Source organism: Anabrus simplex, chromosome 2, assembly GCF_040414725.1.
Source record: "Anabrus simplex isolate iqAnaSimp1 chromosome 2, ASM4041472v1, whole genome shotgun sequence".
NCBI classification, from domain to species: domain Eukaryota; kingdom Metazoa; phylum Arthropoda; class Insecta; order Orthoptera; family Tettigoniidae; genus Anabrus; species Anabrus simplex.
The window spans coordinates 320,431,362-320,575,540 of record NC_090266.1 but is presented as its reverse complement, the minus strand read 5'-3'; the positions used below and the strand labels follow the sequence as shown (position 1 = coordinate 320,575,540).

General features: G+C 38.9%; 1 protein-coding gene across 1 annotated transcript; it reads right to left on the bottom strand.

Moving 5' to 3' along the window:
• Nucleotides 1-36,100: 36,100 nt before the first annotated feature.
• Nucleotides 36,101-119,681, bottom strand: LOC136864099 (mesencephalic astrocyte-derived neurotrophic factor homolog). Its single transcript, XM_067140671.2, has 5 exons — nt 119,530-119,681; nt 119,305-119,412; nt 77,140-77,264; nt 57,458-57,599; nt 36,101-39,396 (listed from the first exon to the last, which is right to left on the bottom strand). Exons 2-5 carry the CDS (start codon nt 119,393-119,395, stop codon nt 39,230-39,232), a joined length of 525 nt encoding a protein of 174 aa, XP_066996772.2. The 5' UTR covers nt 119,396-119,412; nt 119,530-119,681; the 3' UTR covers nt 36,101-39,229.
• Between the last annotated feature and the right edge of the window lie 24,498 nt (nt 119,682-144,179).

The following is a 144,179-nucleotide window of genomic DNA, read 5'->3' as shown; positions in this document are numbered from 1 at the left end:
CAGAATATAGTAGTATACATTTAAATTTTGTGACGCTAATATTCGAATGTATAATTTTTATTAACGTGCCAGAAACCAACGACACGGTTTGCCATTTCAACACCGTTTCAAGGGCCACCGACCCAAGTCGGGATTTGAACCTGCGAACTCGGACTCAGAAGGACAGAGACACAACCAAATGAGCCACATGAAAAGAAGGCGTTTGTTATAAATAGATGCAGTTAGTATTTTACAAAGGTGTTATGGCGAGGATTTATTACGGCGTAGGTTTTCCAACTATCATAAATGCACGAGGGCGGGCAGAAGAACTAGCTGGAAGCTAAAAAGCCTTGCGGGGGTGTCGTTTCCTTCTCTGTTCACTTTCCCAAACCAAACTCCATGGCGTAACAGCCTCGAAGGGCCATCGCTTACCAAATGACCACTGTTCAGCCCGGAGGCCTGCAGATTACGTGGTGCTGTGTGGTCAGCACGACGAATACTCTCCGCCGTTATTCTTGGCTTCCTAGACCGGGGACACCATCTCACCGTCAGATAGCTCCTCAATTATAAATACGTGGGATGAGTGTACCTCGAACCAGCCCTCAGATCCAGGTAAAAATTCCTGATCTGGCCGGGAATCGAACCCGCGGCCTTCGGGAAGAGACAAGCACGCTACCCCTACACCGCGGGGCCGGCTGGTTACTTTTAGATCTCCTTATTTTAGAATTTGACTTAAGGCATCCTGCATTCGATTCCTGGTACCGACGGAGTTAAAAAAGGCATGAGATGGGGAGGATACAACCTTGTTTGTGGGTGCTCTAGAGTTGGCCTTGAGTCTCCCGTAATCGAAATATCTACGACCTGGAAGGTAGTCACCTTGATGGGGTGTAGTACCAAAGTGGTTCCCCTTTTTTAAGAAGACTAATTAAATGTAGATTCTACTCCCTTACAAACGAAGAACGATATAATCAATTTAACGAACAGTTTCAATAATGCAGCTGGTTTATGTTAAGAGTACAGAAGTTATGATTGCACATGGTAACAATCTAAACCATCAATTACTACTGAAGATTCGTCACCGCACTCGGTAGGATCGACTTTCATCTCATATCCACCGGGCGAGTTGGTCGTGCGGTTAGGGGCGCACAGCTGTGAGCTTGCATCCGGGAGATAGTGGGTTCAAACCCCACTGTCGGCAGCCCTAAATATGGTTTTCCGTGGTTTCCCATTTTCACACCAGGCAAATGCTGGGGCTGTACCTTAATTAAGTCCACGGCCGCTTCCTTCGCGCTCTTATCCCTTTCCTTTCCCATCGACGCCGTAAGACCTACGGTGCGACGTAAAGCAAATTCTAAATAAAGTAAAAAATATTTTCACAACCCCTTCCAAGGAAACGTTGTATCAACCCTACTGGCCTGGACTTACACTCCACCCACTGAAATTATTTTGTGGGTACGCCACTACATCCACTCACCATTTAAGGTACAAGGTAAGCACGAAGAATGGTTGGATGCTCAAAATACACCACCATAAATGATGCGGATATGGCTTAAAAGTACTAAAGAACGGTAAGGGAAGGGATCTAGTGTTTTAAGAAGAATCCATATCAATAGAACGTGACCTCCCATTTTAAAAATGTTTCATGCATCGACTGCGATTCAAGCCTCGGCCGTCCTGATGAGAAGATAGAACCATTGGAACTGAGTTATCACACCCGCCAATTACAAAATATTTACCCGCACTTTTGATGGTGCCATTTGAGGTTCCAATCAGTCCCCGGGCATTTGACACAATATATAGGCCTACCTATCGAACTTAGGCACGCATCCGCGATTATCTTGCTACTGTTAGAATAAATAAAAACTTTTCCATGACTTACCGAGGATGCACATTATTTTGGCTTCTCAGTGTCAAAATGGTCCCTCTTCAAAAAAGTTGCTTATATGGCACCAAATGGAAACTAGCGTACAACTCAAAATCCTATCACAGTCTTCCCAACGCTGCAACTTAAACACAGCACATCTCTCAACCATGGTCCAACCCCAGGATCGCTAGAACATTGTTGTTTCCTGGAACCGATGTGCCGATACGATGTTGTAAGCTTGCAACTCTTTCTGGCCGTAGCCCCCGTTATCTCGGTGGTCAAGTTCCAGTCCCCTACAGAGTAATTCCCTTGCTAATTGCCCTTTACCTCGGTCTTGATATTTGTCAACACAAGGTTACATTCCCAGTACTGAGGCCTCTACAGGGAAATATCCCCGCTTATCAAAATCCTAAGGGTTTTCCTTTCATTCAAGCAGTACAAATATGGAGAAATATGTATGGCCCTATTGAGCCTTGCTAGTAGATTCTTTGTCGCTACGTCAGTTTAACATTTCGGCGCAAGCTTTTAAGTTGTTCGTACCGTACGAAAAACAACGGCTGATCCTCGCTCTAGTTTCAGAAAATATTTTGGGGGTGGCCGGCCCCGCTGGGATCCCCTTGGCTACGCCAGTGTCTAGAATAGTCGTAGCCAATAAAAGGAGATACTAGTGAACCAATAATCGTCATTCAAAAGGACACACCCCCGGGTCAGAAAGTATCAATCATCGTGCTCACATTAAATCACTCTCTTCTTACTTACTTCTTGCTGATTCACTTTCTCGTCGGATGGACAGCTGAATGCATTCTGCACTATGTCGTACTTGTCTTATTTTTACGGACAGCAGCCTACTCTGCCACTTGAGACTTTAGTCATTGAGAATAGAACATCATCGTGTGGAAATTCGAGTTTAAAGATACAAGTTAAGTGTAATACTCAACGAGTTAATGGAATTTCAACTGGTTCGTGCACATTTTAATGCCTGTTGTGTTAGTTACAGCTAAACTCAATTTGCACATGGCGAAGAACCAGCTCGACGGATATCATGGACAACTGCAAGATGGACCCTGTGTTATCAAGAAATACATCATTCCGGCCGAGGTACGTCAACTGCTGTGTCTCCATGAAATGCTAAATATTTAAGGCGATTCTGGCATGGAGAAGGCGAACGAGATGGAAGTGTCGGAATGGTGAAGACATCAACCAGGAATCGAACAGAATCTAACATTTCAGTACCCACTTATTGTACAATATCTTTCTCATCTGTGCAATAACTAGATGATCTTTCTTATCTAGTTATAGTTCTGTTAGTATTTGCTGTAGTTAGATTTATTTCAAACTTCCATTCTTAAAGGTGGCGAGGTAGACGAGTTACCTGTATGATCGAGGTTTGTGATCCCTATTAGAGTAGTTTGCAGTAGTTGTTCTTTTGAATGGATTCTCAATTGCAGGTTTACATATAAAAATAATTGACCTCGCGTTAAAGTTTAACTTAAATTACATGTGATATTTGAGATACTGTGAGATGGAACTGTTTGTGATTTCAATGAGTAGAGCTGAACTGAATGTCATTCATGCATTATCCTACAGTTCCCTAGAATCGTGTCATCCATTTTCAAGATAGTTTCGATATGGCTGATAGATTTAATAATCATTAATAATAATAATAATAAATTAAGTATAAGACCGGGTTAAACAGCGGCTTAACGGCCGTGAGCAATAAATAGTGTTAGATTATTCTCGAATAAGATATTTAATGTGCTCCCTTCGTGAATGCGCGTGGAATATTGGTGATCCTGAGGGATATAATTATAATAATTTTATAGTTGGTGTCTTTGGAACACTGTGAGTGAGTATAATTTGGAGCACGTGTTGAATGCATATCTTATGTGTAGGATATAATAATAATAATTGATTGAGGCTCACGGACTCGTTAGCAGCCTGATGATCCACCTGATGGTGATGATTATTTATTTCTATCAAATCTTCGAATAATATTCTGAAATTAGGGTCGTCGTTCTTAAATAATTTACTCAATAAAAGTGATAACTCTAATTCGATCACTGATCGTACGCTAAGCCGAGTGTGTTAACAGATTCATCTACTTGACTTTACTGACCCGACCATGTGTAAAAATAATAAATTGATAAAATTAAGTCGGGATTCGAGTGTAAAAATAATAGATATAAAAATTCGTGTTACCCTCGTGTGAATGAGATGAATGAAAGGAGTCGTTAGCAATATTTTCAGATATTCATTTTTCACATTGTGTTTTAATCTAGTCATGCATTCACCGCGATGACTTAGATTATTCCTGCGTTGTTTTTGTGAAAGTGTTGGTTCAATGGAAGTGCTTGAGGATAATTTATTGAGATTATCACAACGTGAAGACTAGATATAAATGTCTTTTCTTTCGGGAGTTGATTCAGACGAAAGATCATGTAGTTAAAGAATTAATTTTGACATTGGAAGTAGAATCACTATTAATAGGAGGATTTTCATAAATTGAATAAGCTAGCGTTACCTACCTTGGAACAGTGTAAATAATTATTAATTAAAATTTCCATCAGAGATTTTCCACGGGGACAAGTGGGATTTTTGAGTTAAATTTTGTTATTGTAATAATTACAGAAGGTTAAATGCCAGTTGATTTGCAAATGTTTCTGTGAATTGCGAGAGGCTCAGTCACATTTTTCCTTTATTTAAATTTTTGAAGCCGATAGAGGCCTAATTTGAGTTTGTTATTATTCAGAGCCTAACTTTTGTCTGCAACGACGAAGATTAATTTAATTTGTACACTCACTACTGAAGGAAACTCGACAACATGAAATAACAATTAAAATTTTTGTCACAGCAAGAATATTTTTATGTTTTTCTGCAAATGATTATATTGAATAAATGTCAGAAAGGTTTTTTTGAGAATTTATTCTTTTTGCTTAGTCGTCCATCCTACTCCCTTAAATGCCTCTGAAAATTCCGTCAGCCTTGAACGAACGTTCCCCCTTGGGATCTCTCGCTCAGTGGCTGGGTTTGCCAGGTAAAAAGGGGGCATTATAGTAGATTGGCCTACATTATATCATACTTTATGAATATATATATATAGTGTACTTATTTTTAACTTATTACATTCAGATTGTTTAATGAAATGATGTAAAAATTATTCATATAATTATTATATATATTAATGCAACATAAGCAAGGTAATTCTGTAGACATTGTAGCTATACCTATATTGAATCTTCTCTTGAGATGTGAATAATAATAATAATAATAATATTAATAATAATAATAATAATAATAATAATAATAATAATAATATGTCCGAAAATTTCATCAAAATGGATCTCTCAGAGTTTAATAAAACGTTATGATTTTGCTTTCTCTCAGGACGTGTACAACAGGCCGTGTTGTGATCACCTTAATCGGGCTTATCTAATCGTCTGAAAACAACTAAAAGGGTAGGGAACTACACCTGGGTTGTATACATTTTAACTGACTTGAAATCAACCCGCTGTTTTATAATATATGCACATGTGAGCGTTTCATCTGTACATACTAGAATCTTATAAACAAGCATACGGTAATAATGAACCTTCCACAAATAAACCAAATACTAGAAGGTTTACCACTAACAATTGAACATATTGTATATAATAAAGATAAAATTACTAGGAAAAACATAGTTCCTCTTCATAATACATTCCTTCTAGTCCCTAATTAGACCACAATTTCCAAATATTGTACATTTATATGCAAAAAATATCCACTACGGAAAACCTCCTAACTTTTACATCTAACATATCAAAACAATTCATTCTGAATTACACGTAATAATATGTTTCAGTGTTGTGATTATCTGTCTCAGTACAATAACATAGTTCGTAAGTATCACTTTACAATGCATACAAACTCTGAGAATAATAAAGCTTCAAATAAATAAGTGAAAATTATTAGAGTAGGGTAGTATAAAGGTTATCAATATGATGCTCAGATAAAAAGGCTTTGAAGACTGTGCGAACATATGAACGATGAAATTAATTGATTGAACAATTCGAGACTGAATAAATGGCATAAAATACCGTACTGAGGAAGAAATGAAAATGAGATATACAGCTGTAATAAGCAGCCCGCAAGTTACATTCTGTTACCAAGTGTGTAGCTTCCTCGTCACATTGGTTTATAATATACTTCTCTTGCGTCACTGTGAATTTCTTTCCCTTCTTGCGTAAGGCGGACATTACGCAGTCTTCACAAAATAGTTACACAGAAATAACAAGAGAACAGAAGAGCAAGAACAATAACAACGGATAAATGGCAACAACTGAGAAGGGAACACGAACGAACGCAGAACAACACAATAGCAATAGCTGGATTACAACAGACAAGAGCGAAGAGCTGCCAGTAAAGGTAGGTTTTCCTAAAAGTGACTCCAGCGATAATCACTCCGCGATAGTTACTCAGCGATCATCTCGGAGGACTTACGAGTTTGCAAGTTATAATTTTCCTACACGCGTTGATCGCTGAGCGATTATCACTGGCGTCGCTTCTAGGAAAACGTACCTTAAAGTTAAATATAAAGTCGCCTGGGTAGTATCGGGGTTGCTATGGTGACGGTTAAGTCACTGGCTCTGCTGGCGAAAACTCCTTCGCCCCGTGCCTCGCCGGGCATGTGCAATCTTCTGATCTCCGAACAATAATTAAGTTTTCGCTGTCCGTGCTGGAGTAGACAACTTGGCATCCCCGCACCTCATACTTCTGTCTCTGCACGGTCGAAGATACGAAACCGCCTTCCCTACTGCGTTGTACTCTAGTACCAAGTGACCAAATGCCATAAAACGCGTTAACAAACCTTGGGGAACCTTGTGTGGCTATCGATGTAATTTTTAAATACACCAAAAATTTGAGTAGCATAGTAAGTTATGCTGTTTTCCACGAGAGTTTAAACTTGATATAAACATGGTATCTGTACGCCCCCGCCAAGCAAAAAATTGTGATTTGCTGAGCGTGTAGCATCATGCACCACTCCGTGAATGTCTTGCGTTCGGACGTACAGCGCTGGACATCGTATACGATAACAGTGTGAAGATTTGAATTGCTGACTAAACGTATTGTGTACAGTACCTAAGATGGACGAGGAACAGTTTTAGAACTGTTCGAAACTAATCTGAGTAGTTTAAAGGGAGATATTATGTTGAAGTATGAGAAATGAATGATTATGTTATTTAATTTGGAATATTAATACAACAAACTTAGGCTACAGCATAAATTACACAATCATGTAAGATGGTTTAAGTTAGGACGACTGGCTGAAATGTCCCCTCCCCTCCGCTAGACAAACCTACTATAATGCCAATAAGCCAAATGCCTAACATTCAAGTTAAAATTTACATCACATTATCTTGGAGATTTCCTATCCTAACATGTCATGACTGAACATGTCAGCCAGAAAAACAGATAACCACGCAACATCTATCGAAAATCAAAGAAAAAACAAACTCAATAAAAAGGAGTCCTTGGATACATGCCTACCTTCCTCAGTCAAGAGACTCAATTTCTTACGTATCACACGATGTATCCCTTCTACTCTCATTATTCCCTGTGCGATCAATCGCCGCTCCTCTGGCCACTATCACTGATGATAAACATTTCCATAACGTCATCTTCTAAGCCATCCAGTTGCCACATCTGGTTTTCCGTCGTGGTGTGTCATCAAATGCAGTCCTTTCAGTTACCTGCGGTTGTTAATTTGCCTATCTTTCTAAATTGTGTCTGCACATAATAGATGGAACTGGCTGATACACCACACAATTCTGAACGTAAGTTTCTCCACCTCTTAGTGTTAAACCTGGATTCTATTCATTTAATTTGAGCACAGTCACAATGCATTGTACAATCACTTCCAAGCGGCGTCTCCCTTGTGTGATTCACGACACGTGATTCCTACCTCCTGCTCCATTCCCTTCACACTCACTGATTGCCGATGCAGGATCCAGCATCTTACCTTCATACTGTACAGCTCGGGGCTTCCCCGCACTACGAGGACATTTTCCGTTTTAAACCACGCCTTGTGCGTTCATTCCTCTGTATAAACAAGTGCAAACGTAGGCCTGCATATATATAAATGATAAACATATTTAAATTTGATTACATACTCTTCCAAATAATCTCAGGGTAATAAAATAAAAAATTATGTGACGTCCTATTTTGCATAGACTTCGCATACACTCAAGTGAGTGCGATGGTTGCTCATCCAATGAACTAAGTCTATTTCCACATGCAAAGACAAGATGCTCCACCTATTTGTTTAAGCGAGGATTAAACTCACCTGAAATAGACCATACCAAATATTCCTCGTAAAGCCTTAATTTGTTAGCTAAATTACTCACAAGAGAACATAACCATCGAATCCCCCTCAGACTGCAACAGAACAAGGCCTAATTGAAGAATCATCAAATGTGAAGTAAGAAATAACAGTCAAAACATGCTGAAAACAAAGGGCCTAAATAAATTTAAATTGTTCCTTGTACTTGTGAATTTATGCGTTTATTGTAAAGTTTAGTTGGTGCAGTATTGAACTCATATCGACATGCCCGGTTTCAATCCCATGAAAATGTAACGTTTTTGAAAGTTTGAAAATGTTTTTGGAGATCATTGACATTAGATCATCAGAAAAGATTATGATGATGGTGATGCTGATGCTTGTTGTTTAAAGGGGCCTAACATCTAGGTCATCAGTCCCAAATGGTACGAAATGTAATGACAATTTAAACGTCCAAAATCATCCACTAACCAGAATCCAAAACGTGATGACAAAGAATGAACGAATGGATATGAATTTCATACAATCGTGGATCCGACCGGCAATGTCCCACATTCCCATAAACTTGCGTTAAACAATTATAGTACTGACCAAGGCACTGCTTCTAAAACACAATACTGAATCGATTCTTGCAGTCTAAAGGGTCCAAAATCCAGGTCATCGGCCCCTCATAATGGTACTTACTGCTAGGAAAGTAGAACCATGGGATTTGTCGTTGAGGTACTAATCAAAAATAGCAGACTCGCCGTATTCCACACATTATGGTACTACTCACAGGTAATGTAATGCTCACATGTAACACAGACCTATGGTGTTTCTCACATTGCGACGCCATTTACAGGCAACGCAAACCTATGGTGTTCCTCACATTAGTGTACTAATCATACGACACGTACTATCTCGTGATGTTCCTCACATAGTGGGTACTAATCATAGGCAAGGCAGACCCATGGTGTCGCTCATATAGTGGTACTAATCACAGGTACTGTAAAACCCACCCTGATTCACACACTGTCGCTACTAATCACAAATCTACTGTGTACCTAACATAGTGGTACTACGCGCAAATAAAGGCGACCATTGTTCCCCGCGTGGTGGTACTAGTTACAAGTAGTCTTATGGTTGTAATTCGAACATCCCTTGGTCGCCCCTTTCAGTCGCCTCTTACGACAGGCAGGGGATACCGTGGGTGTATTCTTCGCCCGCGTCTCCCACCCACAGGAGGATGTGTGTTTCGTCCACGAGAGCTATTTTATTTCGCTCAAGTCGTCAGCCGGCAAGCCGGTTAGGAACCCCTATCCGCCACCTGGGACGCGCAACGGAGGAGTATCGCCTCTCCCTCTGCTACGCCAGCGTAGTACGTTCGTGGTATCAGAAAATAACTTGATCGATATCAGCTAACAGCGAGTTACGCTGAAGAAAAGCATTGTACTCATGAATGAGCCGTGATTGAGACACAGGGATTGGTGTTCGTGAAATGAACCCGACAAACATCACTCGCAACTTCTCTCTAATTGTTTGACAATTTCAGTAATTTTAGCGAAATCGTGAGTTCTTTAAGGGACAAGACAATTGTTACATATATATATATGTATATGTATATATATATATATATATATTCAATTAAGTAGTTAACATTAACAACTCTAATTATTACGAAGCTTCGACGGTCGTAGCTAGTCTCTTGTGTAGGACCTAGAGGGATGTTTTCATTCCCCTTCCCGAAGGGAAGGGGTGGCCCACCTACAAGGTAACGCCTTCTCTCTGGCCAGGAGATTTGGCGGGGAGAGAGAGGATTCAGACAAGCCCAAGGAGCGAACAGCAAAAGAGGATGTGCACATTTCATCAGAAATAATACCATTGCACTATAAGTAAAAAAATTTGATATATCAAGTGTAATCTAAACCATATAGAGGACACAAATATAGATTATAGTTTGCAGTGACTAAAATATTCAGAAATTTTCAGGAGGGAAGAAACTAGTCAAATATTGTAAACAGGCTGTTGACAGAAATGGCACCTGTAGACAGAATTTCAAGGAACTAGAGCACATGTGTATCAGCAGTTTACTTAAGTCCGGAGCGAATTAAGCCTGTTTGTTACATGACTCAGACTTACAAATTCGTTTGTTAAACTACGCCGAAACAAGTGGTCTTGATTTTAAAGCATCGTATTTTTTACCATTACGTTTCAAAATATAATACTACACGCAGAAGAGTGACAAAATATGAGAGTAGAAACTATGCAAAGAAATTGGAGGAAATGGCTGAAGTTTCTAAGCGCTTTTTTAAAGAAGAAACATGAAGTTCGTGCATATGAATACCAATGAATTTGATTTTAATTATGAAATGGAATCAACAAGGTCATGTCTGTAATGGGAGAAAACTATTTGTAGTGAAAACCATACTCATTTATTTCACACAGTTATAGTACTCAATACGTTCTTCATAAAGCATTGACAAATTTTACCTTTGTTTATAAGAAAAATGTTGTAAATTTGGACCTCAGGTTGAGCTAGAGCTAAATAATATCCTTGAGAAAACTCACAATGTTGTTATTGATTGCATTTCTTCAGGGAAAATATCTTATATAGAAATTTAATGAAATTGTTCTGGCTCCGTACACTTGCAGTAATACCTACAATTTGCCTTATGTCACACCGACACAGACAATGGGATAGGTAAGGACCAGAAGAGGAAAGGAAGTGGCCGTGGCCTTAATTAAGGTACAGCCTCAGCATTTGCCTGGTGTGAAAATGGGAAACCACGCCTTATTACAGGCAACAAACTTCATTCCGGTTCCGTATTGACTTCAAATATCTATGATGAAATTCGAAAAGAATTCAATTATATTAGGTCCACCTATTCAATACACTTCTGCCATTTATTCAATGGTCTGTTTAAAGGTTACATAGTTTTTTAAAGTACCTTGGACGTGTTTCGACCTAGGTTAGAGGTCATAATCATCAAAATAACAAAGAAGAAAGACATACAACAAAAACAGTGATAAATAAAAAATCCGAGATAACATATAGTCAACAAACGCAATGGGGTTTATGCTAAAATGTACATAGCTTCAGTATTAAAAAGATATTCAACAAGTACAACGGAAACTGTAAAAAAATGTACATGGATTCAAACTTGGACAAAATAAGTTGAGTGTTGGTCCAACCGTATTTAGTACAATATTGGTTGGCTGGAGGAAATGATAAAAAATAGAGAAGACAGAAGAAAGATCTAAATATCCTACATAAAACCAAAAACGGAACTTTATTAAACATTTGAGAAAACATTTACGCAAACTTCGATCAAAAATCAAATCCCATCTATAATGTTAACGAAATCCAAGAAAAAACGAACATCCTGGTTGACACAAAAATCGAGAAAGATTTTAAGCAAAACTCAAATCTGTCACAACACACATTACTGGTCCGTCCTCCCATAATTCCACTCTCCCTTCCCTCACCCGCCGTTTCTCCCACCTAACGCACCATCGGAGCGGTTACCAGTCAGTGTGGAGGTCAACACCGAGATAACCTGATCTACACAAGAATAGGGCTGGAGGAAGGAAGACGTGATATTTTGCGACTCCTCACACTATCTTTAACCTCTTCCTCATTTTTCGTTCTCATATTCTGCTTTTTATTTCCACTTCCAGATCCTGGCTATACTGGCTCTGTGATGAAATACAACGGAAAATGTTGAAATCTTCACTCCGTTTTCCAGAAATGTGACAGATTAGAACAACATCTATCTGTCTTCTCTATTCTTCAAGTATTTCCTCCATCCAACCAATATTGTACTTAATACGGTTGGACCCATACTCACAAATTATTTTGTCTAAGTTTGGATCTATGTACATTTTTAACAGTTTCCATTGTATTTGTTGAATATATTTTTAATATTGAAGTTATGCACATTTTAACAAACTCCCATTGCATTTGTTGACTAGCGGTTATCTCAGATTTTTTTATGTATTACTGTTTATGTTTTATGTCTTTCTTCTTTGTTATTTTGCTGATGACATCTAAGCTAGGTCGAAACATGTCCAAGGTATTTTAAAGTACTATTTAACCTTTAAGCAGACCATTTAATAAATGGCAGAAGTGTATTGAATAGGTGGACCTAATATAATTGAATTCTTTTAGAATGTCATCATACAAACCACACCTTACACTTGCAAAATGCCTCCTTTTCTTCTTTACATTTATACACCGCAATAGAATCCAAGTTTATATAATTTTGTTGTACAGGCAGATATCCCTACAATTCCTGCAGGTTGTACACGTTTAGTACAACCATTAGGTGAATTTTCTTACAAGACTGCATGTTTACAAAATTACATGAATATACAGAGAATTGTTTTCATAATTGTGTGTCCATTATAAACACTCAAGCTCTAACTCATAATTAGCTGTATTCAGTGAAGTTCCAACCAATATTTAAATACACATGGAGTTACACTGGGTAGTGATGGGCAACGCTCTCGCTCGAAACTCTCGATACTGACGTCACAGATCTCAAGACCCTCGCGAGAATCTCGAGACCGATTCTCCTGTATTGCGAGCTGTGCGACCTCCCAGTGACTACAAGTGTAACCTGAGAATATATCATCAGCAGTTATTGCGTAAAATAACGTTCTCATATGAAAACGTGTGAGCCAATAAATTTTGTCAAAAGCCTGGAAAAGTACTGCATGTTCAACTATGAACCCCTTAATACCATTAACGAAAGTGAAAACAGAATGTCAGTATCTTAAACTGTTCAAGACTTATTTGGGGTGCACATCTTAGCTAAATAACCATGCATAATTTGTGAATCACTGTAGATAGGATGTACGCCTACTTGGATACTGGAGGCGTGCATTATTCGAACTTGAGAATGGAAAAGATGTGCTTTGCTACATATGCAACCCCCATTACACATGAGTGGCACGTGTAATCTAAAATGCCCGACTTTGCTCCAATTCTTTCAGCAGGGGTGATGGGCAACGCTCTCGAGACTGATATTCGTGTGCTTCGAACTGTGCGACGTCTCAATAACTAGTTATCATCAGCAATTCTCATATGGAAACGTGTGTGATGATATTTTTTTCAGAAGCCTAGGAATGCACTGCATGTTGAACTATGAGCTTACTACCTTTAACGAATTTGAATACAGAATGCCAGTATCTTAAACTCTTAACGAGTTATGTCACGTGAACTTCTTAGCTGAATAACCCGTGTAATTTGATAATAACCGTTATTAGGATATAAACCTACCTGGATGCCTCACAATCGTTGTCGGAAGGATAGCTTCTTGTGATTCAGACCGGGCCAGAGGTGGTCTACGACGATTCCTCTTCATTGATATTATGCGTTTGTAAGTGCCGGATCATCCCAGAAGTATTTCTGTCGATGTATTTTACTTCTTTTGAGTAAGCAACACCGTGGGCTGTGCTATGTGACATCTCTAAAAATTACCGGCACCCACGACTTACGTTGCGTTCTGGACGTAGTCTTCAAGTTGTCGCGTACAACTAGACACAATTTCACATTGCACCGTCATATACCGAAGTACCTAATTATGACGCGAAAACTCTATAACATTGTACGGAATTATTTCCTTCGTCACCAAAATATCGGTGTAAACACAAACAGTGGTCATATGTTATTGAATGCGGTGTCTGATAACGATGTACACCTACCTGTCGAAGGAACTGGAGCAAACTGAAGCATTGTAGGTTACACATTCCACTCATGCGTAATGGTGGTTGCATATGCAGCAAGGTGCATCTTGCCTCGTCTCAAGTTCGAATAATGCACGCCTCTAGTATCCAGCTACGTGTACCTACAGTAGCCGTAAGGTCCTGTACTTAAACCACTCATTCGTGTACCTACCGGTAGTAATGGGCAGTCTGAGACGAGGTCTCGAGATTTCTCGAGAATAGTGCAGGCACTACTTCTCGCGAGAAATTTCGAGGGATCTCGAGAGCGTTGTCCCCGCATTGTGCGGCGAGCAGCGTGTCGTAGGCCTACACGTAGTCTGAGCTGAATGTTGTTTGTGCCGAGTATGCGAATAGCCAACCACGGGCCTTCTCAGTTTCGTAAATACGTGTCAACAAGCGACTGGGGCGTTCATTTCTACCGAGGTCTATTTTGACGCAGTATAACATACTTATAAAGGATACGCATTCTGGCATTGTATGCACTGGTGGGTACACGAATGAGTGGTTTATGTACAGAACCTGACGGCTACTGTAGATACACGTACGTGAATACTAGAGGCGTACATTATTCGAACTCGAGACGAGGCAAAATGCACCTTGCTGCATATGCAACCACCATTACGCATGAGTGGAATGTGTAAACTAAACTGCTTCAGTTTGCTCCAATATTCTGTCGACAGGTAGGTGTACATCGTTATCAGACCCCGCATTCAATAACATGACCACTGCTTGCGTTTACCGATATTTTGATGACGAAGAAAATAATTCCTTACAATGTTTCATAGTACTCGCGTCATAATTAGGTACTTCGATATATGACGGTGCAATATGAAATTGTGTCTAGTTGTACGCGACAACTTGAAGGCGATGTCCGAAACACAACGTAAGTCGTGGATATCTGTTATTTTTAAGAGATGTCACATAGCACAGTCCACTGTGTTGCTTGTTCAAAAGAAGTAAAATACATCGGCAGAAATACTTCCGGGATGATCCGGCACTTACAAACGCATAATATAACAATCGTCACAGAACACCTCCTGCCCGGTCTGGATCACAAGAAGCTACCCTGGCGACAACTATTGTGAGGCATCCAGGTAGGTTTACATCGTAATAACAGTTTTTAACAAATTATACGGGTTATTCAGTTAAGAATTCAACCTGAAATAACTCGTGGAACAGTTTAAGATACTGACATTCTGTCTTCACTTTCGTTAATGCTATTAAGGAGCGCATCGTTCAACATGCAGTGCTTTCCTATAATTTTGACAAAATATATCGTCATACACGTTTCTATATGAGAACTATAGATGATAACTATCAAGCTTGCACTCGTAGTTATTGGGACGTCGCGTCGCACAGCTCACGAGAATCAGTCTCGAGAGCGTTGCCCATCACTGATGCTGAAAGAATTGGAGCAAAGTCGGACATTTTAGATTACACGTTCCACTCGTGTGTAATGGGGGTTGCATATGTAGCACAGCACATCTTTTCTCGTCACAAGTTCGAATAATGCACGCCTCTAGTATCCAGAGTAGGTGTACATCCTATCTACAGTTATTCACAAATTATGAAGGGTCATTCAGCTAAGATGTCCACCTCAAATGAGCCGTGAACAGTATAAGATACCGATATTCGGTTTTCACTTTCGTTAACGGTATTAAGGGTTCATAGTTAAACATACAGTACCGTACTTTTCCAGGCTTTTGATCAAATGTATTGGCTCACGCGTTTTCATATGAGAACGTTATTTCACGCAATAACTACCAATGATGTACTATCAAGTTTACAGTCTTAGTTACTGGTACGTCGCACAGCTTGCACTACACGAGGATCGGTCTCGAGATCTGCGACGTTAGTCTCGAGAGTCTCGAGTGAGAGCGTTGCCCATCACTACCTACCGGTGCATACAATGCCAGAAAGCGTATCTTGTATAATTATGTTATACTGCGTTTAAAATAGACCTCGGTAGAAATGTACGCCCTAGTCGCTTGTTGACACGTATTTACGAAATGGAGAAGGCCCGTGGTTAGCTATTCGCATACTCTGCACAAACAACATTCAGCTCCGATTACCTGTAGGGCGACGACACGCTGCTCGCCGCACAAAGAGGGGACAACGCGCTCTCGAGATCTCTCGAAATTTCTCGCGAGAAATAGTGCCTAATCTACTCTCGAGAAATCGTCTCAGACTGTCCATCACTAATGTTAAGCTAGTAGAGAGCTCAAACTATAGTATTGTAAGCGGCTGTGTTAAACACTGGAAATACTGAATTTGTGTACGATAATGCTGAATTTAGAATGTTAAACTAGTAGTACTTCTTGTAATATTTCCTTTCCATGGAATTGCTTGTTGCACTCTTGTTGTTGTTGGGTAATTATGTTAACTTTACATATGACGCGAATACTCTATAACATTATAAGGAACTATTTCCTTCGTCGTCAAAATATCGGTAAACATAAGCAGTGGTCATGATATATTGAATGTGGACCTGATAACGATGTACACCTACAGTACCTGTCGAAGGAATTAGAGCAAACTCAAGCATTTTAGATTACACATTCCACTCATGCGTAATGGTGATTGCATATGCAGCAGGGCGCATCTTGCCTCGTCTCGAGTTCGAATAATGCACTCCTCTAATATCCGGATAGGTGTACTTACAGTAGCCGTCAGTTTCTGTACTTAGCCTATTCATTCGTGTACTTACCACTGCATACAATGACAGGATGCGCATCGTCCTTTATTATTATGTTATACTGCGTCAAAATAGACCTCGCTAGAAATGAACGCCCTAGTCGCTTGTTGACACACATTTACGGAATGGAGAAGATGCGTGGTTTGCTATTCGCATACTCGGCGCAAACAACTTTCAGCTCCGACTACCTGTAGGCCTACGACACGCTGCTTTCCACACAATGCTGGGACAACGCTCTCGAGATCTCTCGAAATTTCTGCTGAGAAATGTTGACTGCACTAGTTTCGGGAAATCTCGAGACCTCGTCTCAGGCTGCCCATCACTAGTGATGGGCAACGCTCTCGCTCGAGACTCTAGAGAATGACGTCGCAGATCTCGAGACTCTCGCGAGAATCTCGAGACCAATCCTCCTGTAGTGCAAGTTGTGTGACGTACCAGTAACTACGACTGTAAACTTGATAGTATATCATTCGCAGTTATTGCGTGAAATAACGTTCTCATATGAAAATGTGTGAACCAACAAATTTTGTCAAAAGCCTGAAAAAGTACTGCATGTTCAACTATGAACCTCTTAATACCATTAACGTAAGTGAAAAACGAATTTCAGTATCTTAAACAGTTCACGACATATTTGGGGTGGACATCTTAGCTGAATAACCATGCATAATTTGTGAATAACTGTAGATAGGATGTACACCTACTTGGATAATGGTGGCGTGCATTTTTCGAACTTGAGACGGGGAAGATGTGCTTTGCTACATATGCAACCCCCATTACACATGAGTGAAACGTGTAATCTAAAATACCGGATTTTGCTCCAATTCTTTCAGCATTGGTGATGGGCAACGCTCTCGAGACTAGTGATGGACAATGCTCTCGCTCGAGACTCTCGAAACTGACGTCAGAGATCTCGAGAATCTCGAGACCGGTTCTCCTGTGCTGCGATTTGTGCGACGTCCCAGTAAGTACGAGTGTAAGCACGATAGAATATCATAAGCAGTCACTGCGTGAAATAATGTTCTCATATGGAAACGTGTGTGCCGATAAGTTTCGTCAAAAGCCTGGAAAAGTCGTGTATTTTCAACTATGAACCCATTAACGAAAGTGAAAACAGAATGTCAGTATCTTAAACTTTTCACGATTCATTTGATGTGACATCTTAGCTGAATAATCATGCATAATTTGTGAATAACTGTACAGTAGATGGGATGTACTAGAGGCGTGCATTACTCGAACTTTAGGTGGGGCAAGATGTCTGGCTGGACATGCAACCATCATTACGAATGAATCGAACGTGTAATCTAACGGTACGTTTATGCTGCAGCCTGGCTGCTGGCACATCGCCAAGCCTCGCTGCTCAATGTTGGGCGATGATGAAACAAACCAATGGATCTCAATCGGTGCTTTTACCCTGGAGCCCGGATCATAGCTGCGCTGATGGCTGCTATCCTCGCCACATCCATGGTCTCACACACGTTTGATTTTCGAGCCTGGCACATCGCTAGCTATCCTGTAACTTGGACTGTGATTGGTTATTTCAAGGTCACCCGCTCTCCCACTCTTCCTCTCTTCGCACTCTATACACATGTCCAGTGATCACTTGCTCACTTGCTATCTGAACCTGTCTTCGAACGCAATGCGATTTGGAACCAGTGGCATGCGGATCATCATAAGAGGTTCATGTGGGATAAGAGTGACGAGATGACGAGCTGCTAGTAGACCCTTTTCTACGTTTTATGAGGGAGAGTGGCTTGTTTTATCGTGTTTAAAAGTGAAGTTTCTATTTGTTTTTTTATTGTTTATTGTTAACTACTATTTTACTCTACCGGGTGAGTTGGCCGTGCGATTAGGGGCGTGCAGCTGTAAGCTTGCATCCTGGAGACAGTGGGTTCGAACCCCACTGTCGGCAGCCCTGAAGATGGTTTTGCGTGGTTTCCTATTTTCACACCAGGCAAATGCTGGGGCTGTACCTTAATTAAGGCCACGGCCGCTTCCTTCCCATTCCTAGGCCTTTCCAATCCCATTGTCGCCATAAGACCTATTTCTGTCGGTGCGACGTAAAGCAAATAGCAAGAAGAAGAAGAAGTGTTGTTTCTCCTCGACGGGGTAGCTCTTGCAAGTACGTTTTCGTAGTGTAAGTGTTCATCCCCTCTATATCTAAAATCAAATTATGCAAAATACAAACTGCCTTAACTAACAGTTCTTCTGTTTTGAATTTTCGACTACAGCTGAGAGCTGCCAGCAGCGTGCGCACGGGGCTACTGCAGGGTGAAAGCTCCATGGCGAGTAGCCTGGCTATAGTCAGCAGCGAGATGCTAGGGCAAACGTACATGTGCCAGCAGCGAAACTGCAGCATAAACATACCCTAACATGCCTGAGTTGGCTACAATTCTCTCGACAGGGTTGCTCTCGAGACCGATTCTCCCGTGCTGAAATCTTTGCGACTTCCCAGTAAGTACGAGTGTAAACTTGATATGTCATAAGCAGTTATTGAGTGAAATAATGTTCTTATATGGAAACGTGTGCACCGACAATTTTTGTTACAATACTGCTGCCTAAGTTCTGAATCGTTATTCATCATAGGGCTACAGTATAACCACGAGAAATGTTTAGAACTTATGACTTAAGAACCGAGGCCAAATTAAATGCCTTACCATACCACGCTCGGTATAAAACACAAAACAGTATCATTACCACTCTAGTCATGACGTAATTTGGCATTAGGACGACCTCTATAATCCAAGAGTTCTCGTACATAAATCATTGCTTTAATAGGTCAGCTTGAATAAGAGTATTACGGCCAACTTAGTTTTATATTGAGAAATATTGGGTCCGAAAGCATTGTTTATTTATTATTTAGTTTACTTGGCTGGGTTCTTGGACTATATCACAAACAGAAGATTTGACTGCATACCAGACATAAACACATGTCATAAACTGCAATGTGAAAACCAGACGATGAAGGAATAACATTTAATAATGTGATAAAATAATTTACGAAATAATGTTTAACACACGAGACCACATACAATATTCTTTGTGTTAGAATACAGCAACAACACATTTACTGTACAATATACCTCCTCATGTGAATAACCTCATTAATTTAATTTATAATTACTTGTGAAATTATACTGTATATGCTCCAAACATCTGCAATACATTGTCCGACCAAACTGCTCTTTGCAATGAATAATTAATTAGTAACAATAACGTGGGCTGCTTCTTCACAATGCAACTTGATTACACCGCCTCAGCCACATAATTCTTATTCAAAAATATAAGTTTATCCATGAGATTCCCATGCAACCTATTTCTGTGTTTATTAATCAGAAAACCAGTCTTGGAAAGAATCCCTTCACTCGGAACTGATGCATCCGGTGTGGAGAGTAGTTTCCTGGGTAAAACACTCGATGTTGGATATCGGCTCTCTTTACAGCGCCAGTATTGCAGAGGATTGTTTGTCTGTGCGCTGAACATAGGCTTCGCCAAATTAACGCTGGATCTCTACAGCAGCATGGGCTGCAGCTTTATGGCTTCTGTTTGTTGTTGCTGCTGCTACTATGGCATCATATGATGCCCATACTGAAAATACGTCGGATGATGGTGTGCATTGCTCACTCGAGGTATCTGAAACATAACTCGATGTATTGGTCAGTAAAGCCGTACACTGTGTCGTCAAATACTCCACTGCGCTTGTCGCATGTTGTTCGTCCGTGAATGGCAACGTTTTGAAACGAGGATCGAGAATGGTCGCTGTGGCGAATAGGAGATAGGTTTCAGGGTCATCTAGCTTTATACTTACGGATTCCCGCAAGTTATTCTTGAATTGCCGCGCTGCCTCTGTTTACTCGCCTCCCCTTGACAGCGTCAAACGAAGTTGCCTGTTGATAGGTATAACTTTAGATATCGAAGTATGCTGTTCTGTTGACATCTCTGTGGTAATGTGTTCAAATGGCTGTAATAATTGGAGGGCTTCATTTAGAACATGCCATTCTTCCTGCGACAGACATTCAATGCCTACACGGAGAGCTGTCAGACAGGCTGCAATGCACTCCTTTTGCTCCTGCAGCCTCCTAAACATGTGAAACGTACTATTCCAACGCGTTTCCACCTCCTGAATGAGCTTGTGTTCAGGGTTTTTAAGTTGTTTTGTGTCTCCGTTAGTTTCTCCTTAGCAGTGCAGCTGGACTTGAAGTATGAGACTATTTTTCTCGCTTTTTCCCGTACGGCTGATAACACTTCATTGCTCACAAAAACTTTCTTTATAGCTACGTCAAACGTGTACGCCATGCATGATCCGTGTTGCACACCCTCACCTCCGCTAAGGACCAATTGCACAGCAGCTGTCATGTTGGCAGCATTATCCGTAACAACTGATATTACTTTCTCACCCATCCCCCAGTCTGTAATTACAGGATCCAGTACTTCACTAATATTCAACGCCGTTTGTCCCTGGGGAAATCTAAATGTTTCAAGCGGTATACTCTGCATGGCCCATTCGTTGTCGAGACTTGTTACGGTCATGTACGATTCACAGTTCATCGATGTCCACATGCCGGCTGTCAAGGAAACATGCGCTGCAGCAGCTACTTCATTACGAGCGTGTTTCTCTACCTGTTCGCTGGGATGTTGTGTGTGTTTAAGTGCCGGATCATGCCAGAATTATTTCTGCTGACGTATTTCAGTTCTTTGGAACAAACAACACAGCGAACTTTGCTATGTGGCGTCTCTTCAAAATAATCCCAAGTCCACGACTTCCGTTGCGTTTCGGAGACCAATTACATATTGCACAGTCGTATGCCGAAGTATATGATTATGACGCGAATACTCTATAATATTGTAAGGGATTATTTCCTTCGTCACCGTCATGTCGGTACATGAAAGCACTGGTCAAATGGGTATTGAATGTGGGGTCTGATAAATTTAGTGATAGCGATGTAGGACGTAGAGTAGCCGCCAATTTCTGTATTTAACCCACTCATTCGTGTACTTTCCGCTGCATACAATGCCAGAATGTGTATCATTTATAACAGAACTCGGTAGAAATGAACGGCCTAGTCACTTTCTGACACGCATTTACGGAATGGAGAGCGCTCGTGTTTGGCTACTCACCTACTCCGCACAAACAACATTCAGCTCCATCTACTTGTGAACCTACGACACGCTGCTCGCTGTACAATGCGGGGACAACAATCTCGAGATCTCTCGACATTTCTCGTGAGGAACAGTGCCTGCGCTAATCTCGAGAAATCACGAGACCTCATCTCAGACTGCCCATCACTACCTTCAGCGATGTTATGTGCTTTTCAGTGCCGGATCATCCCAGAAGTACTTTTGGCTGACGTATTTTACTTCTTTTGAATAAACAACACAGCGGACTGTGCTATGTGGCATCTCTTCAAAATAACCTACATCCGCGACTTGCGTTGTGTTTCGGACATCGCTTAAAATGGTCGCGTACAATTAGACACAATTGTACAGTCATATACCAAAGTACCTAATTACGACGAGAACACTCTGTAACATATTAAGGAATTACTTCCTCTGTCACCAAAATATTGGTAAACACAAGCAGTGGTGATGTGATATTGAATTAGGGTCTGATAACGATGTACACCTACCTGTCGAAATAATTTGGGCAAACTCAGGCATTGTAAATTACACGTTCCATTCATACGCAATGGTGTTTGCATATGCAGTAAGGCGCATCTCACCTCGTCTCGAGTAATGCACGCCTTTAGTATCCAAGGGGGGGGGGGGGGGGGGGGTTGTAGGTGTACCTACAGAAGCCATCAGTTTCTGTACTTAGCCTATTCATTCGTGTACTTACCGCTGCACACAATGCCAGAATGTGTATCCTTTACAATTATGCTATACTGCGTCAAAATAGACACCGGTAGAAACGAACGGCCTAGGCGCTTGTTGACATGTATTTACGGAATGGAGAAGGCGCATGGTTTGCTATTCACATACTCGGCATAAACAACATTCAGCTCCGTGTATCTGTAGGCCTACAACACGCTTCTGGACACACAATACGGGGAAAACGCTCTCGAGATCTCTCGAAATTTCTCGCGAGAAATAGTGCCTGCGCTAGTCTCGCGAAATCTCGAGACCTCGTCTCAGACTGCCCATCACTACAGCCAACCACGGGCCTTCTCAATTTCGACAATACGTGTCAAGAAGCGACTAGGGCGTTCATTTCTGCCGAGGTCTATTTTGACGCAGTATAACATAATTATAAAGGATACGCATTCTGGCATTGTATGCACTCGTAGGTACACCAAGGAGTGGTTTAAGTACAGAACCTGACGGCTACTGTAGGAACACGTACCTGAATACTAGAGGCGTGCGTTATTCGAACCGGGAACGAGGCAAAATGCGCCTTGCTGCATATGCAACCACCATTAAGCATGAGTGGAATGTGCAATCTAAAACGCTTGAGTTTGCTCCACTTCTTTTGACAGGTAGGCATACATCGTTATCAGATCCCACATTCAATAACATATGACCACTGACTGCTTGTGTTTACCGATATTTTGGTGACGAAGGAAATAATTCCTTACAATGAATGTTATAGAGTATTCGCGTCATAATTAGGTACTTCGATATATAACGGTGCAATGTGAAATTATGTCTAGTTGTACGCGACAACTTGAAGACGATGTCCGAAACGCAACGTAAGTCGTGGATGTCGGTCATTTTGAAGAGATGTCACACAGCACAGCCCACCTTGTTGCTTATTCAAAAGAAGTAAAATACGTCGGCAGAAATACTTCTTGGATGATCCGACACTTAAAACAAATAATATAAATGAAGAGGAATAGTCACACACCTCCAGCCCGGTCTGAATCACAAGGAGCTACCCCACCGACTACGATTGTGAGGCATCCAGGTAGGTTTACATCCTAGTAACGGTAACAAGGTGAAAGCACGGAGGAGGTTGTCGGTAACGTTATTGCTGCCACTGGGGTAAATATCGATTCATCAATGATCGACATATGTCACAGACTTCCCTCAAGATCATCTGCCGGACCGGGTACTCCAACACCACCTCGTAGCATCATAGTGAAGTTCGTGCGGAGAGCGGATAAGGAGCAACTGATGGATGCCAGAGCTAAACGAGGGAAGACAATAACGACCCTCGACCTTGGGTGGACAACAAGCCAGCCGGTATTCATCAATGAATGCCTTTACCCTTCCAGGAAGCTCTTTGCACAAGTAAGAGCAAAGACGAAAGCGGCCAATTACCAGACGAGCGTCTAGTGGTAGTCCAGTCCTTGCACCAAACAGAGAGAGCGCATGTCCTAACTCCCGCCTTCTCTTCCCGCGTGAAGAAATCTTATCTTTCCACAAGACAGAGATGTTCCATTCGCCCCTTCTTACGAGAGATAATCAGCTGATTTAGTGGCTGACAGATATTTAAACGTAAATACACAAGGAAATGGATAATGAAAACCCAAAATTAGGTGATAATTAATTAATCACAATAAGTACGGTAAAGAATTTTAGCCAAACGAAATTATCTTCCATATTTTAAACATGTTACGTCTATTTTGCAATCAGATTTTTTTTAAAAAATACTACAGGTAATAAGCGATACCGAACGGAGTGGCCGAGTAATGGTATGTCCTGAGTATGGTTTTCTATGGTTTGCCATTTTTACTTTCAGGCAAATGCCGGGACAGTTCCTATTCATAGGCTACGGCCGATTCCTTCCACCTCCTTACCCAACTTTATTCACCCTCCTTCATTTCATCTTCATGTCCGACTCGTTGGCTGAAGGGTCTCGGGTTCGATTCCCGGCCGGGTATGGGATTTTAACCTTCATTGGTTAATTCCAATGGCTCGGGGGCTGGATATTTGTGCTGTCCCCAACATCCCTGCAACTCATACACCATACATAACACTATCCTTCACCACAATAACACGCAGTACCTACACATGGCAGATGTCGCCCACCCTCATCGGAGGGTCTGCTTTGCAAGGACTGCACTCGGCTAGAAATAGCCACACGAAATTAACATTTCACTTCATTAGCTCCTCAACTGAGGTAGGCGTCAGGAAGGGCGTGCGGCCGTATTTTTTTTTTTTTGCTAGGGGCTTTACGTCGCACCGACACAGATAGGTCTTATGGCGACGATGGGATAGGAAAGGCCTAGGAGTTAAAAGGAAGCGGCCGTGGCCTTAATTAAGGTACAGCCCCAGCATTTGCCTGGTGTGAAAATGGGAAACTGCGGCCGTAAAACATGCAAACATTTCATATCACCTCATCCCCGACCTCGTATCAGGAAACGGAACTGAGGGATAGACATACATACAAATAAGAAGCAATTTAAATTGAATTAATTAATTTGAATAATTTCACTCACCATTTTAAAACGGACATCCTTACAGCTTCCTTGGGTTTTGATATGTCATTTGCCAGTAGATTTTAGTACGTAGCCTAAGTACCGGAAAGATGGCAGTTGTAACTATAATTTTGTTCGATCTGCACGTTTTTTCACAGCTGTGCGTCTTATGAAGCAATGATCCTCACCCCCATAACTTTCTGCTAAAATTAGTAACACACTAACATTAACACTATCACTAAGCACTATCAATTATACAATTGGGTTAATTTTGATTGTCACTCACGATCACAAAACCAAAAAAGTTCCCCAGAAATAGTTCATCGCAAATAAATTAAATTGGAGTTAATGCCGGAGACAGTATACGATAATATCACTAAGAGAATGTAATAGTTTCTGTCCTTAAACATTTAACATTAATTCTGGACATCATTTTCAGCAGTAGCATGGAGAACCAAATTTGCCGCAATGTTTTGTGCTTCTTGGGTGGTACGTCTCGATATGTTCTTTCCTGATTTTTTCTTAGATTTTTTAATTTGAAACAGTCTTTGGCGGGGTATGTTTTTGTTAGATGGCTCAGCACTGGTGCTTATTCTGTGCTGTTCTCTATTTTTCTTCTGTCGAATAGCAGCCAGTATGGTATTTATTGGTGCCATTTGCTTTTCTATAGCCTTAACTTCCTCGTATGTCTCTGTATCGTTTATGATTTTTGTTAGTGTCTGCAACAGTTGCTGTTTCTTAATTTGCAGAGATACAGACACAGCAGAACTTTCAGGCTGCCTCAATGTCTCCGTAAGTACGCGAGCCTCATTTTCATGTGCGTCATTTGTGTCCATCACTAGATTATCCGTCACATCATCTTCCTCGACTTGCTCTCGTTGTTTGTTCTGCACGCGGCAAATCAAATGAATATGTTTACACATATTCCATTTGACGGCGGAATCCGGACAGCTGCATATGTATTTGTGTATGCATGCATTGCATTTGTTGCACACAATCTTGCAGTCACATGTTTCCACTATCTTCTCCACCTGTACATTTCCTTTTTTTTTTTTTTTTTGCTTTACGTCGCACCGACACAGATAGGTCTTATTGCGACGATGGGAAAGGAAATGGCTAGGAGTGGAAAGTAAGCGGCCGTGGCCTTAATTAAGGTACAGCTCCAGCATTTGCCTGGTGTGAAAATGGGAAACCACGGAAAACCATTTTCAGGGCTGCCGATAGTGGGATTCGAACCTACTATCTCCCGAATACTGGATACTGGCCTCACTTAAGCGACTGCAGCTATCGAGCTCGGTGTACATTTCCTTTGTAGACGAGGAAGAAGAGATCACATCCTATGAGCCAATATCGTTTTCCATGACAAGTTCTTCAGACATTGTGGTACTTGCTTTGTGTCTTTGCCGAAGGTCTGTGATCTTAGAAGTTATTTTGCCTTTATGTATGATGACCAGTCGATCAATAACTTTGTCCCTGACAAAAGTCATTAAGGCGTGTATCGATTTATCAAGGCGTTTTACGCTCTTGCCGTGCAGATTTATATACTTAATTGTATTGTGCATTGCTTCTATATGCATATTGGTATTTAAACCACAGTGCACTCTGCAGCAGTAGGCCCACATCTCTTTGCTTGGAACACAGAAATCTCGAAAATAGTTGCCAAATTCTGACGTGTCAGGATCTTCACACAACATTTTCAAATCAGCATCTAACATAACATCAAATTAAGCCGATTCTCTTTCTTCCATTATTGTTCTTAACAACTTGTAGATTTTATACTTCAACTTGTTTTTCCTTCTTTGTCACTTTTGAAAGGTTCTTCCTCCAGGCTCTGTCAATGTGCCAGGTACAAAATAATCTCTTCTTAGGTATGTCCATAACAGCACACCAAGCATTATAAAAAGCATCACCGAGCTCGATAGCTGCAGTCGCTTAAGTGCGGCCAGTATCCAGTATTCGGGAGATAGTAGGTTCGAACCCCACTATCGGCAGCCCTGAAAATGGTTTTCCGTGGTTTCCCATTTTCACACCAGGCAAATGCTGGGGCTGTACCTTAATTAAGGCCACGGCCGCTTCCTTCCCACTCCTAGCCCTTTCCTGTCCCATCGTCGCCGTAAGACCTATCTATGTCGGTGCGACGTAAAGCAACTAGCAAAAAAAAAAAAAAAAAAAAAAAAAAAAAAAAAAAAAAAAAGCATCTGCCATGTCGGACATAAACACATTGGGAGATATTTTGTTCATTTCATTACGGATATGTTGTAAGAAAATAGATAACACACCTTGGTCTTGGTCAGACCTGTTCGAAATTAAAAAGGCGCAGGGAAATCCTTGCCTTAAGTCGTCCAGTACTAAGAGAGTAAAAAGTTCATAACCATAACTAATAAGTCCATGTGGGCCATCCATGCACACACAGTCGCTTCCATATTTTTCAAGCATACTACGTTGTGCATCGTTCATTATGACCAATACGAAGTCTTCTTTCTTGAGCCCGGAGTACTCCTCTCCTGGTTGTTTATACAATAATACACACATGTTGCCGCTTTCTTCCATTTCCTTTACCCATGCACTAACACTAATACCATCATCTTGATGTCGCATCACATCACTGTTCAAATTGAAACTTTGTTCGATATTATGCAGGTATTCCTTAGTGATAAGATGTCTCCTGTCTAACTCATCTACAATAGAATTTCGAACTTCGTCCAAAATTGTATCCATAGGAATATGAGCTGCAATTTTAGAAGCTATCACTTCGCGTTCTTGCTGTTTAAGTCGTAGATGCCCCAGATCACCCTTATGGCCTACATGTGTAGTTATAAAAGAAACCTGACATGCTCCGTCTTGCGAAAGTGTCATTTTCATGCTTGCTGGGCAAAATCCATTTACCTTGCAACTTCCTTGGGTTTTAACATGTCTTTTGCCCGTAGATTTTGACACGTATGTACCGGAACGATGGCAGTAGTACGTGTACACTTTTGTTCCATCTGCACGTGTTTTCACAGCAGTGCGCCTTATGAAGGAAGAATTCGTTTGATTTTCAACGGATTCTTTCCAGGACCTGAAATCTGTGAAGGAAGTAAAGTGTTTCTCTTCGGAGGCTAGGTGAATGTCATGGATCTCTTTGAGATGCTGAACCATGCCTTTACCTGTAGGTGCCGTAAAATCGCAAATACAACCATTCAAATTCTTAATCATCAACGAGGGAAGTAGTAACTGATGGATCCTTCGTTGATGTTTTCGAAGACCTGACAAGTCAGCAAACCGTTTGTCACACAAATTGCACAGATGTTGTCCCTCTCCCTTAGAGTTTATCTTCTTATGGACTAATTTTCTCACTTCAGAAGGATGACACTTTTTTAATATGTCTGTGTAAACTTCGGGTATGTTCATACTGCCGATCACACTCCGAACACTTAAACATTTTGTAATCACGAATGTCACTTTTCGTTAAAAGCAATCAACGACTAGTTCTCACTTATCATGCCAACTAATGACTGACTTAGAATGCGAGGTAAAATATATTTATCGGGAGATAGTGGGTTCGAGCCCCCACTGTCGGTAGCCCTGAAGATGGTTTTCCGTGGTTTCCCATTTTCACACCAGGCAAATGCCGGGGCTGTACCTTAATTAAGGCCACGGCTGCTTCCTTCCACTTCCTATGCCTTTCCTATCCCATCGTCGCCATAAGACATATCTGTGTCGGTGCGACGTAAAACAAATAGCAATATATATATATATATATATATATATATATATATATTTACGCGTCCAAACAGTTGTGTTAGATTCACGATTGTCACTTCTCACTGAAAGTAATCAACGACTAGCTCTCACTTGTCATTCCAACTAATGACTGACATAGGAAGCGAGGAAAAATATAACTAAATGCACGCGCGCAAACAGTAAACTTACTACAGCGTACTTCATACTTAATAAAATTAGAAGTTATATAGATCTTACAAAAAAAGTGTATTAATTAGCAAATATTTTCTAGAAATGCAATGCTAATTTAGCAATATTGGGGATGTGTCAACGAGCGTCTAGAGATAGTCCAGTCCTTGAGATAAGATTTCTTCACGCGGGAAGAGGAAGCGGGTGTTAGGGCATGCGCTCTCTCTGTTTGGTGCAAGGACTGGACTACCACTAGACGCTCGTCAATTACCAGTTCTGCTGGGTGAGGAATGGCAAGATATCCGTTAGAAGGAAGCCAGGCGATCCGGTCTTACAGATTAAACGTGCAGAAGACATTGAAAAGAAAGTAAAATGCCAAAACAAAACATGAATAATAGCATAGATAGGTATAGTAGTAAAGAAGAGGTAACTATTAGTTACCAGAATGTGAGGAGTTAGGACAAAGACTCAAGAACTATTTTAGCTGCCTCTGAAAATAACCATAAGATAATCTGCATAACCGAAAGTTGGCTCACTAAGTCTATATATGATAATGAAATCATCCCTAGTAATTACTATGTGTTTAGAGCAGATAGAGAACAAAGCAACAGGTAAACAGAGGGGAGGTGGGGTGGTAATAGCCGTTGATAAAATGTTTAAAACTCAGATTATTTCTTACTCGCGTGAATTCGATTTTGTAATGGTTGAAGTTCAGTTTAAATGTGGGTCATATTTTATAGGAGTAGTGTATTTTCCACCAAATCCTAACCTTGATCAATACTGTGATTTTTTTGAAATAGTTGAATCAGCAGTAAATCTAAGAAATAAAAGTCCTATTTGTATTGTAGGAGACTTCAATTTGAGAGAAACAAATCAGGATGTTGGTACGAGTAAAGCAAGACCGGCAGCAATGCAGCTTCAAAACTTCCTAAATCTCATGGATCTAACGTCTAGAAATACTATCACGAATAAATTTGGATACTGTTTAGATTTAAATCTGGTCTCTACAACAGAGCAAATTCACATTGAGCGAGATGACCAGCCTTTGTTACCGGTACCTCAAGATGACTATCATCCTGCACTTATTCTCTCAATAAAAGTTTATCTGAGAAAACTTAGTACATTGGACAGTAGATAAACTTTTAGGCATCATAATTACAAAAGAGCTAATTTTCAATTACTCTTTGGATTACTAAACACTTGTGATTGGTCAGAATTGAATGACATTGAAGACTTTAACAGTGCTTTAGATTGCTTCTATAATAAATTCTATGAGATTCTTGATTATTGCGTTCCTCTGACTAAGTAGTAAAATAACTTATCCAATATGGTATTCGAAATGAGGAGTATCATAGAAAAAGAAGACATTGTAGTGAATATAGTATGACAGAGTTCAAAACAAAGAGAGCAATCCTTAAAGAAAACTAGAAAAGCATATTAAGAATACATTCAAGGTATAGAGAGTAGTATAGCTAGTAATAGCAAAAACTTTTGGCACTTTTTAAATCAAAAGAGGACCAATAATCAAGAATGTCACAGATATGTACTGAATGATAGCACCTTGACTTCTAAGACAGAAATAGCCGATGAATTTGCCTCTTACTTCAAAAGTACATTCACAAAAAATAGCACTGAAAACAATGAGCAGTATATTCTAGAGGAACTGCAATATAAGGAACTTGACATGCTAAACATTTCAGTGGTATCTGTTGATGTTAAATATGCTATAAAAAGATTACAATCTGAAAGAAGTGCTGGTCCAGATAATATACCCCAATATGTAGTGAAAGGATGCGGAGACGCTCTTGCATATCCACTTTGTATAATTATTAAAAAATAGCTGCAACAAAAAATATTTCCTGATTTGTGGAAGATAGCAAGTTTGTCCAATTCACCAAGATGGTAACATCGAAAATATACATAATTATAGACCAGTATCAATACTATCGGTCTTATGCAAAGTGTTTGAGGATATACTTTACTGCAATATCTATCGACATGTTGAGAAAGTCATAATAGAGCAACAACATGGCTTTATGCAAGGGAGATCAAGTTCGAATTTAGTAAACTTTACAAACTATGTGTCATCTATTTTAGATCAAGCAGGGCAAGTGGATGTCATATACACGGACATGACAAAAGCATTCGATAGGATTGATCATCATAAACTTTAAACAAGCTTCACAGTTTTAGTTTTAGCCCTGAACTAGTCTAATTCTTTAACGCCTACTTCAGGAATAGATTTCAATTTGTTAGTTTCAAAGGGGTAGCTTCATCCATGTACATGGTAACTTCAGGCATAAACCAAGGTTCAAAATTAGGTCAACTGTTGTTCATTCTGTTTGTTAACGATATTGGCTCTGTGTTGAAGAATTCTAAATTTCAGTTATATGCCGATGACATGAAAATTTACAGGCAAATTAGTTCAAACAAAGATGGCGAAAAATTACAAGACCTCACAGCACTGGTTGAATGGGGAAAACCCAGTTCCTTTCAATTCAATGTAAAGAAATGCGAATCAATGATCTTTACTAGAAAATGACAACCAAAAATTCATTCTTATGAAATGAACGGCATCAGCCTAAAACGAGTTGAAGGAAATAAGGATGTAGGAGTGATATTTGATAGTAAACTTCAGTTCAATATACACATAAATAACGCCGTAAATAAGGTCTATAGGAACCTAGGATTTCTAATGAGAAACACAAACAAATTCAAAAATATCCAAGCGATAATACAGGTATACAATTCACTAGTTAGAAGAGTAATAGAATATGCCTCTATAGTCTGGAATCCATGTATCAAACGTATAAAATAGAAAATATTTAAGCTAAATTTCTAAGATTTCTGTATCTCTAAAACTAGTGCAAAATATGTGCCAAATAGTGACTTAATAACAAATTTTGGGATAGATAGGTTGCATACGAAGAGAACATTAACCTGTGTAAAATACCTACATAGAATTCTCAAAGGTAAAGCAGATAACCGAGAGTTACTCCTCCAAATAAATTTATATGCACCGTTTGGAAGCAATAGAAATAATTTAACTTTCTTTGTTGAAAGGTCAAACACAAATCACCATATGAATTCACCATTGAACACGAATATGTCGGTTAACTAATAAAATGCCAAATGTGGACATATTTCACGACGAGAGTATCTTGTTAAGATCAGTCAGAAGGGAACTCGCACAGAGAGAAGACAAAGTAAATAGAGTAGCATTATTGTGTACCATGAATAATTTAGTCCTTAGATTAATGATATATATTTTAGGAGAAATTAAAATAAGTTGAAACACACACTTACCACTGTCCATAGTTCATAAGTATAATATTAGGTTTATATTTTTATTTTTATTGTAAATTATTTATAAAATTAGAAATAAGAAATGGGAATGTTCTGTAAGTGGGCAGAAATGCCTGTTGAACAATAAATCAAATAAATAAATTAAATAAATAAATAAATAAAATTGAATTATACGGGTTATTCAGCTAAGAAGTAGCCCGCCTGGTGGCCATGATCGTTAAGGCGCTGAAGTCTAAAACGGTCTAACACCGAGGTTAGCCGGTTCGAGTCCCGTTGGTCGAAAAAATTTTCACCATCAGAATGTTGGCCGGCAGGGTAGGGGAGGTGGTGGTATACAATTTCTAATCACTAGATTGCGTGCCAAAAGCCTGGATTAAATTCCAAACCTCTCCGCAGTGCTCATATGGAGTGAGGGCATATGACGCTGTTGATGGTGATTCGTCCGTCGGATGGGGACGTTAAGCCTTGAGCAGACCCCTTGGTGCTATTCGACAGGAGTAGGCTATGTGCCGGCACCGGGTTTCACCCTCTCCCTACTATCATATATCACGTCATTCATTTCATCTCATTAACTCCTCTGATGAGGTTGACGTCAGGAAGGGCATCCGGTCATTAAAAAAAACCGCCACGACAAATTCATCTCACCTCATACCCGACCCCGTAGGGAAACGGGACAAGGGTTGGACAAACAATAACATTCAGCTAAGAAGTCCACCTGACATAACTCGTGAACAGTTTGAGATAGCATTCTTTCTTCACTTTCGTGAATGGTGTTAAGGAGCTCATACTTCAAACATGCAGTGCTTTCCTAGGCTTTTGACAAAATTTATCGTCACACACGTTTCCATATGAGAACTGCTAATGACAACTATCAAGCTTACACTCTTAGTTACTAGGACGTCGCGTCGTACAGCTCGCAGCACGCGAGAATCGGTATCGAGAGCGTTGCCCATCACCCCTGCTGAAAGAATTGGAGCAAAGTCTGGCATTTTAGATTACACGTTCCACTCATGTGTAATGGGGGTTGCATATGTAGCAAAGCACGTCATCTTCCCCGTCACAAGTTCGAATAATGCACGCCTCTAGTATCCAAGTATTCTATCTACAGTTATTCACAAATTATGCAGTTATTCAGCTGAGATGTCCACCTCAAATAAGTCGTGATCAGTTTAAGATACTGACATTCTGTTTTCACTTACGTTAATGGTATTAAGGGGTTCACAGTTGAACACGCAGTACTTTTCCAGGCTTTTGACAAAAAGTATTGGCTCACTCGTTTTCATATGAGATCGTTATTTCACGCAATAACTGCCAATGATATCCTATCAAGTTTACAGTCGTAGTTACTGGTACGTCGCATAGCTTGCACTACAGGAGGATCGGTTTCGAGATTCTCGCGAGAGTCTCGAGATCTGACGTCAGTCTCGAGAGTCTCGAGCGAGAGCGTTGCCTATCACTACTAATGTGCATTATTCTTTTATCTACCTGTTTAAGCGGGATTTCAAGGAAGCATTTTATATTATGTGAATTTATTTTAATGTTGGTCCATGACGTGCTAGGCCTACTCAAATACAGCAAGAAAATCCTTTAAATGCGAGGGAAGAAACGTATCATGCAGAATTCAATCCCAGGCCTTCTACTTCATATTCCACAATCCTAGTAACTGAGCCAACACAGCTGCAGCGTTAATCAGTTGTATGGAGTTAATCTGCACAAGCTAATTATATATTTTCAAATTCAGACCAAAGAAACCTTTAAAATGAGCCAGGTCTCGCTGAAAACTCAGGGAAGTGCAACAGGTATATTCCCTTGTAAGTGTGAATGTTTCAGAACAAATATGAAATGTTACAGTTTCACATAAAAATACATATAGTCAAACTTTTAAAAAAACTGACATAAAGGAATGAAACAGGCTTAGAATCAAGTCACTAGTTTAAATCAATTTTGTTCCGATTTTTGAAATACAACCCCTTTTCTCCACATTCTACAAGAAACTCAGTTTTTTTTTTTTTTTTTTTTTTTTTAGAAATAGGAGGATCACTGGAACACCATTATTATGTAAGTGATTCTTAACTCTAGTACATATTTAGCATAGAGGAATAAAAACGAATATAAGCATTTTTCATTTCCAGTCTTTTCATAAAATTAGAAGTCCATCTAAGTGTGGTAGACCTTAAGACACTCTTAAACGTGAAGGGCAACACCACATCTGTGGCATTCAAATGACGACTCCTTCTGAAGGCCACGTGCTGTGCAAACCCTGCAGCGCCTTGAAGGAACAGATTTCTTCAAGGTTTATGCAACTTTGGAAGGAAAGTAGTCCCATTGTTGACCCTGTAACCTCAGTGGTGTGTCCCCCTGGCTGGGATGGCCTCTGCTTGGGTAAGTAGGCAGATGAATAGTGTCTAAAAGTTGTTCAGCTACACTTAGACAAAATTATGTGAAGCCCCTTTGCTTCTTTCCAGGTTTCAAAATCTGCCAGATAATGAAACTGTTCAATACAGCCATATACAACATAACATAATAACATATGAACAGCTTTCTTGTCCATCCATTTTATTGCTAAAACCCAATTGGATGAGGCAAAAGTTCTCCCTTCGAGACTGCAGTCCTTGAACACCTTAGGCATATTTTCCGGTTTGGTCTGACTCTACCTACAGCATGCGTATTATTATGTACAAGAGTTCTGAATAATTCAGAGGTCCAGCATATCTTTCCCAGTGTAAATTTTGAAGTTCCAACAATAACCATTTAGTGAACAAACTTCATAAACTTTAATTCCAAATCAAGCTCTTTTGGATGGGTTGTACTGGATCTAAGATAGCATTCCCTTGAATTTCATTAGAGATTTGTCAATGCTAATAGACTGCCCAGGAATATAAACAGATTTGAACCTGTCTAATAACAAATCATATACAGTCCTTATCTTCTTATCAGAAGAGCTTAGGGTTGCTGTATAAAAGTGTAAGAACTTGTTCACTGAAATGAAACATTTGAATGGCATTGTTGCTGAAAATATAGGGGTTTCTATCACCTTTAACTTGATCATTTGTCTCTTATTGCAGTTTTTTAGTGTCTGAAAAATATGCACAAAGAAAAATGGCCCTTCAGTTCATCTGTAGTTATTGGAAACCAGTGATTTGCATAGGACTTTCTGGAAGGAGAAGGAGTTCACAGTAAGAAATTGACAAGCATAAGCATTGGTCTCAATGGTAACATTATTCCAAAACTGGGGGGGGGGGTAGAAATTCGTTTATAACCTCTTAATTCACTAGGATTTTCAGCAAGACATCTTTTGACAACAGAATTTATGTTATAGAGAGGATTAGTATGCACATTATCAGGAGGCTAATTATCAGAATGAGTCCAAATACATTTATTGAATTAGGCCTACCTGATACAGCTGCCGCAGGAGATGCAAGTCCACTTCCAATAGGTTTTATTGTATGTGCGCTGGAATCTTCATCATAACCATCGCTGGAACTTTCTGATTTACTAAAATAACTTCCTTTACTTTCAGAAGCCACATGATCAATTTCATCTGCACTTTTGTTGAGCCAGAATAGAATGTCTTCATTCACCACCACCATGTTCGTTTATATGATCGTGAAAACATTACATATTTCATTCGGTTTTACCAAGATATCCATGGAATAAACGACAGCAAAGAGCACAAATTATAAATCTTTGAACTATTGATAGCAACAAGAAGAGACTACAATATGTCTCTGTAACATAGCAACGAATTGACAATACGCTAAAACATCACAGGCGTGAGGACGGACACATCCGTCAAAGTGCTTAACTGTTCTTGAAGAGATGGATGGTTACATCCATCACGGTGCGTCAGTGGGTTAAAGTGCCATATTTCTTTTCTGGGACAAAGGTGAGTTTAGCAATACAGTCTGTACACAAGAGAACAGAAATAAGTCTATGATCTCCCAAAACTTCATAAACTGAAGAAAAATTGTGTTAATGAAAAGGAGACATTTCACAACATTGTAACAACTTCATTTTATTTTATGAAATATCCCATTAAATATATTTCAATGACATGTCAATGTAGAATAAATTATATTCACTTCCCTTCTCACTTGCCAATTTCAAGTCCTTTATCATATTAAAATTAAAAAAACATTGTTTATAAATAATCAAACACAACATAGATGAACACCATTTGCTATTCACACATTGATATAATTCATGATTCATATATACAGTTTCCTTTCATTCATCGTGTATGTGACCACTTTCTTGCAGTGCACTGGCCTTAGAATGATTTCATTTAGTACAGTTTTGTTGTACTGACAGTGGAGTTTTACAGAATACATCAGAATACTACGGACTATGAATCTCGTGATCCGTAATGACAGTTGAACTTCTTACAAAATTGTACAAAATTATTTTGATATCCTCCTAGTCAATAATCTAATACTTTGTATGTATGTTGGGTATTCAGCCCGAACGCTGGTTTACGTCCAATTAAGACAAAATTTTACACAGACATAGTCGTGTTTCGACCTGGCATTGAGTCATCCTCAGTGAAACATCCGACACACAAAATGAAATGTTAGTTAAAATGTTTTTTTCTTAAAAAGGACGATGAAAGTTAAAAACTGTGGGATGGTGATCATTAAAACAATCTTGAGCTGGAGGTCTCTTTGTTTCAATGTTTTTGTTGTCCCTTGGTGTGGTTCAACTAATGTCTGTAAACTGTTGACTTAGTTATGTTCCAACATGGACTGATATACATAAGCATTATTGAAGTTGAACCATCTGATTAGGCCTGTAAATGGATAATACAAATCAAATTAAGTGTTGAAAAATGGTGACTAAGAGGAAATCATTTAAAGTAAGTTATGAAGAATAAAATTAACTGAAGTTACGTATCACCCATGTTCTCTGGCTACGGAGTCGAGCTCTCGACTGGCTTGCTCCCGCAGTCGAGACGCAAGATGTGTTGCTAGGAGGAGGTGGAGTGGGGAAATGGGGCAGGGCTTGCGGGAGAGTGAGTATGCAGAATAATGGGGGCAGTGACAAACTGACTGTAACAATTGTGAGTTGTTCTGTTCCTGTTTTTTACTAAAAATAATCTGAATGAAAGTTTTTCATACTGTGGTTTTTTTTTCATTTATCTGATTTAAATTGAGGGCTGGGTTCTTATATTGACCCAAACTAATGTAAAAATTATCTTAAGATGTTGAGTAGTGGACCTTTTTGTTAACATTGTAGAATTTTTAGATCTTGATATATTGTGGTATAACTATGATTATAATTTTTGTGATGGTTACTCATGCCAGAGAAATTATATTTTAAAGCGTAGCTTAATTTTCAAGAAAATAAGGTGAAATTCTTTATGTTTTGCAGAGAACTGTGCTCTGCGTCATCACAAAGTCTCGACTGTCCACGAGAAAGGCTTCTTAAACAGTTTGTAAAGAATTTCACCTTATTTTCTTGACATGCATAAGCCCCCAAAAGCCTATACAGTATCATGTCTAAGTACGGGCTGTGAAAGCATCAATGGCAACACCATTAAACAAAATTCAATACCTCCTGAAGATCATAAAAAAGCTGCCTACAATAACATGTTAGAAAGAGCTTTAAAAATCCGCCTCTCAGAGAAAAGGTTGAAAAAAATAAATCCGGACCATCCGCAAAATAGTCCTGAACAATGGATTCAGCACTAAACATATAAATAAGCTAATCAATAAACATACTAACAAACCCACAACTACTTTGACGAAAGAGTCAAAACTACAGAAAAATATGCCACATTCACATTTAGCAATGATAATATACATATAACCACTAACGTTCTAAGAAAACAGAACCTAAAAATTGCTTTCAAAACCAGCAATACTAATGAAAGAATAGTATTTAACTCGCACAGTAAATACTAGCAATAAATACATAAATTCTGGGATATATAAACTGGAATGCCAGGGATGCAGATCAAGTTACATCGGACAAACTGGTAGGAACTACCTTATAAGATGTACAGAACACCCCAACAACTTAAAATATAATCATTTCTCTGCCATGAGTAACCATCACAAAGTCTATAATAATAATAATAATAATAATAATAATAATAATAATAATAATAATAATACAATGTGAACAAAAAGGTCCACTATTCAACATCTTATAGAATTAATACATTAGTATGGATCAATAGAAGAACCCAGCTCTCAACTTAATTGAGATAAATGATTTTTAAAAAGAACATAATATGGAAAGCTTTCATTCCGATTATTTGTAGTAAAAAACAGGAACAGAAGAACTCACAATTATTACACTCAGTTTGTCACCGCCCCCATTATTCTGCATACTCCCACTCTCCCGCAAGCCCCGCTCCATTTCCCCACTCCACCTCCTCCTAGCAACACGTCTTGTGTCTCGACTGCGGAAGAACGCCAGTCGAGAGTTGACTCCATAGTCAGAGAACACGGGCGACACAAGTGGGCTACGTAACCTAAGTTAATTTTCGTTCTTCATAACGTACTTTAAATGTTTTCCTGTTAGTCACCATTTTTCAAGTCTTAATTAGATTTGTATTATCCATTTTACAGACTAAAAATCAGACTGTTCGACTTCAATAATGCACATGTATATCAGCCCATGTCGGAACATAACAACTAAGCCAACAGTTTACAGATACTAGTTGAACCACACCAAGGGACAAAAAAAACATTGAAGCAAAAAGATCTCCAAGCAAAAGACAGTTTTAACGATCACCTTCTGATAGTTTTTAACTTTCATCGTCCCTTTCCAGAAAAAACTTAAATTAACATTTCATTTTGTGTTTCCGATGTTTTAAATTCATTATATATATATGTCTTAGCGAGGACGACCCAACGCTGGATCGAAACATGTCTGTGTGTAAAGTTTCATCTTAATTGGACGTAAAATAATATAGTATTGACTAGGATATCAGAGCAATTTTGTAAGAAGTACATCGGAACATGCGAACATCATCTAAATAAAATGCCAAGAACACATTTTCATCTGAAAGAATATTCACACAAATGTTCAAATGTCTGAAGATTTTAAAGGCAACACCTCTGATGTATCAGGTAACTGAAGTTGCAATTTTCTTTCAGAATACTAAGTGGCTCTCATAATTCTTGATGCATATACTGTGGTTTAAGTTCTTCTATCCTTTTGATGAAATCTGTCTTTTCAATGCAGCCATCACAAGTCTCATCCCAATCATTAAGAATTTTCTTCAAATCACGTACTTTTAATTTTTTAAGATCCACAGTCTTCCAGTCAATTGTTTTATCTGCACAAAGAAAAAGTAAACATTAACATGAAATAAGGAAAAAGAATAATGTTGCAACAAGGCAAATATGGAACAAACAATGCACAAGTTGTCAAAATCCAGAACAATAAAAGAATAACAACCTGGCACTCGCACAGACATTATCAGCTGGAATGAAACATTACCTTTCTGGAATAACTATTCAAAAAAAATGTGCCATGCAGACTGCAACAAAATTAGCAATGCAGTAGGACCAAAAAGAATCCTGAAAATTTCCCGTTTTCAAAAAAGATATATATATAGGGTGTATTGCCAGAAAATTGCACCCCAAGTAATTCTGAAGTGGAAAGTGGTAACGATTTGCTGTTTTCACAGAAATCAGGTGTAACCAAGGATTCATAATTGTATCCCGTGCACATATTTTAATAATTATTGCAATTTGCACTAAGTTATATTTTTCAAATGGAACCATTTCTATTGGTATTAACCTCTTCAGTGGTACGCCCGAGAAATCCTCAGATAGTGCACTCTTGCCCATAACGTCACCGCCCGAGAAATTTTTGTTTAGCTGCACTGTTCATTTCGCGATCACCCAAGAATTTCTCGGATACTGTAATCTCTTTGGAAAATGTCTTCCAGCATTCTCAACAGATGGCAAGGTTTTCCAGATGTATTCATGAAGTCTCTGGCCTAAAATATGCCTTACCTTCTCTACATATAAACTGATCAGCCAGAACATAATGACCACCTACCTACTACCGATATAAAACCGTCCAGGCGATAGTGACGAATACCGATACCTTCTTGACCATGCCAATGGGAGGGTGCAAATTCGTTGTCCTACAGGAGAACAGCTCCTTGACAACTGCACTGTGGGACGGAGACAAGCTGGAAGCGGTTCAATTATGCTCAGGGGAACATTCACGCGGGCATTCATGGGTCCAACGGAGCTCGTGCAAGGCACCATGACGGCCGAGAAGTATCGCACACTGGTTGCAGACCACATACACCCCTTCATGACTCATGTTTCCCAGAGGCAGTGGCATTTTTCAAGAAGATAATGGGCCATGTCACAAAGCTAGGGAGTGTTTCAAGGAAAACAGTGGCAAGTTGCAATTAACGTACTGGCCCCCTCAACTCGCCAGATCTTAACCCGATCTAACACATTTGGGATGTGATTTAACGCGGCATCAGAGCTCATCGCCCCCCCTCTCCCTTGAATTTAAAGGGAATTAGGTGATTTGTGTGTGCAGATGTGGTGCCAACTCCCTCCAGCGACCTACCAAGGCCTCACTGCTTCCATGACAAGATGCGTTGCCACTGTTATCCGTGCCAACGGTGGACATACTGGCTATTAGGTAGGTGGTCATATTGTTCTGGCTGATCAGGGTACAATCTCTGGCCAGATGGCAAGGTAAACAGAAATTACGAGCGCAAAACTGAAAAGATGATTGTCTGAAGACAAAATAAGGAACTACGTCAAATATGAATCTCCAAGTGACACTAGTATTTCTGATAGTAGCGATAATGATTCTACTGATTCCTCGGATAATGACTTTCTTAGTATTTCTAGTGAAAGTGAAGAAGATATTACGTTAAAAGCTAAGGTGATGGTAGGAGATGTTGAACATACATCCGTGTGGAAGAAATGTAAGCCTGGGGATAGCGTGCGACGTAATATAATTCTTTACGGAAAATCCTGGTGTGAGGGCTGGATTATTACCAGAGGCGAGTGCGATTGACTGTTCTGAACTGTTTCTAACGGGTGAAGTTGTAAATTTGACAGTGACAGAAATAAATTCGTATGCTAAAAAGAGCATTGGAAAACTTGTAAATAAATCTCCGCATACAAGGGCACAGTTTAGGAAAGAAACATTCTCTTATGAAATTTGGCAGTTTATTGTATTAGTGTTATTGATGGGAATAATACAAAAATCTGAAAGAAAAATATATTGGTCACAGGATAGGATTCTCAAAACACCAGTATTTTATGAAACCATGTCCCTCCATAGATTCCAACTTCTCTGTAGGTACATACACTTTGTGGACAATGATACTGTGGATATGACTGGTTGTCTAAGGAAAATAAGACCAGTTTTAGACATGCTTCGAACATTGTTTAGAAGTGTTTATATGCCAGATCAAAAGATCTGTGTTGATGAGTCATGTTGTTCAAAGGGAGGCTAGTAATGAAACTGTACATGCCCATGAAGCTGTCTTGCTTTGGAATAAAGATATTTTTCCTGTGCAAGTCAGATACTGGTTATGCTTGGGACCCTTTTGTCTACACAGGTCAGGGAAAAACGTTGAGGAAGAGAAGAGACAGCCCATCTGGTGAGCCATTTATCCGTGATGAAACTTGACTGTCCTGAGCTAGTTGATAAAAGGTACATTGTTTATATGGACTGATGGTTTACTAGCCATTGTTATGTAAAGAATTGCCGAGTAAGGGATTTGGAATATGTGGCACAGCAAACGCTCACCGTAAAGGTATGCTTAAGGACTTGATAAACACAAAACTCTCAAAAGGTGAGACAGCATCATTTGTACATGAAAATTTGTGTTGTGAATTGGAAAGACAAAAAGGATATTTATATGCTTACAAATGAAAATGGTAACTCCCAGGTTGCTACAGGAAAGGTAGAGAGGAATACAGGACAAGCGGTGATGAACCCTAGCTCTGTCATAGATTACAACAAAAGTACGGGGGACAGGGGGGGCATTGATACGAGTGTTTGCGGAACAGCATTAGGTGGCATAGGAAGCTTTTCTTTTACTTGCTGGACATTATGATGCTCAAAGCATTTATTCTGTTCCAGAAGAATGACTAAAACATTGCTTCAATTCAGACATGAAGCGATTGCTTCAATGCTAGAAAAGTATGCAGCAGAGAGGCCTTCGTAGGCCTTCAAAAACTGAGCCCCCAAGTCGCCTAGTAGAAAGGCACTTTCAGACACACATTCCCAAATGAAAAGGAGGAAATACCCAACTAGAGAGTGTAGAATTTGTCCTGGTAGGAAAGAAACAAGGTGGGAATGCAAGAGTTGTGGCAGTATCCCTTTGCACCCTGAAGGTTGCTTTCAGGACTACCACACCAAAAGAAAGGTATAGACAGGCCTACTGCAACAAAAAAGTAAATAGAGTATAAATAAGTTTTTATTAACCTTGAATAATAAATGAATGTGTTCCTTTAACTGTTACTCATTCCTTGCTGCCTAAAAGTAATAATTTCCTCCGAAAAAAGCCTCACCTTTCTGGCACAGGAGGTCTGCCAGAACCTGCCAATGAAGGGGTTAACAAAATAAAACTACAGTAAATTAGAATGTCAACAGTGGTTTTTCAGGATTCTAGTATAAATACTTTACAAGCCATCGTAGTTTGAAAACTCGACATACCAACAGTTGTCTGCACCATTCACCTGCTTTTTTTAACAGGCTATGATATGTTTGCCTCCTTTACAGTACAGTGATTGCATTGAGACTTCCATGTTATCACTTCAATTGTGAGCCTCAGAGTGTTTCCAAATCACTGGATTGGACAAACGGGATCTGTACCTGGCACTCAGTACAGCAGTGCACACATCACCTGTCTAGAGGGAGCAGCATGGAAACTCTGTATACACCAAAATAAATCACCGACACAGCATTTTCATTGTGTTTCTGAAGATTACAATTATCATCTGAGATTTCTCTGCCACTAAATGAACTAGAATTCTAATGGAACATAATACCGCAACTAATGTAAGACTATTTTAAGGATTTTAAGAACTTCATTTCATTTATTTTAATTCATAATAAATCAACTTCCTCAAACAAGTTATGTGGCAGTGTTGTACAGATTACAAATATTGGTATTCATTGATATTACCCTTTCAGTCCCAATGTTGCTTTAGGTTAACATGATCAATACATACATGCACTAAGCTCATTTTCCCCTAAGTCCCAATGTTGCTGTGAATTAACTACAGATGTAAGCTTCCTTAATCAGTCAACAGATGGCAGAAAAGTCATATATAATTTCCCTTAGATAAAAAAGTTGACAGTGGTGTACTGCATGGTCAAGAAGGATTATATCTTGGTGTTTACATTCTGAATTTTATAAGTGAGAGTGTGTTGCATTAGGAGTGTATTTTATTTGGTGTAAAAAGCTTTAAAAATACCATGGGCACCAGATAAACTTAAATTTTAAAATAATATTTTGTTATAAATGGGTTTGATGTTAATCTAAAGCAAATTGGGACTCAAAGGGTGAACTGTGTTACCATATCCTAACCTCAAAACAATACTGAGCAAAATAAAGCATTTTGGAAGGGAACTGAAAGAGACAGGAATTGAGGATATTCTTGAGAAGCTTGTTGACGGGATAATGTCTGACTTCGAAGATAGTGATTCGGCTGTTCGATAGGAAGGCTATCAACTTTATTTCTACATACATGTAGGTGTAGGTCCAGAAGATAAAAGACTAGTCAGAAAAGAAAACTGTGGAAACAGACTGTCCCCAAGTGGTGAAATAATATAATCGGTTCATGCAGGAGCAGATCTAGCAGATATGTTGCTAGAGCTATACAAAATAGACATTAGATTGGTCAAGTGATATATGGGAATTTTGTTTTGGTGTATTAGTGTTGCAGTAGTCAGTGGTTGACTACTGTAGCATAAATATAAAAAGCAGCGAGAAGAAAAATGCATGTATTCCCCTGTACAATTTCAGTTAGAAATATCTCAAGCACTGACTAAGACAGAAGGTTCTGAATTGGAAGCCTGGGCGACCAAATGACAGCCCAATTCCAGAACCCAGTCGAAAAAATTTGCTCCAAGACCAGTCGATGATGTCAGGTATGATGCATATGGACACTGGCCTCCGTATGAAACGAAGAAAGGCCGATGTAAGTTTTGTCCTAGTGGAATCATCCAGGTGACCTGCTCTAAATGCAGAGTTAATTTGTGCTTGACAGGAGCCAAGAACTGGTTCTTCCCATTTCATAACAAATTAAGGAAACGTTATATTTTGATGCACGATTTACTGCTCTATTCGCTTTTGTAGAATTATATGAGACAATGTTAGATATAGCTTATTTTATTTGCTAGATGTAATTTTGTTTAGAGGACACCATGTAAATTGCTCTGTGAAATATGTATGTCGCATTTGAATGTTACCACAGGCTCCCAATGTTAACCGAGAGCAACATGCTGGATTTTCTAAATTTATGTGGGAAATTTTGAAAATTGTTTATAAACACAATCACTGTGTTCTAAAACAACTGTTCTAAAGGAGAGAAAAAATTCTCCCCAAAATAATAATTTGGGACTGAAAGGGTTAATTAACAACTGCTGGACACTTAAAACAAATTTTTAAAAAACTTCCCATAGGATTTATATGTGCAATATAACACAACAACAAAAATTTTAAAGTATTCAAATGTGCTTGTATTTGTTTTTAATACCGAGTCTCGCATTAAGGAACTGAAGATGTCCCCATGAAGGGACGAAACATCTATTCCTATCGTAAAATAATGTGCAACTTAAAAGTGTAATAAATATTGTGTTGAACTGGGAAGAGCTCATTTGATAATTTGATACAGTCAACATGGATAATAAAAAAATTGAATTCATCAATTGTGGTTCACAGATTGTTTCCAAATCACTGGAATGAACAAAAGGGGACCTGTACCTTTCTTCTTCACAATCCAAAGAATTTGTTTATTCACTTTTATAAGTTAGTACAGACACATGGAGCAGACAACTGCTGGTATCTACAATTTTGAAACTAAGTTAACTCATGAACTACTTTGTACTAGAACCCTGGAAAATAAAAATGACATTCTTCTCGTTTTATTCTGTTAACGGCAATATACATTGTTCCATCCACACGAGTTGAAAATCCGTATGTAAAGTCAATTAAAGGCAATACAGTCTCTGCTATAAATCATTTTCTCTGCACTGGGTGAAATGGTAGAAAGGGTTAAAATTTCATTTTTAAATATCTTATTAGTGGTCCTACTGATAAATAGGACTTAACAAAAGTCTTAGATAATACAATTTATGATACACTTTTACTGTACTGATTATGACAACAGGGATAATCATGATTTCAACTTTTGTTGTTTAGTCTATATCAAAACCAAGCCTAGTTAACATGAAAATATTTCTCAATAGTGTTCACCAGCGATGGTGGTGGTTTTTGTTGTGATTGTCTTAAGGTGAAAAACCCTGTAGTCATCAGCCCATCTCAAGGAAAACTGCAAAAAAATATCAAAATGAGGAAAAAATAGCGAAGGAAGAATAAGGCGAGGATTCATGAAAGGAAGGAGGAGGATCCCCTTAACAATGGACGCCCTAATATCACAAACAGAAGAAAACTAAAAATGTGAAGGTCTTTAACATTGCAAACCCATAAAATTGATCAACAATAACATTACACTGTCTATTGTTTATTGTGATGTGCTTTGTCTCTTATGCTGCATTACTGCTGCATAATTCATAAGCTAAAGGCGTTACCTACCAGAGTAGAACAGACTGCCGGAATATTGCTTGGTGGGGTGTAAGATAACCTCCTTTCTTAGCACGTCATGTCTCTGGAGATATATAAAACTAGCAATTACCTGCAGCTTCGCTTGCGTGGAGTTCATAATTTGATCAAAGTAATCGTTCCTCGGCATTATATAAATTATATGAATAAAGGAGTGGAATCAGAGGTAAGGCTTTTTGCAGATGTTCTTCTGTATAGAGTAATAAATACGTTACCACATTGTGAGCAACTGCAAAATGACCTCAATGTTGTGAGGCAATGGTATGATGATAAACGGGGTTAAAAGTCAGGTTGTGGGTTTCACATATAGGAAAAGTCCTCTCACTTTTAATTACTGCGTCGATGGGGTGAAAGTTCCTTTCGGGGATCATTGTTAGTATCTAGGTGTTAATATAAGGAAAGATCTTTATTGGGGTGATCACATAAATGGGATTGTAAAGAAAGGATACAGATCTCTGCACATGGTTATGAGGGTGTTTAGGGGTTGTAGTAAGGATGTAAAGGAGAGGCCATTCAAGTCTCCGGTAAGACCCCAACTAGAGTATGGGACCCTTACAAGGATTACTTGATTCAATAACTGGAAAAAATCCAAAGAAAAGCAGCTCTATTTGTTCTAGGTGCTTTCCGACAAAAGAGAAATTTTTGGCTCAGACAAGGGAAAAAGATAAAATTTTAAATGAAACAGTCACAAACAACATTTTGAGTTGACGTAACATCAGGTGCTTTACAAAAATGTTGCAAAGTTTGGGCTGAGAAGAACTGGGAGAAAGAAGACGAGTTGCTTGACTAAGTGGTATGTAATACCAATATAAATGGTCCATTATTGGACATCATAAATTTTCCAGCTAACTCATTCCTGGTTGCCAGCGTTTCGCCCTCGTGTGCTAGGTTGGGCTCATCAGTTGGTACCTAGCACACCTACCAAGACGCTGGCTAGTGCATACCTATGCTAGTGCATTCCCTATGGGGATCAACATCTATATCATAAGTGGTATGTTCCGAGTTGTCAGCGGAGAAATGGCGTGGAATGACATTAGTAGACGAACGAGTTTCAGTGGAGTCTTTAAAAGTAGGAAAGATCACAATATGAAAGTAAAGTTTGAATTCAAGAGGACAAATTGGGGCCAATATTCATTTATTGGAAGGGGAGTTAGGGATTGGAATAACTTACCAAGGCAGATGTTCAATGAATTTCCAATGTCATTGAATTTTATTATTATTATTATTATTATTATTATTAATATACAGTCATATCAGCACACACTTTATTAAAACATAACCGTTTTTTTTTTTTTGGACACTAAGGTCCATCATCAGTGTTTAAATTTAATTTCACACGAGTGTGTCGTCAAAATTGGTTAAAATGAGTTTAATATTTAGCCCTGTTGACAACTGTAAAATAAGAAAAAGAAAAAACAAGTGTAAAAATATGAAAATAATACATTTAAACTTACAATGTTGTTGTAAATGGTATGATTGTTGGTCGAGTACTGACAAGCATTCAGCTTTAAGTACGGAACCGCGCTGCAAGCACCTGATGTTACATCAACTCAAGATTGTAAACAAAACGTTGCTTGCGACTGTTTCATTTAAAATTTTATCTGGTTCCCTTCTCCGCGCCAAAAATACCTCAATGTTTTCACGTGTATTTAATTCAAATCAATAATTACCCTGAAAGATTAACTTCATGTCCTTTTCGATCCCTAAAAAGCTGTGGTTGTTGTAAATGTGTTCCACAAAAGCTGTTTTACTTTAGTGCCTTGAAATGTTCTTGATATCTTTGATTTAATGTTCGCCCAGTTCTTCCTATATAAAACATTTTACAGTCGTTACAAGTGAGCCTGTATACTCCCGAATTGGTATATATATCTTTTTTATTGATACTAAGTGCATTATATATATATATATTCTGATATTTTATTTCTAGTTCGGAAAGCTGTTTTAAGTTGAAATTTCTTAACTATATTCGCAATTTTAAAAACTTGACTTCCAAAGTATGTAAATGTTACTAATTGATTACGTACATGGATTTTCTTTCTTTTCTCATGGTTTTTCTTTTTTTCTCCGTTTTCTTTCTTACGTATAATATTGTCTATCGTTTCTGGGTTGTATCCATTTGCTTTAACAATTTGTTTTATTATTCTAATTTCTTTCAGTTTGTTTTCATTACTCAGGGGAAGTTTTAATAATCTATTAATATAGCTGTTGTAAGCTGCTTGTTTGCGAGTTCCTGGGTGGTTGGAATTTTTATTGATGGTGATGGCCTGTGTGAGTTTCCTAAAAATATTGAAGTCTATCCTACTGTTGGTTTTTGTTAATGTGAGGTCCAAGAAATTTAACTTTTTATAGATTTCTTTCTCCATAGTGAATTTAATGTTGCTGTCAAGCAAATTCAAATAACCCAGAAACAACCCAGGCAGTAAAGTACAACAGATATTCAGCTTTTGCAGAACACATTTACAACAATAACCACAGCATTTTAGGGATCGAAAAGGACATGAAGTTAATCTTTCAGGGTAATTATGGATTTGAATTAAATACACGTGAAAACATGGAGAAATTTTTGGCTCAGACAAGGGAACAAGATAAAATTTTAAATGAAACAGTCACAAACAACATTTTGAGTTGACGTAACATCAGGTGCTTTCAACGAAACCTTGAGGTGATGTAACATCGTGTGCTTGCAGCGCAGTTCCATACTTAAAGCTGAACGTTTGTCAGTACTCGACCAACAGCCTGAGCAATGAGGAAAAGCCAGCCCTTCCTATGATATGTCCATACCTTTTACAACAACACACTAAGTTTAAATGTATCATTTTCATATTTTTACACTTATTTTTTCTTTTTCTTATTTTACAGTTGATGTCAACAGGGCTACATTTTAAACTCATTTTAACCAATTTTGATGACACTTATGTGAAATTAAATTTAAATGTTAACACTGATGATGGACCTTAGTGTCCGAAAACCGGTTATGTTTTAATAAACTGTGTGCTGATACAACTGTATATAATTAATCATAATAATAATAATAATAATAATAATAATAATAATAATAATATAATATAATAAAATTAACTACATCAGCACTGTTAATAAGAAATGGCTTTGATATTTTATAATGATTATAATGTCATTGAAATCATTTAAGAAAAGACTAGGAAAACAACAGATAGGGAATCTGCCACCTGGATGACTGCCCTAATTGCAGATCAGCATCAACTGATTGTACTAAGACATTATCTGAAAATTCCTGAAGTATAAACCTCACCCAAAAGTTGAGTTTCCTTTACCCCAGAAATTCTTTGCAAACCATGTTTGTGGTATTACCTTTTGGGGCTAAGACGACCAAGCGACATAGAACTGTACACGTGTACACGGTCTTCTCTCAAGTTGAAAAAATACATGTTCCTTTATTTTTAAAGGAGATTCCAAATACCTATTCCCACGTCTGTAACATCTTCGGTTTTTGAGATATACATAAGTATCACAATGTTAAAAAGAGAGATGTTCCACCCATTCAATACAATGATAAATTGTTGCACAAAATTTATGTCACAACATGTTTAATTTGTTTGGGACTGGTTTCAACACGTCTGTCATCATCAGCCGTCAGAAGATATATGGCAAGAAGTGTTCAATTATCGACACACAAAAAAACCACATTAAAGGATAACTGTAACACATTTAACACTTTCTTGAAGAAGTGAACATTTGGAGTTCATGTAGTCTTTACACTCTTGCTGTGAGTGTTAAAAGAACTGAAGAATGCCAGTGAAAATTTAACACTTTTCCATGAAGATAAATTTTGTAGAGATCATAAGCAGCATTAGCAAACAAAGGCCCTTTACTCAACATAATGGAAAATTACTACATACACCTAGACTAATACTTCAACACCAGTCACAATCTCAATGAAATCTCAGAGAAACCCAACATACTCTTCGATCTATTCATCACTTTCCTCAGAAACAATAATGCAGCCAACCAAAACTCAATCCTAAGTCTAATCAAAGGTACTTTTCTGAGACAATTACCCTTTCTCCCACACCCTTCAGCCCCGCCTTAAAAGCTCCCCACCCCCACCTAACCCCAAGCCACCCCCACTCTTCCTAACCCCCTCCTAACCCGCACGCGCCTGCCCTCCACTCTGCCCACACTTCTCTCCCCGCCACCAAGCGCACACCATCAGCTATACTACACACACCACAGCGCGAGGTAAGAGTCCTTTCACTTTATGTTAACCTTTTCCTATCTCCATTTTTTTGTTTTTACCGACTTTCTCCATTTAAACAGGTCCAATTTGGATTCAGCTAAGAAATGAGAATCAATATATCCACGCGCAGTTTCCACCTTCTTCTCAACCAGAAATTCAAAAATAACTTCATGTCCAACAACAACGCAACCGATCAACACAGCTTTAATACATCAAATGCCTAATTTCTCCGCTTAAGTGATCTGTGTCAAGCCGACTCGACATCAAAAGAGTATCACTCTTTACTCTCCAGACTTTGTACATACTTGTATATATGTTTACATGTGTTATTTTACATTGATTCTTTAGTACGAGGACTACTGACATCCACGAGGTTATATTTTTACAACTCTAAGCACCCCACTTGTACTTTGTTCCAAACTTGTTTGTATATATATTATTTACTACTCACCTGTACCATACTAACATTTCTCATCTCATTACCACACTTCACTTTATAAATTATAAATCCATACGATTATTACAGTTAAAAATAACATGATTTAGGATTTGACAAAAACTTATGTATGCTTTAATATGGCTGATGATGACCCCTAGGTGGGTCGAAACTAGTTCCATGTAATTTATAACATTGTAAATACATATTAGTACTGAATAGGTGGAAACCTTTACTGTGTTACTATTCATACGTAACAATACGAGAAAATTATATCGCTGTCGCTGGTCCATCTCAATCTCAAAAAAATAGACATATATTGCGGAGCGTTTGGACAGCTGCAAATGCCAGAAAACTTAAAGATCACTCCTCAAAAAGAACGCGTGTTTACAAATGCAAATAACCCACTGGCTAAGCTCAAGAGCGACGAGGTACGAGCACAGATTACAGAGCTTTTGAATGAAGAGCTGGCGTGTGTGAAAACTCTGAGAAATATTTACCAGGTAACTAAAATGTACCTAATCGAACCATGCAATTAGTATTATTTTGGATCTGGAGTGCACAAATACATCGCAGCGAGCTGACACAATGAACAGAACTGCCGTAGTAAATGATAGCGATCCGGAATTCGTGATGCGAACAAACCAAATGGCAGTGCAGATTGTGTTATGATCTAGGTAACAATGAATAATACTTTATTAATGGTAATACCATTTTACACAACAGTAGAGAAGAATAAACAAAACACACTAAAAAGAAAGTTCAATGGAGTGTAAGTAGAAAAATATGTACAAATATATATACACAGGTTATAATACAAGTAAGCACAGGAAAGTAATAGTCAATTCTGGAGATTATGTAAATGATTTTTAAATTTTGACAATGAACAGTTAAATATATCAATATCCACTTTGTTTAGAGATCTTGACATTCGTTCAATTGGCCCATTGAATGCGTAGTTAGTTCTATGCCAATTTGTAGACAATGTATTCTTGAACCTTGTACGTCTGTCTGATACATGTACGTTAATTTCTGCAAGGAGTTGTGGACAAATCACCAAGAAATGAAGCAATTTAAAAATGAATGGTGTATCCAATAATTCATAGCGTTGTGACAGGCTATGCGGATTTAAGGACCGTTGTAGGGATGTATAATTAACATTATCATATGAGAATCCTGCTCTAAATGAATATAGACGAAGAAATTTATGTGGTACTGAATCTATTCTATGGATAGAGGTCTGATGAGAAGGGTTCCAAAAGGGTGTACAGTATTCTAGTATAGGGCGTACCATAGACATACAGCAATCCATAGGTAGCTAGGTTTTAAAATTCTCTATAATATCCAGTAATGCAACCCAATCTTTGAAATGCTTTCTTACAAATATTTTCAATATGTTCATTAAACGATAGGTTATAACTGAATAAAACACCAAGGTCATTAACTTGTGAAACAGGAGTTAGAATGTTATTACTAAATTTGTACTGAAATTATATTTTCTTTTCTTTTTTTTTTTTAATGATATTTTACATTTCTCATGATTAAGTTTCAACCCATTTTGAATACAGTACTTTACCAGATGATGTAAATCTTCTTGAAGTTTTAAACAATCAAGTGGACAATTAATTTGCATAAAAATTTTTGCATCGTCAGCAAACAAAGGCAATTCAGAATTCTTAAGTTTTTTTCTTTTAATATTTGTTTTACGTCCCACTAACTACTCTTTTACGGTTTTCGGAGATGCTGAGGTACCGGAATTTAGTCCCGCAGGAGTTCTTTTACGTGCTGGTAAATCTACCGACACGAGACCGACGTATTTGAGCACCTTCAAATACCACCGGACTAAGCCAGGATCGAACCTGCCAAGTTGGGGTCGGAAGGCCTGCGCCTTAACCGTCTGAGCCACTCAGCTCGGCAAGTATATTTTTAATGTAATTTATGTAGTGTAAAAAGTAAGGTTGCAAGGTGAGACCCTTGAGAACTCTACTGGTAACAATAATAGGAGCAGAAAAATGATTCCTTATTTTAACAATCTGCAGGCGATTTTTAAGATATGATTCAAACCATGAGAGGAGAGGCCCATTAATTCCATAGCCCGTTAGTTTTTGCAGCAAGATATCGTGGTCGACAGTGTCAAAAGCTTTTGAGAAGTCTATATAAATACAGTCGACTTGGGAGTGGTTCTCTATTGTATCCAAGAGGAACTGATAGAATAAAAGAAGAGTGCTACAGGTTGACCGTCCTGAAAAGAATTCATGTTGCTCATCGATGTTTCTAAAGAGAGGTGTGATTTTGTCAAGAATTATTGAGTCAAAAATTTAGGAAATATGAGAAGAAATTATAACTGGTCTATAATGTTTTATGTCAGTTTTATCACCTTTTTTGATCACTGGACTAACAAATCCCTTCTTCCATTCCACTGGAAAAATGCCTTGGTTTAATGATAAGTTGAACAGATAAAAGAGTGCTTCACATAAAATAAATGAGCAGTACTTGAGCAGGTAAGTTGAAACACCATCACGTCCTACAGTTTTCTTTAATTCCAGAGATATCAGTTTGTTGTAAATTTCTGCCTTACTAACGTTTATAACTGATAGATTGACAGAGAAAGGATAATCATATGACATACTACTACTATTCTGATAAGAATAAACAGATGAAAAGTGGTTAGCAAGAAGATTGACAATATTTTCTCCAGTATCTGCTGTAACTTAAGATGCATTGTTGAAGGAATATTATTACATGACGTTTTAGAACTTAGATATTGCCAGAATTTCTGTGGATTGGAAGTAATACTTCGTTCACAGTTTGAGACACCCATTGTATAGCAAGATTTAGATTCAGACTTGCATTCATTTCTTAATTTAAAGAAATGCTGATAATCACTATTGAGACCTGATATTTTGTATCGCTTGTGTGCTTTCTTCTTTTCAATAATCAGCGACTTCAATTTGTGATTAAACCACTTTGGGAATTTGGGAGTCTTAAAATTCCGTATAGGGATGTAAAGTTCCATGCCGTAATGTAGTACTGAATAGAAGGTTTCTACTGCTTTATCAATTGATACATTTTGAAACATCACTTTCCAGCTGAACTGTGACATAATTTAGTCCATTATAGTCACCATTTAAAAAATCAAAATAAAAACTATCAGCAGGCAAGGAATTGTATAGCTCATTTATAGGTAAAGAAATCACTAATGCTGGGTGGTGTCTATCGAGGGGGACAATGCTTTCATTACTAGATTTCACTTCAATGGAACTGGAGTTACTGAAAACCAAATCAAGAAAGTGATTCAGAAAATTTGTATAGCATTAAACTGATTTAAACAGAGATAAGAAAGTGTCTATAAGTAAACTGGACTGCATAGTGTGGTTACCTTCTGACATAAGGCCAAAAGATGTTTCTTCATTTACTATCCAATTAAGATGTGGTAGATTGTAGTCACCGAAAATGAGCAATAAATGGTTGTCGAGATTCGACATAATTTTTTCAACAGCACTACAATGTTCGAAATATTTTAGGACATGAGACTTTGGTGGAATGTATACAGCACCAATGATTAATTTTGCGGTGTTAAAAGTCAGGAACACAAACAACTCTTCAATGTGTTAATGCATGGTATCAGTAGGTTTAAACCTCTTGCTAATACAGATCATTACCCCCACCATTGGATGCCTTCATACTCTTTAATGAAGACCTATCACATCTGAAAATTGAATACGTTTCTAGTCCAAGTTCCACATCACTAATTTCATCATTTAAGTTTGTTTTGGTTACAAATATTTGCAAAGTTTGGGCTGGGAAGACTTGGAAGAAAGGAGACAAGCTGCTTGACTAAGTGGTATGTTCCGAGCTGTCAGGAGAGATGGCGTACGAGGACATCAGTAGACGAATAAGTTTGAATGGTGTCTTTAAAAGTAGGAAAGATCACAATATGAAGATAAAGTTGGAATTCAAGAGGACGAACTGGGGCAAATATTCGTTTATAGGAAGGGGAGTTAGGGACTGGAGTAACTTACCATGGGAGATGTTCAATAAATTTCCAATTTCTTTGCAATCATTTAAGAAAAGGCTAGGAAAACAATAGATAGGGAATCTGCCACCTGGGCGACTGTCCTAAATGCAGATCAGTAGTGATTGATTGAAATTATCAGACCCTTTCTCCAATCTTCCGGTACTTCTTTCTCCTTCCATATCACTCGAAATAATCTACATATTCAATGTAGCCCTACTAGTCCTGCAGCAGTTACCTCTATAGTCCCCTCAACCAAACCTAAGGCTTTGCCACTATCTTTATATCTCCTCTATTTCCAACATCCAATCTTCGTATTGGATTTCTTCTACAATTTCATGTTCCTCCTCCACCAGCAGCTCTTAGAATTTGACAGCAGCAAAATACTCTTCCCATCACTAGAAGATACCCTTTCTGTGTCAAAATGTGTCCTGTATCTGCCTTCAAAAATTTTGTATTTCTCTCCTTTTCACTTATAGCCAATCCATGCAACACTTTCTTACTCAATTTGACATCCTCCTCCAGCGTTTCTGTCAAGTTTTTCCAGCACTTCTGTTTCTCTTCCTGTACACAATTTCGGCATGCTTTCTTTGCTTCATGATACTTTTGCCTACTCTGTATTTCTGCCTCTTATCCAGCTCCTCCAAGCTTCTTGTTTTTCTTACACTGCCTCTTTTACTTTATTTCACCAGGGTGTCTCCTTTTCCTTCTTTCTCCCCCCGACACACTACCACATACATCATCTTCACATTTCTTTAAGTTCTTCTGGGAACCTTCCTTATGCTTCCTTTTCATTTAATTTTCAAACTTTTTTTTTCTCCTCTAATTTCTTTTACCTTTATTATTTTATCAAGTCTTAATTTAGCTACTACAATTTTATGATCTTTATAATCTTCTCCTGTCATAGCTGTGATATCTTCCAACTGCCCCCCCCCCCCTCTACTAAAATGAAATTTTAGTAGTTTTCCTTTGCCCCCCGTATATATCCAGTTATTTTTTGGCTATTCCTCTTACTAAATCATGTATTCCCTATTTCCCCCTGAAATCAGTGCTTAAAATGGTTTGATTTTGGTGATTATTTAAATATAAGAGAGGCAATTTTGTGCATATTTTGCACTGCAAAAAAACAATCTGTAAAATTTAGCTGTAACAAACCCAAGACATAAATGGTTGGACTCCCTGTTACCCACAAGTTTGCACAGGGATCATCTTTGTACACTTCAACCCCTTTCCCCCTATAGGGTAACTTACACTAAGTCAAGATTTTATCTGCATCTGTTCATGGAGGCCATCATCCCGATTTCTTATTCTCTTCGGTTAATGGAAAACTCCAATGGGAAAGTATTTCCCTCTTCATACTGAAGATTCCGGCATAGGTGTAGACGGTCGTTTTGAATGCAAAGAAGCTTGTGTGCAATGTCAAAATGCTGAGTGTAGGGTTCCAAATATGTTCTAATCAGCCCTAAACTCAACGACTTATTGGTACATATTAACATGTCATTGGGACAATCATGAGCTAGCCGAATTACCTCAGAGAGATATACTACTTTATTCATCAATAACTTCCACAAAAATAGGTACTTTTTCTTAAAATCTTGCTTAACTATGTACTCTGAAGAGAGTAAATCTTGGCCATACATACCGACTGATAATGTTCATCTTCCGACTTGCTTTGAGCAAGCTAGGAACTGTCAATGAGTTTAAATATTTTTCCAAATACTTATACATCTTATTTTTGTCTAAATTTCAGAAAAATTCACACCAAGGTCTTTTATAATTTCAGTGTCCTTCAGTGCATAATGTACTTTTACCCAGTCTGATTGTTTACATTTCTGAGTTTGCTGTACTTAGGTTTATTACTTTACATTTTGATTCATTCACATGAAGATTATTGCTGTCAGACTACTAACCACCAAATCCAGTAACAACTGGGCAGATGTTTAATTTTTCTCGACAAACAATGTCAACAGATAATTCCAGGGTTATATTTTCACGCTGAGAGGAATGTGCACACCCATACATTTCCTGAATTTTCAAATCCATTGGCTCTTTAATGAAGTTGCGAAGTTGAATAAAGTGGAAGAGGTAGCAAAATACTGTTCATGTTGACCATGTTTCTATATTATTTAACTCTTCGGTTTGATTTTTTAACTGGTCAATGTGTTAATGTTAACGGTCGCGGTGTTCTCTTTCTTTGAGAAATGCCTTTCCGTAAGTGAATATCTCATGTTTTGTTTACATTCAACTGACGTTATTGCCCTGATGTAGAGCAGTAATTTTCTCTTTCAAATTTAATGATATATTGAGTCGCATTAAACAACTCAAGTTCATGATCAACCATATCACGCCTTGGAAATATCCAAGTAAACTACAAAATAATCCTTGACATTAGCTTTGAGTTACCCAGGCAGCCACTGATGATTGAAGTATTTGTTTCACATCCTGGAAGAGCAAAAAATTAAGTGATGAGCAAAGGTCGAAATATGGTTTCAGCTTCCAGTGAAGAAGCTTTCCAATGATGAGTCAAATAACAGTATATATGGTAAATGGACACCAAACTAGAGACAACGAAGTGAACAGGCCCATATACCTAACTGCACGTGAATTATATCACGTATTAGATCTTACAGTGATGCTGAAAATGGTGGAAGTTGCTAAGTATTTGAAAGCTATAATTATGGAAGATATCTTAGAGCATGAAATACATTAAAATCCCAGGCTCGCAACAGTTGGTATGGGAAGAACATATTCAAAATGACTACCAAACATCACCATGGACTAGATCTGAACAACAAAGCTTGAACAACAACGCCTTTACGGTACCTAAGTGTGGAAGTTACGAAAAACTTTAAATAAAAGAATGTAAAATTCCATGTCATTTTCATACCATAACGAAGATCACAAATCTGAGAATCTTTCTTCTTCAACTTCTCACATATCTTATCTGCTGGCATAGACCATGAAACAGGTTTTGATAACTCTCCAAGAATTCCTGTGGCTGATTCTTCTAACCCACCTAAATAGTAACACTGAAAAGAAAGAAAAAAGGTATCAATTAGCATCAGACAGCAAAAACATCATAACAGATAACGAGGATTTGACATATGACATGTGGGTATAAGGACTTTCCTAGAATATGAATCTTATATTGTCACCGTCGATGAGTTTCCGGTTTGCTAAAAAGAAGCTAAACAATTTAAGTTTTTCTCCGTAAAGCATTAACCTTTTCCAAACAAGAAGAACCTCATAGCCCAACAGTCCTGATAGGCCTTGGCCTACCAAGCAACTGCTGCTCTTATCGAAGGCCTGCAGATTAGGTGACGGGTGGTCGGCGTGGCAAATCGTCTTGACTGTTCTTGACTTTCTAGACCAGGGAAACACACTCACAATCAGAGTGCTCAACTGTTCTTGTGTAGGCTGAGTGGACTCTAAACCAGAAATCAGATAGAGGTAAAAATTCCTGAACTGGCCGGGAAACTAACCTGGGGCCTCGAGGTAAGAGGCAAAGTCACAACCCCAAGAGCATGAGGCCAGCTGCATTACTCATTCTTCTATTATATGGCACTATGTAGTTTCCCGGAAGTCCAAAATAAATAAGTTTGGTAAAAATTATTCCTAGTTGCATTTTTGTACTTATGTAAAAGAAATTGTACCATGTACAACCGATGTACTTTATCTAGCCATATTGTTTCCATGTTTAAACACAACCTATAAGCAATATGTCTTAAAAAGTTTGAACGTGTATGCCAGGTTTTCATGGTTGAGGAAACCTTGGCACAGGCAAAATTTAAAACATGTAGTGACCATTAGACAGGAGATACAAAACACTGAGGATGAGTATCAATATGTATTCTTTAATGAAAGGGTAGCTGCCTTTGTGGATCAGCGGTAGAGTGTCGGCCTCCGGATCCCAAGATAGCGGGTTCAAACCCGGCAGAGGTAGTCGGATTTTTGAAGGGCGGAAAAAAGTCCATTCGACACTCCATGTCGTACGATGTTGGCATGTAAAAGATCTCTGGTGACACATTTGGTGTTTACCCGACAAAATTAATTAAATCTCAGCCATAGACGCCCAAGAGAGTTTCGGTTTACTCGGCCTGCCATCTAGTGGGGGCCTACAGTAAAACGGAACGTCGAAATTGACGAGCAGACAGCCAGATGGCGTCAAATTGAAATGTCTGCACACGGTAGCTGAGGCCATACGATTATTATTATTATTATTATTATTATTATTATTAATGAAAGGGTATATATATTGTACATAAACACACCATTATACTTTGCTTTCTAGACCAAGGACTCTATATGTATTGGATAAACTGATCAGAACATTTGCAATATGACCAGCGAAGGTCAGCAGTATCAATATGATATAGATGGCATCAATGCAATACTTCATATCTACATTTTGTTTTGCAATTTTCAGATTTTTGTATTCAATTATGCGTCGAATTAATCTGCTCCTTATGAGGAAACAAATCGTTAACTATAGTCCAAAAACTTAGTACGGGGGCTGCACAGGAATCTGCTACACATGTGGTAAGGGGCAAGCGAGGGGGCTGCCTCGTCTTCCACGCCTCCCACTGCCCAGTCTCCATCTACACATGTTAAGCTGACAGTGTGTGTTGCCAGGCTCCTCGCTCGCTCCTAGGCCAAGTTCTTAGTACTGTAAGTTTCCTAACTTGCTGACTAACTTTTGAAACATATACAGTATATCTGAATTTAATATGGAAATTTTAAAATTAATATTCATTAAATAAAATACACACTTGCTGGACCTTGTACTCACACTTACTAGTTACCTGCTTACTTACACATACGTTATTTGAAGGGCGCCAGCTGTCACTCAGTACAGCAATAATAGAATGAGACTCTTGACCATCTCTAGGGTGTGGGGTAATAAGCTTACTGTTGACAACATACCATATAAGTTCTGGGAAAAGGAGATTGGCGTTCGGTTTCCCCATTAATTTTGAGGTTAAGATATTTTACTTTCAATGAAATGAAACTACGAATTCGTTTGATAGAACAATATATATTCTTTAAATAATATATCAAAAAATAGTGAGTCTTGTTGCGATAAAACAGATGAGAATATGAAATTATGACATTGCAATTGAAAGAAACTAGGCATGAATTTGAATTCTTCTTGACCGGACATTTAACAATTTATACGAAATATTTCCCTCACTGATTCACTTGACTGTACCTTCAACACTTTTAGTGTAATTACGACGTATTCCTCTGCTCTGGTGTTTACTGTAGATGTGTCACGCCTAACGTGGTGATACATCCTTGCGACTGCTTCTTCTCCATATCATCTGACTTCTTTGTAAGTCAATATGGTATGACCTCTTGGCAGGTCCAGGGTTGCCCTCTCTGACTCCTTGGTAAGCCTTGCGTCCGCGTCTTCCACTAAGTGACGGACCAACCATTTGGTCTCACTCTCTCAATGACCAATAATGGCTCACTGAGTCTTCACCATCTCTCGTTCACTGGCCAACTAAGGCCTCTTGATCTAGTAGACTACTTCACTGTACTGCATCCGTATAAGTAATGACTGACGCTACAATGTGCATCCACCTTATATAGACGTTGGTTAACACAGCTACGTAATCTCCAAAAATAACAATGACATACTCCCACCTACGCGACAGATATTACATACAGTAGTGAAATAGCCCTGCGGCGATTGAGTCGTGCGCTCACTGCTAAATAAATACGATGACGTAGCCAAGGCGCGGCGATGACTTGGCAGAATCTCCACTGGTATAGCAATATAACGTCACTTCCAATCTCTGATATATACAACAATTCTCACTGTACAGGTATTGAATGTTATTCTACACATACGTATATATGCATACATCTAAGTACAATCTTGCAAGCAACAGGCAATTGCAAAATCGAATTGAATAAAACTGATAATTACAATAATAGTAAGAATATCACAGATAAAATAATAATAATAATAATAATAATACTGATATAATAATAATAATAATAATAATAATAATAATAATAATAATAATAATAATACTGATATAATAATAATAATAATAGTAATAATAATAATAATATTAATAATAATAATAAAATACAGATAAAATCATACAATAATAAAAATACAGATATCATCTTGTAACGGGATTTGAACCGTTACAGTACCTCGCACAATTATAATACCTTTTTTTACTTCTATAGCTTGGTAATGATGTAAGTTTGTACTCTGAGGTGATACAGATTTTAAATTGTACATTGTTCAATTAGATAGTAGTTCAACTCAATTGTGAAATGTAGTGGACACTACTTCAAAGTCCTCTTCAAAACCTGGGAGATCTCTGCGAGGGCAGGTACACATGATTTTTCACAGGGTATGTGAGCATGTGAAAGGCATGAAAAGTGAATGAAACTGAATATCGTGCTAACAGTTGCAGAAACAACAGGCATGGGAACAACATTAATGATAACTAAAATGAAAGAAGGGAAATGGGCCCTCAATGGAAGAAATGCCACTGAAACCCCACATCAACCGTAGCGTTTGTACTCCAGACAAGCGCCTACATAAGGCGTCTGTTGTCCACGTTAAGAGCGGCCTACAAATTTCGGCTGGCAGTAGCTCTAAAATGCCTTTGGAAGTGGCAAAACCATCATAATAAAAGCCTTTATGATAAGTGTACTGAAGCCTCGGAGAATGCTAGGGCGTTCCCCACAAGCGAAGTGCCGTTCTTGTGATGCTGGGAGAAATGTGAGAAATGGGCGATCAGCAACCAAATACATCAAGATAGCGACCATCAATGTAGTGACACTAACAGGGAAAGTGGAAGAAATTGTAGATTTTATGGTTGACAAAGATATAGCATTGCTGGGAATCAGTGAGACCAAATAGAGAGGAAAAGGTGAGAGGAAACTAAAGAAAGGATACACCTTATAATATAATGGAGGAAGAGAAGCCAAAAATGGTATAGGTCTCATAATTAGAAAAGACCTAAAGGAATACCTAGAATTGGTGGAAAATAAAGGACAGGATGATTAAGGTCAGACAGACTTGAAACTGGTGTTACAGATATAATTCAAGGGTATGCTCCACAGGAATACCTTGATTATCAGGAAGGCCATATACCAGACAAACAAGTTGTGATCATAGGAGATATGAATGCCCAAGTTGGTCAAGAAAGAATGGGAGATGAAGAGATTATAGGACCATTTGGATATGGGAAGAGAAACAAGGCTGGAGATATTTTAGTAGACTTTTGTAGAGGAAACGAGGTGATCATTGGTAACATGGTTTTGAAAGAAAAACAGAAGATAAGGTATAGCTGGGATAACAAAATCAAAACTGTGATAGATTTCATTTTGGTCGAGAAAGTTAACAGGAAAATGTTGGTAGATGTATCAGCCCTCCCAAGCGAGTCTTTTGAAGGAGATGACAGTTGTGATAGCTAAGTTAAAGATTGGAAAGATACAAAAGATGGTTGATATTAGGCAGAGAAAGCTAAGGGTGTGGAAATTGCAGAAGGAAATAAATGAAGAGTTTCAGACACACATTAAAACAAGTATACCTAAGGAAGACATCAGGAGGGTCGAAGAAGAATGGATGTACTTTAAAGCAGTCATGGTGGAGTCTGCAGAAAAGACCTATCGAAGAGTATCAGGAAGGAAGAAAAGTCAAGAAATGGCCTGGTGGAATGACAGGGTAAAAGATATAGTTAAACAGAAAAAAAGCTTGGAAAAGATGGCTGATGAACAGAACAACACTACGCAAAAAAGAATACAGGTACTGCAAGGAGTGCTCCAAGGCAGTTCAAGAAGAGAGAGTAAAATGCTGGCAAAAATTCACTGAATCTGTGCAAGAAGATAAAACCTAAAGCAAAAAGATCTTATTCCAGTGGGTAAAAAAGAAGAAAAACCCAGGTGAAGGTGTTAACATTACAAATGAACAGGAGGAAGTGACGACACACAAACAGGATATATTGCAGAGGTGGGGATGATACTTTGAACAGCTTTACAACATGCAAAATACCTCGGTACAAAGAGAAATTAAGATCTAGATTTAGTGCAGATGGAAGATGAGGAAAACTAGGTGTCCATGACAGAGATTGAATGGGCCACTAAAAGAATGAAACGAGGCAAGGCAGCTGGAATTGAGAAATGATAACAGCAGCAGGAGCAGTTGGTCTACAGTGGTTGTACATAGACTCTTCAGAATGATATGGAGAGAAAAGACTGTTCCAAAAGAGTGGACAAAAGGGGTCATTATACCCATTTTCAAGAAACGGGACAGGAAGCAATGTGAAAATTACAGAGGCGTGACACTGATACCTCATACAGCTAAGATCCTTGAAAGAATCTTGGATAAACGAATAAGAGACCGAGTATAGGAAAAATTAGCAGAACACCAGTATGGATTCAGAAGAGGCAGGTCCACATTTGACCCAATATTTACATTGCATCAAATGATGAAAAAGGTATTGGGAATGTGGAAAGGACATGGTAGTAACATTTCTAGATATTCAAAAGGCATATGAGAAGTATCCCACGGACTTTGGTATGGAAAACATTGACAGAGGCAATGCAGATGGTAATAGCACTGTATCAAAATTGTGAAAGCTGTGTTAGAACCAAAGTGGGTCAAACTGACTGGTTCAGAGTTGAGACAGGCTTAAGGCAGGGAAGTGTATTGTCTCCCTACTCTTCATTATCATGGATAGAATTCTACATAATATCAAGGAGAAGATGATGGGCAAGCAAGTAAAGCCTATGCTCTTTCCTGATGGCATTGTAGTTTGGGAAGATAATGAAGAGGAAGTACAGACACAAGTCGATTTATGGAATCAGGAGATAAGAAATTTTGGAATGAAGATTAGTACTGCAAAAAGCAGGACTGATTATGACAAGAGGTAACAGAAAATCCAGGGAGTGATAAAAATAGAAAATGGACCTCTTGAAGTAGTGAAAAATGTTTAATATTTGGGCAGCATGATGTTACAAGAGGGAAATTTGGATGGAGAAATTGATTTAAGAATACAGCAGTCAGTAAGCTTCTACCAGTGGGTGAGACACTATGTATGGAACAAAGAGATGCCAATGAAGTGCAAGAAGGTTCTACACTCGTCCTATTATAAACCTGTACTGACCTATGTTTCAGCAGCCTGGGCGTTGACTAAGCGGAACCAAAGTAAGATATAAGCTGCTGGAATGAGGTTCTTGAGGAGCATACAGGGAATAAGGCGTGATAAAAAATGAAATGAGGAAATATGGAGAAGCCTGAGAGTGCGTAAACTTCAAGAGGAGATTGATATAGCAAAGCTAAAATGGTTTGGACACATGATGAGAATGCCAGGAGAAAGAATACCAGAGAACATTCATGGATACAGAGACTGCAAAGAGGCCTAGGGGACGACTTACAATGAGATGGAGGAGCTCTGTTGTGGACTGTATTGCAAATAGGAGTCGATAGCAATAAAGTACTAGAAGAGGAGTGGTTGAAAGAGTAAGGTGGAGGGCTCTTGTACACTACCCTACCCAGAGAGAATCTGGAAAAGGGAATGAAGAAGAAAAGATAATGAAAGGAGTGTCGTAAAGGCCAAGGGTGAACTTGTATTTGCCACTCCAGCTGGCAAACAGAATGAACGAAAGAAAAGTAATAATGCTATTTGCTTTACGTCCCACTAACTACTTTTATGGTTTTCGGAGACGCCGAGGTGCTGGAATTTAGTCCCGCAGGAGTTCCTTTACGTGCCAGTAACGAAAGAAAAGAATTGAAGTTGAATTTACAAAGACAGCTATTAGATATAATTTAATGTTGTACAGAAAATAGTGCCTACTCTAAAAACTGTGTGCTACATCAGAAGAGGATGCTACTTGCTTTACTTCGCACCAACACAGGTAGGTCTTATAGCGACGATGGGATGGGAAAGGCCTAGGAATGGAAAGGAAGCAGCCGTGGCCTTAATTAAGGTACAGCCCCAGCATTTGCCTGGTCTGAAAATGGGAAACCACGGAAAACCCTCTTCAGGGCTGCCGACAGTGGGGTTCGAACCCACTATCTCCCGATTACTGTATACTGGCCGCAATTAAGTGACTGCAGCTATCGAGCTCAGTCAGAAGAGGATGATGCAGTGAAGTCCATTCCATCATATTTGATACATACTTCGCAGTGAAGTCCATTCCATCATATTTGATACATACTTCAGTGTTTTGTTGGAAAACATATCAATCCAAGTCGAAAGAACGGAAATTGCAGAGTGGCGAGTTAATTACTTGTGGCAATTGAATTTTAGGAACAGAGTGAGATGGGTTCAGCTATATTTATTCTCTCCCTGATTACACATACCCACAACAGTACAGCCATCACAGTTACAAAGGTTATCAGACTAATCTTCACACCGAGTTCATGGGAGTTTTGACCCTTGTGTCCCAAGCCAGTTATGAAACAACATATGTGCATGAATTTCTTTGTTTCTCCATCTTAAATTTAAAAAGCAGGGAAGGTAATATGTTGTTCCAAGCATACCACTATTTACCAGTCAGGACAATTTTCTTTTTTTTTAACCCATGGCTAAAAGAAATTGGAATAATAATTCTAGGTCTAACTGATATTCTAGTGTAGAACAAAAGCTGGTATGTTATGAATAAAAAGAAAATATATATATGAAGCAAGCATGAAATTCAAGACAAAGATTTTAAAACACTCATCACAATCACATGTCCAGCACAAGATCATAGCTTTCCTCCAATTGGAAGACTGCACCTAACAGAAGACCACGTGAAACACTAAATTATCAACACTTGAGGAATCTTCTAGAACTCAGCTCAGCTGAAACAAGTATGAACATGATGATAGGCAGAAACAAACATTTTTGTTTTTCTTTTTATTCATGTCTCGCCTTTACTTTGGTTTTGACTGATGATGGTCTCTGGTAAGACCGAAACAAGTTTCAACAAATATATGTAACTTTTTTAACGTTACAACTAACAGTATTGAATAGGTAGAAACCTTTAGCTTTTGTTTTACACTATATTGCTCTTCAATACGAATTAATATGAAATTTATTACCTATGACTAACTGATATTCTGCCTCCCACCCTTCGCTACTTTCCCAATGAACTCTCCCAAGTATTCTTGATATTTGATATTTTCCTAGTGTGTGTATTCAAGCTGTTGTTGCATTTGTATGTTGCTTTTAGTAGTACTTTTTGATGAAAAATATGAAGTTATTAGTGGAAGTGACGGGCAATATGGACTGTTTATGAAGGTGGCCATAGAAACGACACTGTGGAGGACAGCTGTGCATCAGAAAACAAGGTTATTTTTCTTCCTGTGAATCTTCACAAAGCTGATGGGGACTACATCCCCTTAGCTATGAGACTTCATATTTATGAACATGCTAACTTCTCACCGAGGTGTAGAATTTATAATTCTATTTTTATGTTCTACCTATGTAATATCAGTCCAAACAGTTCACTTTTATTACCATTTCATCATAGTAACTTTATTAGGCCTAAAGCAAGTAGTGTAGTCATATAATTGAATATTTCAATAATACAAATTATTATCAAAATGACACTGATTCTACATTCCTACATGGTTGACAAGCAGTACCAAGATTTATGTTTCCCATTAACATTTAATATAACCTTCCACAAATGTATTATTGGATTTTTAGAGGTAAAAATAGACATTTTTCTTATCCAATTTACAAGGAAACAGACCTATTTATACACATTTTATACCGATAACCTGGTAGAGTAAAATTTACCCAGTGCACGCTCATACATTACGAAACTAAGTGTGCCCTGCTTGCGGACCGATAGTTGCTAGGTGTGACAGGACTGTAGCCAACATCAGCTGAATCATTGCTTTTGAGATGTGTGCACAATGGCTGAACACAACATGTCAATAATTAAGAAAGCATGATAGACCTCCCACCAGGGGCGTAACCAGGGGGGTGCGGAGGGTTACTGAGGGGGAGGGGTGAAACCCCCCACCCATGAAATTTTAACAAAAAGAAAATGAAGATATACTCACAATTAACTAAATAAACATTAAGACACTCAACTGTAAAACCAAAAGATCTGTTGAATTTATTTTCTAAGAAGCCTCAAAAGTTGTTTTTAGATTATAAACTGAACATACCATTTGCTGTAAAACTTTTGATCTTGACGGTATTGTTCTTGTTCAGTATTTTAATGCAAGATTTTGTAGTGTACTGCAATGTGAATATCAACATAATTCACTTGTATTACTGTCCTTATAATGCACCTGCATACCACACATGCACAACCATCTATTATGTTCCATCAATTTGTGGAGTTGGTGCAGATAGTTGAACACATCAGCATCACAAACAACCAGTAGAAAACAATTAACTATCACCACATTCCAGGTTTGGAAAGTATTTTAAAATATCAACTTATACACTTCTAAGAATTTACATGTATTAGTTGCCTACAAATTTTAGGAAATAATATTTTAGGATCTTTACTTTTTATAAAGATAATGCACGCATGGGCACATAAGTGTAATTCTGTTTCCTCTCAAAATATTATTGAACAAAACTTAGGATTTTTCATTTGCATTTAGATTTATAAACATTTAAAGCTAATCACCCCATTGATAAGTTAAAAATTGAGGCTTCTACAAATTATTTTACATACGAATGAAAAAACTCAGCACTGAGGTACCAAAGAGTCAACTGGTAACTCAGTAAATCATAATGTAGTAATCACAAAACTTACGACTAATTTATACATGTCTTAAAGACACAAATACTGACCTGTAGTTGTATTAATCGCATGAGAGAAAAATATTCAAAGTAAACATTTAAACACTGTATGTATGACTATGTACTGATTAAACAATTACATACTTACCAATAATGTGGCGGTCATGTTTAATCCCCTTCAACATATCGTCGCTGCCAGGACAAAACCTCCTATGTGATCATATTTTTGGAGATCTACTGACCCGCAGCACACACATTATGAAGAGCGAGAATGCTTTGACAATATTCACACATTATTGCAATTTAGATGACAGAACCTTACCAGCTAAAGTTCTAGGCTATAATATTTCACATAGGTTTTGTCCCTGCAGCAACTATATTCAATCTCCTGCTCTGAATGATAGTGGAAATTAAGGGGCGGGAATGTTCAAAACAATAGCTTCTTACAACAGCTACAAAGCTGATCACAATTATTATTGTCCTCCATAAGGAATTTGCAAGTACCAATTCCTTTCCTAATACAACAGCCTGTGCTATTTTCAAAAGTTGTGTTAATTAGGTCTCCTAATTTCCACCATCTATGTGACGAACGGAAGCACGGTGAACATTCTTGATTGTAGATCAATGGCATGCGTTTGATAATATGTTACGCTGTTGCAAGTTCACACTGATATTTAACAACAAAATCACCAATATGTCTATCCACTGTTTTCAACCTTCTGAAAAAATTCCTTTGTAACAGTTGTAATTCAGAAGTTAGTTTTGATGGCATGATTCGCACTTTTAACTTTTCAGGATCATATTTAATGAAAGTACTTCATGTATTAAGTTACCTTTGTGAGGCACCCAGGAATCCAACAGTAAACAGTTGTTCTCTGAAGAATTACGTCAGTGGAAGGTTTTATATGTAGGTTTTCATTTTCTTTGTCCCAAAAAGCCTGAGTTCTAAAATACAAGAGGGTCTAATACATGAGGAAATCGGTAAATTGTCACCCAAGCTATAAGTCCTGTGGAAATAATGTTCATGAAAGACCACTAATCGCAGTTGGACTCTCGTACATCGGGACATGTAACATGTGTTGCATCAAAGAGATCTGATCAAAAGCATAAGAAAAGACTTGTATAATTTGTAGTTTAAAGTAATTCTTTACTTGACTTAGACCTTTATGTGAACTAACTTACGATCAGTTTAAACTTTGCAATGTGATAAATGTTAAGTAAAATAGCAAAGGCAGCCTTAAACAGCAGCTACCTACGGAATGCAGTATACAGTTTCAAGGACGATTTCATCTGCTGAAGTGACAAAGATTATCTGCTGCTCCTTGTGTGATGTCAGTACTAAGAAGGAAGGGGACCCCAACTGTTGTAGTGCACATTTTGAATCTATATAGTGTGTTGAATAGACATTTTAAAATATGCATACCATGCAAATTAGTTTCTATGGGCCAGAAACATAGGAGCTAAAAGCTGCCAAGTATAGACTGAGTACACAAAGACAGGAATCCTTATGCAGATTAGTGGAAAAGGCAGCTGAGTATTGTAGATGGGTGAACACATGCATTCAATCTTTAAATACTGGAAATAAAATACATTACGCACCCATGACAGTTCAAGTGCATTAGACATGAAGGTTGATAAGTAATCCGTGGTCTAGACAAACATCTTCCACAGTGAGCATATTGAATGTAGGCAAGCTCAACACAGTCATCTTGGAAACATTCTTCTTCCAAACCACACTCAACAGTATTAAGAAGGTGTCTGAAATGATCCTGGATGTTCGTCGGTGTAACCACATTTGAAGAAACCAAATCGGTTCAATTGTTTGAAATCTATTTACCGAAAATTGGAAGTGCACAAACAATTGAATATGAAGAAATTGTTCTCGTTGCCATACGTGTGGACAATAACACTACCGTATCTGTGATGAATCGTACTGCACTTTTGAAAGGACGGAGAAAAAAATGTCCGCTGGTTGTACCAATCCAGTACACTTCGCATGGATCAGCTTCTTGTCAAATGCAATATCATCTGGGACTGTCATGACATTAGTAGACGAATAAGTTTGAATGGCGTTTAAAAAAGTAGGAAAGATCACAATATGAAGATAAAGTTGGAATTCAAGAGGACAAACTGGGGCAAATATTCATTTATAGGAAGGGGAGTTAGGGATTGGAATAACTTACCAAGGGAGATGTTCAATAAATTTCCAATTTCTTTGAAATCATTTAGGAAAAGGCTAGGAAAGCAACAGATAGGGAATCTGCCACCTGGGCGGCTGCCCTAAATGCAGATCAGTATTGATTGATTGATTTATTGTATAGAGCATCATCTATATATATGTTGTCCAAGAATCAACCAAAAGAATAATTCTATGTCTACCATGCAAATCCGGCCATAACACCTGTTCCAGGAACCCTTTTAAATCCCGTTTTGTTATGTTTGGTGTTTGCTAGCATATGTTTTCAAATTGGGTAATTCAAGTGTCATGCTTACTAGAAATTTCCCACTGGGTTCCGAGGAAAGAACAGACGTGTGGAAGAAGGGTGCCATCCATTACAATAACAGGCATTATCGTGTATGAATGGATGGTTGCTGCACCTGTATCCACTGTACAATAAATCGTCTTTGCTTCCGTAACGGCAAGAGATCTCCCACGACGCAACTCTTTAGAAAATTCTGACTGATCTGCATTAATTACCTGCTCTGGTGTTAAATTATACTCAATGAAATGCCTTATTTCCATAACAAACTCATCAGTTTCTCTCCTATATCAAAGGCATCACCAACAAACCTGCTGCCAACTTTGAGAAATCTGGCAAGAAAATCTGTTTTTTATCTTGAACCGCTGCAGCCATTATTTGGAAGCTTCGAATGTCAAGGGGGTGTTTGGATCAATTTGAGCTTTCAAAGACATCGCCCAGACTCGTCACGTTCAGTCATGTATAATTCCATGTTTCCGCATTGCAATGAACTGATCACATACCTCATTCTTTTCGAAGTTTTGCAAAACTGCTTTGTTTTTGTCCTTTTTGTGCCATCAATAGTGAATCTGACTCTAGGGGACATATCTAGGGCTACTCCAGGAGGGCACCATTATGGAGAATCATTTTCTCTTGGCTGCTTTGTCCAAATTTTGTAAGCATCAGCCAAGTAACCTTCCGGAAATTATGTTCTACTCTTCTTTGGCGGTGATTGCTAGTACGAGAAACCACTGCACGCGTCACTGCTACATAATGCTGGACCACTTTCTGAAGTAGTCTCATTTTCCAGCTGTACCACTGAATTATCCCCAAAATCACTTTCAATATCATCTTCACCAGTGACTTCATCTACCATAAGAGTTCTCTACTCTTCAACAAGAACGTCTTCATCAAGTAGCTGTTTTCTAACCTGTTCAAAAACTATGCAATCTACCCTAGTTGGGTTTTCCTCCGAAATAACAAAGAAATCCACAAACAATGACCACAGCTCGCTTCATTTTGTAACAGCCTCACATTCACCTCTAATACGTAACTAGCAGACCAGTTCCACATTCACTGCTTTCTTTGTGCTCTAGACTCCCCTCCCCCTACTTCCACTTCCAGTGGTCCGCAGCACGTCAATTGCACCGAATGATGTTTCTGATGTTCTGAAACAAATAAACTGGCCTTGTTCAGAAGTCAGCAACAACAGTTGGGTACCCTTCCTTGTAAGGTAGATGGAAAATATACAAAAGAATAGTTCAACATCTTCAATACACAAGGCATCAGAAAGAAAATAGAACTTTCTGGGAAAGCTTTGACACAGTTGTTCATACAGGCATCTCAGAAGAAGGCAGAAGAGAAGAGCATGAAATTGAATGCTTTCTTCATATACGTTACAGCTGCCGTTCTACAATGCAGCACTTCCCTCCATAAAGTAAATATCCTATCAATAAATAATTTCTTTTGAAATTATACAAAAGGGTTTGTCTGGGATGAAAGCAGTCTGCAAAAGAAATACTTGGAATCAATGTACGAAGCCAAAGTAAAATAATAGTTAATAGGAGAGCAAGCATCCAGTTCAGTTTTATTTTGGATGAAATACCTGATTCTGTCTTGGGAGAAGACCTTGATATCCTTGTGATGCTCCTATCGGATCTGTCAAAGCCAATGTTTGCAATGTATGCACTGCAAATAGTCAACTGTACACTATCATGCTGAGTTATCACTGCTGGGAGCATACTGCAGGAATACTATACAAGAAAATATGGCAAGTTTTTACTGACCACGCACCATACATGGTCTCAACATTTGGACAATTGAAACCTCTATCCCATTCTCCATCGCATAACTTGTGTTGCTCACACTTCGCATAGGATATGCAAGAGTCAGACCTGAATACAAGACATCAAATTCCTCAGGTGCTGATGAAGGCTCCCAATAGTTAGAGATAACAGGCTTGCTATTGCCCACGTTTCCAGTTATAACTCAATGGGGAACATGGATTTGGTATAGTTTTCATAATTGAGAATTTTAACAAGATTAGAGTTTTTGTTGTGCTTAGACTATGAAGAATCAGCAGTGTAGCACAGATAAAGATTTTACTGAGGAATTCAAATTTGGAGATTGAACTGTATACAGTGCGCACTTTCAAATTTCTGCTGGGTGCCATTAAGAGGGTTGAAGATGAGACATTGTCCAAGGAAACCCACTGAAGTGTGTTAGAAGTTGGTAACATGCTGAATGGATCTGCTAAAGAAACTGAAGCAAAGTATATCAAAGAATTCAGATATTAAAAAACTAATTAAGTGTGCTGATTTAGGATAAAAACTTTATGTTGAGTAGTCATTTTCTGTTCACAAAGAGATTCTGCATTCAAAAGGGCAAATGTGAAAATGTGATCAAGTACAACACTTTCCATATGTGGCAGTGGTGATTTTTATTTTTAGAGGAAGTACAACTAGGTAAATGTAAGAATGTGTGTGCCATGTGCATCCATGAAATGGATGAAGTATATTTTCAATTAAAATGGCACTCTTGAGAGAGTAACAGCCCTAACAGCCCTTTTACATTTTTTTTCTGGCCTATGACTCACTTCTTTGTCCTTTGATGATTAAAAAAATGTTTCCCTTAAAATCTAGTTCTAGTTATGATTGACACTTTAAAATATTAAATGTGCTTATTTTTGTAGGAAAGGTCTAACAGCATGTCTGCAGTATAAGTTTGGAATTTTTTAATGATGTTTGAGTCATCAGTCCATAGACTAGTTTGTGCAGCCGTCCATACCAGCCTATCCCGAGCTAACCTTTTCATTTCTACTTAACTATTGCATCCTACATCTGCTCTAATCTGCTTGTCATTCATACCTTGTTCTACCCCTACCGTTCTTACCACCTACACTTCCTTCAAAAACATTTTTTTAAATATAGAATGATAATGAAAATAATGGCACAGAAAATATATTTCAAATGCTGCAGCTATGTCAAGATGCAAGTGGGCAAGACAGGACAGTTTGAAACTGAAATGATTTAGAGACAGGAAAGTATATTGTCACTTTTGTATGTTTATAAACAAAATGCTATTTATTGATATTGCAACTTGGGAGAAGACTATGTCATGTCCAAGATCACCATGATGTAAATGGCAAGAGAAAAGAATGGGGAATGAAATAACCGATGTGAAGTAAAGCTAGACAATGGGTGGAGTGAATAAAAATGAACACTCTTTACTCACGAATTTAGACCAGGCATTCGCAATGAGACAAATAAAAAAAGTGTAAGTAGCAATCACTCACAGCAGACCTGTGACCTTGAGCACACACTCCATTCGCTCGAGTAGCAAAGTGACCACTCCAGATTTCTGGTGAATAAAGATAAAGCAGGCACTCAATCCAGTAAGTGCCTGCTCATGTTTCCTTCAGCTAATTCAGTAGGTGACTCCAAATGATAGTGTCAAGTTCAACAGCATGGCCGAGTTTATAGCGGTGGTTAATCAGAAAAGAAAATTATATAAACTTTGCAGAGAATCATCTCAACTTTATTACAAAGTGTTATATATGTCTAGTAAGAAGCATGCTGACTGGTTAGGGGAGCATTTCCTTGGGCACTCCAAAGAAACAAAAGGTGGTGCACTAACAAACGAAGAAAACATGAGAATCATCTTGCATTATGTTGCTGACCTGGGTTTCAGAGTGGAGTTGAAGACATTTCGAAGCACTGTGTCAAAAACATTTTCGTAGGTTTTGACACGAATAGAAATGAAAGCAGATTATTAGATAAAATTCCAACAAATGTTGCTTAGATGCATGAAGCACAGGCTAAGTGGCAAGAATGTTTTAGCTTCCGTTATGCTGCCGGAACTGTAGACTGTACGCTTGTACAAATTAAGAAGCCACATGTTCATGGGAATAAGTACATTTACAGAAAAGGCGTCCCTAGCATTAACATACGGGCCACTTGCAATGGAAAGGAAGAGTTCAACCAATGTAGATGTATCATGGCCTGACTGTCCAAGACTCCCGAATTTGGAGGAACTCTGATGTTCGCACAGTTATGACTCCTCTGTTGGAAGTCGAAGGGATGACAACTCCTGCAGATCTGGCACCTTAAAAAGTACATTCAACTGTCAATATACTATTTTATATCATAATTTCTGTTATTTACGTTATACCATTTTCCTCGATATTTTAACGTCTTAATTTTCAGGCTATGATTTCCTACCTTTCAGATGGCCAATGGTAGGGTTATTCTCTCATCAATCGCTTCTCCCATTATTTCAATGATATTGGTTTGTTTCCAGTGCGCTTTAATTCTACTTTATATTTCAGTCTTATTTTCATGTTTTGTAATTTTTTACCAACAGTTGGGCAGAAATATTTAAGTTAAATTTAGCAAGTAGTTCACGCTGAACTGCATTTATTGCACTTGTTTTCTTGTACTTCTTATCCGGTAACTGTGACTTTGGAAACAGAATTGTATGTTCCTTTAAAATGGAGATGAAGCAGACTGGCCATGTTGAGCACTGAACTATCCAGAAGTCATTGAAGCGTTATATACATGGCACGTGAACGACCTTGATCAGCGACACTGACGAGGGAAGTACCCCAGCTCAAACAGCTAAAACCGACTGGAAGTGCGCTTAACATACGAAGATGTCTGTTCTACTACCCATCAACGGCATTTATCTGCAAAACCCCGCATTAGTGTAGAATCAATGTTTGAAAGTTACGGCGTTCAAAGATTGCAGAAACTCAATTCGCAGCAGAAACTACCGTGCAACAGGCACTTCGGACCATTATAGTAACAAGAAACAGATGTGGTCCAGTATCATCTGGCAAAAGGTTGAACACGTGCTTGCAACAAGAACTCTTAACACATGGAGTACCGTGTTGACAGTCATCTTTCCCACAATAGAAGATACTGTGTTGTCCTTTATTTGACGTCGAAGTGTAAATGTGGAGTTTCAATGAAGTGATTAAAGCACAGCAGAATGGAACAGTATGCACACTTAACGAGGGCAACACGTAGACATACTACATTATTTACAATGTTCCCGCATTGCAATAGTCCAAACTCAAATCCCACGGTGATCACATTATCGAACGAAGCAACAGGAACATCCACATCATAACCTGCTCTTTGCCATGCAACTGTTAACATAGGTCTGTATCTCAGTGGAGATAGTTGGTTGTAGATGACTGAGTGAAGACTGATGATGAAGTATAGATAACGTAGCGTGGCCTGCGTGGTAACTATCTGCAAACGTACAAAATCAACAAGACGTCTGACAGACTTTGTGTTGCCTAAAAAAATACACATCCAGAGGTTGACAGTATTTGTCTTTGGCGGCAATATCTTTAATTTAATATCTTTATTTGGAAAACCTCCTTCAATGACGCTGTAGTCTGTGTCCTGACCAGAAATCACAAAGTAATAGACCTCTCACCAACATGTTCAGCAAGGACCGAATTAAAAAAGCTCTTCATATGTGCTTTAGTCATTTTTCCACTTTTACTCGCTTCAACATGGATGTTCCATGGACACATTGCAGTCAGTTTCTTTGCAACCTGAGGACCAAATGTTCCATCCTTTTCCTGCAGACAAATGTAAAGCTTGTTCGCTAATTTGCCACTGATGGACACAGCCACATTAATTGTGTAACTATGCATAGAAATAATAATAATAATAATAATAATAATAATAATAATAATAATAATAATAATGTTATTTGCTTTACGTCCCACTAACTACTTTTACGGTTTTCGGAGACGCCGAGGTGCCGGAATTTAGTTCCTCAGGAGTTCTTTTACGTGCTAGTAAATCTACCGACACGAGGCTGTTGTATTTGAGCACCTTCAAATACCACCGGACTGAGCCAGGATCGAACCTGCCAAGTTGGGGTTAGGACAGAGACAACCGTCTGAGCCACTCAGCCCGGCATGCATAGAACTATGCACAGACTGTACTAGACCAACTGTTGATTTTTTCCCCTCTGTTTGAAAGCGTTGCCGAAGAAATTAGTTCATAAAAAAATTGGCTCTGAATCACTATTCCACACGCATTCCTTCATTATATTCCCGTCTTGAATAAACATGTTCACGTCTGCCACAAATTTTTTTGCTGTTTGTATAATAACATGCTCTTCTTCAATCTCTTTGCGAGTCATGAACATAGTGATATGTGTGGACAAAATATTATATTCGCCTTTGAAGGCCCTGACAAAATGCAACAAAGCTTTAAAATTGTCTAGAGAAACTGCTCTAGCGCCTCCAGAGCCCACGCTCGAATGTGCCAGTAGTGGACCACTTATCCATTATCTCTAGTTCTGTCAAATTGTGCTTTTACACACACTTTTCAAGCCTTCAATTTTAATGAGTTGTTTCCGAACAACAGATCGCTGTACAAGCAATTTCGTTTCAGCATGTTCCTTTGTATTTATGGCAAAATAACACTTGATAAAACTTTCAGAACTCAATTTATACACAATTTATGCACAGAACCTCTAAACAACACTGCGCTGGAAACAAAGCTGAAACAAACAACAGTTGTAAACCAAATGTGCTGGCTATTTAAATGTGGCAGTGAAGTTCATACCCAAACACTACGCAGTTTAAACTTTTTAAACCCCCAAAAAATTGTCAATTATTCGAAAATACGGCTGGATGCTTTTCGTGCTGTTAAAAAGAGGACATGTCTGGGAAAACCAGGGCATGTGGCATCCCTACCTTAGTTCTTAATATAGATCATTTCACATTAATGTGAAAATGAAAATTTTCAGGCAGCACTGGATCTAATAGAGCAATATTCAACTTACTTTTAACCTGACAAGTTCCATGCAACACAAGCCACCAGCTGGACATATGTCTAACTACTGCACAGCACAAGGTGTCATACTCTTGAAATGTGAAGTATCAGTAAAAATCCCCAAATTCCAGACATCAATAACAGCAAAATAAGTAGGAGAGTATTTTTATTAGTAAACCCAACATTAACTGCACATTTCATTCATAAAGTTAATTCTACACTGAGGTCAGTGAGAAAGCAAGCAAATCAGGCTAAACAGAACACACACAAGAGTATCAGAAAACTTAAGAAAATGCGTAAAAACGCAACATATGGGAATTGCGATACAGGTAGCTCTACTTTAATTCTGAGGACCAAATTGCTACCATCAACAATGCTAAATTATCTTTTGAATTAAATAATAACCAATAAACGAGACACTTCACCGGCCTCAAAGCATACACAAATTACTTCAGAATGACTACAGGTAAAGATAAAATTGAACATCAATAATTATTACCTACACATTACAAAACACTGCTTAAAAAATTAAATATTCACAAAAGCACATAAAAAATGTGCCAGAAATTTTGAACTTACAAATCGGTTTTCTTTTCCTTTAGATGCTTTGCAATACTTTCTAAATTCAGCTTCAATTAGTTTCGGATTGGACCTTATCTCTGGTGATAACGAATCACTGAATTTTTCCACAACAGACATGCACACTGAAACAAAAAAGGAATTGGAAAATCAACAAAAAGACAATTGTAAAAAATAAATCATGCCATGTTTCAGGCAGAAATTAATGCTTCTGCTTCTAGAAGAAATCCTTAAACAATTTTAATTTCTATTAGTCCTTGGAATAAATAAAAGTCCTGCTGGCTCCCTTACTTCTGTACATTATCAAACATAAGATATTTGAAACAGCATGGCAGTATGTATTCTTTACCTAAATATTCTGCCACGCACCAGTACAAAAAACGGACTACATAAACAATTTTGAATTCTTTTGAATACCAGGATCAGGATTTCAGTATGCGCCAGGTAATTGAAGAATGCTACGAGAGGAATAGGCAGTTGTGTTCATCTTTCGTAGATCTATAGAAAGCATATGACAGGGTACCGAGGGAAAAGATGTTTGCTATATGGGGGACTATGGAATTAAAGGTAGATTATTAAAATCAATCAAAGGCATTTACGTTGACAACTGGGCTTCAGTGAGAATTGATGGTAGAATGAGTTCTAGGTTCAGGGTACTTACAGGGGTTAGACAAGGCTGTAATCTTTCACCTTTGCTGTTCGTAGTTTACATGGATCATCTGCTGAAAGGTATAAAATGGCAGGGACGGATTCAGTTAGGTGGAAATGTAATAAGCAGTCTGGCCTATGCTGACGACTTAATGGCAGATTGTGCCGAAAGCCTGCAGTCTAATATCTTGGAACTTGAAAATAGGTGCAATGAGTATGGTATGAAAATTAGCCTCTCAAAGACTAAATTGATGTCAGTAGGTAAGATATTTAACAGAACTGAATGTCAGATTGGTGATACAAAGCTAGAACAGGTCAATAATTTCAAGTATTTAGGTTGTGTGTTCTCCCAGGATGGTAATATAGTGAGATTGAATCAAGGTGTCGTAAAGCTAATGCAGTGACCTCGCAGTTCTGTGAGAAGGAAGTCAGCTCCCAGACGAAACTATCTTTACATCGGTCTGTTTTCAGAACAACTTTGCTTTACGGGAGCGAAAGCTGGAAGTAACAGACATGAAAGTAGCAAGAATGATTGCTGGTACAAACAGGTGGGAACAGGTGGGAACAATGGCAGGAGGGTACTCAATGAGGAGATAAAGGCTAATTTAGAATTTAACTCGAAGCTGTACGCATAAACCAGCTTCGGTGGTGGGGTCATGTGAGGTGAAAGGAGGAGGATAGGTTACCTAGGAGAATAATGGACTCTGTTATGGAGGGTAAGAGAAGTAGAGGTAGACCAAGATGACGATGGTTAAACTCAGTTTCTAACAATTTAAAGATAAGAGGTATAGAACTAAATGAGGCCACAACACTAGTTGCAAATCTAGAATTGTGGCAACGTTTAATAAATTCACAGAGGCTTGCAGACTGAATGCTAAAAGGCATAACAGTCTATAATGATAATGTATGTATGTATTAAAGTACGGCAATGCTAGTTCATTGTGACGTAAAGTATAGTCAAATTCAGTTTTCTTTTAATAATAAGCAATTCTATTTCCAAGTACAATTCTAAATTGTGGAAATGCAACCGTAATCTACAATTGTCGTGACCCATATTCCTGTATATCGCCAGATGTGAGAGTTTATCACCTCACACCTTGAGATAACTGGTATGCTCTCCAAATTTCATTGCTTATTACAGCAACTGGTCCTCAACCAATTTATAGTATATTGCGTAAAGGAAAGTAATAGTAATAGTGGTAGGAGTAGTAATGATATAGATGTTTATTCCTTTAGTGAACCTGAAATACTTGTCCCGAATGAGTAAATGGTCAGGCAGGCACCAATTTTTGAAAAGGAGACAAAGTCTTTCATAGTGCATTGGCATTGCCGGTGGTTCCAAGTAGCAAGTAGCCTACGCAGTGGCCTCCACAGTATGCACTAGCCATGTGTCTTGGTAGGTGTGCTATTTACCAACTGATGAGCCCATCTTAGCACACTGGGACAAAACACTGGCAGCCAGGAATGAGTTAGCTGGAAAATTTACAATGTCCAATAACATACCAAATATATTGGTATACAATTGTGTCATTTTTGGAAGTTTTCCAGCCATTAATTCAAAACCGTAAATTCTGCCTTTTTCCAGGTTTTTCTTTTTTTTCCAAGTTCAATGGCATGGCTTTACAGAACACGTCCAAAAATAAGGAATGTTCTTTGAACAAGCAGTAACAAACCACTCCCATAGCAGTTCATTTCTTCCTAGCCTGTTTCCCCTCTTCCATTTCATGTCACCATTATTACCTGCCCAACCACTCATCATGCATTCCTTATTCAATATGTCAGACATGAGTTTTACTGCAATTGAAATCCAACATCACTTATCTTAAACTTAAGATCCATTTCCTAAATTCACGAACTCTCACCTTATCACTTAATAACAGTGATGATGCCTAACAGAGGTCATCGGCCCCTAATGGTACGAAATGGAATAAAAAATTCAAAATCATCCACTGACCAAAATAAAAACAATCGTCATGCAGAAGGTATGGATGGACATGGACCGAAAAAAAAAGAGCAAACAAAAAATAGTGGATCCAACTCAAAAAAGATCTTAAATAATTCATTACTGACCAAGGGACCACTCAAAGCACAATCCTGAATCGAAGATGCTCGATGTCTAAAGGGGTCCAAAATCCAGGTCTAAGGCCCCTCAGAATGGTACATGTCGCGAGTAAAGTAGAACCATGGTGTTTGTCTTGTCGGGGTATTAATCAAAAGTAGCGAAGACTCACGGTGTTCCACACAAGATGGTACTACTCACAAGTATTGTACTTCGTATAGGTAACGCAAACCTATGGTGTTCCTCACACAATGGCACCACTCGTAGCCAACGCAAACCGATGAGGTTCCTCACCTAGGTGTACTACTCACGGGCGCCGGTATTCCCGTGGTGTTCCTCACATAGTGGGTACTAATCACAGGCAACACAGACCCACGGTGTCGCTCATATAGTGGTACAACTCGCAGGCAATGCCAAGACCCGCGGTGTTGCTCACATGGGTACGACGCACGGGTACTGGAAACCACCAGGCCGGCCTCTTTACTGCTACTAATCACAAACCTATTTCGTACCTAATATAGTGGTACTACTCGCAAGTACAGGCAACCCACGGTGTTCCCCACGTGATGGTACAAATCAAATGTAGTTTCATGGTTCTAATTCAATCATCCCTTAGTCGACCCTCACAACAGGCAGGGGATACCGTGGGTGTATTATTCGTCTGTGTCCCCCACCCACAGGGGGTAAAGAGAGAGAAAAAAGAAAGAAGGGATCCGTCACTTCGAAAGATGAAGTAACGGATGAAGAAAGGCAAGGGCCGCGAAGGGCGTGAAAATGAAAGACTCCCTAGGCCTCGAATGCTCTAATACCATCGGAGTCAGAAAAGAACAAGAGTTGACCAAGGGAGGTCGGACAGGATAGACGAAAGTGAGGAGCCTCGCACAAGTAAGTGGAAGCAATGTCAAGACTCAGCTTAGGGCCCCGTGGTTGACAATCCACACTCCCAAGTTGAGAGCTCCTTGGGCCCCTTTTAGTCGCCTCTTACGACAGGCAGGGGATACCGTGGGTGTATTCTTCATCTGCGTCCCCCACCCACAGGGGGTAGTGTTTGGTCCGCGAGAGGTATTTTATTTCCCTTAAGTCTGCCGGCAAGCCGGTTAGGACCCCCCTATCCGCCACCTGGGACGTGCCACGTGGGAGTATCACCTCTCCCCCTGCTACGCTGGCTTAATAACAGTGGCACATTTTATGCAACACTGTTGATCACAAGAAGCACTAAACACTTCAACCACTTTTGTAAGCTGTAAGTTTAGACTACTAACACTACAGGTTTCCATTGTAGTGCTGTAGAAAAAGAGGATGTACAAGGGCATGGTAAAGTTTCACCTGCTGAACATCAATCAATGATCTACATTTAAGGCTGTTCCCCAGGTGGCAAATTACCTGCCAATTGTAAATAATAATTGCTTTGTGGCCCAATAACTACATTTTTCTCAGTTTTCGGAGATGCAGAGGTGCTGGAATTTAGTCCCACATAAGTTCTTTTACGTGCCAGTAAATCTACCAACACGAGGCTGACATATCTGAGCACCTTTGAATACCAACGGACTGAGCCAGGATCGAACCTGCCAAGGTGGTCAGAAGGTCAGCACCTCAACCGTCTGACCAATCGGACCGGTGCCTATCAGTTGTTTCCCTAGCATCATAGCATCATCGTAAACGTTTTCAAAGGATTTGGAAATTTATTGAACATTTCCCTTGATAAATTATTCCAATTTCTTACTCCTCATGCTATAAACTGCGCCAGCCCCATGGTGTATGGGTAGCGTGCCTGCCCTTTACCCAGAGGTCATGAATTCCATTCAGGCCAGATCAGTGATTTTTACCTGAATCTGAGGACTAGTTTGAGGTCCATTCAGCCTACGTGATTACAACTGAGGAGCTATCTGACATACTGGCCAGAGCCTGGAAATCCAAGAATAACTGCCGAGAGAATTGATTTGTCGTACTAACTACACAGCACCTTGTATTCTGCAGGGCTGAGCAGAGGTTGCTTGGTAGGCCCAGGCCCTTCAGGGCTGTTGAGCCATGGGGTTTGGTTTGGTTCACCCTATAAATTAATATTTGCCCCAATTTGTTCACTTGAATCTTTTAAAAAAAAAAAAAAAAACCTCCACTCAAGCTTATTAATCTGCTAATTTCACTCCACAAAATCTCTCCATTGACAGCTCGGAACATAGCACTTGCGAGGATAACAACATGATTTCCCACAAACTTTGCTCAGCGAGAGGAACCGAAATAAGTGAACACATTTCAACTCGACCGTAGACACTGGACAGTTTCCAAGAAAATGATGGTTGAAGTTTCCAACGAGCTGTACGTGCCTTTTAGATTGTATAAAGTTCAACTGACACAGTGGCTATCGCCATGGCTTCACACTTTTGCGCCCTGTGTTCAAATTCCGATGATTTTTTGTTTCAATTATCTACTTACGATACTGAAGATAACTACATTAATATTTCTTATCAAGTTAGTGGATACAGGGGTGTTATGTTGATTGAAAAATTAAGACTGTTTCAGAATAATTCTTAATGTATTATATATACATGTATATGGTATTTTTCAGGGATTACAATGTTTATGTTCATTCTTATATTAACACTTCAGGAAGTTACAATGCATTCCCTCGGACAATACCGACTGTAGAAACATTCGAATCACAGAAAATATTTCTGGGTCAATATGTCATGTGGGAAAGAAACGTTACATTAATGAAGATTTCACATGTTGGCAATAAGTTTGTGACAAACTACATATAACAGATCATTTTCCCAAAAACTGGTGCTTGCAATTAATTATGAATCAACGCGTGGATTTTTATTGCATTGTGTATAGTTGTGATATCCCTTTGCTGTGCAATGAGTATAGAATAATTGAAGTTCTAAATACATTTACCAGACAGAACATTACTGGTCTAAAAAGGACTACAATATTTCAAAATACATTGAACAACCATTTGTAAAGTAACTGTCAATGGACAAAAGTTAGTTACATTTCTGGGTGGATATGTCACTCGGGAAAAAAAACGTAAACATTAATGAAGATTTCACATGTTGGCAATAAGTTTCTGACAAACCACATATAACAGATCATTTCCCCAAAAACTGGTGCTTGCAATTAATTATGAATCAACGTGTGGATTTTTATTGCATTGTGTCTAGTTGTGATATCCCTTTGCTGTGCAAAGAGTGTAGAGCAATTGAAGTTTTAAATTCATTTACCAGACAGAACATTAACAGTATAAAAAGGACTACAATATTTCAAAATACATTGAACAAAACCATTTGTATAGTAACTGTCAATGGACAGAAGTAAATAAATGAAAAAAAATTAATCAGGATTTGAACATGGGGCACAAAGGTGTGACGTCGTGGTGAAAGCCACTGCACCACCGTGTCGATTAAACTAGCTATGCACTAACAGGCACGTAGTGGTCTGTAACGTAAACTTCAACCACCATTTTCTTGGAAATGGTCGAGTGTCTGCGGATAAGCCGAAACGTGTTTGCTTATTTTGACCCCTCTTCCACTGAGCGCAGTTTCTGGCAAATCAGGCTGTTATACTTGGTGCGTTCCCCTGAGTCAAGCAGCTTGTCTCCCAAAGATTGCAATATTTTTGTAACACTACTCCTCTTTCGGAAGTCACCACGAACAAATCTTCCTGCTTTCCTTTGAATCATTTCCAGTTCTTGTACAAAGTAGTTTTGGTGTGGGTGTTTGTTTAGAAGGGCCTAACATCTAGGTCATCAGCCCCAGACCTAGTGATGGTCCCATACACTGAAACCATGCTCTAATTGGGGTTTCACCCGAGACTTGTACGCCCACTCCACATCCTTACAACACTAAATACCCTCACATCCATGTGGAGAGATCTGTAACCTTTACTGACAATCCCATTTATGTGATTACCCCAAATAATATCTTTCCTTATATTAAGACCTATGTACTTACAGTGATTACCATGAGGAAATTTCACCCCATCAATGCAGTAATTAAACCAGACGACTTTTCCTCTTAGTGAAACTCCCAACCTGACTTTCCACCTCATTTATAATCATACCATTGCCTACTGTCCATCCCACAATATTGTCAAGGTGGTCTTGCAGTGTCTCACAATTGTGTAACTTACTCATTACTCTATTCAGTATAAGATCTGCAAAAAGCCTTACCCCTGATTCAAGTTCTTTACTCATTTTTATATAATAACACATGAAGGTCCAATAATATTTACCTTGAAGAATTCCCCTTTAAATGATTACAGGATCAGATAACTTTTCGCATAATCTAATACACCGAGTTCTATTTTCTAGTAATTTAGCTGCACATTCAACCACTCAGTCTAGTCTAACAGCCCTCATTTTTGTCAATAATCTGCAATGAACTGCCCTATCAAAAGCCTTGGATAGGTCACTAGCGATACAGTCCATTTGACATCCTGAATCTAAAATATCTGCTATACCTTGCTGGAATTCTACAAGTTGAGCCTCACTGCAATAACCTTTGATAAACCCAAACTGCCTTATCAAACCAGTTAGTAGTTTTGCAATCTTGTCCAATAATCCGATAGAATGCTTTCCCAGAGCTTACAAAAAACACATCAAGCTAACTGGCCTGTAATTATCCACTTTTATCACCTTTTCCTTGTACACTGGGGTTACTACTGCAACTGCCATTCATTAGGTATCACTCCTTCATGCAAACAGTAATTAAATAGGTATTTCAGACATGGCACTATATTCCAACCCATTGCCTTTAATATATCACCAGAAATTATATCATTTCAGCTGCTTTTCTACCTTTCAACCTTTGCATCTTTTTGTAAATGACTTGATTATCATAGTTCAATTTCACTACTTTGCCTGCTATCTGGATATTTCCTTATGTTCAACTTCCTTTATATACTGCTGACTGAATACTTCTGCCTTCTGTTAAGACCTCACATATACACACCCTTTGTTCATAAATCATCCCTGGAATGTCCTTCCTAGAATCATTTTCAATGTTAAAGTGTCTATACATATCCTTCCAATGCTTTCTAAAATTCATATAGCTGTCAATTATGTTTGCCATCATGTTATCCTTAGCCAACTTTTTTGCTAAATTCAATTTCCTAGTAACTTTGTTCAATCTCTCCTTACTCCAGCAACCATTCCAAACTACCTTTCCTTTCTAATCTGCACCACCTCCTTAATCTCTATTTCCTTACTATAATGGCTCCTTACCATTTCTTTCCACACTCAACAATAGCTTTAACCTGTTGACGAGTGGACTCAAGTACAGTCAATAGAGTGCGCGCGGCATTTGCCGTTTGGTCCCACGAGGGAGCACGGCATTTGTCGTTTTAGGCTAGTACTAAGAACTTAATAGCTTACTGATGTAATATGATATCTGGTTGCGTTTTTGGAACTTTTTCAGTTATTCAAATAGTGTTGCTGTACAAATCCTAGTTCTGTATGACGGTGGTCTCTGACGGAAATGCGTATACTCCCTATAGTGTAAGAGTTTGGCGCGCCATTAGCCTACAGGTCACAGCAGTGTTACGATTGCCGCCGATGTGGATAGATGTTTGTGCTCTTCGTAGCTATACATATTTTTGTTTTTCATAAATATAACTGTGAATGTTTCTTCTTTTGTAAGTTACAAATGATGCTATGGAGTTTCTGGACACAAGTGATAATATTACAGATGAACTAAATAGACATTAGTGAAGGTTATATATTAAAAAGTTTTCAAATGACTTTTCTCGATCCGAAATGTCTTCATGTGTCTGAAAGTCCCTCAAAATTGTAATAAATAAGTTTATTGTAATTTTGTTTATAATTTCTTATTCCCCAGAGGTTGTTTACCAGTCTAATACGTACTCTGATGCGGCCGACATTATTGCACGGTATATGCCGTGCGAACACATCAAAAGGTTAAACCCATCCCATAGGGTGTTTACATTTTCCAATGATCATGATTGCTTTAAAAAATGTAGCTATGTCTCTTAACCATATGGTAATGCCTAATAGTCCTCCTTTTACAATATTCCTTTCTATCACATTTTTAACTACAATGAAAACAGCTTCACGATCACTTTTTTTTTTTTTTTTTGCTAGTGGCTTTACGTCGTACCGACACAGGTAGGTCTTATGGCGACGATGGGAAAGGAAAAGCCTAGGAATTGGAAGGAAGCAACCGTGGCCTTAAGGTACATCCCCAGCATCACTTATACCATCTATCACTTTAGTTTACCTATAGAGCTCATCCGGTTTTATCAATACCACTTCTAGGAAATTTTTCCCTTGGTTTCATCACTCTTTGATTCAGCTGTCCTTTCCATATTAACTTATTCACCACTGCTTGTTGGTCATCCTTTGTTTCGTTCAAATTCCTTCCCAGTTAACATTCAGTATATTTGGTAAATTTAGACCACCCGCTAGAATAACATTCCTTTCTGTGTCATTCCCCACATAGCTGATTAACTTGTCAATTTTGTATCAGTGTCAGCCTTGCCAGATCTGTACACACCAAAAACACCAAGTTGCCTAATATCTTGCACCTAAAACTTGACGTTTTACATTCGTAACATTTTCGTAACTTACCAACCCTTCTTTCACCAGTATGAGTATGCACCCTCCTACCGCTCCTAACCTGTCCCTACAATAAACAGTCCAGTTCTGTGAGAAAACTTATGCATCCTTATCACTTCTCAGCCATGATTCAATTTCTATTACAATATGCAGTAAATAGTGTGAGAAAACTTATGCACCCTTATCACTTCTCAGTCATGATTCAATTTCTATTACAATATGCGGTAAATATATATCTCTTACATTACGTAATTCTATGCCTTTATTTACAATACTTCTACAGTTTAACAAACAATTTTGTCATCCTCAATTGACTTCCTGCTTACTATACTGCTATCACTAGACATCGGATTTGTATGCTGTATGAATCAACAATATAAGCATGCAACTATGCTGTAAAAAGGGGTGAAATTTGTACATAAGTACGCACTTACTTTCACACTGTTAAACACTTATGAAATACAAACGTAAGATTCCTTAGTAGACTCAAACGATTCACCCACACCATGACATCAAATCATGATCATAAATAATCACAATCTGCAGCAGTTCCACTGTGTACAGTTTGTGTGAAGTATCAATCTATCTCAGTCTATCAGTGTTCACTGTTGAAACATATGTAAGAAAGTGTTAATCACAATCAGTACCTACACATGATAAATCGCAATAAGGTTGTAAGAAAACCGTGTAAAAAGCACACGTGAAGAAACACACTTAAATACACATTCCTCTTCCATTTTACACTGCACAGCCTACCTTTCCTGTCCATAATTTGTTTTGAAGTACACTACAACAATCTTCTCCAAGTTTTCTGATATGAATCTGAAGTTTACCTGTTAAAATGAGCTTCAGTGCGGAGAATGAATGATCTCTCTGAATCTATGGATGTGAATTTGGGAGCGTGTAGCTGTTAACCATTCCGGTAGATCCAGATTATCAGTTCCAGCCATATATTTGTTTATAGCTACCATGTCATAGCTAGGATTTTGTTTGAGGACATCAGGATATTTTGTTTGCAGACTGAGTCTGAGGTGTCCTGGGATACCTTTCAGTTAACGCTTCACTTTCTCCATAATCTCCAGAAAATAAAAGATGCAATCCACGTGTTTCTAGTTTGATTTTCCTTGAAATCCTATTACAAATGTAATGTTCATTTAAAACAAGACCACTCATTCTAAGAGAGTTCACGGCATTAACCTTGGAGGGTCGGGTTTTTTAAGTCGTACATGAAGAAAGTGAAAAACAACAAAATCACACACCCTCATGGTTAATAATGTCTTTTGCATGGTCCTTCGCAAAATGTGGTGATGGACACAGACACACTGGCAAGATTTTGGGAGGTTTCATCTGTCAATGTTTTGTTTTATGATATTGAAGAGGTTTTTATTTGAAGATTCAGTGTATTACTATATAAATCGATACATTTATGTAAGTGCAAACTTTTACTCTACAAGAAAACGTTTTAATGTCATGTGTAATGATTTCAAGTTTAAATATCAATATTCATGTAATTAAGTATAAGTGTTTTCTAGAATATGAGAAATTTTACTTATGTTTATTTGCTGAAGAGAATGGTAGTTCTCGAAACGTACAAAAATTGAATTATTGAAGGATATTAAATATTGAAAGGGCATATCTAACAACAACTCCTTATATTATCCCATGAGATTGTCAATACAGACCAATTTGTGAACCAATAAGAAATTTGTTTATACTGTTCTAATGCATGCATTGACTTATGGGCTGTATTGACAGTGGCATAATCCTGCTAGAAATAGACATACTGCTTTTCTTCCTCAGTCAACATTTCAAAAAATGGCCGCAGTACATTTTGTACATAACATTCTGAGTAAATTTTATCATGAAAATACGATGATTGATGCGTGTTGTTTAAAGGGGCCTAACATTTTTTTTCGCGTCGCACCGACACAGATATGTCTTATGGCGACGATGGAATAGGAAAGGCCTAGGAATTGGAAGGAATCGGCCGTGGCCTTAAGGTACAGCCTGGTGTGAAAATGGGAAACCATGGAAAACCATCTTCAGGGCTGCGGACAGTGGGGCTCGAACCCACTATCTTCCGATTATTGGATACTGGCTACACTTAAGCGACTGCCGCTATCGAGCTCTGTGGCCTAACATCTAGGTCATCGGCCCCTAATGGTACAAAATGAGACGAAATGAAATTACCTATTAAAAACCCAAAATCATCCACTGACCACCATTCAAAATGTGAGGACGAAGAATGAATGGATGGATATGAATTTAAAACGATCAGTGGAACCGACCCTCAGTGCCTCACATGCACAGAAGTAGGCGTAAAACAATAGTATTACTGACCAAGGGACTGCTTCTATAGCATGATACTGAATCGATGATGCTTGTAGTCGAAAGTAGTCCAAAATCCAAGTCATTGGCCCCTCATAATGGTATTTGTCATGTTGCGGTACTAATCAAGAATAGCGTAGACTCGCAGTATTCCACACATTATGGTACTACTCACAAGTAATGAAATTCGCACATGTATTACAGACCTCTGTTTCACACATTGTGGAGCCATTGACAGGCAACGCAAACCTATGGTGTTCATCACCTAAGTGACCACAGGGACTCGTACTATCCCATGGTGTTCCTCATATAGTGGGTACTAATCGTAGGCAAGCCAGAACCATGGGTTCCGTCATCCCATGGTAGCGCTCAGATAGTGCTACTAATCACAGGTACTGTAAAAGCTGTCGCACTCTCGTTTGCTACTAATCACAAACCTATTTGGTACCTAACATAGTGGTACTACGTGCAAGGAAAAGCGACCCATGGTGTTCCCCGCGTGGTGGTGCTAATCGCAAGGAGCTTCATGGTTCTAATATAATCATCCCTTGGTCGCGCCTTTTAGTCACCTCTTACGACAGGCAGGGGATACCGTGGGTGTACTCTTCGTCTGCGTCCCCCACCCACAGGAGGTATCAAGAAAATAAGGCAACTAATTCTGCACGTAGTAATGCCACACCAAACACAGACTTTCCGATCGAGAAGAGGAATTTTATCCACTACACGATGATTGGCAGTGTCCCAATACCTTGGATTGTGAGAGTTCACATACCTACTCATTTATATACAGCCAAAACTGGTTAGGACGTTTTTGTGGGGACCGAAAAAAAAAAAAAAAGGAAATGTGGTAAAAAAATGAAAACATCTGGCTGTTAAAAATTTAAGGTTAGGTTTGAACGTAAAAAATAATTACAACAAAAACAAGGAAACAAATGTTTGCAATTATAATTATTGAAATACCTTTTTAGATCAACATAGTAAAACACCACGGAAACTGTTCTTAGAAACGTGAACTATACACGTCGCTTACAATTATGTTTAAAGTCATTACAGAAAAGGCCAACATCTGGACAATTTGCACATGTTTCATGTGCGGTTTAACATTCACCTTCTCATTAAACTTTAATTTCTTATCATTTACAAACTGTCTAGCTTTCTTCTTCTCAATAACTGAATGTCCTGCAAACCACTATGCATACCGGCAAGTACAGCAGGCCTAATTTATGTACGTTGTTACACAATTCACTTACGAACATAAAATTAAGCACCAACATGTCAGCAGTATACGGAAGTACAGTAGGCCTAATTTACGTAGTGTTACCAAAGCACGCCCGTGCGTAGGGGCGAGTACACCCGCTTCCACTGACTTTCTCACATACAGCGGGTCGAGTGGTTCAAAACTACCCGCGCCTTCCAGCGAATCCTTTTCAATACACTTTTTAGTGTAGGTAATATATATGGATCATCATAGTCTTCGTTTTTCCTTCTACACTTAAGAAAATACAAAAATAGTTCAAGCATGATCTGTCCCTTACATTTCACTGAGAAGGAGATGTATACAATTTTGAGAATACTTTCTCAATAACGGGTCTAAATGAAATCACACTTTCCCAAACGAGAGATCGCTGGTATTTCAGACATTAAAGTTATTAAGTTCTCAGTGTCTATTTCAAGCTCCATAACAACTGCTGTAAATCACACAGCAAAAACAAAAAAGTACATAAATAACTTTTAAATTGAACATGAAAAATAAATATGTGAAATGGGTGAGAGCAGGCCTACTTTTGTTTAGTATCTAAATCCATTTCTACTTTCTTACAGGTACACTATCGGGTTCTGATACAGGCCGCAGTACTGATGCCGCAAGCATGGCCAAACCGCTGTGTATGATGAGATGCATAAATTAAATGTCCAATAACGAGCAACTGTGGGCGTGGGACTGCGACTCACCACGGACAGCCCACTCAAACATTTCCCCTGCGCGCTGCTACTCTCCGCCTCCACATCATCTGAAAGATCCTATTTAAACAATCAGTTTTCAGTTTAGGCCTAGGCGGACCGGCGGCTCAAGCAGGTCAAATCCGCACCCTCTGAAAGAAGCCTCACGAACATAAAATTAAGCACTAACACGTCAGAACCAAAGAGAATAAGACTGGCTTCGAACTGACGCTCACTGCAGCTGTAGGCCAATATGCAACCAAGCACCGGGGCCGTGAAATTTTCTCTACCAAATCCTTACCAAGGCCAGTTGTCGCTGGCTATCCTTTTTGATCGCTGGCCTGTCGTACGCGCCAACATGGCCAGGAATGCTAATTTATATATCTTATGATGGGAGTTACGAACTTACTAATGAGTTCCATAAATGTGCTACCCAGGTTTCTTTAGCATGTATTTAATAGAACACATTCTGAGCCTTTGGAATAATGGCGGAATAACCAGGAAAATGTGCTGAAGAGGCACATCAACCAGTTTCAATTGTATATAAAATAGGCCTAAGAGTTTTGTCTGTACATTGCTCAAAATTTAAAAATTTGTATTTCTGTATCAGTCATGTCCACAGAAACAAGGAAATGCACATTTTACTTCTCCGTAATTCCTGCTTGTATGTACGCGCATCACGAGAAAACGGCTGAAGAGAATTTAATGAAAACTGATATGTAAAGTTGGTGAATGAGCCACTGGCTATAAATCATTTTATTCGCGCTGATTGAAATGGTAGTTTACGGGAAGGCCTAAAATGTAATTTTTAAATATTTGCATTACTGGTCCTATCGATAAATACTACATAACTAAAGTTATACAGAATTACATTTCCGATCATTTATGTCATACATTTTTACTGTACCGGCTACAATAACAGAGATATTCACGAATTTGTATTTTTGTTGCTAAGTCCATGTTAACGCCAAGCCACGAGAAAACGGGTAAACATAATTGAATGAAAATCTGTATACAGCGTCGGGGAATAAGAAACTGCAGTCTAAGCTATAAACAATTTTACTCACCCTGGATAAAATGGTAGTTTAGGGGAAGGCGCCTAAAATGTAATGTTTAACCATCTAAGTGCCAACGTCCTTTTGTTTTCATCTGAAAAATGCCAACGTCCTTTTGAAAGGACGTTCAGTATTTCTTTATTTTTATTAAAAATAACAGTCATTTCCTTTCAGCATTTCCCAATATAGTTAGTTAAAGACTTACTATGTTTGCAACAAACAGCCTCTTATTTTCAATGCCAATGTTTCAGTATATTAGCCCCATCAGCAGGCACATTATTGGAGCGCTTTACTTCGCGCGGCAACACTAGCAGTCTCGCTGCGCGCATTGTCCGCTATGTGTCTAGTTCTCGATCTTTTACTTGTTCATTTATTGCTCTGAAAATGAGCCGATCTCCTGCGAGTGAGAACACTATTCGTAATAAGACTGAAGAAGGAGAAGACTTTTTCAGTGACGAGTATTGTGATATCGTTTCTACGGAAAGTAGTGCTAGTGATATTGATAATACAGACGCTGATCCAGCTTTTGAGCCCAACTTACCAAGTACTTCTGGTCTGTCATTGAATTCTTCCAATACAATAAACAGATCAGTTTTTCCTTCATCAGAAGATGATGCGCCCTCACCACGGACGAAGGCTACACAACAACAGGTTGGTCCTAGGCGCCGCGGCCGCCCACTTCGTAATGGCAATGATCACGAGGTAAGCAGTGATAGTTCATCAGATAGTGACTCAGAACATAATTCGGATGGTCGGGCAGAAGTTACAGAAAACAGTGATCCTGGATACAATCATTCATTCACTTTCAACGAAACACCAGGGCCTAAGCGATGCCCCCCTAGCAACTCGCCTTCTATATCGTAATTTGGCCTTCTCTTCTCCATGATACTTTTAGATTCTATTGTTGTGCATACAAATAGCTATGCAAGGCACTTTATTGATGTAAATCTTAACAGATTACGCGCTCATAGTAGGATTAAGAAACGGAGGCCCATAAGATTTGTTGAAATCAAAGCTTTTATTGCTGTCCTGCTGAACATGAGCCTAAATAAAAAGCCTATTATTTCAGGATACTGGTCGACATTAGGTTCACAACATTTTCCATGGTTTGGTAAGATGTTTGCAAGAAACCGATTTGAAAGCATTTTGAAGTCTTCTCATTTAGTAGACAGTAGAACACTGCCAAAGCCAGGACAGGCAGGCTATGATCATGCGCTCGGTTCAATTTTTTAGTTGAGCATGCTAATCGAGTTTTCAGGCAGTATCATTCTCCAAACGAACAGCTTTCAATCGACGGAGTTTTATAGGCACAAAAACCCAATAAGCACCACCATAAGTGGGGCATCAAGCTCTGGATGCTGTGTGATGCAGTCACACGTTACTGTTTGGGATTTTTTATCTATAGAGGTGCGAAGCGTAATGATGGCACTGCCAACAGAGAAAAGGGTTTTGCACACCAAGTTGTAATGAAATTGCTTGAATAACGGGTCTAAATGTAAGTATTTGCATTAGTGGTCCTATCGATAAATACTACATAACCAAAGGTATATAGAATTACATTTCCGATCATTTATGTCATACAGTTTTACTGTACCGGCTACGATAAAGAGATATTCACGTATTTGTATTTTTGTTGCCAAGTCCACATCAACGCCAAGCCACGAGAAAACGTGTAAACAGAATTTAATGAAAATCTGTATATAGCGTCGGGGAATAAAAAACCAGTCTAAGCTATAAACAATTTTATTCACCCTGGATAAAATGGTAGTTTAGGGGAAGGCATCTAAAATGTAATTTTTAACCCTCTAAGCGCCAACGTCCTTTTGAAAGCCCATTCTGTTTTCATCTGAAAAGTGCCAACGTCCTTTCAAAAGAACGTTCAGTATTTATTTTATTATTAAAAGTAACAGTTTTCACGTTTTTGTTGCCAATTTTTTCACCTGAATTGCCTTGGTTAAGGAGTTGTATTCTAAGCTTACACACCTGACGGGGACATTGCGCAATAATAGAAAAGGCATTCCTGCACAAATGAAAGGAAATTTCCGTGTAGGCCAGAGAACGTACTATCGCAAGGGACAATTGCTAATGTTAAGGCCACACGCAAAAAGCAAAGCAGAAGAAACCAGTTTTGTTGCTATCGACTAATTCTTCAGCTGAACGTGTACTACGATCGGAGGAAAAAAAAGGCAATACTGTTTATTACCGATAATCCGAAAATGATTAGACATCATGACTTCATAGGAGGAGTGGATAAGGCTGATCGGATGTTGTACTGCTACTTGGATAAACGAAGGTGTGTGAAGTATTGGAAAAAAGTTACGTTCAATATTTTCGAGGATGATTGACAATTTCTATATATTATATAGCCTAAATACTGATAAACCTAAGTCAAGACTGGATTTCACCATATCAATAATCCAAGAACTCTCTGCAGAGTGGTTGTGTGACCCGTCTCCCATTCAGACACAAACAGTTCCCGCCGGTGGCGGCGATCCGCTCCAACTAAAAGAAACAAAGGAATTGTGCCGCCTGTAAGTGCAATAGTACCAGTCGAGGAGGGAAGAGGAAAAAGACTAGGTATATTTGCAAACTATGCAAGAAAGCCGTCCATCCATTGTGCTTGACAAAACATAAGTGTGTTTGAGAGGTCTTGGAAAATAAACTTGTACTGAATTTTATTATTATTATTATTATTTGTAGAAAGTTATGTGTTATCTAAAAGAAGTTTGTACCGTATTTCGTAAGTATTGACAATGTAACCGTCCAGGCTTCTCCAGCCCTACTAATTTAATATAATATTTTACGCGATATCATTTGATATCAAGTTTATCCGCCATCGGCAATTATTTGTAATAACATATTTATTCAATGTCAATCATTTGTAATCAAGGCCTTTTGGAATCATATTGTATATATGATAACATCGTTTTATTATTTAAATTATTATATTATGTAGGATAAGAATTCATTATGTTGTAAATACGGTCAATATGTTGAGACATAGTTGTTTTCATTTCATTTCATCTCATGTTTGTGTATACGGAGGGTTATTCTTGCAGCTGGGATTTTGCGTGAGTCATGGGTTTATTTTATGACCAAGGCTAGTAAACAGCGACTCGTGCGCGAGGCTTGCAAGCTGGTCAGCTATATCATCGCCACGCCTTCTGGACTTGTCGAGGAAGAAGAGAAGGGGATTTGATGCTTCTATCTATCTAATCAGATACTTCGTTGTATATGAGTTTTGAGGTTGAACTGTTACCAAGAGTGGGGGTGAGCCCGGATATATACTGATTCTCAACACGAGAACGCGACCTTACAACCTAACTACGGATACTCCATCACTACTACTTCTACTGTGAACATCTACTTTGAACGACGTGATTTGATTTTGGAACGGTATGTGGTCGCTCCGCGACATAGTTATTTTTGTACAATGTGTTATCGCTTCGATACAGTACTTAGATGCGGTAATGTTATCGGATCTGCGTGAAACGAAACAAGCTTACGGCTTGTGTTATTTTCAGTAAATATTGTGGACGAAGAACTATGTTTAGTTCAAGTCTACGGAAGTTTGGTACAAGTCTGTACCGTATAAATAGTATAGCTCAGTTGGTTTGAGATTTCTACTAATATGGAAAAATTCATATCTCTGAATTTTCTCCTCTTACGATCAAAGCTGATCAGTTTTTACAAGTACAGGGCCAATGTCTAATTTAAAGACTAGGCATGTAGGGAGTGCTAGTCCAGATAGCCCGTACCATATCAGAGAAGGAAGGATGTCCATGGAGCAAAGTCTACATCGAGAAGAAGAGAGCGAGTAACCACGGAAACCAGACTTCAATGGAAGCTCCAATTGGTTGAGCTTCAATTAAATAAAGCAAGCAATGGTAAATTCAGTAAATTATAAATTCCTCCACGCTTTAAGGAAACTTCTCCGATTCATCTCATTTTTTTTGTATAATAAATTCATTTGTATTTTATATTGCGTTAATTTTCTTTCTTAAGCGATACTAAATGGTTAATTATTTAAAATCCTACCCCTGTGATCTAAGTATAAGTCTCTATGCTAGTAAATATAAATTTTGGTTTACAGTTTTATTTAAAACTGTAACCATGGCGCCCAAACATTACAAAGAGAAATGGGGAACCATGGAATGTTGATTGTTTCTATTTGCGTGGCAATTTGCGGGCAAGCCACAAATAGTTTATTTGATGTTCATGTGTCAAGATAATAACTTTCATCTCCCCAAGAGTTATGACGAGAAGGAACAGTTACAACATATAAATCAAACGAAAGTAATTGAACTTGTATTTTTGGCTCATTTGTATATGCATTTTTTTTTACTGCAGACTTATTTTAAATTCGAAATGAATGAAATTTCCGATACAGCTTCATAATGAGTTGTACTATTCCATAGACATGTCCGCGATGTATAAAATATGTTTTGTACTACCTAAATTCTATTGCTAAACTTTTGTTTTATTTTTAATTAATATTGTTGGGTTTTGGCTGCCAAACGTTTGATGATGATGCTTCTTGTTTAAACATCCTAACATCGAGGTCATCGGCCCCTAATGGTACGAAATGAAATAAAAAGTTCAAATTCATCCACTAACCAAAATAAAATATGTCATGAAGAATGAATGGACATGAACCAAACAAACAAAAAACAGTGGCTCAGACTCAAAAAAGGTCGTAAGTAATAGTATTACTGACCAAGGGACCACTTATAAAGCACAATGATGCTTGATGTCTAAAGGGGTGCAAAATCCACGTCTAAGGCCCCACAGAATGGTACATGTCGCCAGTAAAGTAGAACCATGGTATTTGTCATGTTGGGGTACTAATCAAAAGTAGCGAAGACTTACGGTGTTCCACACAAGATGGTACTACTCACAAGTATTGCACTTCATACAGGAAACGCAGACCCATGGTGTTTCTCACACAATGGCGCCACTCGTAGCCAACACAAACCGATAAGGTTCCTCACCTAGGTGTACTAACCACAGGGACTCGCACTATCCTGTGGAGTTCCTCACATAGTGGGTAGAAATCACAGGCAATGCAGACCCACGGTGCCGCTCACAGCGATACAACTCACAGGCTACAGCCAGGCCCGCGGTGTTGCTCACATGGGTACGATGCACGGGTCCTGGAAACCCCCAGGCCAGCCTCTTTACTGCTACTAATCACAAACCTATTTCGTACCTAATTTAGTGGTACTACTCGCAAGTACAGGCAACCCATGGTGTTCCCCGCATGATGGTACGAATCAAAAGTTTCATGGTTCTAATTCAATCATCCCTTGATCGCCCTTTTTAGTCGCCTCTCACGACAGGCAGGGGATACCGTGGGTGTATTATTCGTCTGCGTCCCCCACCCACAAGGGGGTAAAGAGAGGGGAAAAAGGGAACTATCACTTTGAAAAATGAAGTAACAGACGAAGAAAGGCAAGGGCCATGAAGGGCGTGAAAATGAAAGGCTCCCTAGGCCTCAAATGCTCTAATACCGTCGGGGTCGGAAAAGAACAAGAGATGACCAAGGGAGGTCGGATAGGATAGACGAAATGAGGAGCTTGGCACAAGTAAGTGGAAGCAATGCCAAGACTCAGCTAAGGGCCCCGTGGTCGCCAATCCACACTCCCAAGTTGAGAACCCCTTGGGTCCCTATTAGTCTCCTCTTACGACAGGCAGGGGATACCGCGGGTGTATTCTACATGTGCGTTCCCCACCCGCAGAGGGTGCCAAAAGTTTCCTAATGGTCAAACGAACTGAATAAGGCTTTAATCATATAGGCAATCATATTATTAAAAAAGTACGAAAATTTCAAGTTTCTACCTACAGTAACAGCTGAACTGAGAGTGATCAAACAAGCTTGCAAAAAAACGAAAACTGGTCTTGGTGCTCAGCGGTAGGAAAACCTTAATAGCACGCGGCGTTCAAAAGGTTAAATACCCATGTTATTGGTCCTATCGAAAAGTACTAAATAAAAGTTATAGAAAATACAATTTCCGATCAATAATAAATTCCTAATTTATAAAATTTATATGTATTGAATAGGTGGAAAAAACAAACCTTTTAGCATCCTACATTCAGTATCTTCAATACGGATAACAATGATTTTTATCACTTTATTCAGTTTTACCGCACAGCGGTATTTCAGAGTCGGAAGGAAACTAAATGTGAAGGCCTACAATACAGAAAGCTCATAAAATTGATCAATAACATTACATTGACCATTGTTGTGATATTCTTTGTCTCTTATGCTTACACTCATCTCCGATAGATGGAATTACTGCTGCATACCGAGTATAACAGCCTGCCTGAATATTGGCAGGAAATAGCTGGGGAGTTAGATATCTTTCTTCTTTAGTATGCCATTCCTCTTGTTCATACATTTTCTGATACTGCTGGTACAGGGTGATTAATTTGAAAGTTCAGAGCGGAGTGCCGAGGATTAGGCGCGCTAGGAAGCGGAGACAGTGAGCGCAGTGCCCGCCATGACAAGCAGGCATAGTCGGCTCAAAGAAGTGGCACGTTTACGCCTATAGAAACTAAACGCAACTGAACTCACCGGCTACACAGATGCTCTGGACAAATAAGTAAATGAATAAACAAATAAATCAACTAGGAAATTAAACTGAACTCACCAGTATTTACAGACAATGCTGAAAGTGATCTTCAGCTGCAATGCAAGCTTCACATCTTGTAATGAGATTTCAAAACACACTTTGTAGTTCGTGGGCACCAATAGAATGCACAATGCTCCTAATTTCAGTTTTTAATTCTTCTGCAGTTCAAGGATTATTCCTGTAAACTTTTCCTTTAAGATTTCCCCATAGATAAAAATCACATGTGCATAAATCAGGCGGACGAGGGGGCCACAAGCCTTTACTGATGATCTGATCATCGAACATTTCGCATAACCGTCGCATACAGCTACGCACTGTATGGGCCGTTGCACTATCCTGCTGGAAACAGCCGCACCTTTTCTCTTCTTCAGTCAGTTCAGCAAAAAATGGTTCCAGAATGTTGTGAATATAATGATCAGAAGTAACCATGTCCTGAAAAAATATCGGACCGATAACACTAGCCTGCAGAATAAAACTTTTTTTGTGCGGTAAAAACGAAACTAGATGGGTTTTATGAATTTCTTAACGCAGAGGTTTTGGCGAATCACGTCTGGTTTGGTGGCAATTTTACAAAATGTTATTTTGTTCTCACGTGAAATTGTTGATACTTAGTATTGATTAAATTTGATGTATTAATGTAAATTTCAGTTTGCAAAACGTAATCATATTTCGCATGCATTGAATACACATAAATTCTGCTTTGTAAGCAAGTAGAGTATGTATTATATTTTTAATGTATATTGAAATTCGTGAAACTGAAGCATAAAGCGCCTATTTAGTTTCGACTGTACAGTTGCTTTTAAATTAATATAACCGTACCTTGAATAAAAATTACATGGTTAAACATACATAGTTTTGTTACATAACGTGCAGGTTAGATTCACACCTCCGTCTTTTCCCGTTTTCCGTGGAATTTCCGGGTTTTTGAAGTTCTTGAATGATCTCTAGAAGGGTCGCCTTGTGCAATCAACCAACAGTAATCGGCCACCATATTCACATCCCAACGTCCCTGATAGAGTCGTTCTGCATCTTTGAGATCCTGGTGAAACCTCTCACCTTGTTCTTCACTGACAGCTCCTAAATTTAGAGGGAAATAATCCAGATGCGAAGCTAAGAAATGAAGCTTAAGGCTCATATTATAACCGAGTTCCTTAAACTGTACCAACATTTTCCTTACAATTTCTTTGTACTAAGGGTCCTTAATGTTGCCAAGGAATTCAGTCGCTACATCTCTGAATGCGTTCCATGCCTCTTTCTCAATTTTGGTCATCGTGTCTGAAAATTTTATCCTTCATCTGTTTACGAATCTGTGGTCCATCAAATACGCCTTCTTTGATTTTTGCATCTAATAATGAGGGAAATTTAGTGGATAAATATTGGAAGCATAGGCTACTTTTATCTAATGCGTCGACATACAGTTTCATCAATCCAAATTTGATGTGCAAGGGTGGAAGTAGAATTTTTTCACGGTCAATAAGACTTACATTCAAGACGTTTTTGGAATCTGGTTGTAGTTTTTTCCTTTCCGTCCAATTCACTGTATTCCAATGTTTATCCCGTGCCCTGCTATCCCATTCGCATAGGAAACAGGGAAATTTTGTATAGCCTTTTTGTTGTCCCAGCAACAATCCAATGATCTTCAAATCACCGCAAATTTGCCACCCATGCTGCTATATTTAATTTTTCAAGCACCAACTTTAAGGTCTCGTATGTTTCAGACATTTTTGTGGAGTGTTAAAGTGGATGGATGCCAGAACATTTGTATTATGAAGCAAAATAGCCTTTAAACTTATTTTGGAAGAGTCAATAAAAACACGCCATTTACTAGGATCATACTCTTTCTCTCCCAATCGACGTAGAAGATTTGAAACATCCGTACAAAATACAAGTTCATCTTCTTGAGTGTAATACTTTCGGACTGTTATCCTTGAAAGGAAACTGCTTTATCAGTCCATCATGAACATTGCATAAGGGCTGGGGCTTTTAACACGTCTGATTATTCAAGTGGTCTAAGATGAAAGAAAAAACTCAACTGTCTGATCTTCAATCCTACATACCTCGCGGTCTATTGCGTATCTGGGAGATTTTGTTATGAATTTACCAGGAAATCCCCAACTACAAAATGAAAATTTAGACAGCAATAAACCTATAATAAAATGCAAACAATAACAAATCAAATCACGTAATTGTATTCTAAAAAAAAGTTGCACGAGAACATCTCAACATTACATCTTACGAATTCATTCACTTTCACTAAAACACTGAATTGCATCAAAACTAGACGTGATAGGAAAAAAATAGCATTTTCGGAATCAGGGCAGCGATTTCCATAAGAATTACATATTTTCAATTTTACCGCAAAATCATGTTGGCTAGTGTAATTCGTCGGGCACTAATAGCACACCACACACCCACCTTCACATCGTGCAGAGGTCTCAGCTGTAAAATGTGTGGTTGTCTCTATCCAAGATACTACTGTTCTGTGAATTGACATATCCACTCAAATGAAACCAGGCTTTGTCGCTCATAAAAAGAAAGTTTGGATCCACAATACCGTCGTGGACACTATTCATTAGCCAATTGCAAAATCGTATTCTTGCATTGAAATCTGTAGGCAGTATGTTATGGACTGAATGAGTCCGATAAGATCGTACATGCAACAATTTTGTTGCATTACGTGGTGAAGAAAGTGAAATACCACTTTCCTGAGCTACTCTCCGAAGCGACGTATGTGGACTGACCTGGAGTCTTGCCTGTATATCTTCTAACCTCTCCCGTGTGAAAGCTGTTCTCCTTCACTTCTTTTTCTTATTGCTTACGGAACCAGTACTACGTCACAAGTAAACGAGCTGATGCGCGTAATGTTTTGACGGAACTATCGCACCGGGAAATTGTCTACAGAATTTTCTAAGGCACCTTTTAACTGGTTTCTTCTTCCTGTGCAAATAACACTCAACCAAAAATATTCTTTGCTCTACAGTGTATTTAACCATCGTGATAACCTCACAACACGCCCTGAAAGTCCAATCGTTTCTAGTGAACTGCGGGACAGAGTGCTGATCAGCTGCACGCTGGCAGTGAACACTTATCTCGCCAGTATTGAGAGAAGCCATATGGCGCTCGCTCGGGACTTCCCACGGCTTGCGAGGAGAAGTCTGAACACTTAAATTATTCTCCCTGTACTAACACACTGGTTCATCAAAGTATTCCAGCTATTCGATCCCTACTCTGACACACTGACTGGAATGATCAGTGTGCTCACTTAACAGAATAATGGCAGAAGCTCACTTATGACCTAGTCTAAACTTACAATTTTGGCCTATTCCAAATCACAGCACCACAACTCACTAAGGAACTCAAAATCAACCTTGAAAAGAGCTGTTTCTTAAGAAACGGCTCTTCCTCTTTACTTTTATTAAATTCTACATCCATTTTATTCCAAATCAGCAGCAGAGAGGGGGTTTCTCCTCTGATTTGGAGGAAAAATTTGCCTCCAAGCCAGATAGTTTCCCCCTGCCAGTGTAATGAATTGAGATTTTCCGACTCATCAGGTATTTCTATTAAACAGATGAGTAAGAGGGCATAGTTTTTGCCCTGGGACTCTACACTATTCCTCCCCACCCCATCGAAATTAAAGTGTGTTTACGACTCACGGCTGTCTGCGGCCTGGTCATTCCAGCTCTGGAATTTTGGACTGTTAGATCAGCAGCATAGTAAGTTACTGTTCGTTAAAAGTGAGAAAATGTGATTTTTCATTTGATCGAGTATTTCATATGATAGCATTGCTTTTAATCGTGACATTCCTACTGGCATCATTGAAATGACCTTTGTTTATTTCAGTTGGGAAAACCATTAAGACAGTCTTTCTGAGGATGTAAAAAGGCAGGTGGAGAGTGAATGTCTGCCATTATAATGACTGATGGTAGGCAATGAAAATTCCCTAACCCAATCTTCACATAAGAAAAGACATTTGGTGACTCCCCCGTCGCATTTCTAGGGTAACGTTAAGAGCTATGCAAATTAATACAATCTTACGTGTAAAGCACCTAACCTAAAATTCTGTAACGAAGCACGGGTACATCACCTAGTATGGAAATAAGCTTTGTCCATCACAATTAGAAGAGAATGATCAACAATACCACCAAGGACAAAATGCAGCATTCACTGACAGAAATTGACATAGGCAGCTGGATCCATTTGTGTTTACTGACTGAAAGAGTAAATTGTAGCATTTTTAGCACCTATAATGCTGATCTTTGTGAAATGGTTCTTTCATACAATGTTTATTTCAGTTGGGAAAACCATTAAGACAGTCTTTCTGAGGATGTAAAAAGGCAGGTGGAGAGTGAATGTCTGCCATTATAATGACTGACGGTAGGCAATGAAAATTCCCTAACCCAATCTTCACATAAATTCAGCAACAAATGTAGGAAAGCAACATTAATAAGATGTGCTCAACAAGAACTCCACTCAAACCTAACCTTCACTCTGTATGCGTAACGCAAGCAGGCTCGCTGCATGGTATGACCATGCACTCTATCACAGTCACTCCCAGTACAAAATAAAGATTACAAAAACACTATAAAAACTGCAATGCCTGACCACTCCTGTGTTCCAATGTGCCGATGTAAACGCCAACTGTAGCCTACTGATACTACCAGTTCCGTAAGTGGGAGATAATTGCACTAAAGATTCACAAACTGAATAAACCTCTGCATCCCAAAACTGGAGCCCCATCAATTTCAGTCTTTCTAAAACCAAATAATGCATTAATTCCAAGTTAGAAATATTTACTTGTCTTATGAGCTCAAACAAGGTCTTGAAGCTCAACAGCTGAAGGGAAATCTCATTCAGACCAACTAGTAGTAGCCACTGTTACTGCAGGGAAAAATACACACCGCACACTGCAAGCTTTATAACATAATGAAGTAGAAATTATGCAAATCTTATGTCTAATTCCTTTCAGAGGAGAGATTTGTTCATTGTGATGTCCAGGAAGCCCCAGCCTACCCAGAGAAGTACATTCAATTTCATAACCTAATAAGGAGCAGCACACAGCATTCTCCAGTGCTTAAGTAGTTACTAGCACTGCTATTGACCAACATAAAATGGGATGTCATTCCCAGCAATGATGAGAATTACACTGTTACCAACCTACGCAGAATAAAAGTACAAGTAAATAAAACCTGCAAAGGAGCATACTGTTTGCAAGGGAAGAAAAAAGTTATTTAGTAGCTGTAAGGTATTTTTGGACATCTACACCAATCTCTTATGAGAACAGTGGATCCATTGGGGCCACACCCCCTTCACGAGTATGTTTTTTTCTATGGCTGCAGCGCATACTGTCTGCACAGCAAGAAAAATGTCATTTTGTGCTTATCTTAGTTCCTAAGTAGACAGTTGACCACCCTGTGCTCCACCCGATCAAGTCGTCCGGAAAAAGGAAATAAATAACGTTCATTCCACGCGCAGATGTTTGAAATACAAGTAGTGACCCATGGCACTAATTTGGAGGTGTGCAGGATAGTTTTAATAAAAATGGATATATTTTATACATCACATCAATTCGTGCTTCTTTCCACTTTTACACATCACTTCTTGAATTCTGCTTTCAAGTCAGCATTAACAGATGGCAACTCCATTTTCTATCAAAAAAAAATGTTTAGGTTTGAAAATCTAAAATACTCTAAATAACATGCAAGACAATTGACAAGTAGCAAGTGCATACTAGCTATTACACACACATGCAGCTTAACACAAGTTTTGCATAACATCCCTATTAACTTGCATGTATCCTTCCTAAAGTCAAACATTACAATGCAAAGTCTTAAGTTGGACATCAGACACATACCATCCACACTATACCTACAGGCATTTTGATATCACAGCAGGTAAAGCAGTCACTGTTCTGGCAGTAATTAACACCAATGTAATGATCTGCAAGGTTTCTATCACACCTAAATGAAAAGCCTACCCTAACATAAGTAGTTTCTTTTCACTTAAAGTGATTTACAGTCAGTTAATATCTATGCCTCCTACACATGCCATGAAAAGTAATAATCATGAAGATGATATACTCTTGTCATAATAAGGAGAAATATTCCCATCACCCTAAGTACAGTATGCATGTCATGAAAGATGCCTATAGATTGCTATCTTGTAACAGATATAAAGATCTCTTCACTTCAAACAATATAAACCAATGAAATCTGTGCAAACATATTCTTAATAACAACATTCCAATATTATTCTTAGTAGCCACTTCCTACATACAAGTTTTATTCCTCTGCAAAACAAACTTATCTGGCAAAGAAAATCAAGCATGTTAAAAAAAAAACTCTTACCAACCAAAAGAATTTTCCAGGGTAACACCTCCCTACCTGAAAGGCATGATTAGGGAAAAAAAAGGCATAGAAAAATTATGTGAAATGAAACCCAGGCACAACTATAGAGTCCATCCTACAATGTTAGTAACATGACGCAATACTATGTGGTGCACGCAAAGAGACAGTCCTTTGTTTAATATTTAGGTTTCCACTAGTAGCACTGAGGTAAATAGAAGTGAGTAGAATAGCACTGCTGCCAACTGCTGATTGTTGGTTTGATATCGCTACATTTTTTTCTTGCCGTGCAGACAGTATGCACCGTAGCAACAGAAAAGAGCCTCTCAAAGGGAGTGTGGCCCCAACGGGGCCACTGTTCACATAACAGATTGGCCTGGCTAATAAATGACCTTTCTTCTTGCCGTAAGCCCCGAAATTAAAAGAGGAATTGAGAAAGTGTAAGGTTACCATCTAACACCAAGACACTTTCAAACTTCGCAGGCCTCTTTAGTCTTTTTTTTCTTTTGCAGTGGTTGGTAACACCAGCCAATGCCTATGATCCTTGGCAGAAGCAATGGATAATGGTGCCTGGAACACTAATTTAGGCTATAAAAGTAAATATACTTCTAGGGACGGATGGGTTGAATCCTGGCAGGCGCTATGAACATATCTCTCCTCCAGAATCATTTCTAGGTAAAACTGGCAGCATTGAAACCAACATTATGTTAAAATCCTTGTGGGATGGACTCCATATTTCTACTGAAACCAAAAGTAGCAAAGGCAAGATTCTTCCTTAATGCTTGCCAGGGAGTCAACCAATCTGCCCCGAAAAGAAGTCCTTCATCAAAGGAATAAAATCATTACTACATAAATGTGTAAAATGCAACCATTTTCAGTGTTGCCATTGGCTGGTTGAAATAAAAACAAGTTTCCTATCATCTCTGATAGTGTTTGCATCATGTCTGGCTACAGGGCTGCCACATTCCAAGAAAATTAAATCGCAAAGTGTGAATTTGCCATAGCAAGTGAACATTTAGAGATAATGCACCAACCCTGTCATGCCTTCTGAAGTGTGACTGTTTAAGCCACACCATGCTGGATTTCTATCCTGTCTAATCTTCCGTGTAGGAAAGTTTTACGATTTTCTAGATTATGAAATGGAAAATTCTAAATTCCCATGGAGGGAATTAAATATTTTTCACCAATAGAGCATGTCAAAAATGTCAAAAACATCAGATGTAAGGCTTTTCAGGCGATTGCTCTATTAACCAGCATTTTGTCTTAGGTCTGACACTAGACTCATCAGAGTGGGATGTGTCAGACCCTACCCACTGACACTGGAGTGTATGCAGGTGAACTTATCAGAAGCCCTTATAAGACGCACAGTCTGATAACTGCATACGAGAGATAAAACAAATGTTTGACATTTTTGACATGCTCTATTGGTGAAAAATATCTAATTCCCTCCATGGGAATTTAGAATTTTCCATTCGGAATTGCTACGCGGGCAATAATTCCATTGTGGAGTTTTATCTCCCATATGCAGTTATCAGACTGTGCCTCTTATAAGGGCTTCTGATAAGTTCACCTGCAGACACCCCAGCGTCAGTGGGTAGGATCTGACGCATCCCACTCTGATGAGTCTAGTGTCAGACCTAAGACAAAACGCTGGTTAATACAGCAAATGCCTGAAAAGCCTTACATCTGATATGTTTTTGACATTTCTACATTATGACGGTTTTGCAGCAACTCAAACCAGAGGGAAAAGACATTTCATTTCAAAAGTGCTACATGCATTGGCCAGGGTTTGAATCATAACCACTTTGGTGGGAAGCCACAGATGATGCCACTCAGCTATCACATACCTTGGTTTTGATAGTAAAACTTTACTAACAGGGATCCAAATAAATGTTAGGAATCCAACATGGCACAGTTCACACGACATCACAGCACACTACACAAGGCTGTCAACTTAGGTCTGCTTAGTGCCAAGACCATCGGTCAGGATTGGTTAGCTCCGGCTAGTGACAAGACCATTGGACTGGGGCCATATCCCACAGGCCTCTAGTATCCCCTGTGACAGCAGCGCATTCTAAGTTTGACAGTGGACAAAACTTGAATTAATGAATAATGATTTACTATCCTTCACTATGATGTGACCTACTATTTTAGGGAAAAAACATAACTTCACTCCTTCCATATTTAATATATTTATGTCAAGGATACAATACTCATATTCGGACATGCCATGACTATTTTCATACAGTGTGGCAGCCCTGTGGACAGACATGATGCAAGCTATTGGAGACAATAGGAAACTGCTTTTAATCACATACCGGCCAATACAGCCAATAGGTTCAGAGAAAATTGATTGATGCTTGTTTAAAGGGGCCTAACATCGAGGTCATCGGCCCCTAATGGTACAAAATGAGATGAAATAAAATGACAAAAGTCCAAATCCTCCACTGACCAGAATTCAAAGCGTGATGACGAAGAATGAATGGATGGATATGAATTTAAAACGATCAGTGGAACTGACTCACAGTGCCTCACATGCACTGAAGCTGGCACAAAACACTAGTGTTACTGACCAAGGGACTGCTGCTATAGCATGATGCTGAATAGATTATGTTTGTAGTCGAAACGGGTCCAAAATCCAGGTCATCGGACTCTCAAAATGGTACTTATCGCTAGGAAAGTAGAACCATGCTATTTGTCATGTTGCGGTACTAATCAAAAGTAGCGTAGACTCTTGGTATTCCACACATTATGGTACTATTCACAGGTAGTGTAATGCGTACATGTAACACAGACCTATGGCGTTTTGCACATTGCGGCGCTATTTACAGGCAACGCAAACCTATGGCGTTCCTCACAGAAGTGGACTAACCACAGAGACTCGCACTATACCGTGGTATTCCTCCCATAGTGGGAACTAAGCACAGGCAAGGCAGAACCATGGTGTCTAATCCCATGGTCTCGCTCATACATGGGTACGAATCACAGGTACTGTAAGACCCTCATCCTGAATCACACACTGTCACTACTAATCACAAACCAATTGCATACCTAATATAGTGGTACTACGCGCAAGTAAATGCGACCCATGGTGCTCCCTGCATGATGGTACTAATTACAAGTCATCTCATCGTTCCAATTTGATCATCCCTTGGTCGCCCCTTTTAGTCGCCTCGTACGACAGACAGGGGATACCGTGGGTGTATTCTTCGCCTGCGTCCCCCACCTACAGGGGGTCACAGAAAATTGGCTGCATTTCACTGATTTACATAGTTTCCGTTTTCAATTTTCCCATATAAGTATGAATGGTTCCTATTATCAGTGTCAAAGAAAATCAGACTTCAGTGGTATGGGCATGTAATGAGAATGAACAGGGAAAGACCTGCCAGAAAATATTTCGACCTTAATCTCGTAGGAAGAAGATTACAGGGAAGACCAAGAAAACATTGGATAGACTGTAAGATCAGATGTGGAGGAGAGAGGATACAAATGGATGTACTGGATCAGAAGCTGTATAAAGACAGGAGATGGCGAGCGCTTGTACACCACACACGGGAAACTGGAGTTGAGAAATGATGATTATGATGAAGTATGAATGCTTCAAGTGGCGGATTTGTGGGTCCCTGACAAGCATAATGGAAGGATCTCTCCCCTCAGCAACTACAGGTATTGCTAAAAGCTTTTCTCATACCTGGGGACATGACTGCCTCAATATCTGGAAGAGAGCTGGAAGCCAGCAGTCAATCACACCTTGCACCCTGCTGAGTTAATGAGTTCTAAGTGATCCTTGTTTGGTTTGGAGAGGTTGCCAAACCACTTTCTTTCACACTCTATTCAGTCTTTACCCTTCCTTCGTGCAGAGCGCTATAGACTATTTGGCAACTAACTACAGAACACATAGTAAATCCTATAAGCCGCTAATAGACACGGGCGTCCCGCTGGAGAGGAGTGGTGCGAGGCGAAGTCGTCATGTTTTGTCCCCGTGTATATTAAACACACATCCCCATTGGTAAAGTGATACCTTGATAGTTAAAAAAAAAAGACTACTTGATCAACATTACATTTTAATAGCTTCAAAAAAAGGATAAGAGCATGGCAGATGATACAGCAGTATTGGGGGAGAAGAGTGAGCAGCAGGAGCAAAGGGTGATTTACGTTTGAAGTTTAGAAATTGAAGAATGAAAATATGTAGGGAGAAGTGTAAAACTGTAGTGATAAGAGGGAACGTGGATGAAAGACGTGTTGTAGAAGTTCAAGGAGCACAAGTGGAGGTAGTCAAGGATTTTAAATACCTAAGAAGTATAGTAACAAGACAGGACTATAACTCCTGAAATTTCCAACAGAATACAAGTAGCAGAAAGTTTTACCAGAGCACAAGAAAAATGCTGTGTTATGACCAGGTAAGAAGACCTACTTTGTGCCCATTCTCACATATGGAGCAGAATCATGAATTACACCATGTAGGGAGGAAAGCAAACTTCAGGTAATGGAAATGAAGTTCCTAAGAAGTGCAATAGGAAAGAAAGATTGCATCAGAAATGAGATATATGGCTAGAAATCTTATGTAGAATACCCCTGTACAGGATGTGTTCACTGTGACAGCCAGAGGCCCACCTGCCATCACCCGGAATTAATTTTCTTTTATTTAATTTAGCACAACCTCATTCAATGCTCAAGCATGCTGTACCATTTCCTTTGGCTGAGATACAATCGGATATGACATCATATCCACCAGTTAAATGCATTCTGTTACCAAACCATTCAGAATAAAAACGCAACTAAATGATATCTGTAATGAAACAATCTACAATACAGAACAAATTATCTGCTTGTCATTATCTGCACTTAACGAACGGTTATGTCAGCACCAGCTTTTCACCAGTGTCCACAGTATCCAAGATGCTGCTATTGGCGTACAGAATGCTAGAGCTCTAACAGCTGCTTCGCAGCCCTAACCTGGGGGCTTCCCTTGCTTCAGCTCAGTCCTAATGGTTTTGTCACTAACCAGACCTAACCAATCCAGACCAATGGTTTTGTCGCAAGCCAAACCCAACCTATCCAGACTAATGGCTTTGTCACTAGCCGGCATGATAAATTAATTCAGCTTTTCACCATTGTCCAACATAGAATGCACTGCTATCGCCGTATGGAATTCTACAGGCCTAACAGCCCCTTTGCGGCCCCCTCCTGCAGGCTTACGCCCCCAGACCCCCTTTGCTTGATCGCAGTCCCAACCAATCCACTAGTTCGTAAGTTCAAAACTAGCACCACCACACCTAACAATGAACCACTAGTTCTTAAGGTCAAAAACTGGCAGCTTTGTGCACTGCACGATCACGTCCACCGCAAGAAGTCCGCGAGAAAGAAGTAAATGACAGTGCAATCTCGCCTGGATGTCTGCGCTGAAAAACTGCTGTAGTAACTGAACTTTTGCCCTAGTTGCATTTCACAGACTGACTCAGTTTTAATTTTCTATAACAGTTCCATAATTTTTGCATGATTTTCTCCTTCCTACACATGCACCCGTACTAGGTCAAGTGCTATCTGAAAATAAGCATTTCCAAAGAATAAAGTGACATCAGCACAGAAGAGACTTAAGTAGGATGAATGCCATGTAGATAATACCAAACTGGAAAAATGTGGATCATTTCAAGTACTTAAGATGCATATTCTTTGAGGATGGTTAGTATACTAAGCAAAATTTTATCAAGATGCATCATAGCTAAGGCAGTGAGCTCGCAGCTAGAATCAACAGTGTGAGAAAGAAGAGATTTCTCGGACGAAACCATCTTTTCATGAGCCTGTTTTCAGACTGAATTGTTGTACAGGAGGGAAAGCTGGGTGATCTCAGAATATCTTAACCATAGTAGTAACAGACATGAAAGTAGCAAGAATGATTGCTGGTACAACCAGGTGGGAACAATAGCAGTACAGTAATCAGAATGGAGATAAGACTGTTAGGATTAGACTCACTGGATGAAGCTATATGTATAAACTGGCTTTGGTGGTGGGATCATGTGAAGTGAATGGAGGAAGAGAATAATGGACCTGACCATGGACGGTACGAGAAGTAGACCGAGACCAAAACTACTGTTTTTATTGATTTAACAATAAGAGGTGTGAAATTAAATGAGGCCACAAAGCTAGTTGCAAATAGAGTATTGTGAAGGAACTGATTTCCAGAGGCTTGCAGAATGAACGCCGAAAGGCATGACAGTCTATAATGACGATGTACGTATGAATGAAATTCAGATAAGTACAGAAAGAAACCTAAGTGTCTCTGCTTAAATGTTAGAACTTAGAAACAGCTTATTTCCCATTTTATAGCCAATTCAGGTGTACCTCAGGGCTCAAATCTAGGACCCTTACTGTTTCTAATTTATGTTAATCATATTGTAGATGTGTCTTAAGTCTGAAGTATTACTCTTTGCCAATGATCTGAAGGTATTTTCTTCAATTAAATCCACTGATGACTAAGAATTTACAAAATTATCTAAATGTTATATCACTGTGGAGTAAAGAAAATAAGTTACCATTCAATGTAAATAAATGTGTTAAAATGTCTTTTACAAGATGTCGCCAGCATATCGGGTATACTTATAACATCAACGGTTCCGTCCTGAAAGAAGTCAAACAAAAGATAGATTTAGGTATTCAGTTCAATATAGATTTGAAATTTGAAAGTCATATTGAATATATAGTTAACAAAGCCTATAAGAATTTGGGTTTCATATTTCAAAATTTGTTAAATTTTCAATGTACAATGTTATTTATTTTATACAACTCATTAGTAAGACCGAAACTAGAATATCGTTCTATTATCTGGAGTTCTTCAGACACTAAATACATCAAATTGATACAGTACAAAAGCAATTCTTAAAGTATGTGTACTGGAAACATACACATGAGTACCCGACATTTCTGTCCTACTCCACAATGTTATCACAATTTGGTGTTAAAACTTTGGAACAAAGACATAAAAGGTCCATGTTATTTTTGTATAAAATATTGAATAGGAAAATGAATGATGAAGAGTTACTTGCAAGTATACCATTTTACATTCCTCAGAAGTCTGGCAGGTTCAAGAATTTCTTTTACTGTAAGAAATGCCACACAGAAGCCCGTAAGAATTCTCCTCTTAATAAAATTCTGAAACTTCATAATAAATTAAATGCATATAATTTGGATATCTTTTTCATGAATCAAATGAACTTTGAATTGGCATGTGATACTTTCCTATAATACACATACTGTTGAATATTACCTCAGTTTTCTGTACATGTCCTATTTCATTCTTATATTTGTTCTTTTATTTCTCTTCTATTTGAATCCACTGGTTTCAAATGACCTATAAATTAAACACTATTTCTCCTTTTAGAATATTATTTTGCACATGTGTCATGTTTTAAGACTAAGACTGTATAATTTAACAGTATAACTGATTGTTACCTTGTGTTATGCAGCACTGTAAAATAATTCTTAATGTCGTAACTGTATATTTTTATTGTATTACCAACTTTGTATTGTTTGGGTAGTTCATTATATTCTTTGTATTGTCTTTTTTCAGTTAATGTTTAGTAGTGTAACTTAATTGTACTGTACTGTATATTGTGAACATTGTAATTGGGCGAAAAGCCTGTTATATTCATCATTGAATAATGACACCATAATGGGTAATGCTTAGAAGCAGTGAATCAAATTATCCCAGTTTCCACAGATCTAACTGCTAAATTTTTCAACTACCTTGACCACTGGAAAAAAACATGCAAAATACTGATGAAGCATTCCATAAAAACCACATCAAAAGAATTATTCATTAATCTGGTCCAAAATATGTCTAATCTCTTTTTAATCTCCCAATATGAAAGGCAACTCTTCATTTGCATACAGAAATATCTTAGAAGCAATGCCCAGCCTATTTCAATGCTGCTGCTCCTCAATCAATCTCTACTGATCTGCATTTAGGGCAGTCATCCACATGGCAGATTCCCTATTTGTTGTTTTCCTAGCATTTTATGAAATGACTGCAAAGAAACTGTAAATGTATTGAACACCTCCCTTGGTAAGTTATTCCAATCCCTAACTCCCCTTCCAATAAACAAATATTCGCCCAAACTTGTCCTCTTGAATTCCAGCTTTATCATCATATGATCTTACCTACTTTTAAAGACATCTCTCAAACATATTAGACTACTGATGTCATTCCACGCCATCTCTTCACCGACAGCTCGGAACATACCACTTACATGTTATAAACCTCATTCATCCGTATTGAAAATTTTTATAGTTAAAAAAAATGAAGGTATTTATTAAACCACCTCTTCAATACTTTACATCCACTTACAAGTGGTTACATAAACATAACACTTATTCGGGAAATGTTTCGTCCCTAATTTAGGGCATCTTCAGCCTAAAATACAATCTTCAAAAGTACACACATTAAAAGAGAAGCTAAAAGATTAGCCTGGTAGCCTAATTACTTAAACTTGGTACATATGTGTATAATACATTGATACATTAATAAAACACATTAATGGAGCACTGTCAATGATCATACAAAAACTATCTTCTATGATAATCAACTGATGCTTCAGTTTCAACATTACTTATATCTACCTTTTGAATGTTTTACTACCTTCACGTTTTGTTGTTTTTTTCCTAGTTGCTTTACATCGCACCGACACAGATAGGTCTTATTGGCGACGATGGGACAGGAAAGGGATACGAGTGGGAAGAAAGCGGCCGTGGCCTTAAGGTACAGCCCCAGCATTTGCCTGGTGTGAAAATGGGAAACCACGGAAAACCGTTTTCAGGGCTGCCGAACCTTCACATTTATGACTAACAACGGCCTTGAAAATGTGTGCACGACATACTTTTTTGTGCTTGTGTTACCGCCTTTATTTTGTTGGCAATATATGCAATCTCACATTAGGTGAAACCACAAACAATTTTAGTTGAACCATTTTAATTACAACTACGTAACTTTATTGGAGGAAGTTTTAGTCTCAGACAAGATAGTTTTAGTATGATCATTGACAGTGCTTCATTAACATTTTCTATTAATGTATCAACGTATTATACACATTATATGTACCAAGTTTTAGTAATTAGACTACAAGTCTAATCTTTTAGCTTCTCTTAATGTTATGTGTACTTTTGAAGATTATATTTTAGGCTGAAGATACCCTAAATTAGGGGCGAAACATGTCCCGAATAAGTGTTATGTTCATGTAACCACTTATAAGTGGTTGTAAAGTATTGAACAGGTGGTGTAATAAATACCTTCCTTGTTTTTGAACATACCACTCAGTTGAGCAGCTCGTCTTTTTTCTCCGAAGTATTCCCAGCCCAAATATTGCAACATTTTTGTAGCGCTACTCTTTTGTCACAAATCACCCAGAACAAATCGAGCTGCTTTTCTTTGGATTTGTTCCAGTTCTTGAATCAAGTAATCCTGGTGAGGGTCCCATACACTGGAACCATACTCTAGTTGGGATCTTACCAGAGACTTATATGCCCTCTCCTTTACATCCTAACTACAACCTCTAAATACCCTCATAACCATGTGCAGAGATCTGTACCCTTTATTAACAATCATATTTATGTGATCACCCCAATGAAGACCTTTCCTTATATTAACACCTAAGTACTTACAATGATCCCCAAAAGGAACCTTTTTTCTAGTGGCTTCACACGCACCGACACAGACAGACCTTATGACGAAGATGGGATAGGAACAGCCTACGAGTTGGAAGGAAGCGGCCATGGCCTTAATTAAGGTACAGCCCCAGCATTTCCCTGGTGTGAAAATGGGAAACCACGGAAAACCATCTTCAGGGCTGTCGACAGTGGGATCTAAACCCACTATCTCCCAGATGCAAGCTCACAGCCGCGCGCCCCTAACCGCACGGCCAACTTGCCCAGTAAAAGGAACTTGCACCCCATCAATGCAGTAATTAAAACAGAGGACTTTTCCTATTTGTGCAACTCACAACCTGACTTAACCCTGTTCATGATCATACCATTGCCTACTGACCATCTCGCAACATTATCGAGGTCATTTTGCAATTGCTCACAATCTTGTAAATTATTTATTACTCTGTATAGAATAACATCTGCAAACAACCTTATCTCTGATTCCACTTCTTTATACACATTGATATATATAAGAAAACAAAAGTCCAATAATACAACCTTGAGTAATTCCCCTCTTTATTACAGGGTCAGATAAAGCTTTGCCTACTCTAATTCTGAGTTCTATTTTCTAGAAATATAGCCAAACATTCAGTCACTTCTTTCTAGTCCAATTGCACTCATTTTTGCCAGTAGTCTCCCATGACCTACCCTATCAAATGCCTTAGACAGGTCAATCGCAATACAGTCCATTTGACCTCCTGAATCCAGGATATCTGCTATATCTTGCCGGAATCCTACAAGTTGAGCTTCAGTGGAATAACCTTTCCTAAACACAAACTGCATTCTGTCAAACCAGTTATTAATTTTGCAAACATGTCTAATATAATCAGAAAGAATGCTTTCCCAAAGCTTACATGCAATGCAAGTCAAACTGACTGGCCTGTAATTTTCAGCTTTATGTCTATCACCCTTTCCTTTATACACAGGGGCTACTATAGCAACTTTCCATTCATTTGGTATAGCTCCTTCATGCTAACAATAATCAAGTATTTCAGATATGGTACTACAGTATATCCCAACCCATGGTCTTTAGTGTATCCCCAGAAATCTTATCAATTCCAGCCGCTTTTCCAGTTTTCAAATTTTGTATCTTACTGTAAATGTCATTGTTATCATAGGTAAATTTTAATACTTCTTTTGTATTAGTCACCTCCCCTATCTGGACGTTATGCTTGTAACCAACAATCTTTACATACTGCTGACTGAATACTTCTACCCTTTGAAGATCACACACGCACACACACACACACACACACACACACACACACACACACTCTCCCCTTGTTCATTAATGATTCCTGGAATATCCTTCTTGGAACCTGTTTCTCCCTTAGTACCTATACATACTCCTCCATTCTTCACTAAAATTTGTATGACACCCAATTATGCTTGCCATCGTGTTATCCTTAGATGACTTCTTTGCTAGAGTCAATTTCCTAGAAAGTTCCTTCAATTTCTCCTTACTTCCACAGCCATATCTGTTTATTTCCAACCCGCACCTCCTTCTTAATCTCTTTACTTCTGTTATAATATAGTGGATCTTTACCATTCCTTACCACGTTTAAAGGTACAAACCTATTTTCACACTCCTCAACAATTGCTTTAAATCCATCGCAGAGTCCGTTTACATTTTTATTTACCGTTTTCCACCGATCATAGTTACTTTTTAAAAACTCTCTCATGCCTGTTTTATCAGCCACATGGTATTCCCCAATAGTCCTAATTTTAATATCTTCCTTTCTTTCACATTCATTTTTAATTACGACAAAGACAGCTCCTGATCACTAATACCATCTATTACCTCGTTTTTCTATAGAGCTCGTCTAGTTTTACCAGCACCACATCCAGGATATTTTTCCCTCTAGCTGGTTCCATGACTTTCTGAACCAGCTGCCCTTCCCATATTAACTTATTTGCCATGCTTCTTGTCGTTCACATTACCTTCCCAATTGACATTTGGTAAATTGAGATCACCTGCTACTAACACATTCCCTTCCATATCGTTCCCAAAATACCTGATTATATTATCAAATAATTCTGAATCAGCGTCGGCGCTACCCTTTCCCGGTCTGTACACCCCAAAGACATCAAGTTGCCTGTTATCTTTAGACATCAGCCTTACGCCTAGAACTTCATGTCTGCCATCTTTAACTCTTTCGTAGCTTCCAAATTCTTCGTTCAACATAAATACTCCCCCTCCTACCATTCCATTGATTTCCAGTTCCCTGTACCCTTAACACTGCTCCCTAGGCCACCCCATCTCCCTGAATGTACCTGCCTATAACCCTTCTAAACAAGTTTCCTAACTTATATGTACCACTGCGGTTTAAGTGAAGGCCATCTGGGCGCAGATCCCTGTCTCCTACCCACCCATTAGGATCTACAAATCTCACTCCCAGTTTCCCACATACCCACTCCATAGTCTCATTTAAATCCCCAATGACCTTCCAGTCAGTATCCCTCCTACAGAGTATTCCACTGATAACAATCTCCGCTTCTTTAAACTTTATCCGTGCTGCATTTACCAGATCCCACACGTCCCCAACTATGTTGGTACCTATACCTGCTTGCCTTACGTTGTTAGTACCAACGTGAAACACTACCACCTTCTCCTTTCCCTCTTCTACTTTCCTCAACATCTGCCTCAACCTAATTCCTGGATAACACTCTACCCTGGTTCCCTTTCCTCCACACACTTTCCTCACATGTCTAACCACAGAATCCCCCATAACCAGAGCCTCAACCCTACCCACCTCATTTGATCCCCTCCCTTGTCACTCCAATCTTCTCTCACTGTTACAGAAGCTACTTCCTCCTCCCTTTTCTCCCTCCCATGACCCTGTTCCAGCTGCCTCTTCCTATCCACTACTCCAAATTTCCCCTTCCTCCTACTTCCATATTTCTCAGCAACAGTTCCCTGTTCATCTTCCCCTGGTTCTACCTGCAGTGACTTGTACCAATTTTTCCTAGACATCTGTCCTGAATTCTGATCCTGAATAAAGCCCTTAGCCTGCAATCTGCTTCCCCACAAAACATTAGTCCACCTGTCTTCTTCAATACCCCCTTTCCTTCCCATCGCTCTTTTACACCTACTGTATCCTGTACATTTTTTGAAGGAGGCCTGCTTTCCTTCCTGTCCTTTGAGAGAATCCTAATTTTCTCCCTCAAACTCTCCAACTCCTCCCTCATACTCCTTAATGCCTGGCCACACCAACAGTTCCTTCACTTGCACTCCTTAGCCATTCTTTATGGAATAATGAGGAAAAAAAGGAAAAAGCTTATTCTGTGCAAAATAAATATTAAGGGAAAGAAATACTGTCTATAAAAATGAAAGGAAAAAATTATTGTCTAGGATAGTTCACAAAGATCAGACAACAAGGTAATTAATATAAGCTACTACACTACAATACTACTTAGTAATATGAAAATTTTTTCTACAACACCCTAACAGAAAAAAACTTGCTGTTAATTACTGAAAACCGAAAGTAATACACAAAAATGAGGCCTACACATTTCTAAACTGCAGTTAAGTCTACCGTAATTACTACAACATAATTCTAGTAAGAGTTAAAACAGGTACTACAGATACTATACTGCACAAATATTTCACAGTAATAGAATAAACACACTAATTTCTAATAAGATACCGGTACTATAATTTTTAAACTACATTCAGACTACCTTCAAATACTACAAAATACTACAATAATTTTAAACTACGTTCAGACGTATCCTAATTACAATAGGTTATTACTAAGCACAAACAGAAACGGAAATTACAATTAAAGTTTGAAATTCACAAGACTAGTCAAAATAGTAGAATAAGCACTCTAATTTCTAATAAGTTATTACAATACACTACAATAGGTTATAAACTACATTCAGACGTATCCTAATTACAATAGGTTATTACTAAGCACAAATAGAAGTTAAAATTGCAATTAGGCCTAAAGTTCGAAATTTGCAAGAACTACTCAAGGATTACCAACAAAGTTACGCACGTAGACGGAAGATTATTATTAGTACTACTTTATCCTACTTTGCTCTAATAGAAATGAAACTTTGCATTTGGTTAAATATTGCTGAAGTAGGCCTATCGAAGGGTTACCGTACACAAAGAAAAATACTAATATAACTAATATACTGTACCTTCACAACATTTCTCAAATGAAATGTGGTTATGTGATTATTACAGCTGGTGGATTACTATTATTTTCCCTACTCCACGGGACAGATAATAAAAGCGTCATTAATTGCTGAAAAATACGAGGTTGTCTACAATAATTTCTCAATTTTTTTTTGTTAAAACTACTCCTACGACTCCAGGGACTTGAAATGTAATTATTGGGATATAGGAACTTTTATTATTATTAGCTAACCGCTCAAATACTGAAAGATCGAGGGTGCGAAATATAAATACGGATACATGAACTACCTAGTACTCAGAACTACAAATGATCGGAACACAAGATCAGCTGATTTTTATTTATATCTACTTGACTATACTACACCCTCCTCCACACTCCCCAAAGAAAAACTCTCCAAGAGCTACCCATTAGGTTACCTGCAATTAAATTACTCTTTCCATTAAAAGTCTACGAGGTAAATATTCAAGTTACCGTACCATAAACTCGTTAAAAGTAACTTCCGAACTCAACTAATATCACCGCTTTCATTTAACGTGTAACATGGTATATGAGAACACTGGAATTCGAGTACTTACCGAATGCCATTGTAATAGATTTATTTATAAAATCATAACGAATGCAGAAATAGAGAAAAGCAATAATTATACCTACTTCAGTGTCACTAACAAAAAAAAAAAAAAAACTGGAAATATGATAGTGATTTGAAAGGTGACACCGGTGAGCTACATGTAAATCGTGCGGAAAATTACCTTCGCAATCAGATTTCTTCAGACACCAACCATCATTGTGAATTAACGCCAACACGACGAGAAACAGGTATGATTTTACTGCAAATGCCATGATCAACAGCCGACGTGCTGTAAAAAGAAATAAATCAGTTACAGGTAGTACAGTGTGACCCTCGAAAAATCTAGACGTTTCAACTAAGTAATGGCCGGCTGTATCTCAAATAAAAACTGCCCTCTCAGACTCACAGTATTCTGAACTTCAACCACAACCTGTTACACGATCTTTCAATAATTTCAGTAATGAAAGCAAAACCACACCATACACCAGTCAAACTCAGCTGACAACGTTGTCGTAAATGTCGTCAAAAATGCATAACACAGATGGCGAATTCTGATTGGTTCACGTGTTCCATAGATGGTCAAAAATAAACCAGCATTTCACCCTGATCTCAAATAGAGCAACGAGACAATAGGCCATGGAATAAAATATCAAAAAGCTCTACCGCTAGCAATATGTTTAACGGCAAATATAACCACTACAATTAACAATTACAGTTCGTGTAAAAATTAATGCTTCGTTCACACGCGGGTTTAATTTTCTAGCTCAAGTGCATATATATATGCTTCTGCCAGCCAGTAGTCTTACAGTTAAAAAATTACAAATCTAAAACAGGTTTCATTCATTCATTTATTTCAATTACTTCCAACGAGCCTGCCGGCCATACATAGGAATTGTACAGGACATTACATACTGGAGGGCACTTACATATCGAAGTAAAGTTTGTGTATATAAGATTATTAGTAAATTGTTGAGCATATAAACACATACAATATATAAACTACGTACATCATCAATATGAGGATTACAGAGAATTATTTCTGATTTTATTTACATTTACATAACATAAAAGTTGTAGAGGTACATGAATAGTTTACAGAGTATTTACATTTACATAACATAGAAGTTCCAGATGTACAATAATACATAACAGATTATTACATTTACATAACATAAAAGTTGCAGAGGTACAAGAATAGATTACAGAATATTTTCATTTACACAACATAAGAGTTGCAGAGGTACAAGAATAGGTTACAGAGTATTTACATAACGTAAAAGTTGCAGTGGTACAAGAATAAATCCGGACAGGTTGCAAGACTGTATTCCAATTTGAAATCCCACATTAATATTATTAAATAAATAAATTCACTATATTATTCAGTACAGTATTTTCATAGAAAAGAATAACGACAGATACTTCTATTTTCAATCCACAGTGAAAATGAAAACCTACAACCCGTTTTCCAGTCCATGGCCGGGTCAGAGATGGAATGAATGAAACCCCAATCTTGCGGCTAGGGTAGGAATTGTGCCGGCTGCCGAGGCCTGTCATACTCCCCAGGAGCAATGATTAATGACTTATAGATGAAATGAAATGATAATGGAGAGTATTGCTGGAATGAAAAATGACAGGGAAAACCGCAGTACCCGGAGAAAAACCTGTCCCGTCTCCGCTTTGTCCAGCACAAGTCTCACATGGAGTGACCGGGATTTGAACCACGGAACACAGCGGTGAGAGGCCCACGCACTGCCGTCTGAGCCACGGAGGCTTCTTTCAATCTACAGTATCCACATTCAATATTTTCCAAGGACAATATATGTATATTTGTTAACTAGTAAAAAAAACGCATCTGTAATTCATAAATGGTTGGAAGTAATGACACGGTACGGTACATTTCAAAATATTCCTCACCTGAAGAGTAAGCTTCACCAATAAAGAATATGGCCAAACTTGTTTTGAATTACTCATATTTTGTGCTAGCTTTAATATATATAATACCTTGTTAAATATATATATAATACCCAGTGGCGGATTTAGTGGGTGGTCTGTAGGACTGCAGCCCCCCCCCCCCGGTTCTGCACACGTAATTTTAAACGAAGCAACATTACATATTCAATAGGGAAATATTTCCAATCCGTTCTGCGAGTTCCTTTAACACTTGATTTTCAACTCCGGAATAACGCAATAACTGAATGCTTCTCTTCACTTGATAATATATGATTCCAATTCCTTCTCTTGGTACTGCCAGGACATAGCTCTGTTATCAGGCCAGGACGAATAGAAGTACATAGTGTGACGACTTCTGCTGTTTGATATGTTCCTACACTACGCGGCGCTGGTGTAGGTAAAGAGGGATCAGCTGTCAATGAACATGTGATTTTAAATGAGATCTGATGTGACTTAATTCAGAATTCATCGTTTAAATAAATTATTTAAAACCGTGTGTTTATTGTTGTTATATTTCAGGAATGTGCATTCTCTTTACTGACCGTTGACTGTGTTTATGTGCGATCTGTGTTTCGTGCAAATTAAGATATAGAGTTCCTTGTTTTGAAAGTAATATGTGACAAATTCGGAGGAAATATTTTACATTTAGTAATGATTTAATGACATTACTTCTGAAATTGGTTCGTCAGTGTCTTAACGAATATCTCAAACGGGTATGTGTGTATTTCATTAATTCACCACAAAATCAAACTCAGTTGCAATTATTAATTATAACCTTAAAAATACACATTTTCAACTGTTAGTGTACATGCTACGTAATATAAACATATTAAAACTCTGCAGGCACCCACATGATGTTACGTACCGGTATGTCATACATATGTAATTCCTACATAACTGTTTAAGTTAAATTATATGTTAACATGCTCAGATTAATGAATCTTACCAGCACTTCACCACATCAGTCAGTTAACTGGATACCTTGGACATTTTCCGGGTATGTTTTGCGGTCGTACAAGCTTGCATTTCTTTCCGTACTTCTTTTATACGGAAATAAAATCGGCATCGTATGTAATGAAAAATTAATTTTGGTACCAAGTCCTGAGCATGTTCAGTACAGCACCCAAGTCTATGAGAAACAGTAATTGAAGGTAAACTATCCAGGCATTCTTGAAATATTTCGCCCCATAATGCTTCTTGTACACTAATATTTCTCACAACAACTTCCTGTACATGAGAAAACAGTAATAATAATTCACTTGATGGGTAAATGAGATAGTTGGATGAGTTACAATATTCCTGTAGACTTGTTAAAGCTGAAAACGGGCTACCCTTTGCCTCCTCGGTATTGTTTTGCAGAGACCCAATACATGCTGTACAGTCTGTCACTTTGCTTGCATGTTTAACAATATACCCACAGAAGTGATGAATAACATTCATTTTTGAACTGGTGAAAGGAATTATTTGTTCATCTTCCCAACTTGATAAGGGATAGCTGATCAAAGGTAAGCTTGCTGTAAATTTTCTCCTGAGCTGTACTTATGATTTTGGCATTGTCTTTGGCAACAGCTTTTGCCATGGCTCTAATCTGATTGAAAAATGATGTTAAGGGTACTTCAACTTCAGACTGGCAATTACCTCCTTTAGGTATAGCATTGCTTAGTGGGACATACACTGACTGTAACATGTGCAGATGCAAAAAGTCCACTGTAGAAGGGTGATCATCAAAGCCTATGGATAGAATACCAAAGTGCCTTTCCAAGGGATCTTGGTTGAATTTGCCTGTAAGCACATAAGAAAAACCGCGGCTCCACAAATACTGTGTAAGTTCTATTGTGCTTTTAAGTGTCACACGCATGGACTCAAGAGTTCTCTCAGAAGCGAATGTATTGTTTGGTGCTTTTAAGATCTCACTCATTTCACACAAACGATAAAATTTCTCACAATCAGGAAATAATGCTTCGTCAGGAGTTTTGGCATTCAATGCATCAAAAACATCATTGAGGTCCCTTGTTAGAATTTCTGTGGCTTCACTTCCTTCAAAACCATTGGTGTGACTGTCTCTATAAAAATGAATTGCATTTGCCATAGCCCTGCTGAATAACTGGAACGCCAAATGAGCATTCATTTTCTGAAAACCGTTAGGGTTGATATGTGATGAGGATATTTTTGGACATACTCGCAAACCTGCAGAATCCTGGAGGGTGTCATTTTCATAAACTAGCCTGTAATAGTTGAAGCTAATATTGTGGCCTTTATAGGTAGAATTTTCTTTGGCAAGAAAATAGTTTCTAATGCATTTCAGGATATGAACTGCATCTGAAAATGCCCAAATCTTTCTGGAGGAGCTCACAGGATTGGGAATGCTTACATTTAAGTTATTTAGTTTACCACTGATATCAAGATTTTGCCAAGCTTTCTTGTTTGTCTGACTCCCATCGCACACAAATCCAACCATGTGAATCCCAGCATTTTCCAGTTGAATAATAACTTGGATTATTATTTTTGACAGTATGTCACCAGGCGTGGAATTGCGACTTGCATATATTGCAATAGGTTGCACCCAGTGCTTTAAGAGTGGAACAAACATAAACACTAGGGCATGATTTGCAATATTTGCTTGTTGATCTTCTGGTGTGAGATCATCAAAGTCCACGTACCCATCTATTTTTAAAGAAGTGCCATTAAACTGTATTTCTTCTTTTAGTTTAACTTCATCGAATATTAATATTCCTAACCTGTTGTTGTCATCATCATCATCATCATAAGTGTTAAAGGCTTGAGAAATGGCACTGACTGAATGATGATTGATACCGTATGAACACTTCAGGCCTTTCAACAGACTGCGAAGATATGATGGTGATGGCAGTGGCAGAAGGTCATGCTGTCTACAATGCCTGTAACGTTTTGGGGACTTAATTTTCAACAGGAGTGCTTCCAGTAGAAGTTCCTGATCATAACGCATGCCTTTTGAACTTCTGGTATTGCTCTTCTTCAGTATGGTATCAATTATTATCTTCTGTTTCCCACTTAATCTTTCATTAGGGGTATTTACCTGTTTTTTGGGTGATTTAATTTCTTCAAGCTCCCTTTCTAGTTCAGCATTCTTTTTCTTTTCTTCTTTTCATCTTCTGCTAAAAAAGTAACTTTCCTCTGGAGATGTTTAATTCTATTTTTTAAGATAAATACCCTCTTGTTATCAGCACTAACCTGTAATTTATTAACAGCACTAGAGCGTACAGAGCTAGGGGAGGCTAGTGTGGAATAATCACTTGTGGAAGGAACATCTAATTTGGTAGACTGGCGTTGATATGGAGATCTTCTTACTGTGATGTTTCGTGATAAATATTTCGGAAGATTAGGAAAAATATGTGGGACTGCTGTAGGATCCAGTTTCCATCTCTGTCTTGGAATTTCCACTTTTTCACCATTAGTAATGAAACTGTCACATTTTTGGATAAGTTCGGCCGCAAAATGCAGATCACAGACACGACTTTTATCACTTAAAGGCAGATCATGACGTGGGATAGCTTTCGACCACTTCGAGAACAGAGTGGGATCTTTTGGGGGTGAAAAAAATGCCGTTTTTCATTCGATTTTTTATCGTAACCCGACTTGCAACCCGGGACATGGTAAGTTGTAGGCATATTCAGATGCGGAAGTAAATTGAAGATTATGTCCAAGTATACGTCCTACTTCTCAAATGCCTAAATATTTTTAACTTTTTAGTTCACGAAAAGTTAACCCCAGATATTTTGCACGTATAAAACAGGAAAACGTATAAAACTACCGAAAAAGACCACAAACTGTTTATACACATCTACATAAAGACGATAAAAAGCGCGCGTACTTGGCCCTTTTAACGACAGCAGCGCTGCAGGTGGCGGGGAACATGTACACCGTGTCTGTTAACATGTGATTCAGAGGGAGTCATCACACTATTCATTTCTATTCGTCCTGATCAGGCCATAAGCCTTTGAATCCGCTTCCCCCTTCGTGTGCGCTATAAGGCACCCGACAACCCTGCTCTAGCGGTCTGCATGCACTGCAGACTAGTGCGTCTTATTTGTTGTCCACCGATCGCGATAGTAGAAGTTCTAACAACAACATGAGTACTGTTAACTCAGTGCAGTTTTTAAAAACTATCAAACTTAATGAAAAGTGTGATTTTAAAGCTCGAGGAAGACCTACCCCAGAATTGAAAATCTCCCAGAATGGTAAGAACCGTGACAAAGAGTACACAAGAATTTTAAATCCAGATGTATATAGTAAACATGAATGGTTGTGTGGTTGCAAAAAGTTCAAAATGCACTTTTTTGTTTCCCGTGCCTTATTTTTGGAAGTGCCAGTGAAGGAGCAAACAATACGTGGGTTGATGCAGGAGTTCGTGATCAGAAGAGACTTAGTGATAAAATAAAGAAACGTGAAAAATCAGGAAAACATGTGAACAGTGTGCTAGACTTAGCTCTTCTAGGTTCCGTAGATGTGCGCCAGGGTTTAAGTAAGGCCTATGAGGAATCTGTACAGCGTCATAACAATGGAGTAAGCAAAAATCGGCAAGTACTATCCAGAATAATAAACTGTATTAAGTTTTGTGGGTCAAACGAACTGGCGTTGAGAGGACATGACGAGAGGCCAGACTCCGAGAATCCTGGTATATTTCTGAATTTAATTAAATACACGAGTGAACTAGACTTTGTTTTTAAGTCACATCTAGAGAGTGCTTCGTGTTTCAAAGGAACATGGAAAATGATCCATGAAGAATTGTTGCATTGTATGCTGGAGGTATGCAGAGAGGCTATTTTGGAAGAAGTATCCTAATCTGAATTTTTAGCAATCATGGCTGACGAGACGACGGATGTGTCGGAAGAATTTCAGCTTGTTCTTGTGCTAAGGTACTGTGATTCGCAAGGTAATGCTGCAGAACGGTTTTGGGGATTTTTTAATCCTTCTGGTCAAAATGCAGAGGCTATTTCAAAATGTATTCTTTCCCAGCTTGGCGTTATTCTGAAAGATAAGAAGAATAAACTCATTGCCCAGACGTACGATGGCGCATCTGTTATGAGTGGTGCCGTCAGTGGCGTGCAGACGAGAGTTAAGGAAGTGTACTCGAACGCCCATTTTATACACTGCTTTGCGGAGAGAGCTGCTAAGCAAAACGAGAAAGCAAGAATATTTTTTTGCAAATTTGTCTTCAATACCGGCATTATTTTCCCGATCACCCCAAAGAGTGTCTGTTTTAGATTCTTGTGTGGCTAAACGGATACCTGCTGCTGGAGCCACAAGATGGAGTTTTAAATCGAGAACAGTCAATAGTGTATTCGAGAAAAAGGATGCTTTAATAGATTGCTTTGAACTACTGATGGAATCTGAGTCTTCAAGTGACATCACAATTAGAGAAGCATAGGCTTTGTACAAGTACCTTCAGGATGAAGAGTTCAAATCCTGGCTGAAAGTCTTTCATCAAGGAGACCATTTACAACTTTGTTGAAGTGATTGTATGTATTCCTTTGACCACCCCGGCCAAAAATCGTGATACAGCTGTTGCACCAAATTCCATTTAGTTAGACAGGAGCGGGCGCTGTTGGATATGTCTGGAGAGGGGATAGAGGTCGATCGTCTCCCAACTAGAAAATGTCCAGCTGTCAATTAGCATTGATCATTGGGGTCATCAGTCATTGAACAGAGAGGTCTCGAGTTCAACACAGACTCAATTTTATACAAAAGAGTACTCAGTTCTTCTAAATTAAGAATGCATTTTCCTAGGGTCCGCTTTAAAAGTGATTTTGCGGACATTTTTCCAGCCTTCCAAAGCTCACAGAAATGAGGACTCGAAGTTGGAATAAACTTCAAATTGACATTCAAATTAGATGAATATTCTTCTGTTTCAGTAGAGCTATCCTTAATAAATCTTAATAACTCATTGTTGGCTCCAACAAAATTTGTGCCATTATTATTCAAGATGAGATTTTGAAATCCTCTACGCGCCGTGAATCTTCTAAATGCGGCGAGGAAGTCCTGAGTCGTTAGATTCTTCACCGTTTCAAGATGTATTGCCTTAGTGACAAGACAAAGAGAGCAATTCCTCAATTCTTCAGGGGTAAGTGGACTAATTAAACGAGCATCCTTAGTGGAGGGGATATAAATCTCAGAACATAGCTATAAGGTCGCTTAACTTTGAGAAAGGAAGGAAACTCGTGCAACTCAGGTGGGTGCGCGTTAACAAGCAGGACCCTCAAAGAGGGTTTCGACTCTGCATTCATAGCAGATAGTGTATTACTGGCAACAGAATCAGGGTACAGTGTGGACGATTCATGCAACCAGGAGGAACCATGCCAGCATATATCAAGAGAAAACATTTGTGAGTGTAAAACACCTCGAGACAAGTGGTCAGCTGGATTGCTGTGGGTAGGTACATGTCTCCAATCTGAGACTGACGTGAGGGATTGAATTTCAGCAACTCTATTAGCAACAAAGGTTTTTCAACGTTTGGTGGGATTCTGTAATCAATACAGAACTACCGTGCTGTCACTTCAGCAGTATGTGAAGATTGGAATGTGTAGTTTCAGGGATTCAGTGACCATACTCATAAGGCGATATAGCAATAGAGCAGCACGAAGCTCTAAACGGGCAATAGATTGCTGTTTCAATGGAGCAACTCTCAATTTAGAAGTCAGCAGGATCACTGATACCTCATCATTATCAGATACTGTCCTAACATACACACAAGCACCATAGGCAGCTTCTGAAGCGTCAGAAAAGCCATGGATTCCAATAACCTTATTCTTAGCAAAGGGCATCATACTTCTTTACACTCTGAGTTCGTTAAGCAAAGGGAGCTCACTGTAGATAGCATTCCAGGTTTCAATAATTTCAGATGAAGGTTCTAACCCATCATCCCAATCAATTTTCAACTGCCAAAGAGATTGGAGGATAAGTTTGCACTTAACCACGGCATATCCTAACAATCCAAGGGGATCAAATATGGAAGCAATGATAGTGAGAATGTTTCTCTTAGTGAATTCCTTAGGTGCTTCCTTCAAATTTATATGAAACTGAAACTCATCACATTTAGGATTCCACACGATACCCAATGGTTTAATTGCTTCATCCTTAGTGAGGTTACGAGGTGACAACATTTCTCTATTCTCTACAGGGACATTGGCAATAGCTTCTGGACAACTTGACGTCCACTTTCTATGATGAAAATGTGCACTATCAAGCACAGAAGAGATTCCTGATTGTAGTTCCTTAGCTTCTTCAACTGAACTAGTATCTGTCAGCAGGTCGTCAACATAAAAACAAAAGCGACTGATCTCTGATGCAGTGGGGTGAGATTCCTTGTGTTCATCAGCAAGTTGAACTAGACATCCCGTAGCAAGAAAAGGGGCGGAACTTCTTCCGTATGTGACAGTAGTAGGACGGTAGTCCTTGATTTCTTCATCAGTAGATTCACGCCAAATAGTTTTCTGAAGATTTTTGTGGTCAGAATGAAATAGCACACATCTGTAAATCTTAGCAATGTCAGCTGCAAGAGCAAAAAATAGGTTCTGAACCTTAAAACAATGGACAGCAAGTCAGGCTGAATAGTAGGACCAACCATTAACAGAATTCGAGGCTATCCTATTTGATGATTCACAACTTCCGTCAAAAACAACTCTCAGCTTTGTTTGTAGTGCTAGAATCCTTGAGCACACAATGATGGGGCAAGTAAATGTTTAAAGAGTTAGAGGTCTCTGGAGGGGCAATTTCCATGTGACCCATTTCACTGTATTCACGCATGAAATCTACATACTTCCCTTTCAAGTCTGGAAGCTTAGCAAATTTATTTTCCATCCGTTTGAGCCTTCTAACAGCATTATGCTTAGGTGGCACTTCAGCACGAATAGGATGTTTGACAACAAACCTACAAGAATCATCTCTTTGAACACTATTCACAATGTGTTATTCACAAGCCCTTTCTTCAGGAGGAAGAACTGGGTGATGAAGATCTTCAAGCTGCCAGAACGTTTGGAGTTTAGTGACAATAGAATCAAGTTTTACAAGATTGGCACGGTGAGCCTTGGCATTATTCTTAATGCACGACTCAGGGAAAGTGCCTGACAGCACCCAACTAAATTCGGTATCTAACAAGGCAGGATAACCTTTCTTATGCAAAATATTAGAAGACACAATTTCGTAGTAGACATCAGCTCCTAACAAGATATCGATAGTAGAGGGCTGATTAAATGTCTTATCACTCAAAATAACATCATGAGGAATAACCCAATTGGAACAATCAATTACCTGCGCAGGAAGTGGACTTGTGATTGTGTTCACGAAAGCGCAGTTCAACGTCAATGTATAATCTGATACATTGGAGAATAAAACAAGGTTACATGTGGAACTTACAGGAGACACGTTCGCATTGCCTGTACAACAATAGGCAGACGACAAGCCCTTGTACGGGTAGCAAGTTTCTTGACAAGATCAGAAGTCATAAAGGATAATTGACTCGCAGAGTCTAACAAAGCTTTAACTAGTACAATCTCTCCTGAGCTATCTTTTACACCTACACACGCTGTGCTCAGCAAAACATTAGAACCTAGTCCTGAAACAACCTGCATAGAGATGGGTGAAACAATTGCAGAACTTGTAGCATTGCTATTATTATTGTTATTATTGGGACTTGTTTGTTCCTTGTGAACCAATAAGTTGTGGGGCCTATTACACTGGGGGCACGTGTTTTGCTTACACTGTTTAGGAACATGAGATGTGGAAAAACAAAGATAACAAAGTTATTTTCCCTCACAAACTTGCGACGATGATCAATGTTTGCTTGTTTGAACTTTCTACAATCATAAATGCTGTGATTATCAAGTTTGCAAAACCTACAGTTCAAGGAAGTGCTGTTGTTGGCAATGTGAGGTGCTTTTAGGTTCGATTTTGATTCTCGTTTTTGCTCGATAACAGGTTTCTTGCATTCTGTTAGTTCTAATGTATTACATTTTCTTTCAAAGAAATCAATTAATTTATTTAGTGTGGGAATATCAGTGGAGAAAAATTTGTTTTCCCATTCACTTCTATGTTTGGACTTGATCTTACTTAGAATCAATTCCTGCAGCAAAATTTCATGAAGTGGAACTTGACCCTCCAAATTGTCATTAGCACTTGGTTTATCAATTCGCGATGTTCAACGGAAGATCTACTAGTACAATTATGGAGATTGAGCAAATGTTTTACGTGCTGTGAAAAAAATCAAGCGTTTATTATTGTACATTTCATGAATTAAATTCCAAGCAACAGTGAAGCTCCGCGTATATGGCTAGGTTATGCAACGAATCCCTAGGTTCGCCATGAAGAGACGAGAATAGGTAGCGTAAACTTTGCACATTGTCAATGTGGGTATTGTTAATAATTAATCTTTGAAAGGTGTTCCTGAAACTCAAGTATTTTATCAAATCTCCTTTGAAAAAAGACAATTCAATGGGAGGGAGCTTCAAGCTACAGCTGGACCGAGTAGAGTTATCAGATACAATGGATGTGTTACTAGGACTCCTGGGTCATTCAAATGAACAAAGCAATTCTTGAATCCTACCAATTATTGTACCAAACCTATTTTCAAATTCATCATGCTCTCCAAAGTGCGTTTCGCTAGATTTTGAGTCTAATTCACATTCTAAATACTCCCTAACTGCACTGAACTCGTTCCAAATTTCTGGCAACCTATTCTGTTTGGAAATCAGTTCGTAGTGGTTGATGTTATCTTGCTTCAAGTAATTTTCCAGATGAGTTAATGACCTTTTAAGTAGACCACATTTTTGAACAGCCTTGGCCTCGAATTCGAACACCATGATGAATAGTTCGGGTGATCAATTATTGACAAGATAATAATAGACATCAATCTTACAACTATGGTGACTATTGGTGACTATGCAAACAATAAGCTCTATATTCAGTGGACTGCATTCATTTTGCATTATTAGAATAAGTGAGAGTCTTTGACTGGAACCAACAATGTAGGTAGATGCATACAAGCATTAAATAACGTACAATAAATCACGTACGTTCTAAAATATGTAAAATACTCAAACACGGAAAGTAGGATTAGTATATTAAGCAGGATGTCCACCCGAGTCATGATAGGAACAATTAAAGACAAATGAACAGACTTACAGTACATGGCGGTGCTGTATCATTGATCATCACTATCACTGGAACTACTCCTTGACTGGAACCACATGGCCAAAGTGACTGGAAAGTTCAAAGGATGACGTCTGCGATGTAATGCTAGCTGGAGTCCAAATTCCAAGCGGTATTTGACATCTCGAATATCATGGTATCAGATACATGTTTGGGTAAACTATTCCCAAGAATAGATGTGTTAGCACGTGGTAATATTCCACAGATTGTATACGCGCGATATCAAAACAGTTCTAAAACAACATAGACTTCGTTGAAATCTCAATAGGACGAATTCAAACATTCGAAGTAATTAGTCTTAAGCACGATATTCTGGTGCTTCAATACAATAACTCTTCACGATGTTTTTCGCGCCAAGCTCGTTGCTATGTTCATATGGCTGTTGCAGGCAGAAGTTCATGACGATAACAATTTATGGAGACTAGCACAATGTTCAACGTTCACAATGATTCTCATCCCGGCCCGGAAGGACCAAATTTTTATGTTGCGAACGACGAAACAACGTATCAGCCGCACATAACAAAATTCAGTTCCATAGGCGCACAAATACAATTTTAAAACAAGTCAGATGTAGGACCAGACTGCACCAAACGAGCAGACACAAACACGTCATTCAGAAGATTATTAAAATATTAATTACACATGAATAAAACACTGCATATTTACAGGTATGTACAACAAATTCAGAGGTACACCAAAACCCGGGTACTGCTGCCGGTCGCCATGTTCAGTCTGTTAATATAAAACAAAACGCAGCAGCACATTGACAACTATGACAAATGAAATGTGGCAAGCGAGTACCAACAAAAAGGCCGCAACAGATGGTACATTAAGGAATGTAAGGGAATGAGGATAATAGTAATGAAGTCGCTAAAAGAATATAGAAAGAACGTTGGGGGTGTAGATAGGGAAGTTTTTGTAAATTAAGAAAATAATACAAGCTTAAAATTGGTGAAAGGAGGAACATATGGATGAGGGAACAAGCAGAGGCAATAAATAAGGAGTGCATGATGAAGCAACCCGTAAGGGTGAGGGACAGAATAAATAAAATTCATAAGGGGAGAATAGGGTTGACAAAGTGAGTATTGATTACGACTAACGGGTGGACTTCTTCCGAGGGTTATTAGGAAGAAAGGATAGATGAAATTATGCAGGGAGGGAAAAGGTCATAGGGTGAGATATGGATGAGCAGATATATGAGCTGGATAAAGAAATATCAAAAGAGGAGTACTAGGGGTGATAGGAAAACTCAAGGGTAGATCGGCGGGTGGAAGCTATGGTATCAATAACTTGTTTGGGAAAGAAATAGGCAAAAATAGTCAGATGATATAGGGTATAATGAAACTATTCAACAAGATCTTCGTGGGCAGTAGGTTTCCAAAGGAGTGGGAAATGGTGATTATATATGCGCAATCTATAAAAGATAAGGTGAAAAGTATCTACCGAGTAACTATAGAGGTATAACCTTACTGGATTCCTTGAGTAAGATATACACAGGAGTACTAGCGAACAGACTGAGGGACTGAGCGGAAGAGCAGTCGATAATGTCAATTTTTCCAGAGTGGTTTCAGAAAGGGTAGAAGAACGATGAATAATATAATGACAGTCAGGTTGATCCTGGAGAAATATCTGAATACGAAAGGAGGTAATGTATATATAGCGGCCATACATTTTCAAAAAGCTTTCGATACAGAGAATAGAGGAGCATTAGTAGAAAAATTAGAAAGGGTGGGGGTGTCAAGAAAGATTATCCGAGCGATTGAGGCGATATACGAGAAAGTCTATCGTTGCATTAAATAGGAAGAAAATTTAATAAGCAGTCTGATTGAATGTAAGATGGGATTAAAACAGGGTTGTAAGCTATCGCCGATTGTATTTCTATTATTCATAAATGACATACTACAAGGTCACGGAAAGAATAACTGGGCGACGCTGGTTGTAAACGATGTAGAGATCCCAGGATTGGTTTTTGCTGATGATGTGATTTTATTGACTTTAACAGGGTAGGTTTTGCAGAGAAGTTTGAACGTGGTTGCAGAATATGCTATGAAGTGTTCTCTGAAAATATACGGTAATAAATCGAAGGTGAAGGTAGTTCGAAAGTGCAGGGCGAGAAAGAAGGAAAGGAAGTGGGTGGTCCAGGGGGAGAGGTTTGATGAGGTAGGAAATTTGGAATATCTGGGTGTTCTTATAAACGGAAGAGGGGGATAGGAGAATCAAATTAAGAGAGTGAAATGGAAAGGGACGGCGGGTCTCTCAGTTGTTAAGATTCTGGAGACAAAGTACCCGGGTATAAAATATAGTATCTAAAGGATGCTGAGCAGAGTACTGTATGGGGCGCAACTATGGGTTCTAGAGGAAAGAAGAGATATGTTAAATGAGACTATTTGTATATTTAGTAAGACGGTAAAGCGACTTCCGCAGTGTACAGCAAATGCCGGAGCCATAGTAATCTGTGCGGAGTATATAGGGGTTGAAAGTGTGAAGAGGGTACTTAACTACTGGACGCGATTGAAGAGAGGGGAGGGGGTAAAGTGTTGCAATCATCTTACCGGAAACAACTGAAGTGTATGTATGCTGGGAGCTGGCCCTCGAACATCAAAAGATACGTGGAAAGGTTGGGTATGGGATACATATGGCAATAGTTTTGGAATAAAAATGGTAGCAGAAATCAGAGATCGATGTTAAGGAGGGTCAAGGATATCCAAAGGCAGGGACAGTTGGAGAAATGTAGGGAGAGAGAATTCCTAATTGTATTTAGTAAGAGAAATCAAGTCTCAAGGATAAACATTGGTAATGTGGACAGAACGGTGAGAGGAGCTTTATTGTGGTGGATTCTGGATTGGTATAAAAATAAGGGGTGGATTAGAAATAAAGACAATTCTTTGTGTATACTATGAGGTAAAGTGAATGAGACCTGCACCTGTTAGGTCGATGTAAAGAAAGAGAAAAAGTGAGAGTGAAACTTTTGAGTGAGTCAGCAAATATTAGTTAAGCAGAGTGATGAACAAAAAATTATGGGGTGGGTGATTAAAGAATGGAATAGCGGAGGGAATATAAATTGGTATTTATGTGCTGTTAAGAAATTATGTGTTAAGAAATTAAAGGAAGTGGGCAATTGAGGCAACTGGACATGACATTGTATTTATGTGCTGTCAAAGAGGAGAGAATGATACAATTGGACATGAACGTAAATAGAAATTAATTGTGTAAAACATTATAAGTCATGAGTTACTTTCTAAGGAAGGCTGGTCAAGGCAGAGACGAGACTCGGCAAAGTCAAGAAACGATAATGCTGTAACAGCAGAACTTGAACAGTGAGGTACGTCGCGAGCAGCCTTGTCGAGATGACTCAGGTCAAGAGCTGCCGTGCTCGAGCACGTGGAACGGAATGTGAATAGAACAAGACTTGCTGATTCTACCAGGATAGAAGAGGTAAGCTTTTCTATTCGTTGTTCATTCTTTTTTGTTCATGTTGTCCGTATTGTGAATAGATTTTATTTTAATCTTTCTTCATTCTTTGTTTTGCCGTGTTGCCAGTATTATGTATTGTACATCCTTTCTCCGAATAGGAGGAAGGTCTTTGTATTTGCTCTGATTGTCTTTATTGTTTTAGATTTTATGTAGCTTGAAATTTACCCTAGTTTTGCTTGGGTTTGGAAATGTTCTTATTTTTCTCCGTTTTGATCGAATAGGTTTGAATACTGAAAGATCTGGAGGAAAATATATATATATACTATATACAAATACTAATAAAGAATGTTTGTGAATATATTAATTCCATCCCCTTGTCTATGGAGGATGGATAGCTGAAGTAGGGGACTGCCTGTAGTGGTCATCTACTGTGGAGACTTCGAGGGCCCTGGGACCGCTACGGTAGCTGCGAGGCCCTTCAGGAATTCTGAAAAGCACAGGCAAAATGGGCTCTGCTTAAGACGCAGCAGGTCGTTATGCAATTAGGTACCAAAATACGTTAAGAAAGCAATGTACATTTATATCTTATAGCAATTGTACACTATTTTTGAGGTAATTTCGCATGCTGTATATGAGTTGACCATGTGTGTAAGTACAGAAGATATTATGAGTAGAATTTTGTAAATAATATAAATTTATTAAGGATGAACTGTGTGCATAGACAAATTGTTGATGTAAATAGTGTAATACTGTGTCTTAGGAAAATTGTCTTCTTTCCTCTTTAATTTTACTTGTTGAGAACAGTGTATTTTTGTGTACTATTTGCCACCGAGGTAGAGATCGCCTTTGCATATAAGGTATTTTGATTTTAATACTTCGTTCAAACATCAGAAATGACGGCTTTATTCGTAGACGAGAGCTGGAGATACAGGAAGGTATCGCAGACTTTATTGCAATTAGGCAGAGAGTCAGAAACAGCTGTTGGATTGCAAGAACTTACCAGAAGCAGACGTGCAATCTGACCACACTTTGGTGGTAATGAAATCAATCAATCAATCAATCAATCAATCAATCAATCACTACAGATCTGCATTCAGGACAGTCGCCCAGGTGGCAGATTCCCTATCTGTTGTTTTCCTAGCCTTTTCTTAAACAATTGCAAAGAAGTTGGACAATTATTGAACATCTCCCTTGGTAAGTTATTCCAATCCATAAATCCGCATCCCATAAACGAATAGGGCTATAAACGAATAGTTGGCCAAATTTGTCCTCTTTTATTCCAACGTTATCTTCATATTATAATCCTTCCTACTTTTAAAGACCCCACCAAAACTTTCTCGTCTACTAATGTCATTCCACGCCATCTCTCCACTGTCAGTTCGGAACATACCACTTAGTTGAGCAGCTCGTCTCCCTTATCCCAAGTCTTCCAAACCAAAACTTTTCAACATTTTTAACGCTACATTTATGACGGGAATCACCCAGAACAAATCAAGCTGCATTTCTTCGGACTTTTTCCAGTTCTTGAATGAAGTAATCCTGAAGAGGGTTGCATTCACTGGAACAGTACTTTACTTGGGGTCTTAACGGAGGCATACACGCCCTCTCCTTTACATCCTTACTACATTCATTAAATACCCTCATAAACATGTACCCTTTATTTCCACTCCCATTTTTATGATTACTCCAGTGAAGATCTTTCCTTACATTAACACCTTGGTATTTACAATGATCTGCAAGAGAAACTTTCACCCTATCAACGCAGTAATTAAACTGAGACGACTTTTCCTATTTGTAAAACTCGCAACATGTCTTTTAGTCCCGTTTATCATCATACCATTGTCTACTGTCCATCTCACAACACCATATAGTTCATTTTGCAGTTACTCACAATCCTGTAAATTATTTATTACTCTATACAGGATACAGAAAGGTTATTGGCTCAAGGATAATTTCGAGATAGAGGAAGCGACTAATACTAAAGAAGTATTAACATTTACCTATGATAACAATGTCATTTACAGTAAGATACACAAGTTGAAAACTAGAAAAGCGGCCGAAATTCATAAGAATTCTGGGGATATATTAAAGGCAATGTGTTGGGATACAGTACCATATCTGAATTACTTATTTGACTACAGTTTGCATGAGGGAGCTATACCAAATGAATGGAGAGTTGCTATAGTAGCCCCTGTGTTTAAAGGAAAGTGTGGGAAAAAACTACCTTTATTCTCGCTACTAAACACTCTTTAATGCTTACAATAACATTTTGATTTAGCATTGTACAACGATTCGTAGTTAATCTTTGTAAAACGACAAAAGATCCCAATCTACTCTCTTGAAGTGCGTTTCTTTGCTTATTTCAAAGCCCTCGAAAACAAATCTAAGGAGTAACAAGAATCAAAGAGGTTACACTAACTGATCTCACACAACATCCTCCCACCTAAGTCAAATGAATGTTAACATGAACTGACTTACACCTTACCACTTTCATAAAATATAGTCCTGAAACAATTACAAAATGATAAAATTCAATAACATAAACACAAAGAAATATGTTAATCGACACACATCACAAATTTAACTTTTTTGTCTTGTGAATCAATCGTCTTAGACGAGTTATTTTCACTGCCTGCTTTGAAACTTGAGGACCATCTTCAGGAGGAGTAGAAGAGTGGCATGCTGCGGCTTCGTGATTAATTTTCTTCACTTGGAACAAAGTCTTTCCTTAGGTGGTTTCGGATTTCCTAGGTATCCTCAGGTGGTTGAAACTCGAGTTCTAGTGGGTATATTCTTTGAACTGGCCTTATAAGCTCGCCTGAAGCAGTGACGACACGAACTACTCTAACATTGCCATCCTTTCCCTTAACAAGCTCAACAACTCGTCCCAATGGCCAATCCATTCTTCTAGTGTCATCATTGCCAACCAAAACAATTTCTCCCAGTTTGAGATCATGTGGCTTATCCTTGCTGGCAAATAACTTCAACTGACCTAACTACTCAGTACGAAATATTTCTCTAAGATTCTTTTTCAGCTGGTGGCGATACTGCAGCCTTTTCCGAAGATAAGTTGCTTCGAACAGGTCATACTCAGGTACTCCTACTTCTTCTATGTCGTGTAGAAACATGTTTAGAGTTAGAGCAGCCAGATCTGATGGGTTGTCAGACAAATAGGTTAATGGCCGAGAATTTATGACGGTTTCGCAGTCACGGAGGATTGTCTGCATCTCTTCATAGTTGACAGATGATCGACCAAGCACTCGACGGAGAAGAGTTTAGAGCATTCCTACTAGTCGTTCCCACCAACCTCCCCACCATGGCGAAGCTGGAGGATTAAAACGCAAATCTATCTTCCGCGCTGAACTATATTGTGAGATTGCATTCCAGTCCAGTTTGTGACAGGAGTTCTTAAACCCAACAAAATTAGTTCCCTGGTCACTGTAGACAATGACAGGTTTTCCTTGTTTGCTGCAGAAACGTCTGAAAGCTTGTAGAAAGCTGTCTGTGGATAACGAAGACACCAGTTCCAATCGAACTGCACGGTAAACTCCGCAAGTGAATAAGCAAACCCATGCCTTCTTCGAGGTTCCATAATCGGATTTGATGTAGAGAGGACCAGCAAAGTCAACTCCAGTAACTTCAAAAATTCTTGCGTCATCCACTCTACACTCAGGTAATGGCGAAGGATGAGCTGCCAACCTCTTTGAACTGTGACGTTTACGAATCATGCAGGAGTTAATAACAGCTCTAATTGTTTGTCTGCCTCCTAGAATCCAATACTGTTGCCTCAGAATTGACAAAAGCATCTGCGTACCAGCATGACAGTTGCTAAGATGGGCGTCCATAATCAGTCGCGAACGACTGGGTGATCAGATTTCGGGAGCACAATGGGATGGCAAAAGTCCCTGACATCATCCCGGTTAGATATCTTGGTCATCAAACGAATCAATCCCTGTTCGTCAACAAATGGAAGTAAGCTCTTTAGTTTGGAATTGAAAACATCTTTGAACACTTCCTCCTGCACTCACCGTAAAATCTTCCTTTCTGCCGTGACAAATTCCTCACTTGTCAGGTTACGATGTATGCGTTGAGCTTTGCTGATGCGACAGTTGGTCAGAAAGCGCAACATCCAGCCTACCATCCTTACAATTTTCTTGCACTGAGAAAAGTGTCGGTAATGCCAATCTTTACTGATGTCTTCTGAATTACTTGATATCAATGAAACGACATTTTTCCTTCTCTCCGAATTTATCTCTTCCTCATTATAAGAAAAGTCAGTTTGTGGCCAGCAGTCTGGATTTTCTCTCAACCAACCAGGGCCCTCCCACCAACGGCATTGTATCAATATCTTCACAGAACATCCCCGTGATGGAAGATCTGATGGGTTTTCTTTTCCAGGAACATGTCGCCATTCACAACCAACTGACAGTTCTCGTATCTCTTTAATCCGGTTCATGACGAAAGCACCCCATGCTTCACTTCGCTGAATCCAAGCGAGAACAGTTTAAGCATCTGTCCAAAAAGTTGCCTTAATATCGGGTATACAATAATCCTTTGCAATCGATGCATATAATTTCGTTGCTATTGAAGCTGCTAAAAGTTCTAACCTGGGAATGGTCAATCCCTTGCCTGATTTTCCAGTTGGTGCAACTCTTGACTTGGCAGCCACCAAGTGAACACTCACTTCACCCGCTTGCTCAACACGCAGGAAAACAGCCGCTGCATATGATGTCTGACAGGCATCTGAAAAAATGTGAAGTGTCCAGGAGTCGTTTAGGCTGTTGCAGTTAGACAACCAACGAGGAATCTTAACTTGAGCTAAAAGAGGAACTTCTTCAAGCCAACTCAGGAATTTCATTTTGATTTCTTCATTGACTTCTTCATCCCATGTCAAACCTTCCCTCCAAGTCTTTTGAAGCAACAATTTTTGTATTAATACTACACTACATGTGACACCCACCGGATCAAAAATTCTATGGGCAGCTCTCAAAATAACTTTCTTTGTTATTTTCTCGAAGCTAATCGAAAGAAGTTTATCCATGTTCATTGCTAGGGAATCGTCGGACTTGTTCCATAGGAGTCCTAACACATTGGCAGGTCCGGAAACGTCATTACTTCCGGTCAACTCGCACCCTCGAAGACAAAATTGCCGTTCCCTCATGACACCTGAAGCTACTTTAGCTTATTCTTCACCGTCCAAACTGGCAAGGCAATTATCAACATAGAAGCTATGGGTAAGAAGCTCCACAAATGACTTGGGCCATGGTGACTTCCCTTCGTCACACAGTACTAATGTATTTTCAAGGTGAAGTTTGATGCATGATTCTAATAGAAAAGGACTTGGAGAGACTCCAAATACAACACGACAATGTATGTACACTGACTGACAGAGCAAATGCGACACCAAGAAGGAGTGGTTCGAAAGGGATGAAAGTTGGGGAAAAAACAGAGACGGCACGGACGAATAATTGATGTTTATTTCAAACCGATATGCAGGTTACACAATGCGCAAGGCATCGACTCAGTAGGATGTAGGACCACCGCGAGCGGCGATGCACGCAGAAACACGTCGAGGTACAGAGTCAATAAGAGTGCGGATGGTGTCCTGAGGGATGGTTCTCCATTCTCTGTCAACCATTTGCCACAGTTGGTCGTCCGTACGATTCTGGGGCAGAGTTTGCAAACGGCGTCCAATGAGATCCCACACGTGTTCGATTGGTGAGAGATCCGGAGAGTACGCTGGCCACGGAAGCATCTGTACACCTCGTAGAGCCTGTTGGGAGATGCGAGCAGTGTGTGGGCGGGCATTATCCTGCTGAAACAGAGCATTGGGCAGCCCCTGAAGGTACGGGAGTGCCACCGGCCGCAGCACATGCTGCACGTAGCGGTGGGCATTTAACGTGCCTTGAATACGCACTAGAGGTGACGTGGAATCATACGCAATAGCTCCCCAAACCATGATGCCGCGTTGTCTAGCGGTAGGGCGCTCCACAGTTACTGCCGGATTTGACCTTTCTCCACGCCGACGCCACACTCGTCTGCGGTGACTATCACTGACAGAACAAAAGCGTGATTCATCGGAGAACACGACGTTCCGCCATTCCCTCATCCAAGTCGCTCTAGCCCGGCACCATGCCAGGCGTGCACGTTTATGCTGTAGAGTCAATGGTAGTCTTCTGAGCGGACGCCGGGAGTGCAGGCCTCCTTCAACCAATCGACGGGAAATTGTTCTGGTCGATATTGGAACAGCCAGGGTGTCTTGCACATGCTGAAGAATGGCGGTTGACGTGGCGTGCGGGGCTGCCACCGTTTGGCGGCGGATGCGCCGATCCTCGCGTGCTGACGTCACTCGGGCTGCGCCTGGACCCCTCGCACGTGCCACATGTCCCTGCGCCAACCATCTTCGCCACAGGCGCTGCACCGTGGACACATCCCTATGGGTATCGGCTGCGATTTGACGAAGCGACCAACCTGCCCTTCTCAGCCCGATCACCATACCCCTCGTAAAGTCGTCTGTCTGCTAGAAATGCCTCCGTTGACGGCGACCTGGCATTCTTAGCTATACACGTGTCCTGTGGCACACGACAACACGTTCTACAATGACTGTCGTCTGAGAAATCACGGTACGAAGTGGGCCATTCGCCAACGCCGTGTTCCATTTATCGTTCGCTACGTGCGCAGCACAGCGGCGCATTTCACATCATGAGCATACCTCAGTGACGTCAGTCTACCCTGCAATTGGCATAAAGTTCTGACCACTCCTTCTTGGTGTTGCATTTGCTCTGTCAGCCAGTGTATATCTTGAGACTTCCATTTCTGTCTAACCACAAGAATCTAAAAAAAATTCTGTCTCTCTCGCGAATGCTGATCTGGAGAAAAGCTCTTCTTATGTCTCCAACACCTTCCACCTTCTTTAGACGGAAACGTGCCAACACAGAAGGTATTTTCTCAATTAATTTAGGGCCTTTCTCAAGACACTGACTGAGGCTGGGCTGTTTATTTTCTTTAGACGAGGCATCGAACACGGGGCGCACTGGTGTTGTTGATCCAGGTTTCACAACTTGACGATGAGGCAAATAGTGGCAATGAACATCCATTTCCTGGGGAGGCATCCCATCTGTCACCCCTCCCCACAGCCAATCATCTAGTACTTCCTGATAAGCATCATAGTAACCTTCAGTCTTCAATCTCTTAACAGTAGACCACAGTCTCTTCAGTGATAATTGGTAATTATCAGGCAGTGGAGGATGGTTCTCAACCCATGGGAGGTAAACTTCAAAACGCTCTTATTTGTTGACTGTAACTGTATCAAGGAAATGTCGCTGTGTAGTAGACTCAATCTCAGATCTGCTGAGTTTCTCAGAGGATCACTAATCCCTAAAGTATCTAGAGTCCATAAATCTGTGCCGGTGGCTTCTTTGGTTAACATGCTAGATACCACCCTGGCTAGATTCCCATTACTGTGTGTGATGTCAGGAATTTTCCCTGTCAATGTCCAGCCAAGAATTGTCTCCATTGCTACTAGTCCTGAACTCAATTATACCCGTCTACCAGTCCAAAGTTTGCCAGCAAAATCAGCTCCAACTAAAATCTCAATATCTGCCGAAGTGCAAACATCACTTAACTCTATGTTTTGCGAAACATGTTCTGTATCCAAGGGCCATCTAAAACAGGAGCAGTTCGTCCGCAGATCTTCCGTTGTCCAAGCACGTCAAAATGGCAATGGTATGATTTGTCCAATTTAGAAAGGTAAAGTGTGAAAACATTGTGTTGCAGACTTCCGTGGTAGCTCCTCCAAACAGTGAATGCTAAATTAATTCCTGAGAGCGTGGAACATACCCCATTTCAGCAGCAGTGTTGGCCAATATATATGAGCGATGAGATGCTGAGTATGGATCACTGGCTGAGCAACTTCGTCCCCTTTGCCACATCGCTCTTTCTGAATCTGTCCGCACATTAATGCAAAATGCCCCTTTCCACAAATGACACATTTGGGACGATTTTTAAGTCTCTTAGCTAGGTGCCCAACTCGCAGACAGCAGAAACATGCCCTATTTTTATCCACTACTTGTCGTCTTTCTAATAAAGACAATTCCTGAGCTTTAATACAATCTTGAGAACTATGACCAGAAGAACAAAATAGGCATTTCCTCTCCTCTTTAGAGGCGGTGAGCAGCCCTGCAGCAGTGGAAATATCATTTGAAACAAATGTGGATTGCCTCACAGCACCTTTGGCTGTAGGCTTTGTGACTTTCGCTCTAGATTTATCCGCATCCCTGAGACCGAAACCAGCCATTGCCAGAGGAATTCTCTGTTCACTTTCGACTCAGATCTTAAAAAGTCCATGAGTTGTTTCAGTCGAGCCTTTCCGGGGTCCTCACCCTGTGTATTAGCCTCTCGTTGATGTGAAGCTAGAGATCGTTGCCATGCTCGTAGAAGTTCTTCAGGCAAACAAGACTCCATGAGAGGAAAAAGCATTGTTTCACACCTATCCGTGGTAACCTTTAAAGTTTCAAGAGCCCTTAAGTAACTTTCAAGCCGGTCATATAACGAGCATAAAGTCATGCCAGACGATGGGTTACTAGCTTGCAATACTAGCCTAAGCAGCTCTCTAACATATACTTCAACTAGTAACGGGACTTTAATGCTTCCACAGCCTTGGGGTAGTTCTCAGAAGTAGCAGGATAACTACTGACAACTTCTCTGGCACGAGAGCCTTCAGTAGTGGCTTGAATAAGAGAATGGAACTTATCCGAGGGATCTAAACTTATATCTTCATCAATTTTTCCAAACTGGGCCCAAAACTGTAACCAGTCCTTTGGTTCACCACTGAATTTTTTAAGTTCTAGGAGTGGAAGCCTATACTTTCTTTGAGGAAACGCGTCAACACTTGGGGCACTTTCATTGATAGTATTCTGCTGTTATCTCTCTCTTAACATAACAGCTACCTTAATCTGCAGGTTATTAAATTTACAAATTATATCATCAGTGGCACTAACCTCTTTCTCTAGGTCATCCTTATCCATATCTTGCTCCAACATCATATCGAACATCTGCTGGTCCAGTGTCCGTAGTTCTTGATGTTTCTCCTGCAGTAAATTAAAGTCCGCTTCAATGACAACAGGATCTGTTTCTTCACTCTCTAAGTTGTTGACGATCTTATTGTAAATCCGCGTATATGCACGTAGATGAATCGCACGAACTTTCGTTACCTTATACATTGCAATTTTAAGCCTTGTCCTGTCGCGGTCGCCAAATATGGGGAAAAAACTACCTTTATCCTCGCTACTAAACACTCTTTAATGCTTACAATAACAACATTTTGATTTAGCATTGTACAAAGATTCGTTGTTCATCTTTGTAAAACAACAAAAGATCCCAATCTACTCTCTTGAAGTGCGTTTATCTGCTTATTTCAAAGCGCTCGAAAACAAATCTAAGGAGTAACAAGAATTAAAGAGGTTACACTAACTGATCTCACACAACAGAAAGGGTGTCCTCATCCTCATC

Coding starts and splice junctions, on each gene's coding strand:
- LOC136864099 (XM_067140671.2), bottom strand. CDS start 119,395: ATGGCATTTGCAGTAAAATCATACCTGTTTCTCGTCGTGTTGGCGTTA. Junction 57,600..77,139: donor AAGGAAAAGAAAACCGATTT/GTAAGTTCAAAA, acceptor CTTTCTTTTCAG/TGTTACTATTTAGGTGGGTT. Junction 39,397..57,457: donor GATTTGTGATCTTCGTTATG/GTATGAAAATGA, acceptor TTCTTTGTGCAG/ATAAAACAATTGACTGGAAG.